This window comes from Trichomycterus rosablanca, chromosome 13 (genome assembly GCF_030014385.1).
Source record: "Trichomycterus rosablanca isolate fTriRos1 chromosome 13, fTriRos1.hap1, whole genome shotgun sequence".
NCBI classification, from domain to species: Eukaryota; Metazoa; Chordata; class Actinopteri; order Siluriformes; family Trichomycteridae; genus Trichomycterus; species Trichomycterus rosablanca.
This window is the reverse complement of record NC_086000.1, coordinates 17,925,033-18,069,211: the sequence shown is the minus strand read 5'-3', so window position 1 is coordinate 18,069,211 and position 144,179 is coordinate 17,925,033. Positions and strand designations below refer to the sequence as shown.

General features: G+C 37.7%; 7 protein-coding genes across 8 annotated transcripts in view; 3 read left to right on the top strand and 4 right to left on the bottom strand.

Annotated features, from left to right (window-relative positions):
- Positions 1-17,283, bottom strand: part of coq6 (coenzyme Q6 monooxygenase) — an 18,020-nt gene extending 737 nt beyond the window's left edge. Inside the window, exons 1-11 of the mRNA XM_063007637.1 lie at positions 16,963-17,283; positions 14,670-14,804; positions 12,545-12,603; positions 10,880-11,006; positions 9,207-9,337; positions 8,210-8,317; positions 8,011-8,073; positions 6,692-6,799; positions 3,699-3,901; positions 3,384-3,499; positions 9-175 (exon numbers count right to left, since the gene is read on the bottom strand). Of these exons, the coding sequence (XP_062863707.1) occupies positions 9-175; positions 3,384-3,499; positions 3,699-3,901; positions 6,692-6,799; positions 8,011-8,073; positions 8,210-8,317; positions 9,207-9,337; positions 10,880-11,006; positions 12,545-12,603; positions 14,670-14,804; positions 16,963-17,170 (1,425 nt within the window). The 5' untranslated portion in view covers positions 17,171-17,283. The remainder of the gene's footprint in view (positions 1-8; positions 176-3,383; positions 3,500-3,698; positions 3,902-6,691; positions 6,800-8,010; positions 8,074-8,209; positions 8,318-9,206; positions 9,338-10,879; positions 11,007-12,544; positions 12,604-14,669; positions 14,805-16,962) is intronic.
- Positions 17,284-20,455: 3,172 nt separating this feature from the next.
- Positions 20,456-29,377, top strand: fam161b (FAM161 centrosomal protein B). Of its 2 annotated transcripts, none has more exons than XM_063007585.1 (10): positions 20,456-20,499; positions 22,195-22,299; positions 22,718-23,020; positions 23,444-23,910; positions 24,015-24,352; positions 24,455-24,576; positions 25,666-25,833; positions 26,598-26,697; positions 27,774-27,937; positions 29,036-29,377. In XM_063007585.1, exons 3-10 carry the CDS (start codon positions 22,755-22,757, stop codon positions 29,118-29,120), a joined length of 1,710 nt encoding a protein of 569 aa, XP_062863655.1. In that variant the 5' UTR covers positions 20,456-20,499; positions 22,195-22,299; positions 22,718-22,754; the 3' UTR covers positions 29,121-29,377. The 2 variants fall into 2 exon arrangements, with proteins under 2 accessions (XP_062863655.1, XP_062863654.1); XM_063007584.1 differs by having other exon boundaries at positions 20,498-20,536.
- A 5,260-nt stretch (positions 29,378-34,637) lies between these two features.
- Positions 34,638-36,528, top strand: ngb (neuroglobin). The gene is made up of 5 exons (XM_063007788.1): positions 34,638-34,735; positions 35,153-35,261; positions 35,393-35,512; positions 36,163-36,319; positions 36,461-36,528. The coding sequence occupies exons 1-4, from the start codon at positions 34,638-34,640 to the stop codon at positions 36,313-36,315; spliced, it is 480 nt and encodes a 159-aa protein (XP_062863858.1). The 3' UTR covers positions 36,316-36,319; positions 36,461-36,528.
- Positions 36,529-59,939: 23,411 nt separating this feature from the next.
- On the bottom strand, positions 59,940-96,418 carry tmem63c (transmembrane protein 63C). The gene is made up of 23 exons (XM_063007045.1): positions 96,287-96,418; positions 85,554-85,809; positions 82,713-82,792; positions 80,926-81,013; positions 79,492-79,529; positions 77,058-77,200; positions 74,009-74,060; positions 73,760-73,868; positions 73,595-73,668; positions 73,271-73,351; positions 72,923-73,043; positions 71,170-71,303; positions 70,903-71,025; positions 69,401-69,554; positions 69,173-69,279; positions 67,218-67,304; positions 66,981-67,046; positions 66,724-66,886; positions 66,511-66,616; positions 64,440-64,607; positions 63,342-63,457; positions 61,237-61,311; positions 59,940-60,558 (listed from the first exon to the last, which is right to left on the bottom strand). Exons 2-23 carry the CDS (start codon positions 85,758-85,760, stop codon positions 60,334-60,336), a joined length of 2,517 nt encoding a protein of 838 aa, XP_062863115.1. The 5' UTR covers positions 85,761-85,809; positions 96,287-96,418; the 3' UTR covers positions 59,940-60,333.
- A 434-nt stretch (positions 96,419-96,852) lies between these two features.
- On the top strand, positions 96,853-99,712 carry zdhhc22 (zinc finger DHHC-type palmitoyltransferase 22). The gene is made up of 4 exons (XM_063007951.1): positions 96,853-96,947; positions 98,317-98,560; positions 98,597-98,884; positions 98,971-99,712. The coding sequence occupies exons 2-4, from the start codon at positions 98,341-98,343 to the stop codon at positions 99,246-99,248; spliced, it is 786 nt and encodes a 261-aa protein (XP_062864021.1). The 5' UTR covers positions 96,853-96,947; positions 98,317-98,340; the 3' UTR covers positions 99,249-99,712.
- A 2,257-nt stretch (positions 99,713-101,969) lies between these two features.
- Positions 101,970-109,023, bottom strand: cipca (CLOCK-interacting pacemaker a). The gene is made up of 4 exons (XM_063007537.1): positions 108,924-109,023; positions 106,882-107,036; positions 106,001-106,128; positions 101,970-104,122 (listed from the first exon to the last, which is right to left on the bottom strand). The coding sequence occupies exons 2-4, from the start codon at positions 106,937-106,939 to the stop codon at positions 103,394-103,396; spliced, it is 915 nt and encodes a 304-aa protein (XP_062863607.1). The 5' UTR covers positions 106,940-107,036; positions 108,924-109,023; the 3' UTR covers positions 101,970-103,393.
- A 4,349-nt stretch (positions 109,024-113,372) lies between these two features.
- pgfb (placental growth factor b) lies at positions 113,373-116,987 on the bottom strand. Its single transcript, XM_063007935.1, has 6 exons — positions 116,858-116,987; positions 116,036-116,232; positions 114,609-114,688; positions 114,386-114,415; positions 113,735-113,797; positions 113,373-113,508 (listed from the first exon to the last, which is right to left on the bottom strand). The coding sequence occupies exons 1-6, from the start codon at positions 116,985-116,987 to the stop codon at positions 113,487-113,489; spliced, it is 522 nt and encodes a 173-aa protein (XP_062864005.1). The 3' UTR covers positions 113,373-113,486.
- Between the last annotated feature and the right edge of the window lie 27,192 nt (positions 116,988-144,179).

Below are 144,179 nucleotides of genomic sequence, written 5' to 3'. Positions count from 1 at the left end.
GCTCTTACTTTAAGAGGTGGCAATGCATTAGTGGCCTGTAAGCCAAAAGTTCTCAGCAAAACCATAGGGGGAGCGTTAGTGGAGTAGAGCCTCTTCATCAGGTCGATGGCCGTTAACATTGGTAGATTGTGCCGCTGGCGCTCAGTCTCATACTCCAGCAGGTGCTGCATGTCTCCTGTAGAAAGCATTTAGTCATTATATCAATTATAGAACAAAGCCAGAAACTGTATGCAGTAAATATTAGAAAAATCATTTGTTGCAGCAGCTACTGAAAATATTCCAAATTTAGTCAACCTTCAATACTGACAGAAATATGCTAATACAGTGAAATAATAAAAGTATCAATATGCCTGCTTGAAATGTCTTTTAGCATTACCTCATCTGTTTTGGAATTTAAACAGAATGGCAAGCATCTTGTGTAAAATGTATACAATTACAATGTTGTTTTACATCAGACACAATGTAAATAAATTTAAAGAAAAAAATGATTTAAACATTTGTATTAGCAGACGCATTTCATCATAATGTAGCTACTCCTATCCATCATTTTCCCCTCACATACACTTTCTGACAAAGATATAAAAGAACAGGTCACAGCTTGTTCCAGCACTTTCCAAAGCTCATTTTATTGTAATGAATAAGAATTTAACTGTGCTTTAGTTGAAGGCTATTTCAGTTTTCTAAAATAGAAAAAAAGCAACTGCACACTTTAAAGCCACTTTTAAGTTCACAAACACCTGAGTTTAACTGGAGCCACATGATTAATAGGAAAGACAAAATTACAGTTCCTCCCACCAAGAGAGCAAGGCCAATCAAGCTTCCAATGCCTGGCTGTGAACAGGTTGTGTTGTTGTCTGGGCTTCAAGGATTTTACTGATTTAAAGTTGACTTTATTAGATCTGTTACATATACATAGCAATTATATAAAATGTTTTTTATTCATGATTTGAATACACTGTCATTCAGTAGTTCAAAAGCTGATTAGTTGTACATTTACAGCATTTAGCAGACGCTTTTATCCAAAGTGAAATACAATTATGAACGAATAGTTTGAGCAATCAAGGGTTAAGGGGTCCAGCAGTGGCAACTTGGTGGTGGTGGTGGTGCTTGAACCAGCTGATTCTGATTACTAGTGCAGTACCTTAACCACTGAGCTACCTAAAATTACACTACTGTACTTTTGCTCTTGTATTTTATGTTTACCAAATCATGCAGAATGGATACAGTACTTTTCAAATAATTCTCCCAAAAATGTTATATTGGGTTGATATTTACCATTACAGAAGCTTTCAGTAATAAATAAGGCTATTGCAGTATAAAACTTCAAAATGTTTTAATGTTACAGTGGTGTTAAAAAAAAATAGCAGTTCAACACCATTAACCTGATAAATCACTGTTTTTAGTAGAAGTGATATTTCTACATAGCAAAAAAATGTACTTGAAAGTGTAGTAGAGTAATGAAAACAAAACAAACCCAACAATTAACACATGCATGCCACTCATTCTGAGTAATTGAAGCATTGATTGAAAGGGGGTTGTTCAAAATAATAGCAGTGAGGAGTTCAATTGGTGAAGTCATTCATTCTGCAGAAGAACGGGTGTCAATTTTGGCCCTTATTTAAGGTAGGAGGGTGGCAAATGTTGCACATGTTGGTCATAGCGCATTTCCTTCTGAAATACTGGGTAAATTGGGTTGTTCCAGACATTGTTCTGATGAACAGCGTACTTTGATTAAAAAGTTGATTGTAGAGGGAAAAAACATACAGAGAAGTGCAGCAAATGATAGGCTGCTCAGCTAAAATGATCTCAAATGGCTTAAAGCGAAAACCAAAACCTGAAAGACGCGGAAGGAAGTGTGGAGCTACCGTTCGAAAGGATAGAAGAATAGCCAAAATGGCAAATACTCAGCCAATGATCACCTCCAGAAAGATAAGGAACATCTGAAGTTACCAGTAAGTACAGAAGATGATTAAGTGAAGCCAATTTACCAGCAAGAACTCCTTTCAAAGTCCTGTTGTTAAGAAAAAGACGTGTCCTGAATGGGTTCAAATTTGCCATGGAACACATTGACTGGTACAAAGAGAAATGGCATTTTGTGGACTGGTGAAAGCAAAATTGTCCTTTTTGGGTCTAGTGGCCATAGACAGTATGTCAGACGACCCCCGAGCACTGAATTCAAGCCAAAGTACACTGTGAAGACAGTAAAGCATGGTGGTACAAAAGTAAAAGTGGTACAATAGTGTTACAAAAGAATTTTAAGGATTTAATTTGGAGAAAAATGTCTTAACCAAAAAAAGCACAGTAATGAAGGAATGAATAACGCATGATTTTACAGGATTTTTACTTGTGGTAGGAAGTAATGTACTCTTGGCACGAAGGAATATAAAGACATAAAATTTAAGTGGTCTGATCTATAATAAAACAGCTTCCTGGTTTAGAAAATGGAAAATATCTTAGAAAAATCAAATGTTAAGGATTAAGTCTTGACCACTGCTAATCTTTAAATCTGAGGCATAAGAAGAAGTTTAATATAAAGGTTATTTAGTTGCAAACCCCAAACACTAACACTTATTTCTTTTATTTAACATATGTGAGTTATATTATATTAGTGGTTCATTCTAACGCTTAACCAGTAACAGTAATAAAGTATGCAGATCCTTTTTAAATTAGTGGGTTTGTTTATTTTAGCCACACCTATTATTAACATGTGCATAAATGCAAGCAAACAGCCATTCAATCTGACAGTGTTATACAACCTTTCTACCAAATTACTTTGTAATATTGTTGTGACTGTTTTTAATTTGAATATTTAAGAAGTGGTAGGCCACACAGATTAATGCATAATATGGTTTCTCCTTGAACTTAACAAGTCCCAAACATGCTTAAAGCATATCAGCACTAAAACTTTTGAATGGGTGCTTTAAGAATTAGGCTTTAATGGCCAAAAAGCAGCACACCATGCTAAAATTACTATGTGCAATGCCAAGCATCTGGTGAAGTGGTATAAAGCATGCTGACATTAGACTTTGATGTGGTGAAACCACATTTACTGAAGTAAGAAGTCACTATTTACTATGTAGCAGTCTGACAGATAAGTGTTGGTTTGGCAAAAAACTACCTGTCAGAATGTATTGTGAAAATGTGTGAAAGAGTTTGGTGGAGCAAAAACTACCGTTTGGGGCTGTTTTTTTAAATGTATGGCTAAGCACCTATCTTTAGGTAAAATGAGTAGCTACAAAAACAATAGCATTCTAGTAAATTGTGTGTTTCCAGCTTTGGGCAAGAGTTTGGTGGAGACCCTTCCAGTTTTAGCTTAACAATGTCCCTGAGTACAACAATGAGTTGGTGGAAGAACTTGAACAAACCTGTATTTAAATGCTTACCAATGTCTTTTCCATTAAATGCAGCTTGGCTTAGCACGCGTGTCAGGCAGGCCACATCCCCAAATCCCAGATTGGCCCCCTGACCAGCTAGAGGGTGTACTCTGTGTGCAGCATCACTAAACAAAGAGAAGTAGATAAGTGTAAATCAGTATTATTTAGCAGCTGGAACCAAACAGTTCAGTATGAATTAAACAACCCAAATGCCTAAATGAAGAGTTTAAACCACAGTTTATAAACAAACTAAAACAAACTGTATGAGACAAATCATCTGGTATGCAAAACCAGTAACTTGCTCTCACTCATATACACACATACCCAATCAGAGCTACTCTGTGGCGGATGTACTCTGAAGCATGGCCCATTCCCAAAGGAAACATGACCCTGCTCTTGGGGCCGATGCCTGCCACACTGGGTGGAAGCTGGCGAGTAGAGGTGCCATTCGGCATGAGAATGGACAGGGCGGTACGGAACAGAGAGCCAGCTGCCTCCACCAGCTCCGACTGGTTCTCATTGTTCCACTGTGAAGATCAAAAAAGACCAAAACAAACAAAGAAATGAATGACAAGGGCCTAAACACAATAGAGAACAAAATTTACACTTAAAGAACAGCATGTATTGTACAAATGATTTTTACATTGCTTAAACCAGCTTTGTACAAATCATGCAGTACATGTTTTTTTTAAATTATCAGACCTCTACAATTTCTTATAAAATATAGTGTTTAGTAGTCATCCATGAATTCCTGTTTAGCCGAAGTCTAAATATGCAGTAAAAAGAGGCCAAAATTCATTATACCTTATTTAAGCAATAGAACACGAGAGGGAGTGTGTTATCGCGAATAACATCACGGCTGTGATTTGGTCGCAGGCACGAGCCGAAGGCAAGTGACGTAGATAATCACAGCCGTGATGTTATTCGCGATAACACATGACCTCAAGTGTTCTATTGCTTTTATACAACAGTTTTTACAAAATAAAGAAAGAAAATAAATGAAAGAAGCCCTGAATTTCATAATAAATATGCTTTAATATTGACAATACCTTCCGCCAAAAAGTAGTTCCATAACGAATATAAAGTTTAACACTACAAAGCAGACATCCCAAGTTGCAAAAACTCATTTCAGGGAGGTAAGAACAAGAAGAAGAAAAAGGCAAGAACCTCCGAAGGGAAAAAAGAGATAAAAAACCTCTCGCACACACCAAAGGATATGGATGATAACAGAACTTTTATGAGCTGCTAACTGTTCGCGTTACAAACACATTAATGTTCCCTACATAGTGCACTAGATTGTGTATCAGATCACGGATTTATGTTCCCTACATAGTGCACTAGATTGTGAATTAGACAATTGGTTATGTTCCCTACACAGTGCACTAGATTGTATATCAGATAACGCATTCATGTTCACTACATGGTGCTCTAGACAATATATTAGACAATTGATTCATGTTCCCTACACAGTGCGCTAGATTGTATATCAGATAACGGATTTAAAACGCGATCGGGAAAAAAATCTGTGTCGCCTGCGTGCGCGTTTGTGTGCATGAAGCTTGTCGTTAATGGCAACGCGTCAGCGGAGTAATACAGTTGTGGTGTGAAAAGACCGTGATGTTATCACGAATATCAGCACGGTTAGAACGCTTCTCAACCAATCAGATTGTAAGGTCGGAACTAACTGTTGTATAATAAGTTATTTATCACAATTAAACAATTACAAAGCACATCTCTAAAAGTCATTTTGTAAAATGTAGCAAAAACAAGAATGTGTGATATGTTAATTCTCTTGAAGTTTCATTTAACTGACCAAAGAATAGCTTTTTAATATTTTTGCAGAACAAGTTGATTGTACTTTACAACATTACCAGACTGAATTCTATGCCATCACCACACTTTAGCTTGGGATAGGGGCAAAATAAAAGTTAAAGGTTCATAGAATGTTCAAGTTAAACTATACTAAAACATTACACAATGGACAGGTGAACTGGTTACTACTGTAGTTACAAATGTGCATAATGGCAACCTGCAGTCTGGCGGCATTATTCACATAAACAACATATAATGTAAAAACCATAAGGTGTGGTTGCAAAGCCGAAACTTACTTAAAAAGCTCTTTATAGGATGCATAGGGTTCACATTTATATTTACACTAAAATTTAAACAGTAGGAATGTTTCAGCAACAATTATTCTGCTGTCCAACATACCTTTACGCTTCAGTCTTTTTGTAAGTTGAGATAACACAGTTGTGCAGTGTAATTAAAACAAAATGCTGACCAGCCCACACATGTAGGTACATTTGGACCAAAGAAACACAATAATGAACAAAACTGGCAAGCGATGGGTTTAATTAGCAAATCAGCCATGACTACAAGCATGACTCAAAGTCATGGGCCTGTGACCAGTGGGATCAGCAAAAATAGCCACCTTGGGAACAGGAGAGGGTTTCTGGACTTCAGCTGTGATACAGCTTTGAGACACAAATTGAAGGTGATAAAGTCAATAGGCAGCCAAACCAGGGCTATTGTAAAACATTTTTGTGGTACAGTCGGTTGGTGTGAGTACTAACACAAAGTTTATGAACTCTGAGAGCGGTCAACAGAAGTCACTGACCAGTGCAAAACAAAATTAAAGCTTGACATGACTCTGTTCATTGTTATAATCTGTTGAACCGAATGTATAATAATGAAAATTACTTCAACTGTTATTGTAATTATTATTATCATTATTATAATCTTTATTATCATTATTATGCCATCAAGTCAAATTTGACCATCAAACTTGTTCCTGACTATCCTTTACCTCTTTTACCACTTTTTAAACTATCTATTAAGAATTTAAAAAACAAATGACATCACTTTTCTACAGTGTCACCGTCCGATGCATTTTTTCCAGCATTGTACAAAGTTTTTAATGCCATTAGCAATAAATGTTTTTGGTTGAGCGAGTAGCCACTGATGCACCGCTGCTTTCACATCATCATCATCACATGAAATCTTCTTCCCCTTAAAGCTTCTTTGAACGGTCCAAAAAGGTGGAAATCAGATGGCGCTAAATCCAGACTATAAGCTCCAAAGTTTCCAACCAAAATATAAAAGAGAAACTTTTTGAAGATCCCTCGTATTACATTAGAAACAAAACCCTTTAGTGCAACAAATACCCAACGATAACAAAAATAAGCAGGGAAATAACTCTCATGGCACAATAATAAAAGAAAAAAATAATAATGGGACTGATATTTAACTTTCTCAAAAAAAAAAAAAGATTAGCCCTAATTGGGCTAAAATGGTCTCAGGAATGAGTGTTAACTCACAAATGCATTGTTAATGGCGTCCACAAAGCTCTCCTCATCCATCTGCAGGAGCTCCTCAGCATGCTGATGACCAGTAGACCAGACCAGGGAGCTGTGTGTGTCTGACAACTACACACAAACACAATTCTATTTAAATTAATTAAACAAATTAATAAATACATGACTGCTTTATGTAAATGCTGTGCAACACTAGAAAAAATAAATAAAAAGCAAAAACAGAAAGTGACTCTTACAAAAGTATCCAGAGACATAATTTAATACTTTCTAGAGCCTTTGGCAGCAATTACAGCTGCAAGTGTTCTTGGATACATCTTTACAAGCTTTGCACTCCAGGATTTGTGCAGTTTATCCCATTCATCATGAGAGATCTCAAGCTTTGTCAGACTGAATGGCGAACTTATGTAAACTGCCATCTTCATGTCTGTTTGGGTCACTCAATTCAAAGACCAAAACCTGCAGTGTTATTTTGGATGTATGATTTGGATAATTTTTGTGTTAAAATGTGAACTGTTGCTCCAGTCTCAGTATGTGAGCACTGCGGAGGAGGTTTTCTTTAAGGATGTTCCTATATTTATCCCCCAAAGCATGATGTTACCACCACCATGCTTCAGAAAAGGGATGGTATACATAGTGATTGATGTTTAGCACACTCCACAATCAACACCGACTTTGTCTTGGCATAAAGGCCAGATTTAAGGGGTTCCTCATAGATAGTTGTTTGTCAAACAGATTCCTCAATCTTTTCACAGAACTTTTAAAGCTGTAAGTGTCATGTTGGGTTCATTCTTGCCTCCGTGATTAATGCACTGTGATCCTGTGGCATTGATAACAATAAAGCCTTAGATATTAATCTATATCTTTGCCCCAATATATGCCTTGCCAATACACAGTTGCTTAAGAGTTCATAGCATGTTTTGTTCTTGAAGATGCAGTGTGAACTGTAAATTGTGAGCAAACTATGTCTAATCATTTTAAATTGCAACTGTTTGCTTCAATTGAATTGTACACACGTCAAGGATATTTAAATCAAACAAACTGCACCTGACTACAAAAGTACCACATAAAAGGGTTTGAATACTTTTGCAAATAAAAAAAAAAGTTTTTGGTTTATTTTTAATACTGAATTACAAACAAGTTATCACTTGATCATAATTGGTGATGCAGATCGAAGGAAAAAAAACTGGCCATTATATCTACTGAAAAATCAAAGTGCAAAAAGTCAAGGGATGTGAACACTTTCAACTCCACTGAATGCTGCAGATCTAACTGCCTAACCTCAAATACCAATCCAGCTTGTTCCACAGTCATTGGCTTCTTACCGGCAGCATTGCAATTGGCCCTGTTGGGAGAAACCTCTGCCATGCCACATTGTTTTCAGTGGGCTGCACATACGAGAAAACACAAGACAACAGAGTCAATTCAGGCTTATTTTAATCCTTTACACAGATCAAAAGCTCTATGATTACATACTTAAAACCACACATGCACAATGGAGTTTACTTTTTGCTCTCCACATACCTCAGATAAATGTAAAACGGCTACTACAGCTGACTGGTCATAATTCCACTTGACAGTAGGGATCCCCGACTTCTTCCGTACCATGGAGTTTGATCCATCTGCCCCAATCTAGAAAAGAGGGCAGCTACGTGCATTACTTGCTCCATTTTCAGGGTGTATACAGTTTGTATTCATAGGGGTAGTGTCAATAAATTCAATTTAACATGATGTTACCCATTATTGGATCTGTATGAGAGATGACTAAACACAGCTATTAGCTCCTCTTTATTTCTGCCCTGAATGTCAGATACAGATACTAATAGCTGTCAATTTTATCCACTGAAGGTTATGTATCCATGGAAACAGGGGCATTAAGGCTGTGAATACAAACTAGCAGTAGCAGAGATTTTGTGCCTCCGAGGCTAAAGTGACAGTTGTCTGTGTGTGCAGTTGCAGCTTTTATGACAGCAACGCTGGTGTGTGTGTGTGTACCTTCTTGCACCTAGAGGATTAAACAGTGCCAAAGGCTCCAAAATTATCTGTAGTAAAATATTATTATAAACTGTATATATCAAGATTTCTATTGTGGGCAGCACAGTGACTCACTGCCTCACAGCTAGAAGGTCCTGGGTTCGATTCCCAGGTAAACTGGTATGGGTCCTTTTTGTGTGGAGTTTGCATGTTCTCTGTTTCTGTGCGAGTTTCCTCCAGGTGCTCTAGTTTCCTCCCACAGTCCAAAGACATGCAGTCAGGTTAACTGTAGATACTAAGGTCCCCCTAGATATGAGTGTGTGTGTCTGTGTGTGTTTGCTCTGTGATGGACTGGCGACCTGTCCGGGGTGTTGACCCACCGTGACCCTGAACAGGAAAAAGTGGTGGTAAAACAGACAGAATGAATGAATGAATCCTATTGTAATTCTCTTGGCATGGATGACTAAGTATTATCGAGGAATCATTGCATAAGACAGGAATTTAAAATACAGCATATTAAGGATTTGCAGACATACAGAACACTCACCAGAAGTCTGGTCTGCAGTGTGCTTCCATTGGCTAATGTCACCTGGACCCAGGGGATGGAGTCAGCCATCTGATAAGGCCTGGGCCAAGTGTACTTCACCACTTTAGTTCTGTACTGCACTTCTACTTGATCTAGGAGGCAAACACACATTATGAGTCACTTTAGAAAAACCTAAAATATATAAATCTCAACTGCTGATTTACAGACAGTTTTAGAGGCCACAATAAATGGTGTTTACACCGTAAAAGAACATGTACTGCCTGTACAAACAGCCAAGCTAAATAAAAAAAAAAAAACCAAAACCCAAATGTATAAAGAAAATCATACAATCATACAATAGACAGTCCAAAACTTTTACAAGGCTTACAAGGCACAAACTTTTTTCTTAAGTTGTTCTTAAAATTAGAAAACAGAAAAGCTGACAAAACAGTGTGGCAGTTTACAAAGGAAAAAAGTGTCAAGAATCGGAAAACCACCTTATAAAAAACAAAACTGGCCTCTCTCATTCTGGCAAAGTCCAACTCACATTGCAAATCCTTGAAATAGAACTGGTTTACCTAGCAGAACTTTATAGAATACACCAGCCAGCAAAAGTAAACACAAAATTTTTAGAAGCACTGGTGGTAAGTAATGTACGTAGTATATTAAAAGATGACAGTAATCTAGTATAGTAAAAGTTATGTTTGAATTTTAATATCACTGAATTGAACATGATTGACCAATATTACGTACTGCTGCAGATTGTTTATAACAAAACCCAGCTGCCAGTGTCAGTGGTAAAACACTAAGAAAACTAGTCAGTAGGCCGAAAAGCAAGGTCCACTTGCACACCAATGCACATGAGCTTCTAGGTCCAGCAAGTGCAAAATTATTTTAAATTTAACAACATGACAAGTGAAAACTTCATTTGCAGAACAGCTTGAGTAATGGTAAAAGGGTTGTTACAAATGAATAATGTCAGACCTTTGTGAGATGATCCAGTGTGAAATGTGGTTTTCAAATGGGTCAGTAGACCACTGCACGTGTCTGCACGCCTTGTGGAAACTCTAATTCTCATGGAAACCATAATTCCTGTGGAAACTCTTAACTCTGATCATGTGCTATATAATTGAAATAGCAGAGAAGACATGGGTTCATCAAAGAGCCCAAGCCTTTAAAACGTCCAAAAGGAAAAAGTACAAATAAACAAAGGCACCAGGACATGAAGGAACAGCTTGTGGCAAAACCATTTGCCAGGACAGCCATAGAACCAACTGGGGCCTCTCCAGGTTCTGGTTGACAGTGCCATAAAGCACCAAGGGAAGCTCCCAAGAGTAGAAGAAAAATAGCAATAAATAGCAAGTACCACCCTGTAGTCAGTGGAAAACTAAAGAACACACATCAGCAGTGGCCACAATTTAAAGCCAAGGCGTATAAAAGACTATTTACAACATTAGTTGTAACTGTGTGGAAAGAACACTAATTTACTAATTACTAATTTAATCTTATGGTTTAGTTTATTTGCCCGAGGCAACACCCACGGGTTAACACTAGTGATGTCAATAATTACCTGATTAATCAATAACTGACAAATCTTCATTGTTGCATTAATGCTATCAGTTAAAAGACTGGCCAATAAAAGATCTTTTTTTTTTTTTTTTTTTGGATAACACCAAAAAAAGATCTAATCATACCTGAGAGTGTCTGCAGCTGCTTGGTAAGAGCAGCCACAATGACATCGTTTTCTACGATATACGCCATGTCATCCTGTAGATTCTCCTTGTCAAATGTTATCAGGGCATCTGAACAGGCATCCCAAACCTAAAGCAGAAGCAAACATCTGTATCCTGAATTTTCAAACAGCTGTGCCCTGAAATACACAGCACAAGTCCTATTGCTGGACTTCCAAGACCTAGAACTAGAACACATTAAAACCTTTTAACAAGGCCTTAAGTGTGGCCAAAAACACCAAGCAAACACAAAGCTGAGTTTGACATCAACACCCCTTCAGTAGATCACCAATATGAAATGGAATCTTCATCTGGATTTACACAAACATGTCAATATTACTGACCAGGTAATATAAAGGTTAATGTAGTATATAAGGGCCAGCATTTAAGATGGACAGCCTTTTTTCAATAAAATATTTTTTTTTACACACAAATATGATTAGGGTGTTGAAGCCTTCCTTTTTTTATATGTCCACTCGTTACTAAGGTGCCAGGCAACACCCTAGCAACAAAATGCAAAGGTTTTCATTTTTTCTCATAAAGTGCCCATGAGATATGCCATACTAAAACCACTAACAGTGGTGGGAGTGCACTATTTCATACATGGTTGGGTGAGAGATTTAAAACGTGACCAAACCCACAATTACAAGCATTTTACACATGGGAAAAACCCGCTGTTGATAAGTCTTATTTTGCTGCATGCTTGTATATACTTGTTGTCACTGCACAATTAAAATGCACATGGTCCAAAAATACCTTGTTTTTAAAAACTATTTTAGTTGCAGAGACACCAAAAAAGGTACAAACCACCTTGGGGAAAAGGGCTGTTTGATAACTGCATTGGGAACCTCTGAACCTTTAAAATACGTATTCTGGTACTTGGCAGTTCCCAAACTCATTTTGGTCTTTTCCTCTAACCACTTGGTCTTAATTGGAGGGTAAAAGAGAACCTCGTTAGGTTGACCTCAGGGCATTGCAATGCCTTCCCTTGTTTGAACATAAACACAAGCACAAGAGAATGGCTGCAGCAAAGGTACAGTAAGTGACGGACATCGTATACTGGCCTGTTATGACATCCTGTCACTTTACCAGAAACCACTGGCTTTCTTTTTAGTCAGAGAATGGCCACATCTTATGGGGTGGATCCGCATTTCTCGTAGAGTGTACAAACCAATGGTTCCATGCTGCTGCCCTCTGCACTATCCAAAACATTTTTAACTGTTTTTTTTTTCCAAAAGATTGGCATAAATCAGTAACCACAAACAAGACTAGTACGTTTTAAAACAATGTTTTAAACAATGTTAATTTTAGCATCCTATATTATTCTAATTACCCCCTTCAAAAGTATGTAATGGTGTTTTAATCAAGTCTCACTGTGTTCTATTTTAAAGCACTTATAGTAAGAAGGTATTTTTGTTCCCACAATACTGCCTCATTACTTTTTTGTTTTGTGGCTCAGTGCAAAGTTGGAAGAGGAACGACTCATTCATTGCTGACCCACCCAAAACAAAATTAACTGTTCATAATATAACAGCTTTCCATAACAAATTACTAATATTTCTTAAAACTTAAACATAAATAATTGTTTCATAATTAACAAAAATGACTTGTATGGTATTGTATACTAACCTGCATTTTTTGATAGGGTTTGCATCTTAAATTGGCTATGTGATCCCAAGCACCAAGACCTGTAAACATGTAAGCCAAAAAGTAAATTAGGCTTTGTCAATGTTGACTTTATATACAGTTGATTCAGAAAGTATTTAGACCATCTATTTTTAGGCACATTTTTAGGCACCTATAATGGCAAAGTGAAAACGTATATCAAAGTATTGCATTAAAAATTGCCGCTTTGTCCAGGCTATTGTTGCCTAGTTGCCCAGTGTTTCCAGGTGGAACCAGACTTGCTGCTACCCTAACCAGGATAAAGTGATTGATTTCGGAGGCTACCGACTTCCAAGCCACAACAGAATGCTGAACTAGTTATTTTAAATATACAGATGGAACAGAATTACCAGCAGCAATGGTCATGCATCTAAATGTTAGTATAATCCAAGTTTCTCTCTCTCACCCTGACATGTTTCCGACTGGATCTTCTATACACGAACACAGCTGCAAATAGCCCTAATGACTGTGTCCTTGCTAAGAGCTTTGCTATGATTGGACCAGATGTACTTTCTTCTGTTGCAAGCCCTTTCACTGCATAATGTCCCTCAATTAACCAGAGCGCTGCCTCTAAATGAACCCTTGCATGGCTCATCATGCACTCAGGATGACACATGGCCAGTTGTGGTGCAAAGCAGAATGTCTTCATTTAGGGGTAGCATATACAGCTAAAATATACAGTTACAAAATCTAAAAAAATACAAAATATACATCAGTGGATGTAGTTTTTTGAGGCTTGCAAACAAGTTCTAACAAAACATCAACTGCATGTGTTAGAAAAATTTTCATTTTTTTTGTACCAAAACAAACCCCATTGAAAAAAAACAGGAGAAAGGATTTAACGAATAATAAAATAATAATCTATGCACGATTGCTTTTAACAACAGCTTAATAATAACTATTCCAGAATCTCTGTAAATGGTTAAAATAAATGTAAATAAAGTCTGAGTGCGATGTTTTACTACATGCTATGTAAGTTTTTGGCATTATTTACAATTATTTACAACTAGTGAGCTTGTGTGGCATAATCCTAAGAGCCACACTGCTGGTAACAGCAGTAACTGATGTTAAAGTGCACGGTGTTAGCCTAGCTATTGAAGCGACACATATCAGTGCACCAATGAAGGGAATCTAGGGGCGGCACGGTGGCTTAGTGGGTAGCACTGTCGCCTCACAGCAAGAAGGTCCTGGGTTCGATCCCCAGGTGGGGCGGTCTGGGTCCTTTCTGTGCGGAGTTTTCCCCGTGTCCGCGTGGGTTTCCTCCGGGTGCTCCGGTTTCCTCCCACAGTCCAAAAACATGCCACCAGGCTAATTGGAAACACTGAATTGTCCTATAGATACCTGGTCGCTAGATGCACAAACCAGTGCATTGTAGTGCCGGTCCCAAGCCCAGATAAAATAGGGAGGGTTGTGTCAGGAAGGGCATCCGGCGTAAAAATTGTGCCAAATCAATGCGGATCATGATCCACCGAGTGCTGACCCCTCGACCGAACGGGACAAATGCCGAGGCAGAAGAAGAATGAAGGGCATCTAGCATAAAAACGGCACCAACTCAAATATGCTGTCGAATGATCCATTGTGGCGTCCTCTAGTAAAATTTAGCTTTGTGTAAGACATTTACATTAATAGGACTTAATAAAAAGTGTATTTTCTGCCAGAAAATACATCATAGAGTAGTAATCATTGACAAATGTCAAGTATATTTGAAAGCAATGTATGGATCCACTAAATAAATGTAAAATTGTTAATAGCCAGCTTTTGAAGAGCTTATTAATGTCTATCAGCAACATCAGCATAACAAGTTCACTCAATTGCTCACCTTATTTATCTCATAAAATCACCACACACATCTGTCAAGTGTCTGTTTTAAACATAAATATGCCAGTCTACAAACTGAACATTATTGGATATAGCATTTACATGGAACAAACAGCCTATTATTAGAGCTTTGGCTGTACATTATGTTGTTACATTTTTTAAATTAATTGTTATGCTTAATTATATAGTAAAATATATAGTAAAAAAGTTGCACAGCCCGCAGACATATAAAGGTCTTAATAAAATAATCAGGTAAGAAAGTATATTATACCACTAAGAAGTGTCACGGAGCCTGGGCTGATGGAGCTGACCCGTGTGCTGAAAAGCTCTGGTGCCTTGTTCATCTCTTTCTTTGGACCAGCTTCCAGCAAAAGAATCTTTCTGCCTTGCAAATTAGGATCAAATCCTGTGGACACAAAATTATAGAGATCTCAGTTTTTCTTGTAATTCATAGCTTTGTTTTTGTGACTGGTGTTATAAACTGTACTGGCACTTGCTTCATCACTTGTGGTCATATGTGAATCTCGCTGTTCTCTGTGTATATGTAAATGTTTATATACAGTATGTTCTAGCTGTAGAAAAAACGGAGAGAACCAATATCTTGAACTTGTTTCTGGTCAGTTTACGGAAACTTGTGGCACTTGAATCATTGTCCATTCCTTTAAAGTCATACTGCCAACATAATCTCTAGCCAGCATATTTGTAGCATACATGCAATTACCACAGGAAATAATTTTCTACTGTACTAAGAAAAGAACAGAAAAGTTGTTGACTCAAAACTCAGAGCTAAACTCAGTCAAATAACAGTTTTAAATCTGCACCTGTTTAAAATAATTCAAAATTACAAATCAAACTTTTAATAATGAGGGCATTGAACAGTTATGACATGACAAATTTCCTACAACAGACATAATAGAATATAGTGTATTTCAGTTACTAATGGGTTATCTGAGGAACTGTGAACCAGGATATATTTAACCAGTCTGTCTGTGAGGAGGCATGTTTTCCTTCTATCCATTTGGGTTTCCACCAGACACACTGGTTTACTCTCCCAGCCAAAACATGCCAGTAACTGGTATGGCTAGTCTAAATTGTGAGTGAATACTTAAGTGGATCCTGCATTGGATTGGTGCTCTGACCAGGGGTTATACCCAACTTTTGTCCACTGTACAGTAGCAACTAATAATGATTTCTTTTAAGCTGCTCCGGTTAGGGGTCTCCACTGCTGGTCATTTGTCCGCATCACTGATTTGGCACAGTTATTACCTGCCCTTCCTGAAGCAACCCTCCTATTTTTGGAAGCAATACTAAGCCTTTACTAATGTGTACCCTCCTTAATGGCTAGGCCCGAGTAACAGCATGTGTTCCCTCTGTATTTGTAAGCCCAGCCCAGAATTCGAACCCCGGGAATTCAGGCATGTCACCCGTACCATAAGCTTGTTCCATTAAGAGTAGCGACTATTAAAAAATATATTTTACTGAATATTATTTTTCAATGACAGAACAATAATAAAATTAAATGGAATTAAACACAGTGGAAAACATGTCCATGTCCTAACTTGGAACGTTGGTACTTGCTGCAGCTATCAAATGTATAGTATATACAATGTATATATTATATAAGAGTATACATAACAATTGTTTAGTTAAAACATCTCTAATATCTTCACTTTGGAATGCTTTCAACTGAGTATAGATCCAAATTGTAACGCCTTGTTTTACACACTTTGGTTACATTCATGACAGGACAGGTAATTGCTTACACAAGATTCATCAGTTCAGATATTTAAGGTCAAACACAGTCATGGACAATTTTTTATCTCCAATTCACCTCACTTGCATGTCTTTGGACTGTGGGAGGAAACCCACGCAGACAAGAGAAAGGACCGGACCACTCCACCTGGGAATCACCAAACCCAAGACCTTCATGCTGTGCTACCTACCAAACCACCGTGTTGCCGTATAGGTCCAAATGAATAAGGAAACACAGAACATAACAAGACTGTGGTACAGTTTCACAGTTTGGGCACAATGACAGTAGAAGATCATAAGTGACCAGTCTGTGACTTGTTTGAATAATTAAAACCAGTCTGTTGTGTTTAGACACACACACACACACACACACACGCACGCACGCACGCACGCACGGCAATTCACGTAATTCTATGAATGCTCCCACACTGTAGTATTCAAATAATAGTGGGGAGTGATCTGACATTTTGCATGAATGAATTGTAGTTTTTAGTCAGTGTGCATGCTGATTGTATCTTGGCCACGTTTGCACCCCAGGACCCCAGAGTGTGTTTTACTAAAACCACAATTACAAGTTGAACATGTGAGGGCAGTCATTCTCCGCCTAACTAAACACTTCCATCAAACTAAATGAGCAGTTCTCCTTCATGTGGAGAAAGCCTGAGGTCAGAGAAAAGTGAAGGGCCAAATTAACGTTATGACTGGGCATTTTATACAGACTGTACTTAGGCAAATCGCGGTATACTTTACTTTGCACTGACAGTGTAAATAGCTGTTTTGGTGCTCGCGTGGGGGATATTTGAAAGACTCACCTAAAGAACATGCCATGGCAGTGCCCACCATTCCTCCTCCCGATATGATTATATCGTACACATCGTTTTCCACCGTGCACGATTCTTCTCCATGTTCGGAGCATGAGAAAGCTCTGCTTACTGCTCTGCCTTCTTTCACATGTCTAATACTAAAGCACTGCCGCGTTACTCCAGCTGCAGCGTGTTTTACTTTAGTTAAAGCAAACATTTCAAACCTAGAAGTAGGTGCTTTTTTTTTTTACACAACCTGACTGTTTTAAAACGCTATAATACACAATTCTCCTTCAATTTGTCTTGTTATTGACAACAACGCAACAACTTTCAGCGAGCCATGTTAGTCAGCCACTTCTGACCGCGTCTTACTTAGTACCATGATCCCTGCTCCCTACTCCCTACACAGCAAACACTGGATGGTCTGCACCCACAGGACGGTATTATTTGGACAGACAGCAACTGCAGTATATTGCTGTAAATCAGTATTGCTTATTGTGTTGTACTTTATGCTTTTAGAAATGCTTTATAAAATATCAAACGTTTTTGATTAGTGCACTATGTGGTGGACTTGATGTTGTTTCGGGTTCAGCGCTTCCTGTTTGAGGAACCTATTAAAACGAGTCTTCGCTCAAGGACATTTAATAAACATTTTTGTACCAGCTTGTTCAAGTTTCCTACTATGTAAATAATGATATATCCTAATGCCACATTAAAATAAATAAACTGTTTTAAAAACCGTTAGAATTTTGCCATAAAGTAATAAAGTGTTAGGGTTATCGCCATCTAGCTTTCCGGAAGGAAATAGCAGCCCAGATCTTAATAAAACATTGCACTCACAGTTTAGAGCACTGTGATATTAATGTAAATACAGTTAATTCGATTTTTTTATGTTATACTATATTTTAAGAACAATCGGAAGACACACATACGCACACTTTACGAATATTATTATGACCATAATAACCAGAATTATGTTTGGGAGACAAAAGTAGAGGAAATCAATGACTACAATGTTGTAGAAATGCTTTATAAAATATCAAACGTTTTTGATTAGTGCACTATGTGGTGGACTGGATGTTGTTTCGGGTTCAGCGCTTCCTGTTTGAGGAATTATGTTTGGGAGACAAAAGTAGAGGAAATCAATGACTACAATGTTGTATTGTCAAGCATGGTGTTGGTAGTAGAATGCTTTGTGGCTATTTGTCTGTCAGCAGAACTGGTGCATTGCAAAAAGTGTTGAAATAATAAAAAGATTACATAATTGTTGAATTTTTGGACGCAGTCAGTGTCAACGACAACAATCTTAAACACACATCAAACTGAAATGACAAGACAAAAACAAGTTAAACAAGTTTGAAAACATAAGTTTTTTGTTAAATTTTCTATTTTCCCCCACTTTCCCCCCAATTTTTCTCCCCTAATCTAGTCGTGTCCAATTACCCTGATGGCGTCCTCTATACTGATTCGACCCTTCACAGCTGACTGAGGACACCTCTCAACTGACATACGCCCCCTCCGGCACATACAGTCAGTACAGACTGCATTTTTTACCTGCCCGAGTCCAGTTCATACACTGATGGGCACTGTGTATGGAGGGCCACACCCCCATCAGCATTATTCCTCAGCCCTGTGCAGGCACCATCAGTCAGGCAGCAGTTACACCAGTTATGAGGACCTATGATCCGACTTTTTTACCCTCTAACCCTGAACAACAGCCAATCGTTGTTCATGCTACCGCCCAGCCCAGTCGGAAAGGCAGAGCTAAGATTTGATACGATGTATTCGAAACCCCAACTCTGGTGCGCTAGCGTACTTTACCGCTGCGCCAACTGAACGGCCCAAGTTGACATAATTTTAAGTTTAAATGAAAAGCTTATTATTTAGCCCCCAGCCTCAGTACTAAATGGAACATTCTTTTGCCTTGATAACATCTAAACCAATTAATTTAATCTGACCAAATATTTACCAATGGATTTAGAGACTTTCCAGGACATTAAAATTATCACCAAGGTTCAATTTCACCAAAGAAGGCATAACATTCCTCCTTAAAATGCCTTAATATTTCTGTGAATTCATAATACCAGACACACAATCAAGATTACCAGGTCCTATAGCAAAAAAACAACCGCACATCATTGCTGACCCAAATTCATCTTTGACCGAGTATTCTTGTGGTTGTAAGTCTCGCCTGTCTTGCACCAGACAAACCACTAATCCATATGACCAAACTGTTCCAGTTTTAATTTGTCACTCCATAGAAATGAGAACTCTGGAAAATTGGAAGGAATTTAGATTTGCCTGCAGTCACCCCTTCCTGTGCTTCTTGGTCAAGAATGGCGTGCAGCCATGGAATCCATTCTTCTTATTATTCCTCAGCCTTTGTCCTGTTTTTCGATTACGGGTCGGCATTTCCGGCTTCTTCCCGTTAGGGGTCGCCGGCGGGATTTGGCAGGGTTTTTTACGCCGGATGCCCTTCCTGACACAACCCTCCCTATTCATCCGGGACTGGGACCGGCACTACAATGCACTGGTTTGTGCATCTAGCGGCAGCCATGGAATCCATTGAATCCTATTATATCATTGTCATTGACACATTTTTCCCAACCATCACAGAGTATCCTGTAGGTCTTCTGTAGTAACACAGGGTTTTACTTTGTTGTTCCGATGAGATTTCTAAGGCCTCTGGACAAAACTTTGGGCTTTGTCACGCGGCCAGGCAAGTTCACTCCTTCGTCATAAATCTGGAATGTCTGGACAACACTTCAAACGTTGTCTCTAGGAATGTTTACGTTTTTGGAAATATTCTTATAGTATCTTATTATTACCTCATTGCTGACAAGTATTATGAACTTAAGGGCACAATGACAATTTAACTCCTCTCTTAAAGTTACTTAATATGTGAACAATCAAATATGGCAATGTTACATTGAAATATTTACATTTGCAGCATTTAGCAGACACTTTTATCCAAAGCGACTTATCAGTGAATACAATTCAAGCAATTGAGGGTTAAGGGCTTTGCTCAGGGGCCCAACAGTGGCAACTCTGCGATGGTGGGGCTTAAACCGGCAACCTCATGATTACTAGTCCAGTACCGTAACCGCTGAGCTACCACTCTCCCCATATTTATAATATTTATAAGGGTTACGAGCTTATGAAATCAAGTACTAATATGTTTGGCTAGCAGTCTGGAAAAAAATCACAGGCCATCCATGACAATCTCAAATGAAAACACATATGTTTGTAAAGAATATAGATTCTATATTACTTTATAAACACATTTAATAGAATCAGGTTGTAGCTGGCCTGGATATAGTACCTGCTGAACGTTTTCTAGACCAGGTTTGATGCAGTAGTAGGACAGAGGCTGGTGGGAGGGACTAATGCTCAGCACATCACAACCAGCTGAGCATGGACGCTCTTCTAGTAAAATAAGATACTATATAAGATACTATAATGAAAATGAAAATATATCTGTTGGATTATGTAATGTCTCCTGTATTTGCGTCCTGACTGCACCATGCTCAACGTGCCGTGACTGCGGTGAGAAGAGAGTCATTTCTCATTGAGGATCTTTGATGTAATAGATCGCGCAAATTGTTTATACATTTTAAAATGTTAAATCTGAATTAATGTTTTAGTTCCAGACAGTTTCGTCTATATGTTTATGCATGTGTAACGAAAGAGGGTAACATTGTTTTTGCAGCAATTCGACTAATTTGTGTTGTGTTGTGGGTCCTGTTACAGTTGCCATAGCAACGGCAAGGCATGCGCATTACAGGGCGCTTTTCAGAAGCTTTAAATTAGATCAAACCTAATAAAAATCGGAATATAATAAAATAAGAAAATATTTATGTCAATGGTTAAATATTATTATTTATTAGGATTTAATCTTATGTTTTACACACTTTGGTTACTCAACTCAACTCAAACTCAAAAGAAGCTTTATTAGCATGACAAAATAGGACATTCGTATTGCCAAAGCTCAGTTACAGAGAAATAATAAAACTAACAATAAGAACAAAAATATACAAAATAGTTACAGGTGCAAAATTATAAAATAGAATAAAATATTTAAAAAACAGTGCAAATAATAACAATAAAAATGATAACCTTTAAAATAATGAGGTAGTCATAACAATGAGATTGTGTGTGTGTGTATGAGACATGGTCACCCACTGTCCCTCACCTGGTGACAGGTGTGAGTATAGTAAGTAAGTAAGTAAATTTTATTTATAAAGCACTCTTAAAACAACTTACGTTGACCAAAGTGCTGTACATCGAATAAGCATACATAACACAACAATATATTAAAAAAGTAAGAACCAAATAAAAATACAGAGTAAGAGACAAAATAAAACAAATACAAATAGACTAAACAATTAAAATTAACACAGCTCCTCACTGTTCAAATGCCAGCTTATAAAGGTATGTTTTTAGGAGTGATTTAAAAACAGCGGCCGAAGGTGCTTGTCGAATATTAGGAGGTAGAGTGTTCCATAGCCTCGGAGCATAAACTGCAAATGCACGATCACCTTTTAGCTTCAAACGAGCCCTAGGAACAGTCAACAAACTCTGAGTGGCTGATCTTAAAGATCGCTGTGCGGTTGCGGGAGAAAGCATACCACTGAGATAAGCCGGGGCTTGACCATTAAGCGCTTTAAAAACAAATAAAAGCACTTTAAACTGAATCCTGTGCTGAACAGGCAGCCAATGTAGTGAGGCAAGGACTGGTGTAATATGGTTTCTTTTCTTGGTATTAGTCAGTAACCTTGCTGCTGCATTCATAGAGTGCTGCTAGTGTGCAGTTCTCTCTGTGCTCCCCCAGTAGGTGGGCCAGTTTGTCGGGGTCTGGGAGGGAGGTAAACTTGGGGATGACGGTGTTAAATTTGGGGAAGAATTGGGAGCGGATGTGGTGGTACTTGGTACACTGGGTGAGGAAGTGCAGCTCCGTCTGTACTGTACTGAGAGTGCAGTGCTGGCACAGCCTCTCCTCCCGGGGCAGCCAGGACCAGGTGTGTCGCCCCGTCTCCACGGCCAGGTCGTGTGCGCTCAGTCTGTACCTCGTCAGGGTGTTTCTTAATTTGGTTACATTCATGACAGGACAGGTAATTACTTAGGTTTGTGTGTTTCTAATCTGTAATCTCTAATTGTATATGTTTACTAGGGTAGTACTCTACCAGCATGTTGGACGTGTAGTTTTCATAACAAAGCTTTTCGTGATTTTTAAATAACAAGTAACACTGGCTGTCCAAGAAACAAATATCCAAGATCAAGCAGCACAGTGGCTCAGTGGGTAGCACTGTCGCCTCACAGCAAGAAGGTCCCGGGTTCGATTTCCAGGTATATATATATTATGATTTATTCAAAATTATGTTATTCAAACTTCTGTAAAATGGAAGTCTGCGTGTATGTTTTGACTATTACTGCTTTTTGAATTTATATGTTAAATTAAGCATAAAGTATTAAATAGCCAATTCTCATACAAACAACTATATGAGAACTTTTGTGAATAGTGCCTTTTAAAAATGTAACCAAATACAAATACTTTCTTTTTCATATTCTAAATACATATTTTCTAAATACATACTTTGAATACTACAAAGTTTTTATAAACTATGAATGTAATAACTTAGAGGTTAGAGGGGGCACCCCGGTGTAAATAGCTGATGCTACTGCTATTATGAACTTACTGATTTATGAGCTTAGTTTCTTAATATAATGATTTTCAGATGAGAAGTTATCTATCACCTTTCCCTAGAGCTTTTCCTCTTAAGAAGACTGTAAATCTGTTTGAGATGACACCTACAAAGAAGTTAGACTCGTTATTAGAGAACAGAGAGATACCTGACATCCTTCTGGAGCTGCGCTTGGACGCCTTGAAGACTTCACACCAACAACATCTTAAGCAGATCGAGCAGCAACATCAGGCTGATTTAGAGAGCCGGATCCTGGAAAACTCACTGCTCACCACAAGCACTGATGCTCCACTGAAGACCAATGAGGAATGGCAAAATGGCTACAGAGAGGAAAACACTTTTAAGAGCAGAGGAAGTGCCTACCTGTAAGCTCATGTTCTTCTAACTATAACACTGGTTGGTTACATGCACTGAATAGGATGTTAGTATGTAAGTTTATATATACTCACTGAGTACTTACATTCATTATTTTATAAGCTACACGTACCATACAGGTGAGCTTACAATTACTCACTGTAGCCCACATTTTCTTCTCTACACTTTTTACCCACAATTCCCCCATTTATCAATTAAAAGAGACACCCATATGAAATCCCACTGACTAGGTTGTGAACTATTATTAGCACTGCAGTGTTGGGGGTCCCTTTCAATTGATAAATGGGGTATAGGGAGTAACAAATTGTACAAAGCAGATTTGTATACTGTTGACATTTGCCAGCAAAATATGCTTATTTACAGATAAATACAGCCTACTGTCTTTAATACCAGTGTTATTTTTCCATGTTTAGGTTTACTCGACCTCAGAAATCCTCCTCCACACCTAATCTCAGCTCCAAAATCAGCCAAGCCAAAACTTCTAGTACATTAAGAGCTGCTACAAGCAAGTCACATGACACCTGGAAGAGAACAAATCCCGAACTTAAAGACTCCAAGCTAATTAAGGAAGAGTTGGACTGGGCTGAGTGTCAGAAACAGTTCCATGCATCACCTGTGCCTGAGCATGTCTTTAAAACCCTTTATAATGATATATTACAAAAACAGGAACTTACGAGTCTGGAGGGACGACAGCAGAGAAAAGAGTTGCTGTTATCAATGCAGAAACCTTTTACTACTCACCAGAAAGAGGATAGAAGGATGAACGAGACTAAACCAGAAACTAACCCCAAAAATCAAAGTAGAAACAGAAATCTTGCTGGAAAAAGAAGAGCTATACCAAAAGCAGTCACAGATTCAAAAATCTCCGAAAAATTAAAAGGTGCTGGAGTCTTCCTTGTTTAGTGAAATTGTAAGCTGTCAGTTGATTATGTATAACAAAGCTTTACTTTTTCATTTTCTGATCTTCACTTAATGTTACTTCAGAGGAGGAGCAGCAGAGGAAGATCCGCATTCAGATGAGAGCTCAGGAGACTCTCAAGGCCTCCTCTGCCCCCATTCAAAGCCAGTGTACCAGAGCTAATCTTCAAGCCAATACTGCACAGATAACGAAGAGCAAACTTCTCGGTTTCTTACAGCAGACGCCTTCCTTCCAACCAAAGATCAACACTAAAGTACCAGATTTTAATAAGCTGTACCAGGGTTTCCAGAAAGAGGTGATGGAGAGAGGAGAAAGAAAAGAGGTCACTGTCTGTCAGCCGTTCCAACTGCTCACATCAACTCTTCGACAACGTAACAGCAGGAGCAGTCTAGACAAATCAACCGTTGGTTTACCATTTTTATTTAAAATTTTGTGTTTGTGGCTTTACATTTTACAGTGCTTTTTTCTAAGTATGTGCTGTAACTTTACATTTTCTTCTCGCTAGAAAGCTACAAGCATTGACAGTTTAAAGAGAAGCAATTCTTTTGGAGGCTTGACATCGTTATCCAGGGATACTCTTCCAACTTATATAACTGATGCTGCCAGGAAAAGGTCCATAGCCATAAGGTGATTACAGTAAATTTAGTGTAATGTAAGTCATCCTGAACATTGTAAAATGTGCCTTCATGGTAAATTATTTTGTTGGATTTAAATTGAATGTGTTAAAATCATTTGCTTGTTTTTTTTTAGGTTACTCTCTGATTCATTAACTAACACATATCTCATAGCCCAAACCCCTTTCCGCTCTCAAGAACAGTCTAAGTTCTGTGTCATGAATTTCAATTTAAATGTTAAAAAAGGCTCCCTTGAGATTTTGTTCCATGTTGACATAATTACATTACTTCATTCTGTGAATCATCCATCCTACCACATCTCAAAATGGCTCTATTAAATTCACAAATGGTGACTAAGGGGTCCAGAAAAATACCCTGAACTTATTGCCATGGCGTTGTGACATTTGTGCACTTTATCATACTGAAAGTAGCCATTGTAAGATTTAAGAACTGTGATCATAAAGGGATAGCAACAGTATTCAAAATATCTGTGACATGTAAACAAAGCTCAACTGGTATTGGGTGGGCCCAATATGTGCCAAGAAAACATTTCTAACACCATGACACCACCAACAGCAGACTGAACTGTTTACAAAAGACAGATTGGGTCCATTGTTTTATAACATTTTCACTAATTAACCTTCACCTGCCTGGTTTGGGTAAGCCTGTGCCAACTGTAGCTGTATATGGTCTTCTTCTGTTCTAGCTCATCCGTCTTATAGTTCAGGGTATTTTCCTTCCCAGTAATTTAGTTGTTCCCAGACTCATTGTGACTCAGACAACAAAAATGTTTACTGAAATGAATGTATGTATGAAAAAATGATTGATGAGGCTGAGGGTAAAACTGCCTACATAGTTTCATGCCTTTTTGTTGAATGGCATTTCTTTTGTGAAACCACAATGTCAATGGGAAAAATTATGGTCTTCTAAACAAACATGGCCACAGCTGGGAACTGCAGAAGCAACACCACAGCAGCCCTAAGTATAGCTCATTATGGCAGACCATGTTAAACACATCACTATGGTTAAGTAGGATTGGCACTAGATAAAAGGCAGTTCTTGATTTCTTTATTTTTTTGTGCTTATGCTCACAACAATACAGGAAGTCTATGGAGCTGAGGGACAATAAAGAGCAGGAAAGCACAGAGTGGATGAAACAACACAGACTGAATTCTCAAGCTATAAGCAGAGGAGTTGCAGCCAGATCTAAAGCCATGGACCCTCATAAGAGTCTAAAAGAGGTCTTTCAGGAGAAACTTAAACAGCACAGGTTTGTATACCCTTCTTTTAGCCTAAGGGGTCATATGGAAAGATTTTGAGTGGTGTCTTTCATTAAACATATTCTAGAAAACACTCAAAAATGTATTTTACGAGGGTTCTTCAAAAAGTTTTTGCACTTTTTAAAAACTATATTTATTAAGAATTTCAAAAACAAATTACATCAGCTTCCAATGCTTTTTATTTCCAGCATTGTACCAACTTTTTAATGCCATCACAACAGAAAATGTTTTTGGTTGAGCATGTAGCCACTGATTCACCTCTGAATTCATCATCACATGAAAATCTTCTTCCCCTTAAAGCTTCTTTGAGCGGTCCAAAAAGGTGGAATTCACTCACTCACTCAACCGCTTATCCAATTAGGGCCGCGGGAGGGTGCTGGAGCCTATCCCAGCTTTTCAATGGGCACAAGGCACACAGTAACACCCCAGCCCAGCTAGCCTACCTCTACCTCAAATTAAGGCTAATTCAACAAAGATAACACAAAACACAGAAATGTTGAATTAAACATTTACACCCATAATCCCGTGCATCAAACACATTTACATAAAAATATCTACATACCAATCATGTCCAAGTGAACACAATATAAAGTCACATACATTTTAATCTTCATAACAGTCTCCTACCATATATTCACTTCAATACCATGTTTTAGCTCTCTTAGGTCTTAAATTATGGGGAAAATCTGCTTCTTCCTGCGTACTCATATCATTGCATAATTTGTTCTAATACCTGCACATTTTCTAACTGTAGACAGGCTGATGAAGAGAGGATGAATGACTATAAAAAAGAACTGAGGGAAATGAAAACTCGAGTCACAACCCGCCCTTACCTCTTTGAACAGGTGTCACAGGTACTTGGAAAGATTTACCTTCTATGAAACTGACTCTAGTTGGTGGGATTGTGGTCTGTGGTAGCTAGGAGGGGTTTTTAGACTGGTATGTATTAGAATCTGCTGCAGCATGAGTGACACTGTCTACAGTTAAATGAGCTTTACATTGCCATGGGCTCGAAAGCTGGCTTGCCAGTATGTTTGTTTGTTTATTAGGATTTTAACGTCATGTTTTACATTTTGGTTACATTCATGACAGGAACGGTAGTTACTCATTACACAAGGTTCTTCAGTTCACAAGGTTATATCGAACACAGTCATGGACAATTTTGTATCTCCAATTCACCTCACTTGCATGTCTTTGGACTGTGGGAGGAAACCAGAGCACCCGGAGGAAACCCACGCAGACACGGGGAGAACATGCAAACTCCACACAGGAAGGACCCAGACCGCCCCACCTGGGGATCGAACCCAGGACCTTCTTGCTGTGAGGTGACAGTGCTACCCACTTAGCCACCGTGCCACCCCTTGCCAGTATGAATCCCCTACTGTTTATTTTGTCTTTGTATTTAGCTAAGTTTCAGTCAATAAAATTTCATTTTATTTGAAGGATAATGTCATAGGCTGATTCATTACACATAACTAACATGGAATTAGAAGGCCATGCCCAAAGTTACATAAAATTTTACATCACCATTTTAACACCACCATTTGTAAACTGCCAGTACACACACCATTTTGACCCAGCACATTTCCACATTTCCTTTTTATGTTTTACCACCACTTTATTCTGGTCAGGGTCTCAGTGGGTCTGATTTCCCCAGAATAACTGAGCACAATGAAGTAACACACTCTCGGCCATCCCCCCTTAGACACAGCCAATCATGTCTGTATGTAGACACCCCCGACTCTATGATAGCACCGCTGGGGCTTCGAGGCTTGGATCCCAGCGGTAAAGGGCTAGCGACTGTCCTAACATACCTGTGCCTTACAAGTGTACAGTATGTTTGACTTCAGCGTAAATTAAGTCTGTATTCTTAGTATATAACCAACCAACCATATATTTATAAAGAAATTGTACCTTATTCTTTTCACAGAAAATTGCTAAGTGTGATGCTGAGCGCAGATACAAAAACACTTTGGAGCAAGCAGGCTTGGATGAACATTTTGTTAGATCCAAGGGTGAAAATGATAAAAGTCCTCAGACCTCAAAACAGGAGGATGGTGATGATCACAGCTCTGAAACTGACTCCAGTCAGCGGTTTGTATATTTACATGAAGCGGGATCTGACCATTTGTATTGTATACACTGACCAGGCATAACATTATGACCACTGACAGGTGAAGTGAATAACACTGATTATTTCTTCATCACGGCACCTGTTAGTGGGTGGGATATATTAGGCAGCAAGTAAACATTTTATTCTCAATGTTGATGTGTTAGAAGCAGGAAAAATGGGCAAGCGTAAGGATTTGAGTGAGTTTGACAAGGGACAAATTGTGATGGCTAGAAAACTGGGTCAGAGCATCTCCAAAACTGCAGCTCTTGTGGGGTGTTCCCGGTCTGCAGTGGTCAGTATCTATCAAAAGCGGTCCAAGAAATGAACAGTGGTAAACTGGCAACAGGGTCATGGCTCATTGATGCACATGGGGAGTGAAAGCTGGCCTGTGTGGTCCGATCCAACAGACGAGCTAACTGTAGTTAATGCTGGTTCTGATAGAAAGGTGTCAGAATACACAGTGCATCACAATTTGTTGCGTATGGTGCAGCAAAAGGGGGACCAACACAATTTTAGGAAGGAGCTCATAATATTATGTTATGCCTCATCAATGTATGTGTGTATTCATCATAAAAATGTGTTAAATTTGAAGCAGGCTTGCTTGCACTTGCAGGCTGTGAAAGCACACTATATGTACAAAGTATTGGGACACCAATTCTAATTTTGTAAGAAATTTTTTGCTTTTAACAGTTTTAGGAAGGACCTTTCCTGTTTCAGCATGAATGTGGTTTGAAGAAAGAAATTCCAGCAGCCTTCACAGAGCCCTGACCTCAGATCCACTGAACAGCTTTGGAATGAACCATAACATTAATTGAGGCTTTCTTGACCAACATCAGTGCCCAGCCATTAAAAAATGCTCTTTTGACTAAATGGGCACAAATTCCCTCAGGCATAGTTCAAAGTCCTGGCAAAAGCTTTCTCAGAGGAGTGGCCATAGTTATAGCTGCTAAGATCACAAATATGTCACTCTTTATTAATACCACTTTTTTAAACTAGCTCATGGTCAAGTGTTCAAATAGTTTTGGCCATACAGTGTATTTTATTATTGCATATGTGCTAATACATGACTTCTGCTGCAGGGAAGGAAGTGAAAAAGACTGTGCCCTAAGTGAGGAGAGAACAGAAGAGGATGGTATGAAAACCAAAGAGGAAGAAGTCAGCTGACTGAACTAGCAGTTGGCATTTGGTGAACACTGTGTGTTTCGGTCAGGAACAAGATCACTGGCACTTTCCTACATTCAGTTTGGCATTTGAGTCTTGTTGAAAATGTGGTAAGCCATCTAGATCACAAAGATATAATTTTCCTACTTTCATGACTTGTATTTAGATGTTTACATATCACATGTGTAAGTAATTTTATGGGATGATTACGATTCTGTTTTACCTAAATGGATTCTGGCCTTGCAACATACTTATTAAAATCAAACGTCACAGTTAGTTTGGGTCTTATTCATTTATCTTATTTAACCATGCACATAAAGCAAATACACCCTGAATGGTACACCAGTAACCACAGGGCTTTACACACATCTGCAGGCCATTTACGGTAGTCAATTCGCCATCAATTGTTTTGAAGGGTACCTGCTTGGAATCCACACCAAAGAGGGATGGTAGCATCATGAGACAATGTCTACAAAAAAGACATGAAAAAGGTAGACATAAAGCAAGATATGACATAATGCTACACAATACCAGAATAGCTAAACCAAGCCGAGCCAGCTGGGAAATTTGTAAATCACATTACTGTACCACACTTCTAGTTTCCACACTCACTGTCCATTTTATCAGCTTCACTGACCATATAGAAGCACTTTGTAGTTCTACAATTACTGACTGTAGTCCATCTGTTTCTCTGCATGCTTTGTTTCCCCCCTTTCATGCTGTTCTTCAATGGTCAGGACCCCCACAGGACCACTACAGAGCAGTTATTATTTGGGTGATGGGTCATTCTCAGCACTGCAGTGACACTGACATGGTGGTGGTGTGTTTGTGTGTGTTGTGCTGGTATGAGTGGATAGGACACAGCAGTGCTGATGGATTTTCAGCTTCAACTATGAGAGACAAAATGAGAAAAAAAAAATCCAGGAAATCACATTGTAGGATTTTCCACCATAATTTACAAATAAATTCTTTAAAAATCCTACAATGTGATTTCCTGGATTTTTTTTTCTCATTTTGTCTCTCATAGTTGAAGTGTACCTATGATGAAAATTACAGACCTCTCTCATCTTTCTAAGTAGGAGAAATGGAAACAATCAGTGGCTGACTAATTACTGTTAAATTAATGACTAAATTAATGTTGCAATTCATCCCAAAGGTGTTTAGTTGGGTTAAGTTCCGGGCTCTTAGAAGTGCATTGGAGTTCCTGTTAAAACGTGTCTTTCTGGAAATCACTTTGTGCACAGGGGCACAGTCATGGAACAGTGTAGAGAGAAGCCTGGCTCTTTATGCCTAGAAATAACTGCTGGGATGGATTGCAGAGATGGCTTCTGGGTAGTCAGACTCTTATACCATAAGGACTAAGCAACATACTATACTTTACATAAAGACTAGCGACACCTCTGTGCCTGAAATCCTTAGTACTAAGATTAATTCAATATTGTCAGCTGTATGTTTGCTATTTTGTTATTGAGCATGAATTAATTTGACATCACATATCCCATGGCACTCTTAAAAGCTTTGTTGTAGGACCTTGTTAGAATTTGTACAAAAGGCCGCTCAGGTGGCGCAGCGGTAAAACACGCTAGCACACCAGAGCTGGGATTTCGAATACATCGTATCATATCTCAGCTCTGCATTCAGGCTGGATGAACAACGATTGGCTGTAGTTCATAGGGTAGGACAAGCTGGATAGGGACTCCTCATAACTGAGCGAATTACGACCTCTGCTGGCTGGTTGATGAAAAAGCTGATTAGCATATGAACTCACCTGTGACAGTCTCGCTCTCCTCAACCGGGGCATGTCAGCTCCAATGGAGAGGAAGCATAATGCAAATGGGTATAAATTGGATGAGCTAAAATTGGGAGAAAAGGGAGAAAATGCATTAAAAAAAAAGAATTTGTGCAAAAAAATGTAACAAAAAAATTAACCAGAGGGAAATTACCCAGCAATTAGAATTTCTTCCTGTCGTTTGGTAGCTGCAAAGTCAAAGCAATGATGGACATTCACCATAATTATTACCTATAAGTTATCCAGCGGAAAAAGGAATAAATACCGGAATAATGTGATATGACAAGGTTATTTTAGGACAAGGCACATCTGAAATTTTCATTTCAGAGATATAAATCTTCGATGTGAGGTCTGGCTATTTTAAAAACCACACTACCACTAGAGTCAACACTGGTTATTTATCTATCATAATGAAAGAAACCCGCATGTCAGTGTTCTGACCCAGCTGCCTGCCACATCAAGAACATTCTCTTTCAAGATTTATAGTGAACACTCCCTCTAACCTATTTCTGAAGTTCTCAGTTATATATGTTTCAGAAATTGAAAGCATAAACTTGAACAAGCATTTTTAAATAACATGCAGTGGCTTTAAATAGCTTTAGTTACAGGATTAGTTCTTTTCTAAGTTCAACAATTTTAGGAGCTCAGTTATCAGAATGATAACCTCCATTATTTAATAAAAACATGTTGTATGAATACTGTTATCAACATGTCCACAAATAAAGGTTTGGGAAGTATGTGTGTATGTATCTCATTTATTTAATCATTCATTCGTTTATCTTCACTACCTGCTTAATCTTAATCTTAGAATTTAAAGCAGCCATATAAATGGTAAACTATTTATAAGTCCCCTCTACTCCTGATTTAGCATAGTCAAATTGTCTTCCGCTGCTGTGGATCCCCAATTGCGTTTGAGGAGGGTATATTTCTGCTCATGCGCCCTCCGAAGCAGTCCTTCTTTTACGCCCGTGCTTAGGTGGATTCATACATGAGGCTCATGCACTTCTGCACAGGCATCTTGGTCTGCTAACCAGGGTCCTTGCACAGCGTTTGAAGACCCCACCAACTTAGTCCGGTCATTTCCCACCCAGCAGACAAGGTGGCCAACTTGTGTCTTCTACAGGCACTGCCAACTGTGTACGGGAATACTCCGCTGTGCCACCTGGGCGCCTACATTATTTTTTTTTTATAATAATTTGACATACTGTACAATGGTAAGCTACAATAAAACAAAGTACTGGTGTGAAATGTTCATGTTTATTTATTCCAAACTTATATTCTAATGCAACGTATGGCTTAATCAGGTACAGTTTGTTCTGCTCATGCATTCACCTGAGGCATGGTGCATCTCAGGATATGAGAGACATGTTCGGCCTGAGCTTTCAGCATCACATGATGGAAAGTTCAAGGGCTCCTGCAAGGTAGTCATGGCAACTGTGCTCTCTCCTGTTACCCTGTCATTTCCCAGCACATTTAGTTTCCCGACAGACTGTCCCTACTGATGACAGCCCTGCACTTCTCAACCTAGAGTATGCAGTCGATTTTTCTTCGAACTGAATCAATTCCAAAATTTTTAAACATGCACCCTGAAAGAACCTACAAAAATATTTTAAATATTAAAAAGTGTCAGATTTTTGAGTATCTTTTTGTCCTCTGTTAAATTATAACATATGTTTTAATATCCAGCAGTCTTTTGACACTCGGTGCAGTATTTGATGTACTGTGCAAAAACAATACTACTGCATCCCTCTGTTTTATAGGCTGTCCTTAAATTACTAATCCTGTAGTTTATTCATACTTCACAGACTATATATTTTTTGTACAAAAAAAAAGAAATGTTTCCAAGGTGAAAAAGAAAATTAAAAATAGAATTGAATAACATTGCAGCATACCTAAAGTTTACAGAAGTCTACTTGGACTAGGAAATGTTCTGTGAGTAGAAATGCACAATGTTATGTTCAAAGCTACACATTAGTCCAGTTTTCTTCTTCACTGTTGTTTAATGTCCAAGTTCAGTTCAGCTAGAGTTCTGTGTAAATTAATTCTCTGTATCATCTCGCTGGGTGGCACGGTGGCTCGGTGGCTCACTGTAGCCTCACAGCAAGAAGGTCCTGGGTTTGATCCCCAAGCGGGGCGGTCCAGGTCCTTTCTGTGTGGAGTTTGCATGTTCTCTCGGTGTCTACATGGGTTTCCTCTGGGAGCTCCGGTTTCCTCCCACAGTCCAAAAACATGCAGCCAGGTTAATTGGAGACACTGAATTACCCTATAGGTGAATGGGTGCGTTTGTGTGTCTGCCCTGCGATGGACTGGTGCCTTGTCCAGGGTGTTACTGTGCCCATTGAAAAGCTTCTTGATCATTTTGCTTATATAGAAACAATAAATAGCAGTTTTGATCTAACTGTACCACAGAATAGACCACAAATCTCTTCTATTAGTCCCCATTTTCTTGCCAGGTGGTATATATTTCCATATATATCCCAAAGCTACTGCCTCAAAGTTAAATGCATATTGGGACAATTTGCAGCAACAGTTTAGGAGAGGCTCCTTCCTGTTTCCTGACTGTGTTTTAGTGCACAAGCAAAGGTCAATAAAACATGAATAAAATATTTGTTTAAAGACATTCCAGTGGCCCTCACAGAAACCAGACCTCAGCCCCATTAAACAGCTTTGGAATGAACTGGAACATCAGTGAACTGGATGTTGGGATGACCAACATCAGTGTCCATACAAATGCTCTTCTGACTGAATGGGCACAAAGTCCTACAAGTCTTCTCAAAAGAGTGGCTGTTAAAGCTGAAATGATCACATTGAGGTCACTCTATCGTAATACTGTTTAAATTGGCTGTCCAACAAGCTTATGGTCAGGTGTCCAGAAACCTTTAACCATATAGTATACTTTTGACTGTATATTGTATAATGAGAATACGTTTTTATTATGTTGATGGATAGGGTCTCACCCGCAGGAGGAGCTGTGTGTAATATCTTCACGTTGTGTTTAATAGGAGCTTTACAAATTATTAAAAATCACAAATGCTCCCCCTTATCATTCTGAATCTATATGTCCTCAATGTATAAGAAGATAAATATATGTAACGGTGCATATATCATATAACAAACACATATAAACAGAGAACAGAGAAAGCAATACAGATTGATTGACAGCAGATAGAGACTCTGCAACCTTGTCATTTCACTTTTCACATCAAACTAGCCTGTGTGAGGGAACAAGCTTCAGCTTGGGGAGAGGGAGCAGAGAGTGAGTGAACAAGAGATAGAGAGAGGGAGAGGGGGGAGAGAGAAAAAGCAATCGCAAAGCTTTACATGCACATTTTCACACTGAACACCCTGAATTTCCAAAGCCCAATAGACACAGACGAAGCAAGGTCTCTCTAAAACAGCAAAACACAGGTATGTCATCATAGGTATGTCATGCTACATCTGTCATATTAAATATGTCATGTCACAAACTTTAAATCTAAGAAGATAAGACAAATGTGTTTATATATAGATATAGGTCTGGACAGATAATAAGATGTTTAAGCTCATAACTGTTATGTTGTGATCTAATGTGTCATTTTTCAGGTGAAGCAGACATTCCTTGTTGTGGGATTAAGGAAATGGGAACTGTGCATCAGGAAGTCCTGGTTTGAATTTGGTTTCAGAGGACAGAAAGTTCAGTGCAGTATTTCTGTGCAAGCTTAATCACTGTAACACTTTTATAAGCTGACAGTATGGAAAAACTCTCAGGCAAAGACAAGGAGCTGATCCGGGACAGCTGGGAGAGCCTTGGCAAGAACAAGGTCCCGCACGGCATTGTCATGTTTACCAGGTATAGTTGGATGCATGCTTAATGCCCATTATGTAAAATGTCATTTGATTTATTATTGAAGTGATGTTATTGTTGTAAAAACCAGAGGGCACAGTACCAGTTTCTCTATTTACTGTGTACATTTTCAGTTGTGCAAAACTCTTTTTCTGCATAACAGCTTCTTCAACACGGTGTCTAAAATGAGCATCATTATTATTAAGATCTCTAAAGCCCTGACCTATCCAAAGTAAACAAACACATCAAACAGCCACTCTAGTCTTGCGGCTGCCTGGAGCTTCTGCCGCACTTCAGCCAGAGGCTTGACTTGTTGCTTGGCGACAGGCTCTATATTTCAGTTCAAATAAAGTGCCTGTATGCTGTAAAGTACCACTGGTGTGTGGAGTGCTGCTGAGTTACAAATGCCAATATGTTCCGTAGGCTCTTTGAACTGGACCCAGCTCTGCTGAACCTCTTCAAGTACAAAACCAAGTGTGGAGTCGTTCCTGAGTGTCTCTCCAGCCCAGAGTTTCTAGAGCATGTCACCAAGGTGAAACCAGTGGACTCTTCTTTATCTATCCGCACTCTTGAATAGTTACATCTGGTTATATCTTCCTAGAAGCACTTGTCTCCCAAAAAATGACTTTTTTTTAAATGGACTATCTTTGTGTCTCTCTCAAGGTTATGGTGGTCATTGATGCAGCTGTCAATCATCTCGATGATATGCATACTTTGGAAGACTTTTTGTTGAACCTAGGCAGAAAGCATCAAGCTGTTGGGGTTAAATCCCAGTCCTTTGCTGTAAGTATTACTCTGCTTAAAATGTTTCAGTTTTTTTTTTAAAGAGTTGTTTATTGTTGGACTACACTGACGTCAAAAGGATCCACAAAATACACTTGAAATACTTGAAAATTAAAGGTTCCAACAGATAGAATTCCATGGTTTTTCATGCTTTAAAGTCTACCAAAATAAGTTTTATGTATAACCCCTTTAACCATATCTAAGCCGCTAAGAACCCATCGAAATAACAGAATAACCTAACAATGTTTTTTTGAGGTATAAATGGTTCTACCTAGAATTATTATCCATATAAAAAAAACATCAAGTAGCCATTCATTCTGAGAGTAACCTGCCAGTAGTCTAAAATGCAAACTTCAGTTAGTCATAAAGAAATACCTAAGTATTTACCCTGCATTTTGTTGTGAATAGAAGATCTAATAGTCTATATCCTATTGTCCATCAAGACACTAATGTCATTGTGCTATGTGCCTTTTGCAATAATATCCCATGTTAAATAACAATGGCTTTTACATAATTCCAGCATGGCATGCAGCACTGCAGCAAACCTGTGTTTGTCTAAAATCTATTTTTGCAGTTTTACCTGGACAACGTGTATTAGCGACTGCACTTGTCCTGTTCAGTTGTTGTTTGAGTGTGTCTCTATTGTTCAGGTGGTTGGAGAGGCTCTGCTCTACATGCTGCAGTGCAGTCTGGGATCTGGCTATACAGCTGCCCTTCGCCAAGCCTGGCTTAACATGTACAACATCGTGGTGGCTGCCATGTCCAGAGGCTGGGCAAAAAACGGAGAACACAAATCCAACTGAGCAGGTGCAAAACATGCAGCAAAATTTTCTATAAAGCTAGGCCAGAAAAGGCCATGTAGTGCTGGCTTTTAAGCATCTGGGATGAGTTATGTGCTGACAGGCCAAATATCTCTGGCGTTGACCCATCTTATATTTTTGTCGTAAGTGGTGATGAAGATGATGAAGGCTTTGGGTGGATCTATGTGAAAGACTGATTGAAGTAGTGGCAACACTGAGATGAAAAGCATATGACTGATGCTTTAGAACTGGAATTTGCCTTGTATATAATGGCTTGATTTGTTTCCTAATGTATCTCTAATGGCTGTTGTGCTGTTTTTGATGTTTCTTACACAAGTGTCATCAAACAGATCTGACTATGCACCAAAAGCCAGTTTAAATTGGAGGTAAAAATTATTGACTGTTTTGTTAGACCTCTCCTTAGGCTTGTAATCTTAAAGCTTAATCGGACAGTACGACAAACCCATGTAATATACATTTTTGCTGATTCTGAAAGTACAACATTCTTTAGAACAATATTGGCAAAATAAGCAAGCTATCAGTTTAGAAATGTCAGCATTAAAGAAAACAAAAGGTTAAAAACCCTTACAAAAACCCATATTACTACCTATAAAACACTAATAATTAATACAAAGTAGTATTCAGACAATTTTTAGACTGTTAATTTCTCTGTGCCATAAACTATAAACTAACAAAAAACTTGACCAGACTGTTACTTAATATGAAAAGACTGTTATACCACACAGTGATCCAGCAGAACCAACTGAATTCCTCAAAAAAATAAACAAAGAAGTAATAAACTACAATAAAACTAAGTGTTAGGCTTGTTTATAATGTATTTTAGCCTGCACTGCTTTTGAAATGTATTTATTGTTGAATTATCTTTTATATGCCTTGTACCAACAAATGTTAATAGGATAAACAGAACATGCATATATGTTTGCATAAGTGTGCACCTGAAGATGTTAAAAGCGATGATTTCTGTTTTGCTGCTATAAATAGAATTTTAAGGTCTCTCAGTGTATGTTTCTCTTTCTATAAAAATATCTAAGCTAATAATGCCAAGCATCTTTAAACATGCCAAGTGACAACTTGACAACTAACATTACATACCCCATTAAGTGCTATCTGGTACAATTTTATATTCATTGCAGTGGTCTGCTGTGTAGAATTTACTTGGTGTCATATGAACTACAGTATTTACAGCCTATTTTTGTATGTCAGTGTGTATGTGTAAAAGTTTTGTCATATTGTTATTACATAGTGGTGCTGTATAACATTATATTGTGAATTCTGCATTCAATGAGATGGATGTACAACAGGTTTTGCAGTAACAGAACAGAAAATTGTGCTAACACCTGGGATGTCAATGATTTTTAGCACAGTAACTTCTGTTGTACTAACATCTAAAATGTCACAGATTTTTTATTAAACTCAACAAGGCTTAAAGTTTAGCATCTTGTAATTAAGTATGAGTGTTTTAAAAGAGTCACTGTTTTCACAGCACATATATATTTATCCTTGCAGAGTTATATCAGAGTATTGCTGTATATGATTCAGTATCATTAATTATTCTTCTGGTATTCTGTAACTAAAGTGGATGTCTACCTCACTTATGTAGCTGCTAAAGAACAGCGATGATATGACCTGACTCCTCAACCAAAAATGCTAATGCTTCACAAACACTGTACATCTTGTTTTGCTCCAGATAAACTGAAAGAAGAACAAATGTTGGGTTCTGTCAATCTTATTGTCTGAATTTGTTTGGAGCTCATGTGTTCAAATGACCTGAATAAAGCTCTGTGTGCCAATATGCTAAAGTTTAAGCATCTTATTTGGTTTTATTCTGTCTCCCTTTTTGTTTCTACATAATTATATAACCATGATTCTATTTCCCTGGGAAGGAAACACTCTGAGAAGTAATCTTCCCACATAACATTTTAGCTCAGTTCCAAGTATTAAGGGATTTAGTTGCAATATTGTGTCTGGGACTTTTGGTCTCTATCCCTGATGAGTCAAACTCATTGTGACAGTAAGTTAAATATTTAAAAAATTGACTGAAATCCAGTATTTACCGACCATGGGTATGATTAAGGATCACTAGATTCAATTACATTGCATTATTGTTAATGTCACTTGCACGGCTGACTGTCAGGGCTGTGCTTTCAGATGCCCACACAGGCTTATATCAGCCTCCCACACATTCTATAGCTAGTCTCATATCATTAAGGGGTGAGAAGTATCGCACTACAATAGCTTTTTTTTTTTTTTTTTTACATTTACCCAAGGAAAATCTCTATGATTATAAAATATTATCTGACAATAACTGTCTTACAATTTGTATTTTATATTTTTGTTACTATTTATTGATAAACATCAAAATTATATAGCTCTGTAACAATAATTACATGATTTAATTCTCTACATACGCATTAACTTAAGTCTAGTAAAGGTTACACAATGTTAAACAAGGATACACCGTGTTATTACTGTGAAGCATGCCAAAAACTACATTGAAGTGTTGCAAGTACTACACTTCTTTTGTTTATATCTCAATAATGAAAAGTACATTTACATCTTTTGAGGTAGAACCATGTATTATGTACTCTTAATGGCTTGAAGACACAAAAATGCACTTTCACACTAACAGTACAAAACATATAGCTTTATAGCAACAAAAAAGGTACGTTTTAGTACTTCCACTTTTGAGAGAGCATGGATAAGTTGGCAAGTTAATGACTAAGTGTGTGTTGCTCTTTGAAAGGATTCTGTTTAGGGGGCATTCCTGTGTTTCATGGGTGGTACAGTACCCACCATGGCCCAGACAATGATAAAGTTTTTATTTAAATAAATGTAGGTTTTTATTTTTGTATTTGTTTTTTTTAATGCCTGAAAACCATGACAAAGAGAATGACAAATGCACTTTTGTGCCACATCCTAATATATTCTTTCTGTATCTAAATGTCAATAAAAATCTAATGATAGTATAATGCACAAAATAGGTTACAACACCGTTGTTTTGCCCAATTTTCCTATTTAAGAAAGCAACAGATTTCACTTATCATAATTTATGTTAAATTAATGCTTACATTTGTTCTGTCTGTGGCAAAACTGATCAGCAGGTTTATTTTATTTTTCATGACATCTACTATTTTTACATTATCAGATGTTGCAGGTGTACCATGTCCCTAATGTAAAAAGGGCAGGGGTAGCTCAGCGGTTAAGGTACTGGAGTAGTAATCAGAAGATCGCTGGTTCAAGCCCAACATCTGCCAGCTTGCCGCTGTTAGGCCCTTGAGCAAGGCCATCAACCCTCAATTGCTTGCAATGTATACTCTCAGTTTTAAGTCACTTTGGATAAAAGGGGTCTGCTAAATGCTGTATAACACAATCCACTGCTATAATAAGCCAGAATACTAGACATAATGTACATCTTTGATAGATGGTATGCATATTATCTCTATAATGTAATACACCTATGGTGCACTAATCATGAATTATAAAAGTACAATTGCTACATTTGCTGTATTATGTTTGGAGCAAAAAAATCTGCCAATTTCTTCATCAATGCTTGTTCTATATCTGAAATGTAATTTTATGTAATGACTTGCATAGTTACTATTAAAAACAAACAAACAAAATACATTTTAACCCCTGGTTATTTGTATTATTATTCTGTAGAGCAACAATACCTAGTTGTAAACAATACTAGTTGCTTCACAAGTTTTAGTACTCTGTCCACCTGTGCTGGATGCCCTCCAAAACACTATGTCGAAAATACACAGTATTCATTAAGGCCTAAACATCAGCCTTCACTTCAGGCTTTTCTGGCTTTAAATTAATTAGACATATCTCTGAGCATACTTCATCTGTCCCAAATCACATGCCAGACTTGATCATGCAATCTCTGACTCAAAAGCTACACCATGTAAAGAAATCATCAAATTAAAAAGGAAAAACAAAACAAATATTCTTATTTTTAGAAAGTCTGGTGCATGTTATGGAACAGGGCACTGGCAATTGCCATAGTAACTGCTGCGATGCCAAGCAGAAGTAGTCTGAAGTGTTTTTTTTTTTTTGCTGGAGACTGACATGCACTTTTACAGTCCCTGGGGAAAGGCATGATGTGACTGGAGGCTAGAGGTGTATCTAAAGTGTGCACAGACTTATCTGATCTAAATAATGGCACTTGGTGCACAGACAGCTGTGTTACAGCAAGTTTACAAAAAGAGATAAGCAATGCTGCCCTCAGTATAAGTGGCCTTAATACATCACCAAGTATGGTAATCAACAGGAAGAAACGGTGTGTTAGTAGCAACCTAATATATTGCTCTGCACAAGGGGGTAGTCCAAAGTGCAATGATATATGAATCTGTATGCTATGTAATACAGATTCAGTATAATAAATTGAACTGCTGACATAACATGTCAGTTCATGCTGTTAATATTTTCTTTCTCTAATCAGCTGCTGTATTTAACACAGCTCCTGCCAGTGCCTCACTTTTTTCCATCTTAAAAAGGCACCGATGATACATGTACCATTAATTTAAATAAACATTTTTGTTAAACAAATCTGTTTCATAAATTTAAAACCTGATTTTTTAAAATTATATACACTATATAGCCATCCTGCTTATTGTTCAGATCCATTGTTGGCTGGTGCATTAAAAAGATATAAAGCCGCTCAGGTGGCGCAGCGGTAAAAATATACGCTAGCATACCAGAGCTGGGATCTCGAATACATCGCATCGAATCGAATATCGAATATTTTAGCTTCGTTCTAATGGAGCGGAAAATGCATATATATATGTATATATATTATATATATATGTACAGTATATATATAATATATAATATATATATATATATATTCTCCTGGAAGAAGTCCTTTGTCATGCGGGCATTGTGAACTGCAGCATTGTCCTCAGTCATGAGAGATACCCGCAACATCTCCACATAGCCAGCTGCTGTTTGACGCCCCTGCACAACCTGAAGCTCCATTGTTCCATTGAAGGAAAAAGCACCCCAAAAAAAAGCACCCCCCCCCCCCCCCCCAAAAAAAAAAAGCGTGGGATCAGGTGGGATCTCCTTGTCATGCCAGTAACGTTGGAAGCCATCAGGGAATAAAACTTTCTTCCACCTTGACGTGGCCTTTGAAGACTTTTTTTGTTTCTGAAGCCCTTCCCTCGCAGATGCCGTCTGATGGTTATTGAGCTGCAGTCAGCACCAGTAATGGCCTTAATTTGGGTCGAGGATTGTCCCGTGTCTTGACGGACAGCCAATCGGATCCTGCGGCTCAGCGCCGGTGAAATGTTTTTGGGTCTACCACTTTTTTGTTCCATAACCCTCAGGATCTGTTAATAAATGCAAAATGACTGTCTTACTGCGTCCAACCTCAGCAGCGATGGCACGTTGTGAGAGGCCTTGCTTATGCAGCTCAACAATCCTACCACGTTCAAAGTCAGTGAGCTTTTTTGCTTTTGCCATCAGGAGGTCTTGACAGTGTGAATACTTGACAGAAAATGACATGGAATCCAAATTTTTGCGCAGATTTTGGCTTTTAAAGGCTGTGGTCTTAAACTTTTGATCAGCTGAAAAAAGCATGTTTGAGTGTAAATGCAGTTGTCAATAAATTGGCTTCTCAAACGTTTTTGTCTCTTGTGCCCATTTCTTCTTTTAGCATTGTGAAACTCTACTTAGAACCTTCTTAAGATCCAATAGTGCAAAATGCACTATACATATATATATATATATATATATATATATATACAGTGTATCACAAAAGTGAGTACACCCCTCACATTTCTGCAAATATTTCATTATATCTTTTCATGGGACAACACTATAGACATGAAACTTGGATATAACTTAGAGTAGTCAGTGTACAGCTTGTATAGCAGTGTAGATTTACTGTCTTCTGAAAATAACTCAACACACAGCCATTAATGTCTAAATAGCTGGCAACATAAGTGAGTACACCCCACAGTGAACATGTCCAAATTGTGCCCAAATGTGTCGTTGTCCCTCCCTGGTGTCATGTGTCAAGGTCCCAGGTGTAAATGGGGAGCAGGGCTGTTAAATTTGGTGTTTTGGGTACAATTCTCTCATACTGACCACTGGATAATCAACATGGCACCTCATGGCAAAGAACTCTCTGAGGATGTGAGAAATAGAATTGTTGCTCTCCACAAAGATGGCCTGGGCTATAAGAAGATTGCTAACACCCTGAAACTGAGCTACAGCATGGTGGCCAAGGTCATACAGCGGTTTTCCAGGACAGGTTCCACTCGGAACAGGCTTCGCCAGGGTCAACCAAAGAAGTTGAGTCCACGTGTTCGGCGTCATATCCAGAGGTTGGCTTTAAAAAATAGACACATGAGTGCTGCCAGCATTGCTGCAGAGGTTGAAGACGTGGGAGGTCAGCCTGTCAGTGCTCAGACCATACGCCGCACACTGCATCAACTCGGTCTGCATGGTCGTCATCCCAGAAGGAAGCTGACGCACAAGAAAGCCCGCAAACAGTTTGCTGAAGACAAGCAGTCCAAGAACATGGATTACTGGAATGCCCTGTGGTCTGACGAGACCAAGATAAACTTGTTTGGCTCAGATGGTGTCCAGCATGTGTGGCGGCGCCCTGGTGAGAAGTACCAAGACAACTGTATCTTGCCTACAGTCAAGCATGGTGGTGGTAGCATCATGGTCTTGGGCTGCATGAGTGTTGCTGGCACTGGGGAGCTGCAGTTCATTGAGGGAAACATGAATTCCAACATGTACTGTGACATTCTGAAACAGAGCATGATCCCCTCCCTTCGAAAACTGGGCCTCATGGCAGTTTTCCAACAGGATAACGACCCCAAACACAACCTCCAAGATGACAACTGCCTTGCTGAGGAAGCTGAAGGTAAAGGTGATGGACTAAACCCAATTGAGCACCTGTGGCGCATCCTCATCCATCATGTGGAGTTCAAGGTGTCTAACATCCACCAGCTCCGTGATGTCATCATGGAGGAGTGGAAGAGGATTCCAGTAGCAACCTGTGCAGCTCTGGTGAATTCCATGCCCAGGAGGGTTAAGGCAGTGCTGGATAATAATGGTGGTCACACAAAATATTGACACTTTGGGCACAATTTGGACATGTTCACTGTGGGGTGTACTCACTTATGTTGCAGCTATTTAGACATTAATGGCTGTGTGTTGAGTTATTTTCAGAGGACAGTAAATCTACACTGCTATACAAGTTGTACACTGACTACTCTAAGTTATATCCAAGTTTTATTTCTATAGTGTTGTCCCATGAAAAGATATAATAAAATATTTGCAGAAATGTGAGGGGTGTACTCACTTTTGTGATACACTGTATATATATATATATATATATATATATATACGTATATATATATATATATACGTATATATATACAGGGTGGGCCATTTATATGGATACACCTAAATAAAATGGGAATGGTTGGTGATATTAACTTCCTGTTTGTGGCACATTAGTATATGGGAGGGGGGAAACTTTCAAGATGGGTGGTGACCATGGCGGCCATTTTGAAGTCGGCCATTTTGGATCCAACTTTAGTTTTTTCAATGGGAAGAGGGTCATGTGACACATGATCAAACTTATTGAGAATTTCACAAGAAAAACAATGGTGTGCTTGGTTTTAACGTAACTTTATTCTTTCATGAGTTATTTACAAGCTTCTCTTTGTTTACAGCCATTGGCATGTCGCAGAGGTTAACACGTGAGGAGCGGATAGAAATTGTGTTGATGTCTGGTGAACGCAGTACCCGGGTCATTGCAGCAGATTTCAATGCAAAACACCCTACGAGACCACCCATCTCCCATGCTACAGTTAGCAAACTGCTTGCCAAGTTTCGTGAAACTGGTTCAGTGTTGGATTTGCCAAAATGTGGACGCATGAAAACTGTCACTAATGAAGAAACATCAGTGGCTGTCCTAGCTTCATTCAGCAAGAGCCCACAGCGTAGCACTCGCCGCATGTCACTGGAGAGTGGCATCAGTCGAACATCCCTTCGGCGGATATTAGCTACTCACAAATGGCACCCTTACAAACTCCAGCTGCTGCAGCATCTCATCGAGGATGACCCAGATCGGCGCACTGAATTTGCAGAATGGGCAAAACAAAAATTGGAACAGGACCCTCAGTTTTCACAGAACATTTTGTTCAGTGATGAGGCAAACTTTTATGTGAATGGTGAAGTTAACAAACAAAACCACCGCTATTGGTCTGACACTAACCCACATTGGATAGATCCCTCCAAGACTGTTGGAACACAAAAATTGATGGTATGGTGTGGTATATGGGGTACAAAGATAGTGGGGCCATTCTTCATCAATGGAAACCTCAAGGCCACTGGATATTTGAAATTGCTACATGATGATGTGTTTCCCTCTTTATGCACTGAAGCTGGCACGTTCCCTGAGTTTTTCCAGCAAGATGGTGCACCACCACATTATGGGTGTCAGGTCCGAGCATTCCTAGATGAACAGTTTCCTGGAAAGTGGATTGGTCGTCGTGGGCCAGTTGAATGGCCCCCAAGGTCTCCCGATCTGACCCCCTTAGACTTTTATCTTTGGGGTCATCTGAAGGCAATTGTCTATGCTGTGAAGATACGAGATGTGCAGCACCTGAAACAACGGATACTGGAAGCCTGTGCTGCCATTTCTTCTGCGGTGTTGCTATCAGTGTGTGAAGAGTGGGAGAAGAGGGTTGCATTGACAATCCAAGTGGTCAGAAACTTGTAAATAACTCATGAAAGAATAAAGTTACGTTAAAACCAAGCACACCATTGTTTTTCTTGTGAAATTCTCAATAAGTTTGTTTCCCATTGAAAAAACTAAAGTTGGATCCAAAATGGGCGACTTCAAAATGGCCGCCATGGTCACCACCCATCTTGAAAAGTTTTCCCCCTCCCATATACTAATGTGCCACAAACAGGAAGTTAATATCACCAACCATTCCCATTTTATTTAGGTGTATCCATATAAATGGCCCACCCTGTACAGTATATATATATATATATGGTGTGGAGAAACTACAAAATAAAATAAATAAAATGTTGTTATTAAACTAGGCCTGCTCATCCAACATATTACCTGACCTTATACATGCTCTTTTGACATGATTGAATGGGCAAAATCTTGAGGAAAGTTCTCCTTGTGGAGTAAAGGCTTTATTGCTAAACATAATTTTGCATTTTTCAAACAAATACCTAAAAAGGTTCAGCATAATAAACATGACGTTAAAATCCTAATAAACAAACAAACAAACATTTCATAATTTACGCTCACAAACTTTCAATTAGTTTCAACAAGAAACCAAATATCCTTAAAAATCTACCAACTAAACTAAATACCTGCCAGAGAAAGGTTAAATACAAATACTTTTGATCACTGTCCTTAATTTTGTCATTAGTATATCTGGCACTATTAAAAGAATAAGTCATGATTCTAGTGATCCCCTTAAAAATGTTCTTGTCTTGTAAACCCAACAGGTAGCTGTATGATACGTGTGGGACAACTTAGCTGACTTTATGTTTATATCACAAAAGAAAAGCTGCACATTGTTGTCTACTGGGGCTTCACCTTTTAATAGCTGCCTGCTCAGGAGGTTGCTTAGGAGACTGAGGGAAAATGTCAAGCAGATTTCTTTCCCCCCTGTGTTGCCACTTTGTGCAAGCAGCATATGTGCATGTACAAGTGTATTTGAAAATCATACAAGTTATTTTAATGAACAAAGAAATCATTATTTTGTACCTAATAAATACATCATGTCATTGTCATAAACCAATAACGTTATAATCTATGTAATACTGTTCATTGTTTAGTGTGTTATTGTTAATCAAATTTACCCTAGTTACCTCTTGCTACTCCTAATAGGTAGTCAACAAACTATACAGTGCTGTGATAAAGTATTTGCCAACAACTGATTTCTTCTCTTTTCTGCTAATGTTTCAGATCTTCAAATTTATTTTAGTATTAGATAAAGACAAAACAAGTAAACACAAACTGCAGCTTTTGAACAATTATGTAATAAGGGGTCAGCTGTAGCCTAGTGGTTAAGGTACTGGACTAGTAATCAGAGGGTTGCCGGTTCAAGCCTCATCTCTGCCAGGTTGCAACTGTTGGGCCCTTGAGCAAGGCCCTTAACCCTCAATTGCTTAGACTGTATACTGCAGTGGCGGCTGCTGGTCTTTCAAAGAGGGGAAGCTCATTGTTGGCTTACATCATAAAATTTGTCAATTTATTTACACATAAATTCTGCCCTCTGTTCCTTTTACAAGAAAATGGCCTGAAATGGGTTGCAGTTTGTCTTTCGACTTCACTCGCAAAATCCGCGATGGGACTGAAGCTCCCAGTGATTAAGTGACTAATGAAGTGTATTGCTTTGGCAATAAGAATGTCCCTATTTGTCATGCCAATAAAGCTTCTTTTGAGTTTGAGAAGTGACGGTGTAGCGCTCAAACGAGCTGTCAATCAAAACGGGATTCAGCCTTTCCACTGATCCTCCAATCATCTTGCAGAAGCTCAGCGTCCACACCCGCCCACAGCCCCATTCACCCCCAGAGACGCTCAGCGTCCGGGGGCGGGACAAAATCGAGGCATTTATCCAATGACCGGCGAGTTTTGGAGCATTAAAAAAAAAACCTCAACGCAGTCCCATAGAAGTCCCATCAGCTTCTGCGGGCAAATGCATTGACGCTACGGGAATGTATGAGTTAAGTTAAGAAAATCGAGTTGATTTGTGATAATTAGCTGATTCTGAATGAACTCGTCTTCGAGATGAACGTGTTCTAACGCATTTGTAGTCAATGAAATGTTAACACAACTGTACATATTTGACCATTTAATTTTGGACATTTTAGGGGAAGCTGAGCTTCCCTTGCAGTCTTAGAGAAATCGCCACTGGTGTACTGTCACAACTGTAAGTCGCTTTGGATAAAAGCGTCTGCTAAATGCTGAAAATGTAAATGTAAAGTAATTGCCCCCAACTTAATAACAGATTGTGACACCCTTGGCAGTAACTGCAGACAAACGTTTGTGATAACTTGTAACGAAACTTGCGATGATAATTTTTTTTACTTTTCTTTGCAGTTTTTTAAAAACTCAGCAATAATTGATGGTTTTCAAAAATGAATTGCCCATTTAAGTTTTCATGACAGCATCTCAATGGAATTTAAGTCAGGACTTTGACCTGGCCACTCCAAAACCTTAATTTTGTTTGTGGTAGCAAAGCAGCCCCATACCATCACACTACCACCACCATGTTTCATAACTGGTTTGATGTTATTATGGTGAAATAAGGTGTTAGTTTTACGCCAGATGTAACATGATCCATGTCTTTCCACCTTTGACTTATCAGTTCAAGAAATGATGTCCTAGAGTTCTAGAGTCTTAGCAATGACTTTCTAACCCTTTCCAGACTTAAACATTTCAATGACTTTGTTTCAGACAGTAAAATGTGGCATAATGTGCTGCTTTTTGAAACCTTCTAGCCTTGTTCACATTGCCTGACAGGTATATTTAACTGATATTTAGCCACTTCCAGACACAATTACTACAGACCTATTGAATCTAGTGAAACCAAACCCAACTGTCAATTGAATTTGGTGAACTTTGGGGTACCTTTAAAAGTAGTTTGATGCTCTGAAACATAAGTCTGATCAATGCAAAAAAAGAAGACAGACGGAGGGGCCAAAAACCTTCACAGCCATGTAACCTACAACAGGTAAATAAAGGGTTAAATTAAATAAGGTATTCATTTAAGAGTGTAGGTTTTGTGATATTTTAAGACAAGCAGCAGAGGGAGTGAAGATTCGTCTTCATAGTTTTCATGTCCTTGAAACTGACAGCACAAAAGTCGAGGGACACATTCAGACATGCATGCAGACACACACACAATCTTAATAAGAGCAAATATATGCAGAACCAGCTCTGTCCTGACTGCTTAGTATGCAGACTCACTGCTCCTAGCAGCTAACCAGATCAGCAGCATAAACTTAGCCACATTTGAGCAGTACAACATAAGGACCACAGGAACCACTGAAATGTAATTCTGCTGAGAAATGAGCGCCTCTCATTTCGCATTTCTACGTACGTAGGTCATGGCGGTCCGTGTTGAGAGACAACAGACACCTCACATGAAGGCTTATGAAGTTCCTTATTAAAAGCTGTAATAGAGTAAAAGCTATTTCAAGCTATTCTCGCATGCTTCTGTAATGCTTGCATGACATTTAAATTAAGACTTAGGCTTGAACTGAGCTGTTCTCATGAAAGCAACAAGTTGGTTGCTACATGTTAGGTTTTTGCCTGTGGTAAGAAGAAGCAAATGCTCAACCACATCAATGGCTCTCGTTAAAGGCCTGAACGATTTTAAGTTTGCAGCACTCCCAATGATGAGAAAGTTAGACACTTCTGAACTATTGCACTCACACACTAAATTGTGGCAGACACATCTAGTAACACGAATATTCACTCAACCATTTCGGCACGAGTGTGTGGTACAACACGGGCATTTAAAATGTCTTGGTGAGTAATGGACTTCATGTTCTTTTGTCCTGCTGTTCTTAAGTTCCTATTTGAAGCACGGGTGCAGCAGTCGTAAAAAAGGGGAATAGGAACACAGTTGTCTTTTACTTAGAAAGCCATTCACAGTCAACCTAACATCACATTCACTAGACATGGCCCTAACTGGTTCAACAGCTCTATTTTCTTCTAGATTTTTAATGCTTAAATTGAATTAGAAAATAACAGTGCTATCCTGTCCTGTGTTTACAACACCCCAGGGGTCTTTATTAGAGAGTCTTTGCTTAGGACTCAAATTAAGCTCGAAATGGGATTTATAATAAAATAACTATACAGGGACAGTGGTAGCCTAGTGGGTAGAGCTTTGCTCTGCTGCACCTAAAATAAAATGCTATCTGATGAAGACTGAATTAAATTGTTAGGGTGAAGGCTTTACTTCATTTTATGATTAATGGTAAAGCTGGTCTCTCTCCATGTTCAAAGTTATTTGTGAGGGCAAAACTGACAGATGACTTAAGATGTTAATTATTTAAGCTTTAATTTACCCATTGAACGGGTCACCTTGGCCATCATCACAACAATTGGATTTTCCTCAGATGTCTCCCTCTCAACATCCGAAAGCATGCTGTTGGAAAACTGACTACTCTAAACAACCCCAGAAGTTAATGTGAAAGGATAAATGAGTATGTTTGTGATCCCTGCAATAAACGATGTACCCTGTTTTCCTTGAGCAGGTTAATTCCAGACCTTTTGCAACACTGATTGGGATACTTTAGATAAATACATTTAACTTATTTAACTTAAATCATAACTTTTTTTTTAATGCGTTTTCTCCCTTTTTCTCCCGATTTTTAGCACGTACAATTTTTACCCAATTGTGTTATGCTTCCTATGTACTGGTGCTGACCCCCGCTCCTGATTGAGGACAGCAAACTGACACACGTCCCCTCCGATACGTGAGCAGTAGCCGACTACATTTTTTCACCTGCACCAGCCGAGATCATATGCGAATCAGCCCTGTGTACGGAGAGTCACACCCTGATCAGCATTATTCCTCTACTCTGTGCAGATGCCATCAACCAGCCAGCAGAGGTCGTAATTGCATCAGTTATGAGGTCCCCATCCGGCTTCCTAACCCTGTATGAACAACAGCCAAATGGATGGCAGAGCTGAAATTCGATACGATGTATTCGAAATCCAAGCTCTGGTGTGCTAGCGTGTTTTACCGCCACCTGAGCGGCACTTAAATCATAACTTAACTTAACAATTTAATTCAGTCTTCATCAGATAGCATTTTATTTTAGGTGCAGCAGATCCAGAATAAAGATTGGGGCATTGGAGCTGATGTGCAATGAATAAAGAAGTACAATTAAACAATTGGGGAGATACAATAAGTGCAATCACAATTCACAATTTAAAAAATATATTACTTACTTGTAATTTACGTGTAACTTATATGATTTTCTTCTCTTTGTAGATACTTGATGTTTAAATTTGGTCTGGGTGGCCCTAATTCTTAAGTTGCTAATTTATCCTGATTACACGATGGAGTTGCTCCAAATTGAGGTAATGGTAGTCATGGTGACGAGATCGCGACACCAGGTTACGTGTGATGCAAGCACGTAAGTGAGAGCCCTCCCGGAACCCATTCAGATTGTATTGCAGCGCCTGCAGTTCGAAAAAAAGAGCCTTAACATGAGAGTCTATGAGAGCAATTCCTGGCGATTTTCAGTTAGATTGAAATCGCCCCAAAAGGGGCGGTACTGTACGGAACACAACTCAATGCTGATTGGACTACGATATTCCGATGCAAGACAGACTCCAGAACAGTCACAGCTGTAATAGAAACATTTCTTGCCTTTCGTCCTTTGGTGGTGCGTCGCCCGATCGCCCTAAGGAACGAGCCGCCCCTGCTAAAATACTTAAGCCACTAATCAATTGTAATGTCATATTTGTGTTTAAACACATGATAAGCAGTGACCAGCAAAAAAAGCATAAACAGGTTTTAAATGCAACACATACTGGTCAGTACCAGGATAGCCAGCCTTTGCTATTTAGTCAGCAGAGTTTAGGTTGAAATATTTATTGTTGTATTTATCCAACTTAGGCACCTAGACTAAACTGCTATAGTGTTTTAATAAGCCAGTGCACACTTCACTAATAAGCTCACATTACATCAGCACTGCTCAGTTTAAACCATCAACAGATTACTATCTAGCAGCAGATACCAGCTTAGACCAGGTACTCAGGGACAAGTGACCAAGGGTGAAGCTTGAACACAGCTCCCCAGGACCCACATTGCTGCAACACAGTAACTTTAAAATTCTGGGTTTTTTTGCCTTTGTAACTGTGTAGTCATACATTTTTTAAGTGCAACTTGCCATTTTTATGACTACCATTTTTAAGTATTTTCTGCATTATATTACACATTTGTTAATTATACAGAAATTGTTACTTTCAACTTAGAGTATATTTACATAAAGCTTCAACTGAGGATAAACATTTCCATATTTTTTGACCACAGTGACTAGGTCAAAAGTGTGCAGCAAACCATTTAATTATACACTAATGACTTTATAAAAGAAAGTACAATTAGGAAAAAAACAGCAACACAGATGGCTACTGTGTTAGGTTATTTGTCACACCTTTTAAAATTTAAAGACATTTACTTTAAGACACAATCCTCTGAACTAATCACATGAGAAGTAATGCTTGAAAATGACCAAACTTATTTATGAAGTTAGGATTTAATAGCTGAAAAAAAGGCCAATAGGTCAACGAATTTAATTATCACTTCATATTTCCAAAGGCATGTGTTGCTGGAACACATGGAATATCATTTGCCTTTCTCAGTTTCATCCTCATATTCCTGGAAATTTCCATCACTTGCTACTCTGGAATATGACTTGTCTCAAGTGCTTTTTATGGCAACCTACTGTTGTGGTGGCAGTAAAAAAGAATCATGAATAAAAGGCCATGAAGCAAGTCACTGAAGCAGAACTGGTGAGTGCACATTTCATTTGGCTCACCGCTCTGTCCTGTAATATTAGCTTCTCCAATGGTAACGGACTGCGAATGCATAATTGGCAGTTCTGAGGTTTCAGCCTTGAGAAGAGGCTTTTGGCTTATTCTGTCTCAGCAGGACATTTACTTAAGGGTAGACATTTAGTTCTCAGGCATACATGACAAACCATTTTGATTCTGCTTTCCTACTCTGCAAGGGCAAAAAAAAATATTACTGAGTATACTGCTAAATGCCAAAGTTGTTCAATAACAAAATACAATTAGCATAGATTTCCAATACATTAGCTCATTTTTGAAATACAAACTCAAAGAACAAGACCGTATGGAAAATAACTAAAAGGTTCAAGTAGCCATTAATTAAGCCACTTGAGTAGTAGTCAAACGTTAACATACTGTAGTAAGAGACATGCTTGTTGTGGTACTATGCCTAGTACACACACTTTTTGTCTGAAAAATGCTAACAATTTGAGTCATTTTATCATTAGATTATTGTGGGAAGCTGTAACAGGTGGCAATGCAAGCAATTAAGCAAGCTTTTACATTGTCATGGGTATAGACATTTACTGTAATTTACTGGGCTCAGGATAACTTCTGAAAACTATTGTCACTGAACACACTGCACCGCTGCTTTAATAAATGCAATCTTAAACTCTGTTAGGCAAAGAAAAAGTCAATGCAGAAAGGACGCCAAGTTCTCTAGCCCCAAACTCATAGCAGATAAAAAAAAATAGTGGAAATGTGCTGTGGTCAGATGTGTCCGAATTTCAGCTTGCTTTCTGTAAACACGAATGTCAAGTTTCCTGAGCCAAAAAAGACCACCCATACTTTTAACGACAAAAGGTGTAAAAGCCTACATCTGTCATGGTATGTGGTTGCTGCAGTGTCCATGAAACATGTGAATTGCATATGTGATACTATTGATGCAGAGGCGTATACTGGGATTTTAGTAAGACATATGCTGCCATTAAGACAATGTCTTTTTCTGGGACTATGGTTATTTCAGGAGAATGCCAGGCCTCAACAGCACAGCATTCAAGACACAATGGGGCTTGACTGGCCTACCTATATTCCAGATCTGTCTTGTATTGAAAATGTAAGGTCTGTTCAATCATAGTTATGAATGAGAAGGCCATGACATGATGAATACACAGAAATTTAACCTTAAACTACGGTGGCCGAGAAGTGCAAAACTAATTTACATTTCAGAAAACAAAATTACAAAAAAACAAAAACAAATTTACAACGAAAGCAAAAACAAATTTACAAGTGTTTGGGTACCCAGTGTTTGTAAATTTGTTTTGGCATATGTAAAAGTGTTTCAGCACTTGTAAATTTGTTTTCGGCATATGTAATTTTGTTTTCTAAAATGTAAATTTGTTTTGCACTTCTCGGCCGCACATTTCTGACGGAAAAGGTAGGGACAATAACACCGGAAGTGCGTGTTGCTTACCTGCTGTCAATCAAACTGTTTGTCAGCGGTAAAGTGAACGGAGTTTGTGATGGTGACGATAAACAAGGTTTTGTCTAGTTTGTGGAAATCATTTTATCCAGTTGACCCGCTATTGTTTTTCTTGTGGAAAGTTTTGTGCAGATGTTTAGACGTGGCGTGTGCATCTCTATCTACCGTCCGCTCTTCTAAACATCTAAGGAATTCCCACAAGAACAACAAAAGCGAAATAATGAAAATAATTAACACAAAATGGACAAAACATTGTTTATTAGGGACGGAACATTTGATACCGAGGCTTTAAAGCTTGTTTCACTTTTGTAACACTGGACTCGGAGTGTATCGGAGCTTATATTAAAGCAGCAGAATGTGTGGGACTGATGAAGCTTTGGCGCTGTGTTTTATCTCACTCACTATATAAGAGAGGGGGGGGGGGGGCACCTTACACAGTCATGAGAACAAAGGTTTTATTTATGGTGTTTAACATTTATTATTTTTATTCTTTATAATAATAAGTCAGAACCATATTTTAGGCAAAACAACGCACTCTGCCCACTGCGCTACTCATACAGAGGTGTATTAAACAGGTTCTGCTGCTATAACCAGCGCACACACACCGTTACTAAGAATAAAAGTGAATACTACTTAATATAATTCCCTCAGTCTCCCATTGATAAAAATACGGAACAAAGCGTCCTGTATCAGTTCAATACTGAACGCGGCGTTTAGTCTCCAGATAAAGAAGGATTGTGTATTTTACAGGACGGTGGGTAACCCTGGTTTGATTGTCTCTTATATAGTGAGTGAGATAAAACACAGCACCAAAGCTTCATCAGTCCCACACATGCTGCTTTAATATAAGCTCCGATACACTGTATCAAATGTTCCGTCCCTAATAAACAATGTTTTGTCCATTTTGTGTTCATTATTTTCATTATTTCGCTTTTGTTGTTCTTGTGGGAATTCCTTAGATGTTTAGAAGAGCGGACGGTAAATAGAGATGCACACGCCACGTCTAACCGTCTGCACAAACAATCTAATAACTTTCCACAAGAAAAACAATAGCGGATCAACTGGATAAAATGATTTCCACAAACTAGACAAAACCTTGTTTATCGTCACCATCACAAACTCCGTTCACTTTACCGCTGACAAACAGTTTGATTGACAGCAGGTAAGCAACACGCACTTCCGGTGTTATTGTCCCTACCTTTTCCGTCAGAAATGTGCGGCCGAGAAGTGCAAAACAAATTTACATTTTAGAAAACAAAATTACATATGCCGAAAACAAATTTACAAGTGCTGAAACACTTTTACATATGCCAAAACAAATGTACAAACACTGGGTACCCAAACACTTTTAAATTTGTTTTTGCTTTCGTTGTAAATTTGTTTTTGTTTTTTTGTAATTTTGTTTTCTGAAATGTAAATTAGTTTTGCACTTCTCGGCCACCATATTAAACACACCTATGAACATTACTTCAATCTTAAACTGTCATAAAGTATTATTCATTTCTAACAAAGTCAAAGATTTCCTGTTTTGCATGTCAACTTTAGTAATACAGAAATATAAAAAATCTTACCTTTGCCCATCAATGTATCCTCTCTTCGCTGCATTCCAAGTCACATCCTGTGAAAAGCAAAAGTAAATATATAGCAAAAAAGTAAAGATAAAAATGGCAAAGTGTGAGTTTTAGGTACCTAGGTGTGTTACTTTCCTCTGATCACAGCCTGTAAAAATGTTTTTCCTGTATCTGTGTGGGTTCCCTCCGGATATTCCTGTTTATTCTAACCTTCCCAAGATTTGCAACGGTGCATGCGTTAAATATTCTAAATTGCCCCTAGATGTCAAAAAATGAGTGTGTGGTGTACTGGGGTGGATTTGCACCCTGTCCAAGGTGTACGTCTCCCTTGTGCCGTGTTTCCAGTTAGCCGCCTGTTTTGACTTTGACCAGAGTAAATTAGTCAGTGAAAATGAATGACACATGCATTATGTTCTCACAGTCCTGCAAATGTTAGCATTAAAACTTTATAGCTCTAAGAATCTGTGTTCTAATTTTTGCTTGTGGTTACTGTGATGGGTGGTGTTCTCGTCACAAAGATTACCTCTGGGTACCACTGTTTCCTTTAGCAATACTTAAACATGTCAGTAGATGGACTGGCTACTTGAAATGCCCCTAGGTGTGACTAACAATGGAATGCCCAGCAAAGACAGTGTGTTCTGATTTTGCACAGTGCTTCTAAAAGTGGCTTTGTACCAATGTGACTCCTTTTAAAATTTAGCAGCTACACAATTTGACAATGCTCTTAGCATCAAATCTTCTAGGGCTGAAGGAGAGCGAGATTGGAGAGGCAAGAGAAGGTGCAGGATTTATACACTAACTGCAGGATGTTATATACAGTACTAACACTGAACCTAAATCGCTAAGCTCTGGCAGGTCAATGTTTGCACACTGGTCTCTAACACAAAAGTTTTTAAAAGTAAGACTGTAGGTGTTTCTGACATGAAAAAAGCCACCATTCATCAATAGCTGATATAACCACATAAACAAGGGAATACTGTGGCAAACATTTGTCAAGCACTACAATATGGAGTAAGATTCACACATGCCACATAAAACTTTACTGTGCAAAAAAGAAGTCTTATGTTAACCAGGTCCACATGCTGCACACATTACAAGAAAGAAGAGGGTACGGGAATGCAGGAATGGATTTATATTAACAAATAAAAAGTTGTTGATTAGACAAAACATGAAATATCTTGGGTTCATACTGTCTGCAATGAAATAAAAGTCAAAGTACATTTAAGAAACACTTTTTATGTGCATTTTCTATACTGGGGTTATAACTAAATACACTGGTTTTATACTGGAAAAGAAAATTGACCATAGTTCAATATTTACCAGATTTAGTTTATTTTCTGCTCCTGTAGTAAAGTAAGATGCATTAGAGCTGGTACAACAACTCACCCTGCAATGCAATTCCTGTTTTAACTAACACATTCCACATACCACAACTGGGCAAATAAAACAAACTATACACATCAGATGTTAGTACAAACCCCATTCCTGAAAAGTTTAGATGTTTTGTAAAACACATTAACAAGAAGAATTTGTGATTTGTTAATTTTCTTAAATGTAATTTTTGACACACAATAAAAAGTTGGGACAGAGGAAAAATAAGAGAAAAAGTTACAGCGTTTCACAACAAGCAGGTGAGGGAATCATGTTTGGGTATAAAAGGAGAATCCACCAAAGGATCACTAATTACAAGCAATGACAGATTGTGGCTCTCCACTTTGTGTCAAACGTCTGGAAAGAATTGCCAATCAGTTCAAATAGAACATTTCTCAGGGTAAGATTGCAAATGATTTAGTCTTTTACCATCTACTGTTCATAATGTTGTGAAAAGATTCAGGGAATCTGGAAATATCTTATTTTATCAGTTTATGTAGAGCAAAGTCCATGATTATTTCAGCAAGAAATTCAAGTCAAGTTAAATTTATGTGTATAGCACTTTATACAATAGACATTGTCTCAAATCATCTTTACAGCATTCAGAACTGGCCTGAAATCGCATTTTAAGCAAGCATGGACAAGAATTCCTCTTGCGAAACTGTAACAATTAGTGTCCCAAGTTCCTATTTTGGAGTGTGTTAAAGGCATCAAATTCTAAGTGTGTTTATATTTGTAAAATACAACGATCAGTAAAAAAAAAAAAAAGGATTTTCTTTCTTTCTACTTTTTCAGTTAAATAAGAATTCAAGATAATTAACAAATCACAGATTCATCTTTTTATTGTGTTATACAAAACGTCCCAACTTTTCTGGAAATAGGGTTTGTAAATAGAGTCAGAATAAATGTATTATAATTTAATTAATATTCAGTCATCATTCAGCCTTAAGAGAACTGTATAGTTTTTAAAATGTTTGCTGTTATACAGCTGAAACAAATAAATGTATACACAAATATCATTTCTGGAAAAGTTGGCCCATGTTATAAAATGCATTAAAATAATGTTTAACATTTTTCCTGTTAATTACACATTTTAATCATGTTAAAGGTCAGAAATCATTGTACTTATTTCAGTTTAAATGTTCTGTCATTTAAAGCTTTGGTCAGTTTGGATCATCACAGATTCTTGTTTTTAGTGAATATCACAAAATGTCATAACTTTTTTTTTTTTTAATGCATTTTCTCCCCATTTTTCCTTCCGATTTAGCACACTCAATTTTGTCTTCCGCTGCTGATGGATGCCAGATTGCATCTGAGGAGAGCACGTCACTGTACATGCCTCTTTCGACACGTGCACAGCCCTCCTCTTCTCGCCCATGCATTCTGCACAGGCGTCTCTTCTGCCAATCAGGGACCTTACACAGCATATGACGACCCACCCACCCACACATAGTCCGGCCCCCACCCTGCAGATACGGTGGCCAATTAGTATCTGCTGCAGGCACTGCCAATTATGCCCGCTAGATGGCGCCCAGCCGACCGGTGGCAACACAGTTTCAAACCGCGGAGTTCAGAAACTCAGTGCTGGTGTGCAAGCGGAATATCCCGCTGCGCCACCTGGGCTCCCTTCATTACTTTTTTTGTAGATGTTGTGCTTTATAAGTGTTTCTGTTTTTTCCATTTAGTGCTATGTTGATCACTGTGTATGTAGCTCAGTAAATGAAATATTAATATTTGGCACTTTTTCTGCTCTATTGTCACCAGTTCATGCAGCATATCACAGGCCATGCTGGATTGTCAAACATTTAAAATATATTTGTTTTCTCTCAGATCTCTCATCAAGGCACAGCACGGGAGCATAATATAAACCACAATTCATTAACATTCATTTTGGCAAGAAAACTCCTCCCAAACCTGTCATTATCAATTTTTAAAAGCAATAGAAGCAAAGAGCATAGTACAAAACCTTACAAAGAGCTTTAGTGTGTTACAGAAGCTAGACCAACACTTCTCACATTCCAGAGCACTGTAGACTGAATCAGGTTATGTGTAACAAGGTAGATTTGCTTAAAACATGCAGTGTTGGAGGGCAGAAAACATAAGAATTAATTTTATACTCACTAACATAAGCAGTTATTTACTTTCAGTTGATTTTCTATTGACCTAGCTGTGCTGTGAAAGATATTTCCTCTCTTTCTGATGGACTTTGTTATTGCATATTTGTCAGACTAAATGATTTCAGATCATTAAACAGAACCTGACATATGAAAATACAATATGAACAATATGAAAATACTTTTTGTTAAAAGATAACTTTCAACTTGGTTACTTTATCAACCCGTTTAGCAAGTTTAATTTGTTAGCCAGTTTGGTCTTTTGAACACAGAGATGCTTGATTTTAGCCATGTAGAATTTATATTTCACTTATTATAAACTCCAAAAGAGCTTAATTATTAGTCTGGAAAGGGTAACAAAGCCATTTCTAAGGCTGGTACAACTGTGGAGAATGTAAGGTCAGCTGAAGCTAGAGTGGCCTATTCAAAGTCTGAATAAAAATGTTGTCATGAATATTGTGTTTTGAAGTAGTTCTTTAAAAATAAGCAAGCAAATATTTACCTACTGACTAGTTAAAGGACTAATATAAATTACATAAAACATTTAGCTTAGCCATTGCTTCTGAAGTTGATGCAACAGGTTATTAAGTTCGCTTACTTGTTATAATGGTAACCTTGTTTCCTAAATACAAAATGTGTTACAAAATGTGTGGGAATTTTATCCAAGTCGTCTTTGTGTAATATGTTTTGTTTAATGATCTAAAATCATTCAGTGTAGGAAATATGCAATATCAGAGGCAAATAAAATTAAGTTTTTTTCTGCACTGTACATTGACTACATAGCAAAACAGTTAAAACCTTAAAATGACATATATTTTTAATATACCTGTTTACCATCTCATTTCAACACTATATGGTTACTTCAGAGCTTTTAAGTGTATTCCAAGTTTTGGTCAGGGCTTTCTGCTGGTCGAGTACCTCCACAACCATTCATTGGAGAACTGATGGACCTACTCCATCCAAACTAAGACACAAAGCTGTAAGTGCACACAGTTGTAAGCACAATTTTGTAGGCACACAATTCTCTGAAATTGTAACATGCATCCAAAGCATTAAGACTTCCCTTCATTAGATTTAAGAGAGCCCAAGCAATCTAACACATCTTATGCCATTTTTAACCAAAACTACAGCTGGTACTATCTGCCAACACCAGAAGTATATTTTAGACTACCAGTTTATAAGGTTTGCTTCATTCTTGGGCTTGTGCCTTGCAATTACCTAATTCAAAAAAAACTTTGCTACTGTTAGGTATTCACATTTCCTATGGTTGGGTGGGTTGTTGTTCCTAGACTTTATGTAGCAGTGCAATGGCAAAATGACATAAAGACTTTCCATAAAAGTGCTACTATAAATCTGAACTCTTACTTAATGCAAAACCCAAACAAAACCCTTTTCTAACAGAATATGTCCAGTCACTTGGCTATAATGTTAATAATAATAATAATAATAAAAAGTTACCCCTTTAAAGAAAATACAAATAGCAAGTAAAAACAATAAAATATAACTGTTAACATATTGAAATAAATTCATTTCCCTGTTCAATTTTAGCAGAATCTTTCATTGAAAGACATCTTCTCAGTTCACTTATTTGTAGTCATACTGAGCAGGCACAGAAAAACACAGAGTGTGGAAATGACCTTAGAGTTTGGTGAAGAGGAGGAAATGCTGCTTCAAAGTACAAGGTCCAGTTTTTCATACTTCAGTCAGTGCCAGATGCCATAAGCCAGAAAAACCAAGAAAAATAGAAAAGAAGAGAAAAAGACAGACTGCTATACAGAGAGAGAAAAACAGACAGGCTGGGTGGCCACAAACTGGCCCTGATCAAGTTCTGTAATGTTTTTGGAGAAAAAAAAGGGAAATGCAGCATTGTGCCTCTGGCTATGGTGACTTGAGGCAGGTGGCTTTTGTTTTGCTGGTAGTGAGGAGTGTGGGTCATTTGTGGTTTACTGGGCTGTCCATCAAATTGCTGGAGCAGGAGGGGCCAGGTGTGTCTTCAAGCTCTGTCTCCACTGTCTCCTCCATATGTTTTCTTGTAGCTCCTTCTTCCTCAGGCTCCACAGACTGGCTGTTTCCCATAGCCCCATAGCTCTGGTGTGCAGGAGAGGGCATGGGTGTCAGAGCCAGTTCTGGTTCCATCAAGACTGATGCTATGAAGAGCTGAGCAGAGGAAGAAAAACTATTGTCAGATTTATATCCAGCGCTTGGGTAGATTAAAATGCAACTGTGTGGCTGCATTAAAAATCAGTTGTAAAGGCTTGTTTATAAATGCAATTTTATTTAGGAAGTCATACTGCATTGATTATACCTTGTACCTCTTACCACTTAAAATGTGCATACATTCTAGTGTTAGATCTGTCTTTGTTATTATTATAGTTGTGCATTTTTTATGAGCTGCCTTGCTGGCTCCATATTTTTCCACTATAACAAATATTCAAATGCAGTGTGACAAAAGTGGTTTCTCCAAGTCATTTGTTATTATGCAATTAACTCAATTATAAAAATCAATGGGCATAACCTGAGTGCCAATAAGCTTGGCTAGAGCGTATAATTACAAAAACATTTATAAGGTTAAACAATAAATGATATCCCCTCACTGCTTTCTGTTGGCATTTTACCCACTGAACAAGCTTTTTTTTAAATTGGGTTTGTACTTTTGGTCATACAATGTATGTAAACAGACGTGGACAGTCATCTTAAGTGATTAATATATTCATTATGCAATATGCATATTGTTTAGGGGAGTACACAGAAGGGAGGACTAAAAGGGACTTCGTAGGGACTAAGAGGGCCTTAAAATAATAATAATAAAAAAAGCAATTGATGACAAGCAGATACATTAGCAGTGGCCGTGGAGGACACAGTGCTTCTCTCAGTTTCACTGTAGGCTCCTTCTGTAGTCTGATCAGACATCTGAAATATATAAGTAGGGATAAAAAGCAATGAATTTGGACAAGAAAGTGCCATGGAACAGCAATATTAAACAGTAACAAAAACTAATTACTACAAGTGATGTGTTAAATAAAATAGATGCAAAATATATTTTCTTGATAGCCCTCAAATATTTAGATGTTATGCAATGAAGCCATATTTTTGAGTACTATTGTTTCCACTTTAAGCATTTACATTCCACACTAAGTACTCCTTCAGCAGTCTGTGCTATAGCAGGGATATATAGGGTGTGTTAGAAAAGCTAGGGAGCTCTCTACATAGACAGCATTTTACGTCATCCTATGCGCACTCCTGAGAATGAGGCTGTTCGAAATCCTAGATGCCTTAATATGCTGTCTAGTTAGGCATCTTGAAATTTCAATGTTATTTTGACTCAAGAACGAGTGAGCATTGGAAGCGTCCTTAGTGATCAAGGCAATCCCAGCATTCAGTGCGACAGCTCTTCTCTTACAGAAAAATAAAAAAAACATGGCTGACGGTGCAGAGAAACGAACAGAAAGTTATTTTCAAACATAAATAAATTATTATTGATTTTTAACTTGTATAAACTTGCACAAGTGTCGTTTATTTGCAAGTTCGGGTTCGTCAGCAAATTTAACCGTTTTCGGTACACGAAGGGAGATGTTAGTTGACATGCTAGCGCGCTGTGCCACCCCATCCCATTGGTTTGAATGGCAAGATGCTAACTGTGTTAGCTTAGTAAGTAAAACCCGATGTTATCGCTGTCTAAGTAGCGTGTTTGAATAACCTGCCCTATAAGTCATTGACTTATTAGAATTCTCTCTACTTAGGCAGCTGCCTATGTAGGCAGTAATACAGCAAGGCAGCTTCCTAGGTTTTCGAACACACCCATAATGTCACTATGATGTCCTTACTTTGTGACTAGCTGCCATCATAATACTGCCTTTAATGTTGTCCTGTGGGTGCCTCAGTACTTGCCAAAAGTAACGTAACTTGTGGGACTTAATGTGGTTCTATGGCTCCTATTCTGTTCTGGCCATCTTGTAAATGTGTTCAGTAGTCCTCATCTTCCTCTATGAGATTTTCAGCATTTTCAGATTTTTTCTTATTCTCTTTCTCAAAAACCTGAATGCTCTTTCTTCACTGTCCAGACTTTATATCTATCTGTGGCTACTGGCCAGACCAAGGTTTTCTTGATGATGGTGCTAATTAAACAATTGACGTTTCATATTCTTGTCGATTCAACCATCACTTCCATGCCTATTGACATTCTTGACTTTATTTCACCAGCACATTCTGCAGTTCTACTCTACTAGAACACTTGATCTCTTCCTTCAGTGGTGATGGTTCCTTTTGTTCAACATCAATCTGTATGTTCTCTGCTTCACCACTGTACAATTCTTCATCGTCTATCCATCTCCTTCTTTGGCTCGACAGGTTTCTTTCCATTTATGTCCTTGATGGCTTTAATTTGAGACTTGAACGGTTTGGTGAGCTTCTTCATCTGTAACACATGTCAACTGTTGCATTTCCTTTCAGCTCACTGCATAATGAATTCAACTCAGCTTATTTATCTATGCTGAGCATCATCTGCACTTCACACAGAATTTTTATGTATTCACCAGGCTTTCTTTTTATCCACTTAAAGGTGACCCTGGAAATCCAGTTCTTGCATGTATGCAGTTCTTCTGTACGGTTTCTTTTTAACAGCATTAAGCATGACATCCTTCATCTGCTGCCACAGTCTGTCTGGTGTGTATAATGATATACACTGTTTACCCCTACATTTTTGCCTTTAAAGTTCTGTTCATCAAGATATAGCAAATATATTGGAGCTGTGCTGTAAAATATCGCTAAACAGTGCAGCTTACCTTAAATCCACCTAAAGTCAATAAGCATTGTAATTGTAATTCATTGCAGGTCTTTTGAATCTCACACTTCTGTGCATGAATAAATGAAAAAAATTTTTTTTCCATGAGCAATATTCTACTTTTGCACTAATGCCTGGATAACCAAGAATCATGGCTTACCTGATAGCTGGTTGATTTGTCCAGCTGTAATTTTTTTAGACATAGCCCAAAGAAAGAGAGAATGATACAGAGGAGTAAAGAGATAAATGTAAAAAAAGTGATGGGTTGCAATGGACCTAAAATAGAAGAAATACATCAATCAATTAACAGACAATTCAAAGTTTTTTTTAAAGGTTTAAATGTTTTTACTGTTTGCAGCTATCTTTAAGCAGTAGATCTTTCTGAAAATATTTCTTGGGTCACTATCATTTTAAAAGATAAACTGTCTTAGTTTGTGTGCACTCTGAGGGACGTTTTCTTCAAGCTTATTCCTGCACTTGCCTGCATTCATTTAACTCGACTCCTTCACAGTTGCAGAGACGCACCCACAAAGCTGCCACTGCCATGTTTAATGCAAGGGTGGTAATTTTCAGGTGATGGGCAGTGCCTGTTTATTGCCAGACATAATGCTTTCTGTTCTAAGAGTTCAGAGTTCATCATATCAGATGAGAGAATCTTTTTCCTCATGTTTCCAGTGTCATTTACATGCCATTTAGCAGCCTTTCACTCAACAGTGGCTTGCCACTCTGTTATAAAGGCCTGATTGTTGGAGTGCTGTAGAGATAATTATAGACGTAGTCCATCCAATAGGTACTCACAGCCCTCCACAGGACTTTTGGAGCACTGGGTTCTTTCTTACCTCCCTGATCAAGGCCCTACTTGCCATAACACCCAATTATGCCAAATGGCCAAATTCTTAGAAGGTTAAATGTTGTACCAAGATTCTGTCATTTCACAATTATTGATGTCACTGTAGTCCTGGTAACACAGACAGCCCCTTGGACTTCATGGCTTGTTTTTTGCCCTGACAATGTGGAGTAACTATGGGCCATGTTGCGTGTGCCTTTTAGTGGACTCCAGTTAAGTTCCAGACACATCTCAAGAAAATTTAAAACACACAGAATGTACCTGACGACAATTTGGAGTGCCACAGCAAACATCACTTAAAAATGTTTTCATTTCAGCATTACTGGTCCATTCAAAATCAAACTCAACACAATAAGTGTGCAAAAAGTCAAAGAGATATGAATACTTTCTAAATGTATTTCAAAGTCTTACCGAGTCGAAGCACAGAGAAGAAGAGCAGCCAGAACATGCAGAGAATGGGTGCAATGAGCACCTGCCTAACAGCGGCTGAGTGGATCTTCTGGCTCAGCTTTGTGGGGATATAGGCATAGTAGATGTTATAGCGATCTACCATGTGCTTCAAAATCAGATACAACAGCCCTAAAGTAGGTAGACCACAGAAATTACAAATTTGAATCACCTCCTTATTAAAACTCTATACAACTACATTTAATGTGATTAATGTGAACACAAATTTAATTACAGTAACATACACTATGAAGACTGATGAGGACTCGCAAATTAAAAGGATAAGGGTAGTCTGTCGGGTACATGATATTACTCAGGTGTGCAGTTTAATCTGACAGCACAGCCCAAAAGTGGAAAACAGATGCCAACTGAACTCAGTAGCAAGGTAGAAATGATGATTGTGGATTGCAGGATAGTAAATAAACAGTCATAAAGTGTGCTGGTGACAGAGCAGGTGTGGAGTGGGCGTCTGGCTCTCGGCTAGACGGCTCAGAGAGTCTGGAAGACTAGAGTGGCGTTCACACCTCGCGGGCACCTCACGTTACACTGAGATACTGTCAGCGATACGGCTCAGACGCCCACGCAGCACACACTCTGCGGAGAAGAAGAACTAGAGGACAGGAACAGAGCAAGGCAGTATAGATCTAGAAAAATATGATTTAAAAAGATGGATTGAAGAAAAGAAATCTAAAAAATGAGAAAAAGGTCATTAAAATGAGAGGATGGACATTAGGGAAATAAAAGATAGAACATAGCCAGCTTTGGAAAGAGCAATTCAATTGAAAAGAAAACTACACGAGGCTTGGAGAGTTATATACAGCTTGGTGTAACAAGTATTTAAGTATTAAAGTATTGTTATCTGCATTTATCCACTTCAAATTTAGACTTTGTAAATATAAAAACATATGTATTTACAAGCAGAAACAAATAGTTGTTAAAATAAATCATGGGGAAAAACATCAAGTATTAAATTAATATGGGATAAGAAAATATTAGTTTTTTACTGCTTTATAATGGTTTTGATTCCTCTTTTTTCTTTTTTTCTTTTAATTCCCCAGGTTTACAAGAGTACATTTTTATGGACTCAATTTTGATGGATTTCAATCAGGAGATTAACTAGGCCAAGCAAGAATTATCACTGTTTGCAAAAAACTGTCTTTAGTTATATATTGGCTGTTGGTTTGGGTTTGTTGTTTTAGATAAAAATTCTAAAAGTTCCTCTCTGACAGAAAACTAAATCTGGCAAAAAGAAGAACGGCATTTCACACGTGACTGTACACCATTTATGTTTCCTTAGTAGGATATAATGTCCTTGCACCATTTGCTAAAAAGCATCCCCATATTATGATGCTTTCTTCTTTATACTTCACTCTGGGTATGGTTTACTCATAATTATTTCTTTCAAAAATGATAAGATCACTTATTTCCAAAAAGGTCCATTTTTTTACCATTGTTGTGAAATATAAGCATTATTGTGAAGTTTAGGCTTCTCTGTGCTACAATTTTAAGGTTTTGCTTGAAGTGTAGGCTATGATAATGTGCAGTTTACTTTCGTACAGTTTACATTGTTCAACTTGTAATTCTTTCTTTATTTAGGTAGTTACCTTCTTAATCCCAATTCTTAGTGGACATGTGGAATCTTGTGTAGCACATTTTTGGAAAACTTCTTCGCCATGACATGTTGCATGAAATCTTCCTAACCAATGGCATCAACTTTTTTTAATGAAATGAGGTGCAATTGTTCTAAAACTTTTTTTTTTTTAATTTACAGCATTAATATTGAACTGTTATTGGCTTTTAATGTTTATTTTTATATGTACACTCTATTGCCAAAAATGTTGACACAACTTCTGAGTTCAGGTTCAGTTCACCCATTGCTATATAATATTATATACAATTAATTGCATAAAATAAATTATATGCTTGCAATAATGTGCAGGATTTATGCTTTTCTTTATAAAAATAATTAATAACCATTTACATAAAACTTAATTCGCAAAATTGATTTATTGTTTATTTATACATGCTGACTTACCAAAAGGTGCAATGATGGGGCAGGTGATGCTATAGGTCATACTGACAGAAAGGATGCACATATTCCAGGCATATTCTAATCCAAACTGAAACTCATAAGCTTGACTCTGCAAAGTAGGACAGCATAGTCCTACTATTTAGTGTAGTTAAATACAACGTTTTTTTAAAGATTGGTCTTTTATGGTTCAGAGCTGTAGCTAAAGGAAGTACTCACTCGTTTAACATGGATACGTTCAGCCTTAGATCTAGCAAAGCAGAGGCGTAGGGAGTATACCAGCAGCGAAGGAATCCTCAGCAGCTCCATTGCAGTGCCAATCAGACTTGATGTGATTACGTAATTTACAAAGAATGCTCCATTATCAGGCAGGAACACACATCTAAAATAATAAACATTACAAGTAAGAAAAATAGTATACACTCAAGTTTAAATCTATATAATCAATTACACTGTAATTAATTGATTTGACTCACTGGAACTTTATATCTTTCTTATACAAAAAGTGAATGTCAAAAAGCCACCTGAAAAACAAATCCAAACTACAGAACAGACACACAAGTTAGATCAATTCATGTCTTACACATAATAATTAATTATTTCTTAAAATACACAGCTCATAAAATTACGATGACACTTGATGATGACACAAAATCCACATTGGATCTCAATAAATATTATTATTAATATTATTATTATATTATTAAATATACCTGGAAAGGCCAAGAGAGGGTAGAATTATGACCATAAAGACCAGTAGTAGAAAGCATTTATGCATAGTAATCTGATTCTCACTTGACCTGAAAAAATGAGATAAACATCATGATCAGCTTGATTTACACTACTGCCTTGACCTGTTTTCTATGACGCCAACTAATGAGAAGCCCCGCAGTCCCAATACCATTGTGTATGCAAGTAACCAACATAGGCTTAATTTACTAAAACATTTAACCTTCTACACACTGGCGAGAGATCTTTCTGGGGGTAGGTTATGTGTCAATTAAATTTTCTTCTCAGTGCTCCTTCTTTGCTCTCACGTGGTAACTGTGTAAAGCAGTCCTATATCCTAAATGTAATCACCAGTGATACTTTATACAATCTTTGCTACACCACCATGGAGACACAAGTTTAGGTCTTAGTGAACCCTCCTGCTGGTTATGTCTGAGAAAAAAAAGCTGCATCTGCAGCAGTCTGCAAAATACAGAGAGTAATACAGAAAGTATAGGATGTTCCTGCATATATGGTAATGCTTTTTGAAGAAATCTGCCACTGGTCTATAGTAAAATAGTGCCACAAGTTAGCACGTGCCTCCACTAAAGTGTGTGTAGCTGTCAGCCAATCTTTTTGTGTGTTCGTGCATGTGACTAGTTTCATGGTGAATTGAATGTGACACAATAAGGAGGAGAAAAGAAAGAGGAGAAAGAGACAACCCCAAAATAAACATATAAAGGTGTTCCAATTACTGAGTCACAGAAAACATACAGTTATAGAAATCAGCTGTGGTATACATGTGATTTATAAGAAAGGAAATCTTTGACAATGACTGCAAATGTATTGTACACATAGCATGTATTTATAATTTTTGATTATTAAATAATGCGATAAATTGGTAATAAATTGGTTAAGGTACTGGACTAGTAATTGAAAGGTCACTGGTTCAAGCCCCACCACTGCCAGGTTGCCACTGTTAGGCTCTTAAGCAAGGCCCTTAACCTTCAATTGCTTGGACAACACACTGCCAAAATATTGCAAGTCGCTTTGTAAAAATGTAAAATGAAAAAAAAAAAAAATTTAACCACAGCATTTCAGAAACTAGCTTCTTGGTTACATTTATAATGTCTAACGTGACCAAAACCATATTAAACAGTGCCAGGTTTGTGTGCTTTAAATGTTTTTATTAGCAGAGCTCACGTAGAATCATTACATCTACAAAAAAGGTGTGGGATATAAATGCACAGCTGCACTCTAAGGCTACCACTGTGCATTCACTACTCTCTTATTGTCATCACTATGACAACAAGACTGAAGAGGTTAGCAAAGTGTGCGGCTGATTGACACACACACACACACACACACACACACACACACACACACACACACACACACACACGAAAATAGAAGGTGTGTGAATGTATGATTAGTGGGGTGGGGTAGGATTGGAATCGACTATGATGCAATATGTTTGAGCCTTACACATGTCACTGCAATATAACAAGCAGAAAACAGACTTCCGCTGACTATAGCATCTATGTACTGTACCCTAACCAGTGAAGGTCTAATGTGTTAATGTTGCAAATAATTTTAGGTACTGGCTTTAACAGTGAAGTACACATATAGGAACAGCAGGTACTTGATTTGGTTTTTGATGAATTATTCTGCCTAGTATTGCATGGTTCCAGTCATCTAAGCAATTACCGTGCTTTGCTGCTGCATCTGAACATTTGGTAGTGTTTTTTTAAGGTTACTACTCTATATGGTCAAAAGTATGTAGACAGTCTTTTCAGAACAGTGGTGGCTGCTGAAGATACTAATGGCTCCATATTATGCCCATGGTTTTCAAGTCCAACAAGCTCTTGGCCAGGTGTATGCATACTTTTGACCATACACTGTTTATGGTACTAGACTATGATTTTTTAAAAATTATTATTTGAAAGCAATTACTTTATACCTGGTCCAGTGATACTCAAAAAAGGCAGAGTAATAGACGATGAAAGGCAGCAGAACAGAAAATGCCCACAGGAGCAAAGTGGGGAAGAACTGTGTGATAACTGGATTCTGAAGAAAAGAAGAGAGGGAATATTAAAAACCCTGTGGTGATTAACAGTGCCAATTAACAGAGGCAGTCTTACAGTATAAAAAAAGACAATATAAAAAGGGGACTCTAGTACAGACTCACCTGAAGGCTTTCTACAGGTCGTGTGACATTAAATTTGTCCATAGTGTTGACAATGATGGCAGGAGTGGTGAGAAAAAATAGGAGGAGAAAAAGAAGAATGTTGAGCAGGACACATCTGAGCCACCAGTGAGAGCCACTTACAGACAGATTTTCCCTGCAAAAAAAAAAAGAAAAAAAGAAAAAAAATCGTCTATTCCTACACTTTATCAGTGTAACAAATATGGCTGCCACTCTGCAGGACTTATAAAAACCCAGTTTTCAGAAACATTGGGTCATTTTGTAGATTTCCAATGTTTTCACTGATTAACTTTATTGTATTTTGTAAATATAATCACATTTCAGATTTGATGCCTGCAACACAAAAAGTTAAGGCAGAGGCATGTTTAGCACTGTGTTCACCATCACCTTCCCTATTAATAAGACTTTTTAATGGCTGCTGAACAGTCTGTGGTCGCCATTGTCTGATTCTCCTTCATGATGCACCATACATTTTCAATAGAACCATACATTTTCTGGACTGCAGGCAGGCCAGTCAAGCACAGTCAAGTCTTTATAAAGCCACATTGTTGCAGCACATGCAAGATGAATCCTGGAATCATCTTGCTGGAATAACCATGGACTTCTCATGAGATGATGTTGCCTTGATGGTAGCATATGTCTCTCTAAAATCCCAATAAACACCTTTACATCAATGGAACCTTCACCCATATACAAATCACCCATCATTCATTCTTATACTGACAGTAGCACATTACAAACACCAGGTACTTTTATAAATAAACAGTATGTATTTATGAAAATAAACAAATATATGTTGAAGAACAAAACTGACTATAAAGGGCAAACACTACAAATGTTTACAAGTGGTACTTTGTTGCAAAGCAGTTGCTGGCATTTACAGCTAAGTTATAACACAATCACATATGTATTTATTATATCATTACCCAGAGAGACATAAAACAGAACAAAACCATCATCACAAACATACGCAACACTCACATACACACACAATTATTATATAAGGCTCCCACAGAGGCCGTACACGCAAACTTGGAGCTCTGCAGAGAAGGAGCCATAATGAATTGAATTCCGCCTTTTTAATCAAGTTTAAATGGACTGGAATAAAATGTACTCGGAAGAAAAACATGATATTAACTAAGGTTCAGTACTTTATTCATCTACTGAAATTAACTCAGCACTGTAATCAGAGCTTCTTCAAAGGAAATACATACATAGCAGATTCATCTACAAAATATTTATAAACCTCCATTTTATTTACAGTAGCTTCTTAAATGCTGTATTTTTGCTCTATTAGGTCAAATGTATTCCCATATGAAAATCTGGGAAGACTGAAATCTTTGCTTTAGATTAATGATGGCTGTTGTAGTGTGATGTATTGTATTTTTTTATCTGATTAAACCAGCAAGGCCTTGAATTTTAATGACAACAAATAAATGTCTGATAAATAAATGTGCCCCACTGTTTTTGCTTCATATACGTACCAAATTATGTCATTGGGAGCAGGGGCATAGCGGACACCCCACTGGTGTGAGTGCACTACTGTGGAGATACTGGACTGTTGCAGTCTCCGTCGGCAGCATGACCTCCTGTAGTCCTTTACTATGCTGCACAAACACAAAAGACATTTTACATTTATTTTACATTTATAGCCAAACTGAGATATTTAGTGAATTATATTAACAAGCAAAAGGTGCCTCTTTCATATGGAATATTTCTTTATTTAAAGTAGAAGTCTGTAAAGTGCTTACACTGCAGTCATCCTTTCATCTCTTAACGTGACAAAAGCAATGCCCAGTCTCTTCATGGTAATCCGATTCTTTTCTGCATTAAACTCATCTGTAAGCTTCTCTTCTAGTTCACTATAGTACTGGTCTGCATCAACCTAGCAAAGAAATGAGGTAAGATGAGAACAGTTAGTGTGCAGTGGTCCCCAGTGGCCAATTTGAGAATAAACCAACGACAAAAATATATGGACACCTGACTATGAGCATGATACAATGTCTATTTCAAAACCATGGCCATTTATGTAGATTTGGCTTCTTCTTTGCAGCTATACCAGGCTCCACTCTCTTTAAAAAGCTTTCCATAAAGTGTGTCTGAGGCAATTTCAGGTACTGAAGCGTTAGTGAGGTCACGCTCAGATGATAAACAAGAAAGCCTGGCTTATAATGAACATTCCAACTCATCCCAGAGGTAATCAGTTGAATTGAGGTCAAGGCTCTGTGCAGACCACAATTCAGAAACACTGCTAACAGAAGCATTAAATCCAATGAATTCCAATGTAAATGGATGAAACACATGAACACAGGAGAAGTGTCCACATATATTTGGTTATTCCTAATGTTAAGTCACCCAAACTCAATCCTCAAAATATTCTGTAGTTAAGAATAAATTGGCATGACAGTTGCGGCTTCTAAGTCTCTAAGCTACAAGTCTGAGTCACTTGAGCTGCAAGTTGATGACCCAGGTGAGTCAAATTTGCAAGTTTGTAGGTGATTTGGACAGTCTTTAGTTATAGACTTTAGTTAACACTAAACCCATTAACAACAATCAGTTATTTTAAGTGTTTATAAGTTCAGAATACCAAGCCAGTATTTAAAGCCATTCAAACAGTCATTATTGTTGTTGGGCAAGTCATAGCCTAGTGGTTAATGTACTGGACTAGTAATCAGAAGGTCACTGGTTCAAGCCCCACTACTGCAGGTTGATGTTGTTGGGCCCTTGAGCAAGGCCCTTAACCCACAATTGCTCAGACTGTATACTGTAACGCAAGTTGCTTTGGATAAAGGTGTCTGCTAAATGCCGTAAATGTAAAGTCACACATTTCAACATGACTTAGATCCAGAAAACTAACAAAATCTAATCTAATCTCTGACAAACATAAGTCAAAATTTTAAGTTAACAAATGTGATGAAATGTGCTTGTGCGTTATTGTTTCAAAAACATTAGTGTGTTGTGACAACTGCAACTACCTCTAGAAAGCAAACCTGTTCAGTTGCATTGCTGTTTATTGCTTATTGTTTTCTGTGAACTCTTTCCAGTTCTTCATGTTCTTTTATAAATGATTGATGACTTTTCTCTTACCCTTCTTAACATAAGTCTGAAAGTGTGTGGTTTGTGTGGAACACCATAGGATTAGTACTGAGAGAAATGTTTAGAGTAGTTGCTATGACTCTGTGGCTTATTTATTGTTTTTAATCATTTGTCCCTGGTCATTTTAGAGCGCTGTCATCTTCACCATGATTGTTATTCATTGTGTGAAGTCTTGCCAATTAATGGTAAAATGTATTATAATAAAACCATTTGCACAGGAACATTAAAATGAATTTGCAGCATCAATATTAAGAACTTGATTTTTATATTTGTTTTAGTGAACAAACACTTTTCTGTTAATTTGGTTACTTTCAACATATCTTTGTTTATGCTAAAAATACATACTTTTGGTCTCATTATTAAGTACAAAGTTAATCTACATCAGCATATCATTCAGTGGTTGTATACCTGTTCAAACCCACAGAGATCACAACACAGGATCTGGGCACAGGGGTGAGTCTTTATCATGATCAGTCCTTCCTTCTGGGATTTAGTGGTGAAATACATCCTCCCCTTCATTGCTTTTCGTCTGTTAACATACCAGACCAATAAATGCTTCAAATATAGATTTAAAAAGGAGATTATTTTACACAACTAAACAATATAATTCCAAAGCAACTACTGGAATACAAAAGTCAATAGCTTTAAAGTGGATTTGATGAACTTTCTTGATTGTGTAACCCTCATGTCGGTAATTATAAAAGGGAATGTTAAGCAGGGTGCTGTGGGTGGAATCGGAATGAGAGAATTAATTACCTCTCTGAGTCGAGCTTCATTAACTTGTGCACATCAAAACAGAAGCAGATGTCTGTGACTGTACAGCTGGGGTAGGCCTCACTGTTGGGATACATGCAAGAAATCCAATTTACTTACACACACACACTGATAAACAAACTGATACATTTATTTGTGCTAACAGTTTAATTAATACAAATGTAAGATTGCTCTATCACAGCAGAATGTCAAAAGGCAGGTAGGACATGAGATAACTGATAACACTGCTTTGATTATTCAGCACCTGTAATAGCAGCAGAGATTAAGTGCAAGTTTTTTGGTAACAACGCTGCCAATGTTACTCACTGAAGGTGTTTGGTAATCAGGCCTGGGTCAGAAATCTCTCGGGGGATGTTGGTGATCATTAGTGTTCTGGCCACCTGTAAAGATGACAAATAAACCCCAAACCCATAAGAAACAATACATGTGAAATATGTACAATGTTTAAGAACAAGTGTGAACATTAGTAACCTTCTCATCCTCTTTGTATTCCAATCTCGAGGAGTGGTGCACCATACAGAGAAATGTAATTACAAAGTACAGAAGAGCAAAGATACTGTGTAACCAGAGTAAACTGGTCCTGTAAAGAGAGAGATGGGGAAATCAGTAATGGTTAAATTTTGGTTCATCTGTTACTTAGTGTGAAAATTATATACATTTAGACCACCTGTAAGCAGATGTACGTAGTATTAGTAAGCAGAAAAAAGAAAAATGACCTACTGTGCTGAAACATTAGCCACTGTAGTCCGACCAAAATTCTTAGGACTGTCATCTAAATGAGAAATAAAAAACAATAAGTAAATAAATATAATAACATCATATTCATCGTTAGTAACTGCTTTAGTCTAATTAGGGTCAACGTTTCCTGTTGTGGCTCCTTACTCCAAAACCCCAGAGAGATTTACCAAACACCTTCAGTGAGTAACATTACTCTTACTCGAACAGCTAAAAGGGTTAGTCTTACTCTTACTCTAACAGCCATACACCATGAGATCATTTCAAAGCTCTGTCATTATACCACATAACACTGTTAACAGCAAACTTAATGTTTTTTATTGTACAGATTGCTTGGTGGAAGCATACAGAAGATCATAATGTTTAAGTACAGTGGATTCTAAAAATATTCTCATTGACGTTTTCCATATTTTTGTGTTGGGTAAAAATAACGATTATAATCAAATTATAATAAATCAAATCTCCATCAATCTAGAATTACACGTTTTGTGTTTTTGGAAAATTAATTTTAAATCACAAACTAAAATCACTTATTTACAAAAGTATTCAGACCTTTTATCCATACTCCATACAAGAACCTTTAACTGGAATTACAGCTGTAATTCTTCTTTATACCAAAGGCCATAGCCATGAATTGTACAATGTACATTATATTATGTTTAATAGTATATTGTAATGGCAATAAGGCCATAGCAATGAATTGTACAATGTACATTATATTATGTTTAATAGTATATTGTAATGGCAATAAGGCCATAGCCATGAATTGTACAATGTACATTATATTATGTTTAATAGTACAGTATATTGTAATGGCACAGATAAGGGATTAATAAAGTACAACCATAACCATATATACATTTACGGCATTTAGCAGACGCTTTTATCCAAAGCAACTTACAGTTGTACAATCTAAGCAATTGAGGGTTAAGGGCCTTGCTCATGGGCCCAACAGTGGCAACCTGGCAGTGGTAAGGCTTGAACCGGCAACCTTCTGATTACTGAACCAGTACCTTAACCACTAGACTATGGCTGCCCTTATAAACCTATATAAACCCTAATCACATGAACATAAATCAATTCATTGTTTTATGAAGCCAAGTGCAGCTGTTGTGACCAAGGTTTAGAAAATTGTTGTTTTTATTTATGTACAAGTACACTTGGGTGGGTAACAGGGATATCTCTGCTCTGTTCTGCTCTCCTTTTGACCCATCTTCTCTTCTCCAGCCCTCTCTCCTCCCCACCTGTGGTCCTGTATTCTAATCTCCTCTTTAATATTGGCTCTTTTTTTCACTCACCTCCATGTCACCTGATCTCACTGCCCTGTCATTATCTTCATACTCCCTCTCTCCCCCTCTTTGAGTGCACCAGTGTAAACATTAGAAAAATATTATCCGTAAACAACTGGTATTTCTTACTATGATGTTCAGGAATGGAGTAGTAACCTTATCTGATCTGACTGGATGTTATTATATCAAGTAATAGTGACTCATCTCTCATCCTACCGTATACTTCTCTCATCTGACTTGTACTCATTTTACTACTGCTCCCAACTTCCTTTTCTTTATTTTGCTGCTCGTAATGACTCACTGTGAATGAAAGCTGACTGTAGTAGAAATCAAACTACTTGCACTTTAAACAAACACTAATACTGCTATTTATCATAAGCAAGTTCAGCTACACAGGATGTTATATAAATATGCAACAAATTAGTGCTACTACAGATTGTTACACATGCATCGCTACAGTGATTGACATTTTAATGAGACTTTGCATGGGTTTTCTAACAAATATAAAGACATTAAAAAAGGTGTATTCAACTAACATTAGAGAGACCGTTGTCTTCTTTATTATATCTCTCACCAAATCCCCTCTTGCCAGAATGCCTTACAATTGAAAACTTTCTTTTATTTGAAAATTATTGAGGCCAATGTGGTCCTGGAAACATTTAAGGCCCTAGATATGTTTTATACTCCTGTGCCGATTTATGCTTTGCCACAGTTTAATGGCTGAGATCCACAGAAATGTCCTTGGATTTTATAGCTTAGTTTTTGTCCTGTCAGTGCAGTGTAAATTGTGTGCCCTTATAGACCTGTGTGCCTTTCCAAACTATGTCTGGTCGACTTAAAATTGCAACAGGTGGACTTCAATTTAAGACACATCTAATGGATAGTAATATAATGATAAAACAAACAGGATGCACCTCATCACAAACTGGAGTGCCGAAATAATTTTTAATTAATTTATCATAAAATCTACAAACATGTTTTCACTGTCATTATGGGTGATTAAGTATTTGATAAACTAAATTAAACTGATAAAAAACTTTCACTTTGTGTTGTGGATTTGATTTTAAACTGCAGTTTATGTTTTCAGATACTTGCTAGAAATTAGACAATTGATATTTTAGGTGTGTATATATTGAAAAAGAACTAATAAATCTATCAGCATGTTTAGAAAGAGGAGATTTCAGCTAGTGGGTGTGTGTACTGTGGGAGGTACAATTGGATGTACTTCAGATTGCTTTTCTTGGGTTAAGGACAGTCAGGACCTTTCCCATGACATCCCATGTTTTGTTTGGCTTTTTTAACCCCCGTTTGTGCTACTTAAACTGTCTCCAAATACCGTGGGTGGTCCAAACCCACAGGGTGAGCTTTCGGCTCATCTGCTAATGGCTGGGTGTAACTACAGCCTTCTAAAATTGCCAGAGGATTTCCAGGCCTCTGCTAGCAAGACATTTAGTGCAGTAAAATATTGTTAAAGCCTCTTTACAAAGACTAATGGTAAGTTAGTTTATTTTAGTTTTATTTGTATACTGTGTGACATTTCCATGTATGTGGTTATAGGAAATTAGCAGTGATGGTGGATTGTATACATAGAGTAAAATGTTTACATTAAAGTTTCCACATCTAAAGGTATAAAACCCTCACATGGTTTCTGTAGCTAACAAAAGTGTTAATGTTGGTTGTTATGAGAAAATATTTGTCATGAAAAAATAAACATGCAAGGGAGTTTTTAGCTGAGCTAATATTACCAAGGAGGCTCCCGGAAAGATTAACAGGGAGGATGACAGTAAGCGAGAGCAGACACACTACAGCCATGAGGAGGATGATGTGGCGCTGAAATGCCAGGTACGTAACCGCATCAATGCCACACTTGGTCCGGATCTCCTTATCCCTGCAGATAGCAGAAAGAATTCATAACTGCAGTGGCTAGGAGAGTGATAATAAAACATGAATAAATAAATGCATAAAATAAATGCCACAAACTTGTATTTATATTGATTTTACTAATAAATAACACATTTCTGAACAGGAAAGATTTTTCCCAGCACAGGCCACATACTTATTAATTGTTTTGTCCCATTCTTTATTAAATAATCCTTCATGTTCAGCCATTAGAAGGTCTAGTCATTTTAATGACATTTTGATGATTTTAATGAGAATCTCAGAGAGAGCTGTTTGGCGTATGGGTCCAGAGTCATACTACCAAGATATTTGTAAGATTAAGACTTGATTAAGACTTGATTTTCCCATCAAATCTAGTCAATTCTCATCAGACCACAGGACATTTTATCACTTTGTTATGGAATCACTTAAGAAACCTTTTGCAAATTCATGGCAGCAGGAACATTTTCTTCTATAGGATACCTTTTCTGTAACAGTCACAGAAATCTCTTCATTTAGAGAAATGACCTAAACTAGGCAGTTTTGCTGTGGAAGTTCACAATAGCTTTCCATCAAATTTTATGAAGCTTAAGAGGATCTGCCATGACTAATGGTATAAACTGCCTTAATCCAAGTGTGCTTGCTTATAAAGACTTATAAAGTGTCTGAATACTTTGGTGAATAAACCATTTCAGTTTGTGATTTTTAATTAATTTTCACTTTGTCCTTATGGATGATTAAGTGTAGATGGATAAAAATGGCAATAATGTTATCGAATCCACAACACAATTAAGTGAGCAAAAAGTCAATGAATCTAAATACTTCCTGAATCCACTGTATCTATTTTGTATGACAGCATATTAGGCGACTTTAAGGATTTTTTTTTTTTAAGTTTCGATTTCGAGAATAAAGTGGAAATAATTATGAGAATAAAGTCGTATAAGTTTCGATTTTGAGAATAAAGTCGAAATGATTACGAGATCAAAGTCGAAGTATTATGGCCATAGCAACCTCCTTGTGTTAAAATGAGGGCTGTTCATGATATGTTATACTTTCATATCGGTTTCAATAAAGAAATCCTCAATCTCCTGCGACATCAGCACAAGTTTGTTATTAGCGTAAGGACGCTGAGACGGCTTTGTAATAAACTGTGTTCATTTAGAAGAACGTGCGCCACCGGTGCACTCAGCGTCTGCGTCGTCGCCAGTACTTCAACCAAGCCTAATGGACTCGTACGATAAACTAAAGTCGTATGGCATCACTATAAATGATTGCATTGATGGGTTTAGTCATCATGTCATGTGGATGGAAGTGTACAATACAAACAGCCACCCAAAAATAATCGTGGGTTATTGGATAACCACAGTACCACTCATTATTGGCTGCCCTCAGCGCTTGCGTATCGATCCAGGTACTGAGACCCGTGCTTCTCTGAACTGACAAGCCTACGACGGCTGCACACTATTCAGCCATAATATTTCGACTTTCTTCTCATAATCATTTCGAAGTTTAATCTCGAATTAATTTCGACTTTCTTCTCATAATCATTTCGAAGTTTAATCTCGAATTAATTTCGACTTTATTCTCATAATATTTCGACTTTATTGTCAAAATCGAAACTTATACGACTTTATTCTTAAAATCAAAACTACAAAATATTTTTTACAGTGGCCCTAATACTCCGTCGTAATTTTCTCATTAAAAAGAGAAAACATTACAAAGCTTTGGATATTCATTTGATGTGACAATGCATATTGTATTATAGATCATCTGAAAATGAATTAATCTGGTATTTTAAATGTGCAAATTCAAACAATAAAATAAAAAAAATTGAAAGCTTGAGGGCTTGAAGTGTGTAGGAGTATCATTTTACTTATGCCAGTGATGTGTGTGGGCTAGTTACTTTAAACCTTAAAACAATATAAGACATGTAATTGTATACATTATATAACATAATACACAGATGTAAAGACACAAAAAGCACACACTCAGAGCCTCTCGCCACACACAGTCCATAGTCTCACAGCATGTCCTTCCAGGCTCCTGCTGACAGGACCACCATCTAGAAGCACTGGGTTAATAGTAGTCCCCTAAATAAGGCACTATCATGCAAACCTGACCACACAAATGACATCCTGGAAACCATAGGAACAAAGGAAGTGGCTGCTTTATAGTGTGTACCAAGCTAGGACAGCGAGTGGCAGACCTTCGGCCAGTGTTTGTTTTCCCTGCTTAATGATATGTAACACAAATGAACCAAATGCTAACTGATGTCATCTCAACCTGCCAGTGCACACTTACTTCATGTGGTAGAGAGATGTGAGCCAGGAAAAGAAGCCCTATAAAGTGAAGGAAAGAGAAGACAACGAGATTATAAAAACGACTGAGACACATAAAAATGGCAGTACAGCATGTCTGGCAAGCATCTGTCAGAACCATTTGTACTGTCAGAGAACAGTTTTAGTAACAGAAAGAACTACATAAAACATGTAATGTCGGTGAGTCTGTGAACTGTAAATCGTTATGTAAAAAAGAGAAGAAGAAATGATCAACACAGTGTATATATACATTAAAAATGCAGAGTTTCTTGCATTTTCCTTGACTTTTATTCTATTGCAGACAGTATGAACCTGAGAAATTTCATGTTTTGTCCTGTCAACTTTATTTCATTTGTTAATATACCTCCATTCCTGCATTTCAGACCTGCAAGAGTTTCCAAAAAAGTTGGGATTGGGGCAATTTAGGGCTAGTAATACCATTAAATAAATAAATAATGATGTGATTTCAGCTAGGTGAATGTAATCATGCTTTGGAACAAAAGCAATATCCTCAAAAGGCTGAGTCTTTGAGGAGTAAAGATGGGTAGAGGATCAAATGCTGGGACAAAATAACACTTAAAACAATTCATCACTTGGTATCATGGCAACATTACAAAGTGGTAAATGCTTTACTGTCCCAACTTTTTTGGAACATGTTGCTGGCCTGAAATGCAGGAATGGATGTGTATTAACAAATGAAATGAAGTTGACCAGACAAAGCATTAAATATCTTGGGTTCATACCATCTGCAATGAAATAAAAGTCAATGACAATGCAAATAAAAAACACAGTGCTTCTTACATTCTTACATTACATTTTTCATACTGTCCCTCAATTAAGGTTGTAATTTCTTGCAACACTAAAATAATGACCTCAAGTCATTGTTAATCTACTTTTTGTAGGACTTGCAGTATTGTATTGAGTTTAGCCTCTGCTTTAATTTGGCAATTAAAAATGAATAGCTTGCCAGTAGTAATGATGCAGAGTCATTACATTACAAAAATTACAACTGATCATTTTAGCCTCAATGTACACACTTCACAAACAAGGAAAACAAATGTTATTTAATTCATTTATAATGGACAAACCCAGTATTCTCTGGTTGTTAATTCAAAATCAGTGCCAAAGTCTTGAGTTCGACTGCCCAAATAATAAAAGCAGATAACAGCATGTTTATTTTGTATTTTTTTATCTTATGTGCAGCCATGTGTGTTTCCATGCTACAAGGGCAGTGGTAGCTCAGCGGTTAAGGTATTCATTCGGTCATTCGAAGGTTGCCGGTTGCCACTGCTGGGCCCCTGAACAAGGCTCTCAACCCTCAGTTGGTCAAATTGCACTCAGTAATAATAGTAAGTCGCTTTGTTAAAAGCATCTGCTAAATGTTAAATGTAAATGTAATGTACATGTGTCCTCTTACCATGTCTTTGGTCTCAGAGTCTGATGGACTGGATTCAGAAGGAGACTTCTCTTTCTCACTTTGCTCACCATGAAAGAGTGATGTTAAGCTAGGAATAAACACAGAATAAATCTATCCACAAAGGTAATTGTTTTTCTCTTCTGTTCATTTCTCTCTCCTCTTATTTTCTTGTATTTTTTACATTACTTTAAACCACACACAGAATAATTTCATATTAGAAGGATTTGCCATACTTCAAAGATGTGATCACATAGTATGGAGGTGAAGAGAAAATAGTCTAACAGTGTCAAATATTGGAGCCCCTGAGCACAGTAACAGCTCTACAGAGCAATGCCATGGTGACTAATTCTGCAGAATGATGAAACTGCACTGAAATCTAAGCAGCATAACCCAGTTATGGCAGTTTTTGAGCATATTAACTGCACACATTCACACATTGCTATTTACATACTGCATCACATTAACCAGATGTCTTAGTCATTAATGGGATGCCACAACATACGTTTGATGAGCAACATGATGTTGTAACTTAGTGACAGATTAAAAAAATAGAACTCCTTGCCGACATTTTAAGGATGCTTGTGTTATAAATGGATCTGTTTTATAATTTTTATACATTAATAGATAGATGAGATATCTGGACAACTTCTGGCTGATTTATATTTTGTAAATAAAAGCAAAATTTCTAATTTGATGCATGCAACTCACTCAAAAAGGTTTAAACAGGGCAAAAAAGTAAAAAAAAAGAAAAAAAGTACAGTATATTTAAGTAATTCCATTTTGGAACATTCCTCAGTTAGAAGGTTAATTGCTTACAAGGGAGAGAGAAGGCTCAATCTTTGCAATCAAAGATAAGTCATGGCCCGCTACTTTGTGGAAAACTTTGTGAGAGCATTGTCAGTTAAAAAAAAAAAATCCTCAATACAAGTTTATAAGTATTACTTTTAATATATTATGTACAGTAGAGAGTGAATGACTTTAAATATTTATAAGGAGTCAGGTAATCCAAAAAAATCTCAGTTCATGTAAGGCAAGGGCAAAAGCCGCTGCTGAAGGTGAGTGTCTTTTGAGTTCTCAGTCAGTTTCAGATGATGATCATGCTACTCAGATGACCACAATAAGCTCAGGATTACTTCTCAAAACCATTGTCACTAAACACAACAGACCAGTGCATCAGGAAAGGCAGCCTTAAACTTTATCAGACAAACATGAATCTGAACAACATACTTTTTTTTTTTTTTTTAATAATTGTAAATATTTCTAACATAAAGGCAAAAGGTAAAGATTACAAAATATTAACTGAAAGCTAAAATAAATTTAATACTATTTTACTCCACATGATGGTGCCAGTATCTCACACAATACTACCAGTGTGGCGAAGTACTGGCAGTGTTTAGCCTAGCGGCTAAAGCAAGCGACTGAGCAACTTAAACTGTGATATCTGGGCAAATAAAAAAGACTATTTAAAAAGATTATTTATCTTTTGCCTAGATATTTATCATTCATATACTGCTTTATCGTGATAGAGGTGGTCTGGAGCCAACCTAAAAACGCAAGACACCTTGGACCGGGAGTCAATCCATCTCAGGCATTACACACTCACACATTCAGTCACTCATTCACACCTAGGGCCAGTTTAGAGTAGCCAGGTCACCTTGCTCATTATTTATTTCCTCAGAGAAAATCCATGCAAACCCAGGAAGAACATACCAAACTGTACACAGACAGTGACCGGAGGCATAGATGTGAGCTGACTATGCTCACTGGACGTGAAAGGAATTAAGTACCTGTCATTTTCCATCAGCAGGGCCAGTCGTCCATAGTCCCATGCTGCTTTTCTCAAACAGGAGAAGACCAGCAACAAGAACTAGAACAGAGAGCATCAAAAAAAGGTTATAACAAAGTAAACATTTTACTTGTACTTTAAAGACAGTTAGTTTATAATGTAAACTGTGACAGTTTATATTAGGAAAATATTAGTACATGTCCTTTATTACAAGATAAATGAATATGTAAATGTTTATATACAGAAAAATAAATATATTGACATTATTTATTAAAGTGACACTAGCCAATGTAGTACATCTTTAAGCTATGTTTACAGAAGGGGTCGGTTAGTGCCCTCTTCCAAGCTCACTGACATGCCCAATGACATTTCATGAGCTGTACATAGAAAACATTTGATGGCTGCCTTCACATGGTTTGGAGTCTTAATAGTATTGTGCAACAGAGATGACTCAGTTAGTGGTGGGAACTGGTTATAGTGGTAGAACAAGAGTAAAACCGATAGTCTCATAACTACTGTTTGCACAGTGTTTTTTGGAGTGTACTTTTGGTTGCCTAAAGAATCTTTCTGAATTAATGGTTAACAATTTTGTTAATGTGAAACTATTTTTTGATTTTTAAAACAAACTCATAAAAGGGTTTTTAAAAGAGTGGTCTAAAAAGATAAAATTATTTGTAGAACCAGTGCAAGAAATAAACCAAAGCACCTGCTTGACTTCAAACCTTTAGGAACCAAACCAAATCTGATTATTTTCTGATTTATATAGTTTTTTTGTTAGGACAAACAACAGAAAAACCTAAATATATGGGAAACACAGACATAAGGGTGTTTGTTACTATTCAGTGACAACATGAATAGCAATCTTCTGTTGCACAAGTAACACAGGTGTGCACCTCTCACCAAAAAGTTGGTGCCCAGTCTGAGCTAGCAACATTATAAAGACAAATTTACAAAGGAATTGAATGAGAGGGAGTGTTTTATCATTCATAAAACAGGTCAAGCAGGTCAAGCCAATGACAGGCAATGACAGGCAATATAGAGCATCCCAGAAAGACTAAAGGTTTTATAAAAAAAAAGTGTGACGTTTTCATATTATTCAGTTATGAGGCAGCAAAACATCTTAATTCTCTGTTTTATAAAGTTGGAAAGTGGCCAGGATATAAGTGACATAAGTTACCACCAAAGTGTCCTGTTTTAAGGAAATCCCACACAAATATAGTGTAGAAAAACACTGTAGAGCCAGGTATTTTCTGCAGAAGGTCTTATGCAGTGATAGACATTTCTTTAGGAAAAGAGAGAAGAGGTGAGTGGTTGTCTTGGAAACTGACAAGGAGTAAGGTCAGTATGCACACTGTTCACGTAATGTCTCTAGCAGCAATGCACACAGTGACAACAAGAACGACAGACCTTGCTCAGATTCCATTTATTTAACCAACATTTCTTGTTCTTTAAACTGAGATAAATTACTCCCCTGACACTGTGATTAAAATAAAAGCAAAATATATTAATTAAACATGAATATTCAATCCATAATTCAGTAGCTATTCAGCACCTTCAGAAGAGAAGTTTGCTTTTGATCACTGAAAAATCTACAAAGCAATTTTCAAAATTCTGCTATAAATGCTACAATACCAGCTGTAAATATTTTTTATTATTATTATTTTAGCTTTAAATTAAGATAGAGCTTTTATTGAGGATATTTTAATTGTGTATGCAATAATGTTATACTATATATATTTTACTTACAAGGCCAAAGAAGTCTTTACAATTATTTAAAAGTAAATTGTGGCCATAAGGGAATACCATTGGTCAGTAATAACACTACTGCCCAACTACCAGCAGCCTAAACTGTTTACACATGACAGGTGGTATGTCAAATATACCACCAACCAATGATTATTTATGAACACATCCAGCTTTGATAAAGTATCATCATGTTCATGTTTTACTTAATAACTAATGACCATGAAAAAGCCATTGTTGAAACAATGTTGTTTGTTAAAAATGTCAGTTCTGTTATTATTCCAACAGGTGATTAAATTAAAGAACGGACATTCGGATGTCTCATATGTTTCAATTTGGCAAAGATTTGTGTGGAATTTTAATTAACTTGTAGTTGCACACCGAATTAATAATGTATTACTTTGAAGTCGCAGACGAACAAAAGGGGCTATAAACTTGTCAGTTACTAATTAACCATTCACTAAGACTCAAACAGAAGGCAGGATGTTCTAGAGAAACACCTTCCATATGGTCTCCTGGAGTCGGAACAGACTTGATGGCAATTATTATTATTATTATTATTAATAATAATAATAATAATAATAATAATAATAATAATGGTTGATTAATAGTAAATAAAATAGTGAAATGCAATAAAAAGTGTAATTAATAAGAAAGTTGATGTAACTGTCCAAACTTTGAGTGTTTTGCAGGTATCAAATTTAAATATTGTTTATATATACAAAATACAATTTAAAAAAATATGTTAAATAAGTTAATCAATGAAAACAATGTAAATCATTTCTTGGTACTTTTGTCAATTAAATTAAGATTTTAGACGATTAACAAATCACAGGTTCTTTTTTCCCCAGAAAAGGGATTTGTACATAGCAATGTGGTTGATAGTACACTGACACCTGAGCATTTGTTGGTCATAAATACAAAAGAAAAACACTGAACAATTACATCCCTGTAGGCTTTTTCCCAGCCAGTTCATAGCTGTTTTATTTCAGCCACCACAGATAACATGTAATTTCACTGCCTATATTACAAAACAAAAAAGCTTAGCTATGGGACCTGTGGAAGCTTAATCTCAGTAATGTGTTGAGTAATACTGTACCAGCCAGAGGGTGAAGTTAATGGCGAGGACAGTGGGCACTCCACCAAAGGGCAGACCCTGCAGCACACTGCTGCGTGAGTGTGCGAGGTAGCATCTCTCTGATGTGCTATTTTCCTGGGCATCCAATACATCTTGCTCCAATGACAAGGTGGACCACGGCTCAAAAGTGGGACTCTTCGTACCGATCGAGTCCAAATATGCCGGCATTTCGAAGGGTTGAGTTTTACAAGTAGGTTTGCAGACTGTCAAAGCATCACTGTTAAAGGAAATAAATGCAAAAGTCATTAGATTGATCTTAATGTTGGTTTATAGTGATTATCAGATGTTTCAAAAATGATAGATTATTGCAAAAACAGCATGCCACACTATTCAAATAAATCAATAATGTATAACACAATCAAGTGTCAACAAAAAAAATATTAAACAAAAATCTGTACAAAAGAAAGCAATAGAGGAATTGTTCATAAAAAAAAAAAAACAATCCTAATACGACATGTGGTATTTAAAAAAACAATGTTATAAAGTACTTTATTGTAATATCAGTATGAGCATGTTATACTTGGATTTGATCTTGTTGCTTTTTGTTAGCCAATTTCCAGGAGATAATATCCATATTTAGCCCCAGAACATTATCATTATTACAGATGGATAAAAAATGTTTTCTTTAGCTCAATGCTGCGCTGCAAATATAAACCTCCTATTTAATAAAATAGATTTAAAGAAAATAATTCCTTATTACAAAATATCAGTTTTTAACAAACCTACATCTGCCAGTTCTGTATGTACTGTTTTTAATATTGCTCAATAAAATAAAAAAATACAAAGCAAGAAATAAAAAGCATACCTTAAACTTCAGTTACTAACATTTGTGTTTAGACAAGGGTATTATGGCACACTTTTTAAATAGCTGGTTGGTATGAACATATTGTCTAATTGTAAATTTGCTAATCCCTAAATTCTACTATTTATTTCCCATCCTTGTTGTGTGAACTTATGGTTGTTTAAAACTTAATGTCATAACAGTGAGTATGCACAGTACATTTACAGTGGTACATGTTTGTTTGTTTGTTTATTGGGATTTTAACGTCATGTTTTACACTTCGGTTACATTAATGACAGACACAGTAGTTACTCATTACACAAGGTTCATCAGTTCACACAAGGTTATATCGAACACAGTCATGGATAATTTAGTATCTTTAATTCAGTAAACCCACGCAGACACGGGGAGAACATGCACTCCACACAGAAAGGACCCGGACCAGTGGTACATATAGAGTGGTACATTGTAAATCTTTGTTGATAAATTTGTACTCTTAAAGTCGATGTTTACCTTAAACTCGATGTGTGTTTGACTGCCGTTTTGTTCAGCGCTTGGCTTGAGCAGTGCGGTAAAACATCAGGAAAGTGTGAATATGAGAAATCTGCATTTGTGTGGAATAACCATCAAATCCACTCTGAAAGCATCCACATGTATCTGTGTTTAGCTGGATTTTCCTCCTGTTTCACATTTAAACTAGTGTTATAGCTTGTGGTGCTGAGAAATGGTGAGAATCAGCTTTTCTGAGACAGTCTAAAATGCTTATTGTTAAAAAAAAAAGCTTAATGTGACTTAATGTATTACATTTACATTTTCAGCAGACGCTTTTATCCAAAGCGACTTACACAATGAGCGGAACACGATGAGCAATTGAGGGTTAAGGGCCTTGCTCAGGGACCCAACAGTGGCAACTTGGTGGTGGCTGGGCTTGAACCGGCAACCTTCTGTTTACTAGTCCAGTAACCTTAACCACTGAGCTATCACTGGCACACTTATTAAAAGAACAACATAGGAACTCTCAACTTCTCTTAATTATTACTGCTCAAAAGTTCTCGCCACTAATGAAATTCCTCGTTCGTTGTTTAAGTTTAATAAGTCACGTTAAGCTAGTGCACCGCCACACTCCATAGGAAATAACAGCACGGCCAGCGCAAAAGCTATTTTGCCGCTTCTCATGTAACCATACTGAACTCGCTAAAGAATACGGCATTTCATGATCAAGCATATAGGTGATTAAGAAGCGTAAGAAAACAATAAAGTTAAGGATAAAGTTCAGGTTTCATTGTATTTAACTGTTTTCAATTGTATTTCAGTGTTTTTTATATTATACTTGTGTTATTTTCAGTGTATAAGTGTCAAAAACAACCCTATTATTTTACATAAGCCTAAAATATAAGCAGTTCCATGGGACCATGGAATGCATTGACAGGTTTCCCGTACATCCTTATGGGGGAAAAAATATCTTGAAACTCAAAGTCTTTTAAAATCTACGCCACTCTCAGAACCAGTTGACCTAGAGTTTCAAGGTACCACTGTATTTGTTGTGTAATCTTCCTTATGTCAATGGGTTTAATTCTAAGCTCCAGTCACTGAGTTTTGCATGTTTATTTTATGCCTACATGTGTTTTTTCTATATGCATTACACCTAGTTGTAAGTAAGTAAGCGAGTAATTGTGTGAGTGTGTGTTGCCAAGAGATGGGTTGGGGTACTGTCTAGGGTGTATTCTTGCATTGCATGTAGTGTTACCAGGTGGGGCACGAGCCACTGCAAATTATAAGGTATTGTCTTCCAAGCTCTATAGTTCACCACTCACCACTCTCACAAGTTAGAAAAACATTTGGTACAAGATTTTTTTTGATATTATTTCATACACAGAACTGATTAAAGTCAAGTCTTTTTAAGGACCTGTAATAGTATACACAGGGAAAAGAGTAGTGAAAATAACCACAGACGCCACTTACAGGCCAAGGGCACCTAAGGTGACCATGTACCAGCCTGACTGATGAGAGAGACAGTGAAAAAGAGTTGAGAGGAGGATCACACATACTTGCTGAGATTGATAACCACTGAGAGCTGTTAGTCACTGCAACAATGCTGTCATTTCCTGCTGCTGGTGGAAATGTCAATTAGATGGTACTTGTGGGAAATTCGTGATAAACACCACAGATCGTGCTGCTTTTCTGAACACAGTCATCGACGACTCCTGGAGTAAAAAGAGCCAGCATGTGATAAACTATGCTGTATAGACATGGAAAACATGGGATTTTGGATTTCATGCTACTCTTGATTCAAGCCAGAGGCAACGTTATAAAAAATCCACACAAAATAATCACTCAAAAAGTATCTTGTGGAATGTAAATGTGTTTCTTTTTTCATTTTCATATTTACAGAAAAAAATCAATTTTTTTATTATTTCCTAATTATATACAGCAGTAAACAACCCAGTAATATTATTTTATTTAATATTTTTTTATTATCTTTATTTAAAAAAATCACTTTGATATTTTGCAAAATTGTCATGTCTGAAGAAAAAAATCTCTATAATTATCCGAGTCTTTGTAAACAGGAAAGAAAAACAAACCGAGGTGGCAACATTGAACCAATTAGCACACAGGTGCACAGAGGTGTTTTTTTTTAGTTCAGATTTGAAGGGAACACTTGCAGTGGGTGGTAAAATGTCTTGGTAATTAAGTGTGAAAACAGTTCACTTTGGAGGTACAAACTTAGGTTTTCAGAACCACTATAAAACTGATCTACTCTGACTGCACAGCTACTGTATTTTACCATGTTGACTTGTCTGCTAGTAAAACCATGTGCTCATCCAAGACAGATTAAGATCTTCAGCTAAACACTTATTACTTGCCTGACCAAGCAGATTATTCTGTAAATGGCAACATGAATGCCAGTTGACCATATACTGTATTCAACGGTCAGGGGGTAGATAAAATATTACCCAGAAATCCATGGAGGACACTAACTAGGTTTAATCATTTTACCATAGGTCACCAAAGCAAAAATCAGCTACAGCTGAAGACAAAATTTTACAAACCCTATTTCCAGAAAAAGTTGGAAAAATTCAATAAAAAGAAGAATTTGATTTGTTAATTCTCTTGAATGTTTATTTAACTTAAAAAATGATCATTGTATTTTGTAAAATATAAACACATTTAGAATTTGATGCCTGCAATACACTCTAAAAAGCTTATCACAGAGCCATGTTTAGCAATGTGCTTCTTTCCTATTAATGAGACTTTTTAAATGGCTTGGGAACTGAGGACACTAACTGTTGCAGTTTTGCAACAATTTCTCTCCAATCTTGCTTGGAACGAGACTTCAGCTGCTCAACACTCTGTGGTAGCCATTGTCTAATTCTCCACTTCATGCTGCACTATTCATTTTAATAGGAGACAGATCTGGACTGCAGGCAGGCCGATCAAGCACACAACATCAATAGTGCCTTCACACATAAACAAGTCACCAAATGCATGGGCACTGATGCACACAAAATACAATGTATGTGCAAAAGCACAAACATGCTTTTCTTGCTAAATTTGTAATTGCACTTAACTTTATAAATGATTGCCTTAATGCATTTTGTGAGGCTTTTAGAGAACTTTCAGTAACAATAATTCAGAATGGCCATTATCTCATCATTTATTAATGCAACAATAAACAAAGTGCATTGTCCATGTTTAGTTACACTGTTTGGCTGGAAAACTCATTTTCGGCATTGCAGTATAACCAACTGACTAACATTTCCTCATGGCATTGCACACCATTGATTATTCTTAGTCGCACTGCAATGGCATATCTGTGTTACAAATCACCCGACAACTCTCTGTAAAATTGCCAAAGGGCATTAAAAAATTTTATATGCAGATTTAACTGCTCCAGTGCTTTTATTAGAGTTGTGTGTTGGATGGATTTAGAATGAAATGGATTTAAAATCTATTTCATATCTCACATAATGTGAACATCAGCATCAATTTGTCATTAAAGTGCACATGATAGTAAATAATTTATACTTAATTGTATTTTTCAGTAATATCTATCTTGCGTGGACAATGCAGTGCCTTAAAAAAGGATTTAAATTGTTTTTAAATTTCATTGCAGCATTTTGTGTTGGGTACAATGAAAAAATAAAAAAACTTTAGTTAGAAATAACTGTAAAATAACATTTTACATCCCTCATAGTTGCAAGACTAGTTTAAGTGGCACGCAACATTACCTTACCAACTCACTTTGTGTGTTTATAAACAACACATAAATATATTTTTGGATCAGCTTTTTAAAATTACTTCACAGGAAAATCATCACCCATTTACAGCAGAAAGTCTTGTGGTCTAAAGGCATTTCAGCTTGAACTCTTAGTGACAGGTGGCAATCTAGCAACTCTAGCAGCAGCAGACTCTAATTGGCTACTGTGTCTGCTAGGGTGGGATGACCGGACTCTGTGGGTGAGGTCTTCAAATGCTGTGCAAGGACCCTGATTAGCAGATAGGGGCATCTGTGGAGAGTGCATGGGTGAAAAAGAAAGGGTCCGCTAAGGACTGTGCATGGGTCAGAGGAGGCCTAAGCAGGAAAAATTCCTTGAATGCAATCAGGGATCCCCCAGAAGCCAAATTGACTGCGCTACATCAGGAGAAAATGCTTTAATAAATAGGGAAACAAATGTGCTTCCCAAATAATAAGCTTTTCTAACTATATATTAAAATGTTGTTTAAAATGGTATAATTCTCTATCACATTGTTTATAATTATTTGATATATGTATAAAACCTATTTTATGTTGTGACCATATTTTACTCATATTGTACTGATTTTTTTGTCTGAAGTATAGACCAAGTAGCACAGACAGCCTCAGTGTGGAGCAGCTGCACATGCTTAGTGATGTTTGCACCTGGGTTCCTGATAAGGGGACTAAAATCAACCAGAATTAAGATCAAAGTACTACATCACCAGAGCAACAGCTGAGGCTGAGTCAGGATCCTCACAAAGCTGCTTTTTCATGGATGCCTCCAGTATACAAAATAGTTGAAATCTTGATTTGTTTGTAAAAATGTCACTAAAATATTTGTTATAATGTTATGGCCAAAAGTATGTGGACACTTTACCATATGCTTGTTGAAAACCCTGTTACAAAATACACTCCCTTACCCTTTGCAGTTGTAACAGGCCTCATTTTTCTGTGTATGCTTTCCATACAGTTATGTGAGTATGTTTTCCAATTGTGTTAAAAGGCATTTGTGATGTCAGGTATTAACATTGAACAAAAAGGCGTGGCTCACAATCAATGTTCAAATTCATCCCAAAAGTGTTTAGTCAGGTCGAGGTCAGGGCTCAGTGCCAGCCTCTGGAGTGCCACCACATTTTAGGTCTTTATGGACCTTGTTTTGTGCTAAGGGACACTTATGCTGTGTCAAAATTTCTTTCCAAACTGTTACTACAACATGGAAGGAATAAAAATTATTTGTTGTTAACCGTTCTGTTTTAACCACAACATGCTCAAATAAAACCAGTAAGGTTTTCTGTCACCTAAACCCTCATTACTTTTGCAGAGAAGCAGCTGGTTTTATAAACAAGCAGGCAACAAGACAAGAACCCACTATTAAGCTGAGTTTAAAGGCCCCTCCATAAGGGCCACCCCAGCTTAAGCGACTTATGTTTTATTAGGCGCAGAATGTGTTTGAAAAGCTGTTTAAAGAAAACTGCACTTTCAATTAATCTGCGCCTCCATACCCCTTGCTGGCCAACATGGGCCAGCAGGTGGGCATGCTAAATGTGTTTTATGTACAAAAAACATTATATTTGTAAAATTTAACTAGACATATTCAATGGAGTATATTAAATACCAAAAATAATAACACGCATATTTTTAACGAAACGTCATAAATAATAACATAAAAAGGATCAAGGGGTCTGAATACTTTCTAAATGCACTGTATGAGCTCTAATATCTGTGTCAACATATTGATACAACATATTGTACAATAACAGATTACTATAATGCAACACAACATCATGTAGCACTAATCTGTCACTTGCCTTATGTTTTCCCCTTTATAATTTAGCCAGACTGAAAGGTCAACGTGTTGGCACCAAACTCCTGGTGAGAATGCAAAAAGGTCACACAATGACAGAGGTGTAATAATTCAGACATCAACCAGATCTCACTTCACAAGGACAGAACAAATATAACAGGTAACCAAAGGAAAGAGACATTCAGGGCATTAGTGTTAAGACCACCTTAACCAATAACAGCCCTGGAGATTGTAAATCACACTCATCTTGCATCTTTCTAATAAAGTAAAAAGTCATTTTAAAGTTTCTCCAGAAACAAGCTGCTATAAAAAATTACAAATATATATTACTCTAGTGATACAAATCCATGTATTTAGAACTACAACACAGTGAGATCTGTTATCTCCAATTAATGAAAACAGAACAGGTTGGAACAGGTAATCTTATTTTAATGGCTTTAAATGCATAGATTTTACTGATTTTAAACCTTTTAACTGGCTTCAAAACATATGGAGGTGATTAAAACTATATAAAGAATACAGTTATCATCTGTCATTTTTATAACAACTATAACATGACTGGGAATTGTACTTTCTGTTCTTTCTGTTGTACTGTACTTTACGTTTTCTTTACCTATATTGCCTTCCAACAGCAGTTTTTAGCAGATTGGTGTTCCCAGACTTTTGACTTTTTAGACAAAAGAATGCTTACTGAGTAAAACATACTACACTTTTGTTGCTCCTAATAAGCTGATAGCAAAATAGTGAACATCTTTAGAACATAGTATGTTTGTAACAGTGTTCTTCAAATCAAAAACCAATAATCTCCACAAGGCTCAATGACTACCCTTGTACATTATTTACAGTACAGTAATGAGTATTACCAACTGTCATTTGAGTTTATAAAAAGCTTAATAAAACTATATACATTTATTATCATACAGGAACTACCATGTGATGCAACCACTCAAATGAAAATATAGTAATATTTTCAACGGAAAGATAAATTTTTTATTAAGTATGGTATTCTTTTAACTATTATAGTAAATTATTATTATTAAATTATTATTATTATTATTATTATTATGTATTATTACTGTTATTATTATAGAAATTTCAGGTTAAATTTTTAATGAGTGAATTACCATTTTTAAAGTTTACCAGAACAAAATCCCACAGTTAGACCATCTGACAGTTTTTGACATGGCACACAAAATGTTTAAGAGGTGATTTTATGAATAGTGCGTGGGTACTGAAGAGGAAGTAATTTGGGATTTAGCCTGTTTAGAGCATCAGCATGTGGAAGACTGCAGTTGAATATAATGTTTTAACTAAAGTCTCTGTAGCTAACTGTCTGCCACCACTATCCTTTCTGTCAATGCCCCTTCAATTGTTATAATTGATTAATTCCTAACTAAGCTTTATTAACCACTTCATCTTGGTCAGGTTTTAGTAGGTCCAGAGTCTATCCATTTAACACATGGCACAAGCTTAGACATACGTATATCCCGAACAGGATGCCAGCCCATCACAATGCATCACACACTAAATCACACTCACACAAACCTGAGGAAATTCAGAGTATCAGTCCTTGTACATCCAGGTTTTGTTAGGAAGAAGGAAATCGAACTTGCAAGAAGCAATCCACAGGAACACATGAAGAACATGCAAACCCCAATACAGACAGTAATGGGAGATAAGGATTAAACCTTATCAAACCAAAGTATTGGAGAGTGTGGCATTTGATGCACTACATTACCACCCCCACACTATAATGCAACAAATCAATTTTGATCAAACTATTTCTGATTTTAGAGGCTAGATAAGCCACTATTTGACTATTCTGCAATTAGTAGTAACAGGAACATCCTGGCACCTACACATGAGTGAGAGAGTTTCTGTCTCTCACAATCTGCACAATGAAAGAATTGTGAGATCAACAAACTGTTCCTCTACTGCTAGCAGCAATACCACTGTAGTCTTGTTTCTATGATGTGGTTATTAAATGTTGATGTCTTTATATAACACATTGTTAATGCAACGCATTACATAAATACAACTGAATTCTAAACTTTATATACATTTGCAAGGTACATGTATAAGCTTATGCAAGCTTATGCATGTTAATAAAAATTTTTTATGTATTCTCATTCCAAAGCCAATCCTAATCAAAGGTGGTACAGTTAAGGTTGGGGTGCTAAAATAATAGCAGCTTATATTCAGTGTTAATATAAAACCTGATATCAAGGTGATAAACTCAAAGCATAGCAGGTGTGCATTAATGCTTTATTCATGATGGCCCAATTATAAAGCACTATGAACGACATAAATGAAATGACATTTAACCAGCATTTAAGCTTTTACAAACACCATTTAATTCAAGTTAATATAAAATCAGGACAGTTAATGTAGCTATTATCTACAAGCAGCAAAAGGAAATGTGGTGGTTCATTAGCAAACCAGTCTGAATACACATAATAAAGCTTGTAAATGCCAGCCATTCACAACCTTCATTGTTTCTAATTGCAACTATTACATATGCATAGTTTCATTTAAATGATTACAGCTAAGAGGTGATTATGTGCTTATAGATAATGTTTTTAGTACATCTGGTTAAATGTTGTAAGCCTACATGACAGAAAAAACTGCATGTGATGGTCAGTAACTTAATTGTTAAAGTTTTAGTGCACAAATTACATGCTCCCTGGTATGGCAAGCATTCTTAAAAAACTTAAATATATTCAGCATAGCTTTTGCTAGTAGAAATTTTAATAACATACATTATAATCTTGACTACTGGCAATCATATTTAGATGAAATATTTTTCTCTTTATCTATATATTGTCATTATATTCTATTATATCACTATATATTCTAACCTGAGCTATCAAACATTCAAGTGTTCACTTAAACTGTTAGGCTGATTATATGATTTGTAATGAAAAACATAGCAGCAATTTTACTACTGCTCTCAGTCTGTTTACCGCCACTATGTATTTTAATAGTTTTAATCAAATTGAAATCTAACTCTCTTTTCCAAGTAAAAAGAAATGTTTACATATTTAAATTATGTATTACAATATTGAACTTGTATTTATTTTAATAGGGCAAACAACTGTTACCAGTAATGTCTGCATAATTATGTTTAAGCTGATTTGTTAAACCATTCAAATTTAGCTAGTAAAAATTATTAATTTTATTAATAAAAAGTTATTAATATTTTATGTCAATATGTAAAAATGTATGAATTTACTGTTTATTATTTAGCAATAGTGTTCCTATATATTCAAGTTTAATAACTAATACCACTTCATTTTTGACAAGTACAATTATTTTTTAGATATTGTATTTTAGTTCAAAAAATGTTCATACTGGAAAAATGTTTACTAATTGAGATAAATGAGAACAATCTAGAAAATTCTATTTACTATTAAAAACGTAATATTTTTTTTAGTCCTGTTGAATGATACAGAGTATACATCACAAATAAAGTATAAAGCTCAGCATATATGCTTCATTGTAACACAGAATTGCAACAGTATAACACTAAAGAACTAAAAAGAGTTGTCAGCTTTTATCTATCTACCCCCAGGGGGCAAATAAACAAACGGATAAAATCAGAGAATGAACGCGTGAATATTCAGTAAGCAGATCAGCTCGCCTACAGAAAACTGCGGTGATTTCTATAAATAAACTACACGCTAACAAACCTCATTCTAATCTGAGCTATCAGCTATACAAACACAAGTGGAAACAATAAATACGCCCACTTTTAAAGCCTTTAACTTCGTTTTAGTCAACACGTAACTTCGTTAGTTATGTTAAATAGGACTAAAACGCATACAATTAGTCACCACTGGTATTATAAAAGAAGTTTAAGCACAATAGCTCACCTTTATTTAATATCCACTGTAGCGCAGCTACGTCCGGCTAGATGCTTCTGGCTGGCTGCATCAGCACCGAAGAACAAGGGGAGCGCCCATCTGCTTTAGGGAGCGTCTGCAAAGTTACATCCGTCTACGTGTTTGTATTTGCGCTGCCGCCATTAGCTTTAAAGGAGCTCCACTGCTTATGATTTAAAGGCTAAAAAACAGAGAATAATTGAGAAGTTCATGGGCAGTAAAATGCATTAAATCGCTCTTTTAAAGAAATGTGATGTATACGTGTACTGCAGTGAATTCAATGAAAACGTATAATTAACAAAAGATAAATATGAACTAAAATATCTACACTCCCTTCCAAAAATGACGGCGTAGAGACTGTACATAATGAATAAACAGTCTGCAACAGAGCACAGCGACAGTAAACCCCAGGCAGAGGAGGTTAATTATATTTGGCTGTATCATTATTGTGTTTTTCTTCAGATAAGGTTGCCACACCAACGGGATGTGCTACACTATCGGTAGACAATGAAAACATGATACGACAGATATCCGTATCGTCTTGGCAACCGGGATTTTCCTCTTTGGTGAATGAGCTATTTCGCTGTTTAATGTGCACGAGTGATGAGCTCTGGTCCTGAAAACACAGCATCGCTATTTTAACCAGCTTCAGGTAACACACACAATATTAATAACTGAAAACAGAAAAAGATATTCATATACAATACTCAAATAATACATGTTAATGGAGGATGCTGTGTTGTTATAGCTGACTGAATTTACCAATCAGATCAAATATAGATTATAATTAGTTTTTTCAGAATGTGGCTGATTTGTTACTGGCTACTGGATAACAGAATGATGCCATACAGACACTGGAGCAACTAAAATCTTATGGGCCCAGTTGGAAAAAAACGACTTTTCATACAGGGGCCCACAATTATTTTTTAAAGTTAATTAATAATAAATAATGACAGAGCAAGGTGACAGCTGGTATGGTGGGACCTCAGGCTACCTCTTGTCACTCTGTTTATAGAAATTAGCATGTTCTTCTGAAACCCACACGAATTTCCATGTACTCTGGCTTTTTTACCTCCCCAAATCATGCAGAAAGTGGATTTGCTATTCTACTGCTAAATGTATGTGAACGAGTAAGTGTCTAATTCTTGGTAACAATTTGGCACCCTTTTTTAGTTGTATTTCTACCATGTGCCCAGTTCCTATTTTGGAATATTTATTCAGCTTTATCAGAGTTGCAAGCTTTATAAGAGGGTCCAATTCCAACTGTTTTTTGGGAGGTAAAGTAAAAACTGAAGTACTAAGAGAAAACAAACCCAGGGAGAACATGCCATATCACTCACAAACAGTGACCAAAGAAATTCAAACCAAAATCTGATTTACACAGCTGATTCAATTTTTAATGTATTAAAAAAATCTTACTTACTGTTTTATCCTGTTTAGAATCACGATAAGTCCAGCACAGCCCAGAAATGCTGGATGAAAGGCAGCAATATCAATGGGCAGGATACCAATCCATTACAGAGCATCACACACTTACCACTAACCCACACCTTAGGGCAGTTTAGTGTAAATAGCCTTTCTTCTGTCTCTTTAGAAGGTGGGAGGAAACTGGAATAGCCAAAAGAAACCCACATACACTTAAAGAACTAGGCAGTATGTTTAATGACAGAAAAAAACTGGCAAGCGCTACTGATAAACTGATTATGTAACCGTTATTTCGAACTGATGTAGAGAATAAAAATACACACCAACCCACACCTAGCAATTTAGAACAGCCAATCAAATTTCTGCATGATTTGGAAGGTAAGAGGGCCCATGCACAGGAAGGAATGGGGAGAACTAGCGAAATTATACCAACTGCACCACCATGCCATGTGGCATTAAAATAAGCAAATAAGCTTAAATTTTTAACTTTTTAAGTTGTATGCTCTTTAATGAATTGGACTTTCTGCTAATAGATTTCAAGAAGTTTTACTAAGATTTATGGACCTTGTTGGATAACCACTATTCTCTTTTCCCAGCTGAACACAGGTATTTTTGCCAGGATGCTCAAACTACGAATGCTTAATGCAATTGCACCAGCCTACTTCTGTGCTGCCACGGTCATCACTTTCGTACTTCATTTCTTCCTTTTCATCCCCACTATTTTTCAAACCCACAATGTTATGCTGAGTCCCATCATGCTGCTCCACACCACCGTTTTATTATTCTTTATGATTAATGCCCTTGGCAATTACTCAATGACAATATGGTTTCCATCAGAGAGTGTCAATGAGAATGTTATTCCAGTCTGTTCTCCAGACTGTCCAGACAAAGTGGATGCACACTACCTCCAGAATGGCCGGCACTTCTGCAAACTCTGTAAAAAAGTCATTCTTAAACGGGACCACCACTGTTTCTTTACTGGAAACTGCATAGGAAACAGGAACATGCGTTACTTCATCATGTTTAGTATTTACACCTCCTGTACCTGCCTGTACTCTCTGGTTCTTGGGGTGGCCTATCTCACAATGGAGTATGCCATCTCTTTTGAAAACCCACTGATGTTCCTCACACTTCTACCCATCTCCACAGGATACTTTTTTCTTGGTAAGCTGCTCAATTATTGTTAAATGAATTATGGTTGCTTTGAAATCTTCTCCTACAACATTTCCTTTATTTCCCTCTTCTTCTAGGTGCAATCTCAGGCGTTCAGTTCTTTCTGGTCATCATGCTTTACGTATGGCTCGGAATTGGCATGGTTAGTGCCGGTTTCTGCTGCCAGCAGATCTTGCTTGTAGCCCGTGGACAGACCTGGTGTCAGTTGCAAAAAGGACAGTTAGTGGAAAGCCGAGGAACATGGCGATCCAATCTAAGTGATGTGTTTGGTTCCCGCTGGGTACTGGGACTCTTTCTTCCAGTACAGACTGTAGATACCACTTCTGAAAACTGGCATGGACACAAGCATGACTGACCACAGATGTTTAGAAAGTTAAGACTTCTTTGTACTGCATTTGCTATTGTAGATATTTAGGAAATATGCCACCAATGCAAATGTCTGACTTTTGTCACCAGAGCCAATACATACACTATCAGGCCAAGAGTATATAGACTCCTGACCATAAGCTTGTTGGGCTTCCCATTAAAAAACCATGGGCATAAATAATGAGTGAGGCCACTGCTAACCTTCCTTTTTGCAACAACCTCTGACCTTCAAAAAGGCTTTACACAAGATTTTGAAGTAAGTATTTGAGAAGTCAGGCTGTGAAGTATGATGGATGGATGGATGGATGAATTTGCCCTTCCTGCTTGTGTCTTTATCTTATATTTAAATTAGTAGGAAAATTTGAAAACAAAAATATGAGAACATTTTCTCACACACACAGGATATACACAACAGTATGTATTAAAACACAGCAAATACTAAAGTGTTTTTGTCTCTGGGTAATAGATTTGCAACAAATGTCTTTAGCTTTGCTTTATGAAACTTGTAATAAGTGTTTTCAATAGTTGGAAGTTAACTATTGTGCAGCACTAAAGTGACCCTTACTCTTAAATAAGCAGACGGTAAGCCTGCATTTAAATAATTAACCATCTAGGATCTCATAGAAACACTGCATCTCGACCCACTATTTTCATTCTAACAAGATCAGGATTCTAACAGAACTTGTAAAAGATTTAATTTTGGGTCTGTCATTAGATCTGGAACCTATAGATGTTTTCAGGACATTTGCAGAATAATTGTATTAATGTTTAGTTTTTACTATTAGGCTTGAATCTCTTCTTAAGTTTGTCAATGTATTAATCAGCACTATATAGCAATTATAATCTAACAATTAATATGTGGTACTGCTGATTTAATTTTGTTATTATAAACAAAGTATGTCCTTGATAAATGCTATAGTATTTTTGGCATGTTTGTAATCAATAACTAGTAAGTACTTTGTTTCTTTTCATTTTCTCAAAACATTAGCAACGATGTAAAGGGCTATAGACAGTATTCCTGCTGTAAAAGTTTTATACATTATTTGTATGATGCTGTTTTTGTAGCAGAACATCCTCTTATCATTATCAATAAAAAATGAAGAAAATATCAGTGCACACTATATGTAATAATGCGGTACAAGAATAATTGCTCAGAAAAAAAATAATGGCTCAGTGGGTAGCATTATCACCTCACAGAAAGAAGGTCCTGGGTTCCATTCACAGGTGGAGCAGTCCAGATCCTGTGTGGAGTTTGCATGGGTTTCTTTCTGGTGCTCCAGTTTCCTCCCACAGTCAAAAAACATGCACTCAGGTTAATTGAAGATACTTAAGTACCCCTAGGTATAGTGTGTGTAAATGTGTGTTGCCCTCTTAACTGCCTGGCGACCTGTCCAGGGTGTTTGCTGCCTCTCTCCTAGTGAATCGTACCCACCACGACCCTGACTAGGATAAAGTGGTGGTAAAACAGACAATGAATGAATGAATGAATAGTGCATATAGTTCAAAGGCCATACTACATTTGGTGTTATGTGCAGTACTTACAATATTAAATATAGTAGAATTATATAGTGGCAAAGAGACATGCACAGCTTCACTGCCCCAGGATTGACTCATCTCTGGTTGCTGTGTGCAGTTTTCCATGTTGTATTTTTGATTCCAGCCTCTGCATTATCAGCATAAGACCAGCTGGGGCTGGGTGAAATCACCATCAAAGTGTCCTGACGACCACACCAATGTGGGTTTATGCACTGCCTAGGAATTTGTGTGGTCAGGCATCGATGCTGGGCAAGAAGGTCTGGCTCACAATGTATAATATAATTTATCCCAAAGATGTTCAACAGTATTATGGACAGCCCACTCAAGTTCTCCCACACCAAACATTTCTTATCATTTCTTTACAGATTGTGCTTTATCTACAGGAACAAAGTTGTGCTACAGCAAGAACGGGTGTATGCATATAATTTATATTATACAACTGATTTCAAACAGAGTGCTCAGGTTACACAGCGGTAAACTATGTTTGCACACTACTTCTGGGATCCAGGGTCCAAATCCACAGAGGTGTGATTGGTCGGTCAGGGGTCTATATACAGACAATTAGCTATGTCTGAGAAAGGGGGGATGCCCAAGGTTCTGTGATGGGTTGGTGTTCTGCCCAGGGTGTGTTACTACATTGCGATCAGCAGTTCTGTGGAAGCAGACCCATCGTGAACATGACCAGGATAAAGCAGCAGTAAAACATGAAAATAAAATTGTTTTATAGATCTGTTAGTTATAGGTGTGACTGAAATATTTGAACCTTACAATTAAATGGGGTGCTAATATACATACTGCAATGTCATAATTCCTTTTGATGGTGCCACATCGTTCTGGAAAACACATCAGCCAGATGAGGGCAGTATTGATTTGGCTTTTGCAAACAGATTGCATTCTGAGAATAAAAGTGATTTTTAACAGATCACACATTTTTGCTTGATGGGAAGTGAAGCCCAACGTAGGACGGTACAGTTCATGTGATTCTACAGCAGCCAACTATGCCATCACCCACCCAACTCTTAGATTTAATCTGCAAGGCGTGAACAAAAAACGCCAAGTATTGTGGGTAAGTATTATGAACAAGTGTTTGTCTGAAGTAGTTGAACTCAGAACAGCTTCAGTGCTGTGTAAGTATGGATAGCACTAAAAATAAATGCTAGATAGAATTCAGAAAAAAATTATGTTTGTCATTTATTTTTCACATTAGATCCATGCTCAGGTGACCATATAAAAGCAACATCCAACCATTTCAAATCCAACATCATTAACCTAAGTATACACAAGACAGCAATCAACAGCGGAGATGTATAGTTAGGCAGAGTTGCAGTTTTGTTCGGCTTTTGTTCCTTTTTTGCACTGTCCCAGTTTGCATATACTCAATTTTCCCCATGTTCTTACTGCGAGCCTCAGCACATACCGGGAATTTCATTACTCCTACAGTATTTTTCCATGGTTCATGCGGTTACCTCAACCAGATAGTAGGAGCGGCTGTTGCATCTTTATCTAGAGTAGAAGCACCATAAGTACGGGAAAAAAATCTCAGAAGTAGTTTGCACAAAGTAAATATAATAAATATGATTTACCTGCAGCTACTAGTAGTAGTAGCCAAAAAGCTCCCTATATAAACAGTCGAGTCACATTATTAATATTTTTTTTTTAATGCATTTTCTCCCGATTTAGCGCACTCAATTTTGTCCTCCGCTGCTACCAGAGATACCAGATTGCATCCGAGGAGAGCACGTCACTGTACACGCCTCTTCTGACACGTGTACAGCCCTCCTCTTCTCGCCCATGCATTCTGCACAGGCGTCTCTTCCACCAATCAGGGTCCTTACACAGCGTATGAAGACCCACCCACATAGTCCAGCCCCCACCCTGCAGATACGGTGGCCAATTAGTATCTGCTGCAGGCTAGATGGCGCCACCTGGGCGCTCGAGTCACATTATTATGACCACTTCCTACTTTCGACGGCTGCAGCATGTAGCTCATGAAGGAAGTCATGTTTTGTGAGCTGGCTTGGTGGGTATATAAGGTGTGCAATTGGCTGTCTGCACATATATCCTTTGTTGCTGTCATGGGTAAAAGTACCATGGGTAAAACTGTCTTCCCTGGGGTGAATGGGATCTTCCAGCAAGACAATGCGACATGTCAACATTGGTTGGAAGAGCATGACCAAGACTTCCAAGTACTATTCTGGTTCCCTTAATTCCCCAGACTTGAACTCAGTTGAGCATCTGTGGGACCACCTTGATTGTCGTGTACACTCTATGGAACCTCCCCCATGCACCCTTCAGCAGCTGTGGGATGCACTGCAATCAGCATGGCTCCAGATACCTGTGACAACCTAGCAGGACCTTACTGAGTGACTTCCAGACCATCTAGCTGCTGTCTGTGCCGCACACGGATATTAGCTGGTGGTCATAATGTGACTCAACTTTTTAAATGCTCCCTTTTTGTGCAACTTTACTATGTGAAAAAATAGGAATGTGTTTTGCTAAAGATAAAAGTTTATGTTTAGCTGTATTTCTTAAATGGGAGTCCCCTGTACACACTTTTAGGACAATGTGTATGCAACACACTGCATCTGCAGCCATGTCTTACTCCTCAGAGGTATTGTTCTTGAATGTCAGCTGCAGTTTGGTCCACACCTGGGGGTCTTTGCTTCTTAACGCCTCTAGAAAGAGGTCGGTATGGGCGTGCAGTTTCTGAAGCTGAGTCTGGGAACGTTTGTTCTGTCGGATGAGTTCCTTAGTACGAAGTGTGATCCCTAGTAACCCGGACTGGTTTAGAATGTTGTATGTGTTGCAGAAGCGCTGGCGTTTACTTGGGCTTGGAGAGAGAGCTTCTGGAAAGTTCTCAGCATCTTCGCTGTAAGCAAAGTCTTGTTTTGCATCCTCTAGGTACGTAGAAGGATAACTATTAGAGCTGAGAGAGAACTCTGTGCTTGTGAAACCAGGCGTCTGTAGAGCGGAAACGTGTGTTGAGAAATTTTCTAAATCCACGTTTCCAGTACTGTGTTTGAAATGATCAGGTTCAGCAGAATTGTGGCTGGTAGGGGAGGATTTAGAGATGTTCCTCTTATCATCATGACAGTGCCGCCGATGCCTTCCACCATAGCTGTGTTTACGGTCTTCAGTGCCCCCATGAGAAGCAATGTTTGAAAATGAGTTTAGGGAAACATTTTCAAACTGCCCCGTGGTAGGAGGTTGATAGGTACAGTCGCCACCATGTATGACAGGCTGGAAAAGAACCAGAGGGGACTGAGGAACCACTTCCTGTGATGATTTATAACCCCGAGGCTTTAAGGTTGGAGTTGTAGAATTAGACTGGAAAAGAAAGCACCTGTCAGTACTTCTGAAAAATCAAACCAATGCACACACTACACACAGTAACAAGCAATTTAGAAAACAATTATGGTCAAAAGTATACAGACACTATTTAAAGCTAGTGGATTATGTGATTTAGAAACCTTGTTATGCTAAATTTCACAGAACTGACATCAGTTCTCTCGCAAATGCTGAATTCAGGACCAATTAATGCTCTTGTGATGGTGACTTACAGTAATACACAAAAATTGTGTGGAATAAATGTCTATAGTTTTGGATGTGATGTTTAGGAGTTTTGGCATAACATTATGACCACTGACAGGTGAAGTGAATAACACTGATTATTTCTTCATCACGGCACCTGTAAGTGGGTGGGATATATTAGGCAGCAAGTGAACATTTTATCCTCAAAGTTGATGTGTTAGAAGCAGGAAAAATGAGCGAGCGTAAGGATTTGAGCAAGTTTGACAAGGGCCAAATTGTGATGGATAGACGACTGGGTCAGAGCATCTCCAAAACTGCAGCAGTCAGTATCTATCAAAACTGGTCCAAGAAAGGAACAGTGGTAAGCCGTTGAAAGGGTAACGGGCGGCCAAGTTTTACTGATGCACATGGGGAGCGAAGACTGGCCCGTGTGGTCCGATCCAACAGACGACCTACTGTAGCTCAAATTGCTAAAGAAGTTAATGCTGGTTCTGATAGAAAGGTGTCAGAATACACAGTGCATCACAGTTTGTTGCATATGGGGCAGCAAAAGGGGGACCAACACAATATTAGGAAGGTGGTCATAATGTTATGCCTGATCAGTGTAGTGAACCACTATTAATGTCTTATATCAATGTCTGTTGTAAGTGGATGCTGATGGTTCAAATTTGATTAGTTAAAATTAGAGATGGGACGATCGATCGGCTACGAATCGGTATCGGCCGATTTTTTATCAAAATATGCTATCGGCGATCGGCGATATTTCCTAAAAGTAGCCGATCCGATCGTGTAATATATAAAGACCACGTTAAGTTAACAGCTCAGTGGATTGATCCAGACTTTGAGCTACGAAGCACCAACCATCACATCACCATTCATCAACAATCGTACAGAAACCATCGTGAAAGCTCTTACGATGTAATTTTGCTGATTGTAATATTTACTTTAAAAAGATAATTCAACCCGGTCACATCTGAGTCGATTCTATCAGCACGTTATATAAACTCCTGGTTCACTTTGGTAAATCGTAAGCGGTTCTTACTTGTGATGTAGATGAGAACAGAAAATGTTACAGAGCCAATCCGAGGCAAAAGTTTATTCATTATCAAATTCGTTAGTTCAGGATCATCTGCTGAACTTTTAGAAAACGTTTAGCTCCTTAGACGGAACGAGTCTGACTCGGTTACAGATCTGTGGTAATAGCAGTTTAATTAAGCTTTTTAATGTAAGAGAGTCACACAAAATGTTCTGTATTAGCTGGTGTTTATTTAAAACCACGACATTTAATTAATAACAGTAAACACGGAGAGATAACTGAGAAGAGAAACTTAAGCTTCACATAAAAACGAATCAACTCATGAATCAATGAATCACTTATAGCGATACTGTGAACAAAGCGTCTCTTCTAAAGGCACAAACACACACGCGCGCTGCTCCGGTTTATCTTTACTGTGAGGCTTTTTTTAAGTTTATTTACTACCCCCGGATCGGAATCGGAATCGGAATCGGAATGTCCCTGAAAGGAGATCGGAGATCGGAATCGGTGCCAAAAACCCCGATCGGTCCATCTCTAGTTAAAATAGAACATTGCAAGATAGTCTAATTAATAATCCACAACCAATTTCACCCTACCATAACACTGCACAAACAAGAGAATGATCAGGTGTACTTTACCTGCTGGAGAAGTACATGGTTCATTAGAAACATGGATGAGACACCTTGGCGTGACTGCGCTGATGAGCTGAACAGCATGTCCTTATACTCTGCCTGGTCCACAACACTGAGATACTCAGAGCTGGCATCTAAACAAATAATAAACGAGCCCCACATATTTCATTAGAAAATAAGTCACAAAGTTTTATCCTTCTGTGACCATAAACACAACAAATAACATTACTTCTTACCCTACATTCACATGCAAATAAGGAATGAGAGGATAACCACTGACAACTGAGAATATTGGCATGGACTGTGTTTAAACCCATTGTAAAACATTATTTCTATGGTCATAACATATATTTATTTTATGATGAACTAATATTTGGTTCATGAACTATAGTGAGACACTTAAAAGTGCAAAAAAAAAAATGCTGCGTGAGTTTGGCTAGTGCATTGAATACCTTGTAGAAAATATGATTCCTAGGAACCATGTTGCTGTGCAGCATCCACTACACCAGCTGTACCACTATATCACACTTCTGACTTAAAATATTTACTGCTAAAGAGCTGTATTTATTATACATTTAATAAAATGGTTGTGTTAACAAATTAATGTATGCTATCTATTTACAATGAAACAACTACATGCAGGTTGAAGCAAGAGCATGTACTAGCTGGGATGTCTTAGTGTAACGTTTATATAAACAGTAGTTAAAGCATTCAATTAGTTAACCTATCCCTATAAATCAGTCATGTTCCTAAACATTTTGTCATCTTCAAAACATGCATGAACTGTATCATTACTAATAGAACTTTGTTTTTTCTCTAAAACACAACAGTTTGGGATTGTAATTGTTTAAAACAAATTAATTAAATAATTAACGCCGAGGACAAACCTGAGAAACCAGAATCCGTCCCCATATCTGATGTGAAGAGTTTCCGTTTGTTTGCCATAGTTAAGCGTAAGCTTTTTTGTCCTTACCCTGGTCAATTATGTGAAATGAAGCTGTAATCCACTGGTAAGCTTACTTTCATTTGTTGGACAGAATGACTAAAAAGAAAAACAGAAATAATACAAAAGGTGTAAAAGTGGAAAGTCAATGCACCTGAGCAAGTGATATAGATGTTGGGTAACTACTAACTTTGCTAAATAAGTACATATTTAATCATGTAGTGACAAAAATATGCAGTTTACTTAAATTACATTTAAACCTTATGGCAAGGATCAGCTGTACTTACAGATATAAATGGAGAACCATACAGGCATACATTTATAATAGTTTATTTTGCCACCTCTGCTAGTCAACATTGAAATAAGTTATTAAAATTAAGACACTTCATTTATGCACCTTAGCCAAGGCATCAAATATGTTGCAAAATAATTGTAGAAAGCTATCTATCTCGTGCTAGCTATCTCCCATCTCGTGAAAAAGTAATTTTCATTGTAAAACTGCTTTAGTAGAAACATCTGTGATAAAAGGTTGACCATTTTGACTACTAATTTAACATCTATAAAGGTACAGTGCACAAGAAAAGTGACTAGCTGTCAAATTGGGGTTCAAGCAAAAGAGTGTTTATTAAATTTCAGTGCAAAAAGAAACTCAAACAAGAGAACACCAGTCACCAGTCACCAGTCACTAGTAACTAGTAACTAGCTCAAGCTCTCCATTCAATCACGCATGAAGTTTAATTTAGAGCACATCCATTCCCCACAAAGCTTCCACAGCAAACTAAGCTGACCCCCTTTTCCACTCAGCTTTATAGATAAGCAAACAGGAAGTGATGTCATTACTTCTGGTAGTTTGAGCAGGAAAACTGAGTATAAATGCTCAGCAAACAAAGGTGACTGGCTTCTCCACCTGAAACAAGTCTGGTAAATCTGTCCCCAGAAAAATGTAAGTAAGTGTAAGTTTTCTATCTTTGACAAAATTGTTTTAAAAAATCTTTAAGACTACAATTTTGTAGACAAAACAAAAAAACAATTCATATGAAAAAGAACCAGTTCTACTGTAAATGTTGTACAAACTCCCTCCTGTCCACAGTTAAAGTTCCTTAATAAGCAACAAATTAGTACATAAAGGCTTTTAACAGGCATTTGTTTGCATTTATTTATGTATAATTTAAAAGTACATTTTCAGCATTTAGAAAAATGTTTTTATCCAAAGTGACTTACAGTACTGTGACAGTATATTGTCTTAGAAATTGAGGGTTAAGGGCCTTGCTCAAGAGCCCAACCAGTAGCAACCTGGCATTGGTGGGGCTTGAACCAGTGACCTTTCGATTACTAGTTCAGTACCTTAACCACTAGGCTACAACTGTCCCTTATGTCCATAAATATATTGTGATAGAGATCTGTCTCATCACAGCATCACCTTGGAGACATGTAGTGCACTGTTCTTTACTGAACAGCTTTAAATGAGACATGAACTTTTGCAGTCATTCAGAGGTAGACTTCCTTCTGTTTTATAACACAACTCAATTATGCCTCAGCTTCAGCTCACAAGCACATGACCTTACATTTGTCAATGTTTCAAAATGTTTCTTTTTGATGATGCAATTATGTAACCTCAGGAATGTTCTGGTAAAATGTTTTTATCTATCCTTATGTGACAACCAGCATAACTGTCGATGATGACTGTCAGCTGTCTGTCACACATTATGTATAATGCACTGTGATTGTATTGTACAGTTCTACAGTCGCTGGCCTAAACACGGTTAGCTTGTAAAAACAAAGCAATCCAGACTCTCAGTATCCATCTGTACATTTTATAAGACTCGATGCATGAGAATTCCTGTAATTCAGTGCGACACAGATGAACTGTAGCGGTCTGTACACTACACAGCACGAGTGGAGCTGAAACACGCTATCACACATTACAGCAGCACAGGTACAAACACGAGTCACGTGTAAAACTGTGGAACTCGGTGCAGTACTTACACTTATGCAGCGGTATTTCAGAATGTCTCCACCTGGTCAGTGCAGCGGTGCATGCAGAGCTGGATTCTAGAAAACACTACAATTATGGGTTGTTATTCTCTTTCTATCTCAATCTTCATAACAAAACCAGTCGCCTTGCTACTCGTTACCGCGGAAACAACACCTCACGTCATCTCATTAAGCATGCAAACCCCGCCTCTTCATCGCCATGCTGAATTGCTATTGGTGGAAAAAACAAGCCTCCTGACTGAAAACGTGACTGGTAAATCCAGCGCACACTTACACTGCAGAAACTGTAAAGACACTGACTGCAAGGACAGAAATACACTGTTGTGTTTTAATAACCCCTCATCAGTAACACAACTACTTGTTACAATTTATTTAGAAGACGCTCTTTATCCAAATTACAGTACTGTTACAGTATATTCTCTAAGCAATTGAGGGTTAAGGGCCTTGCTCAAGGGTCCAACAGTGCAACCTGGCATTGGTGGGGCTTGAACCAGCAACCTTTTGATTGCTAGTTCAGTACCTTAACTGCTAGTCTACAACTGCACACTATACCACCCAGTATAGAATGTAAAAATTACAAATAAACGTATTCTACTTACTAGCTTTCTATAATGTTGGGATCTGTTGGTGTTCCCATAAGCTGTTGATGTGGCAGTTATGTTTTACAGGGCAGAACCCCTCTACTCCCCGTCCTGTAGATTTGATCCCCCTCATTGTTCAGTTCATCCTTCTTACAACAGTACATGTTGCCATTTGCAAGTTTGTTGATGTAGAAACATTTATTTTCTTAATTATTAGATTTATGGAAGGTGTTTACCTGTTCCAGCATGACCCTTCTATCCCTGATCTTTTTTTGTTTTAATACTTAATCAAACATTGAACCATGGGCCCTTTCAAGCTGCTGAGTAATGTTCTTAAAAATAAGCAAATTGATTCATATAAAGTGGGTAAATATGGATGATTACGTTAACTTCAATATATAACTACCAGTAGCTACAAATTCTGTAAGTTGTTACATCTACTAAAATGGGTGTTGGTGTAAGTACTGTTATAGTGGTGTGTCTAAAACCTTGGCACACTTACCATCTTTTTATCAAATATAAAGTAAATGTTAACATTTTCAAATTTGTTACAAAGTTCATTGTTTTATATTACATTTGAATAGAGAAGCCACAGTCTAGTTAATGTAGATCTTTATTAACAGTGAAACAATAAAATACATTATCAATATTACAATAATATATACAATATACATAACTGATTTAAATCTCATGAGTTACAATGGTAATAAAACATTACCACTGGAAAACTGAATTGCTCTGGTTATATTATTTTTACACTTGGCAACATAAATGTTGCCAGTTGAAGAACAATATAAATAATATATCGTAGTGGTACACTTCTTAGAAATGAAAGGATTTGAACAATATTTATTTGGCAAAAAAAATAAAATAATAATGCCTCAGTGTGAAACTGTTATTTTTGCCCTTGTATTAAAAGGCCAAGCAGTATAGCAGCAATTCTGGTATTTGGTCTCCGCTTGTTGCTAACCTGAACCCCATCTCTTTTAGGCACTTCTATTTGTATGTCATTTGAAACATTACATTATGTTGACTGACACTTGTCTCTCTAATTATAAAATCACTGTACAATATAATCTTTACCTCATCCACTTTTCCATCAGCTGCCATGTCTAGCAGTGGTTTTCAACCTGCAACCCGTCATACATGAAGGTGACGCCCCCCTCTTCTCCTGTGGGCTGATTACTATTCTTTATTAGCTGACAAATGCATGTTTGTTTTTAAGTATTTAGAATATGTATATGTTGAAATACAATAACAGTTTGTGTGCAGTTTATTAGGCTTTTTGGAAAAGGAATTTCCAAATACACCATTATAATAATGAACTTTACTGTTTATTTATAATAGTTTGGGAGTGTTATACCTTGCATTTTTCCTATAAATTCTTGTTACTTTCAAACTGCCTATATCTGCAAGGTATAAACAATTTCTGAATTGTTGTTTATTAAATATAATAATAATGTCCTAATATTGTTATAATTACAGTTGGCTAATGTTTTAAGAAAAATAGATCACTAAAGACTAAAAACTGGACTGAGACAAGACCAAAGCCATTCTCAATAACTAAAACGCTAGTATAAAGATTATAAATTGTTGTACCCCAGTTATTTCTTATTAATGACACAAAATTATTATACTTAACTATTTAAAGACCCTGGCAAAAACACTGGACATTTTATTAAAGCTATTTTTATGCAAACCTTTTAAAGTTTGCTTTCATAAACCAATGGCATTTTCCAAAACTTTGTGCTCTCGAAGAGAAAACTGGCATATGCAAATTTTTACCTAATTATTTTAACATTAACCTATTTATTATTACTTTTTTTTCTTACATTTTTAAGCACAATTCAATTTCTGAAGAATAATATTTATTTTAAAGACTTCTATTTCCCATCAACAGCACTTAGAAATAAGGAGCTTTATTACTTGTTAAAGTGTGTTCTAAATGTATTTTAAATATTTTTATTAACAGCTTAATAGACTTTCCTAAATAAATACATATTTAAAGTATTTGGTTGCAGCCAAGGTTATAAAAAGTTTGAGAACCACTGATGTAAATCAGAAGTGAACCGTTTTCATTTATTTCCAAAATGCCAACGTGCTCGTGACACCAGTAGAGGTCAGCAAATCCTGTGTATGTGTATAAGGACTTATTACAGGTTAAAATTTTGGTAGTCTGTTAAATTAAGTAAATGCATAACTACGAAATGAAGATCATCATAGAACCAGTGCTAGATTTTTAAAGGCTCTACAGTAGAGGGTGGAACCCACTGATCAGCCACTTGTGACAGAAGAAGAGACTGATGGAGTCATGGAGAACAAGGAGTAAAAGTAAAGAATCCAACAGCAAATACAGAATCTTAGGTGTGGTTTTTGGTCCAGATTTCAGTAATTTTACATTTATTCAAAGAACTCATGAATACACAAAAAGCTTATATTATTGGACATTGGTTTCTGCTATAAACAGCTGTCTTCAGTATCTTTGGATTTGATTGTTAGTAAATAAAATAATATTCCAACTTGTCCTAATGCCAAACTTCAGCATTCAGTCTAAAACATCCAAAACATGGTCTCTCTTAAGGTTTGCAAACAACCAATAAGTGTGCTATAGAGATTAACAGTGAAGTTCCCAAAGTAAAAATGCCATTATAAATACGTTTGTGACTTTTTTTAAAATTTATTTTAAATGTGTGCCCAAAGATTCCCCACCATGACCCAGACCAGGATAGTTTTAGTAATACTAGATTTGCACAAACTAAAATAATTACAAAACACTAAAACATCAAAAACTGCTTCCAAAATATCATTTCCAAACACAAGAGCTGTGGTTCATGTTCTTATAACAGCCTTTTTTTTTTGGTCTGTTACTGCTTTTTGCATTTTTTTGGCTGTAATCTTCTTGTAACATCCCTCCCAGTTTCTAATGACCTGTTTTACATTTTCATGTCTGTAAACCCACCCATTGTCTGTTATCGATCATCTATTTGTCTGCACCTGCTTTCCATCACCTTCGGGTCAGTGTATATACCGTATGGTTGCCATTTGTTCCTGACTGAGTAGTGCCCTTTCTAAATACATTACCTCTGTTCCTAGTTCTGTATACTAGTTCCCATGCCTTGATCCAGTTTCTTGCTTCTTATTTCACCATGTACTTTCCTGGTTTTGACCTGTGCATGTTTAATGGATTCTGATTAGGTATTGGCCTGTGAATAACATGTCTGCCTTTTTCCTGACCCGTACTATGAAATCTGATTCTTGGGTTCGCCCAAATAAAAACATTGCAGATATTATGCACATGTTCTGCCTCTTCTGTCAGTCAGTCATTCCCAAGTCCATATTTCAGTTCCTTTGTGACCCGCACTACTCCTACGCAGGCCAAGGAGAAGCGCAGGCTAGCACTGGCCCCCTCTGAGAATCCACTGTGAGCTGGTGTAAAGCAGCACTGACAACTTTGTGTGTCGCAGACAGCCATACCACATAGGCTATAGCATAACTCTCTCTGTGTTCCCCCATTACTTGCGCCCTCATCTAGACCAGACAGCATGAATCGCTGTTGCTGCGGCAATGAATGCCTACTCCACCTTTGGGATAGGCCTGTAAACCCTATAGCGACTATGAATTAAAAATATATACTTCTGGAACAAGAACTGTTAAAGTCTATAGTATAATAATAATAGTAATAATAATATTAACAGTTTCTGTTTTATAGAGCCAGTGTCCTGTGGGCTATAGTTCAACTTCAGTCACAGTTTTGCCCACCACTGTTGTGCTTTTGTGCTTCCCAGGTAACTTATGAGAAGCATTTTTAAACAGTGTCACCTCTTTAAAGGCACTTCCTGTATACAAAATACCCCTAGTAATCTCCATCACCATGAGAACGGTGCATCTTGGATTTGGTGGTTAAGGTGATGCAGGATGCTGTTAGTAGCTAGCAGAAGGGGTGGGCAGTACAGGATGGGCAGAGCAACTGCATTTAGCGCTGAGGAGGCTGGCACCTGAGACACAAGATATTTTCCATTAAGCACATAGCCAGCAATAGAAAACCATATATTATTATGTAAGCAACACTATTCTGCAGCATAGGTATACTCTATAATGCAGCTATAATGAAAAGCTTCTACAGAAATGCTCTTTATGATATTGGTCACTGAGGTATAAAAACAGATATTAAAGGAGAATTCATATGGCAAAGTTGATGCCTAAGCTTAGTTGTGTTCTTACCCATCACAGTCCTTTACTCGCTGTTTCTCCTTTCTTTTTCTTCCCCTTCCTCTTGGCTTCCACCTGCAATAGAAAGAATCGTTTTATTTAATTGTCTATATTTGGGTCATAAAATGTTAAGATTAATATTGAATGACTGAAATATTATATAATATATCATAATATATGACTAATATTGAAATATGACTTTTTGGATCAGCAAATCTTTTCTATCTTGTACAGTGTACTTATTTTTACCTTTTTTGTTATTGTAATAAACCCACCAGCCATATAACCTGGCAAGGGTGTGTGATTACAGTATCATGCCCACCTGTCGTGCCACTAATGGCCAGCAGAGGAGGGGGTGGGAGGTAGGACATAGAGGTGCAGATGACTTGAGCCAACCACACATATTTGTTCACCCTTTAACCACAGTATTGTCCTGCCTTGGTTAAGCATCCTGTGATTGGCAATCATTTAAATCTTGCTGGTGTGGGGCCCCATCTAATGCCACAGTTATACTATTTATTATAACCATAGAAGGCATCATGCTCGGAGCTACATCAAGTGTCCAATTTGTTAAGTAAAAAACATTGGTCTTTAAAGGGAAATGAGTTTTATTTTTAGCATTCTGTGATGTGTTGCTTGTTGTGCAGTGTTGGTCAATGTTACCTGTCATGTTTCGGCGTAGGCTTTCTTAGTCTGAAGATCACACCACATACAAATTAAAAAAAACACAATAGTAGACATTACATTTTTTTTTATTCTGAAGTAATTTAGCTAAGCATTTTGTGGTACACCTTTATAATTATTACAAAACTATTTAGAAATATACAGAGTATAGTTATGAGTAAATGAAATAAAGCAAACCTTTGAGTGATCATTTTGTACTTACCTACATTCACAACTTTTGTGCTCCACAAATGTCATTTCCACATATTCTTGGCCGTGCTCTGTTGGTTTCAGCTTTAATAACTGCAGAACATATATGCAACCGTTTATTTCTTATCTATTAAAACAGCATGTCTATATGTCAATTATAGTCCTGCACCCAGTGATTACAGGATGGACTCTGGAGCCACCCTTACCATTCTTTGTTTAAATTGGTTGCTGTAGGTAATGTACTAACGTTTTGTACTGTTTAGTGTGATAGTTGGACTATGCAGACTGAGACTAGCTACTTTTTATGCCACTATGCCTTATTACATGTGTAAAAGGTATGACTAATGAAAAATGGTGAAAATTGACGCTCTGGTGGTGCAACGGTCTTATGCTAGACCACCACCACTGAGATCCAGATTCAAATCTCAGCTGTGCTATCAGCCAGTATCAGCTGTGTTTGGGGTGGCTGAAAGCCCTGGAATCAATTGTCCAGGGTGTTCCTGTCTTGTGCCCATTGTTTTCAAGTAAATGGGACCTGCCACAGCCCTGACTAGGATAAAGCAGTTGAGGATATAAAAGTATTGAAATGCATGTTTTCTTTGGACAAAAATCCAGGCAATCCTACTGATCAACTGCAATAAAGTGCATCTGTACTCTTGATTAATTCTCAGTAACCTCACAACCCAGTCCGTGACTACACATACAAAATTACTACTTAAGAGAGCCCTCAAATGTTGAACAGAGTAAAACTGCCCATATGTTCTTGTCCAGAGTATGATTGGCTTTGATCTGTTGGGTGTTTTGAATACAGACAGCAGATTTCTGTCTGCAGTTACATTGCAATCAAACGTATGGAACCCTAAAGAATAGTTAGGCTCATTATATCATCAGAGCCCTGTGATTTTAGATGTCGACCTCTGTAGTCAGACAAATGGGGGGAAGGGTGTCCCTATTTGGATATGCTTAATTTCTCTGTGCACTCTGGTGACCTCTGCCACTTCCATCTTCCATCATGCACATAGTTGCCAGATTCTTACAGTGTCTCAGCATGTACAGACCACCACACTTCTATCACTATGTTTACTGTTGTCCTGGCACCTTGACCAGACGGTGTGTGTGTGTGTGTGTGTGTGTGTGTGTGTGTGTGTGTATATGTGTATATATATATATATATATATATTAGGTCCAACTGGTTGTACACAACAACTTTTGGGTTGTATTTAGATACATTTTAACTGTCATAGTAGTGATGAGCCAGAAATCCCACCTCACTACTCGCCAATTAAACCAGTGACCTAAAAGTTTTAAAGAGGTATTTGATTGTTGTGTTTATATTGTTTACATTTTACGGGTGATCTGACATACTACTAAGTGCTTTGTGTACCACCGGTGGTAACTGTACCACAGAAACTATTTAGAAACTATTGTGCTAGTACATACTTGCATAGTAATATTGGAGGTTAGTGTTGGGTGGCATTCCAATTTCTCGTCTCCGCAGCAACCAGCACAGCGGATCAAAGGCACACAGGAAGGGCTGTACATGTGCTCCACCTCTCCAGGATACTCCTGCACTATATCCACCAGCATCTCGATGGTGTGGCAGAAACTTCGCCCCCACACCTCCTGAAACAGGATAACTGCAACAAACGGATCAGAAAGTTCAACACATGTTTGCATTGTATTTGATCATAATTGTAAGATATTTTTGTTAAAATCACCAACTAAATGCCAAACATTTGCAGGTTTAGGGCAACCTGTTGGGCAATGGTTGCAACCTGGTAGTAGTGGTGCTTGAACCAGTGATTGTCTGATTACTATTCAGTACCTTAACTGCTACCACTTAAAACACACAGAATTCTGCCTTATTTCCTTAAAATCAGCAAGTAAACTAAATCACATGTCTTAGTAAAAGCTACATACTCCTGGCTGTATACATAGTTACAGTACTCTATGCATAGTTCCGTACCAGAACCAGGGAGATTCTTTAATGACACCTTGCTGTATATGAATTAACTACTCTGCTGTACCACACATACCCAGATCCACATGTTGCATTGTAGACTGCAGTTAGACTCCTGTTGCTAACAGGTGTATAAAAATAAAGCCTTTACTTTAAATCATCTTTTTAAATTGTGGCAATAGTTTTGGACAGGTAATTTCCTGTTCCAGCATGATAGTGCTAGAACTGTGCACAAAGCAAAGTTCATAAAGACATGATTTCATGAATTTGGTGAGCCTTCACCTGAACTGCAATAAACGCACCTCTAACCGAGGAGGAACACACCCCCGTGCCCCCCTCTGACATGCATGTATTCCCCGGCTGTTTCTTTTTACCTAGCAGATGCTGACACACAGAGCCGTATTGCTTACGAGAGACACTATGTTGCTCCATAATTTCCCTACATTTTCCTGGCTCTAATACAAAAGCACCTTAACCAGCCAGCAGATGCTGCATTTGCAGCAGCACTGTGGAACCTAGCTGACTTTCCTTTTTCAGAGGCAGCCAGCTGAGGCTGTAGGATGACAGTGAGCTATGCTGAGCCTCGGGTTCCTGGGCAGAACTACAGGCAGTAGTAGATATAGCCACATGACCCAGAATCTTTGTATAGAAGGGTTGGAGCCATCATAGAAAACTAAACACAAAGTGCTCTTGCATCAGAATAACATCCTCATCTCTGATATGCTCTTTCAATTCTCTTAACACTGGCACAAACCATGCAGTTTATTATAAGTTCAAAGGATAAGATTTATGGCACATGTCTTATACAGCCCTTTCAGGCTACATCATGTATATTGTGTTATTAGCTTTTATTTTAATTAATTTATGCATTAAACATTTAGTTCAGCCTAAAAAGCTTTTACAATGTCTGAACTACAGTCAGAATTTAGCTATGCCATGAAAAATGAAGCGGAAAGATCATGTACTGCGCAAAAAATAAGGGAACAATTAAATCACACATCAGTTATCGATAAATAAAAGATTCAAGTTCAAAATCTTTACTTGTCAGCATTAAGAACAACATGACATAAGTCTATGCTAAACTAAATCATCAGTCCACTGAGCCTTTTTTTTTTGCGTCATCCCATAAATCTAAGTAAAACATTTTAATCACACGCTAATCCAATTTGTGTGAATTTCATCACAGCAACTCATGTGACGCAGTAGTGTGTATGGCCCTGCTTGCAGTGAGACTGAGATGGTGTCTTGAGAGATCTCCTCTCAGAACTGTATCAGTCAGCGCATGCGGACAGTCTGCAGCACTACTTGGTGTGGCATCAGATTCACTGTAGCAGAACATCCCAAATGTTCTCAATTTGATTTAAGTCATGCAATGTGAGGACCAGTCAATGGCATCAATGCCATCTGTCATCTATCCAACTGCTAATGCACCAGGAGAAACACTGGGCCCCACTGCATCAGTGTAATGTCTGACAGTGGCTCTGAGAATTTCAGAAAATAATTGGTCATGAAGAATAAGACATTAATTGTCTGAAGCCACCACCTGCAAATCCATTCCCTTTTAAAGGTTGTTTTGCTGTTGTCTCTCCAGTGCACTTGTTCTCACTATGATTTGGACCAAAGCAGATAAAACTGATTCACACTTGCTCATGCTTCCTAACTGGACAGATTGATAACCCTGGATTTTGACAAATTTGGTGTTAAACTGCAAAGATTAAGTATTCCAATTACTTTTTGAGCAGTATTTTGGCAATAAATGTTTTTTAATAAGCTTCAATGAAGGTGGAATTGTCCAGACAAGCTCACAGAAACCCAGAATGGGCTAGCTCCTGGCTATGTATGGCTTAGGCACTGGTGGCTCCTAAACTCTAGACATTAGTTAACCTTAATGCTGCTATTTGGCCTCTCAGGAGCCACATGAAATTTTTAACACCTCAAAAAGAAATGAAAAGTGCCATAAACAGTGCAGCTTAACTTTCTGGATCTGCTTCTCATTATAATGAAAGTCGCATGAGTGAGTGAGTGGGAGAGGTAAAAGTTGAAATTTTAAAGCTGCTAATTGAACTGCCACTTGCTAAACACTCCAATCAGTAATGAAAACAGACAACACAAGGGCTTCGGTAGCTTATGTTTGTCCAGGCATCCACTCGGAATGAAGATATAGCGTGTGTATATACTCTAAGGTTAAAGAGGTAGAATCAATCATTTCTACCATGAAGAAAAACAAGGGTACTATTAAAAACTACCTAAAAGCATGCATTTAAGTTAGTAGTTATGGATCAAGACCTGCATTGTTGTAGTGCTTATTGGGACTATTAGTTGTATAATAAAGGAAATTTACATTTTACTTGATAGACTCCATTTAACATGCAAATACCAGTTACCAGACATCAGTGAACTGTTAAATTAGCCTGAGCTCAAAATGAAACTCGTATACAAGTCAAAGTTTTTTACCTCTGACATTTAAGTTGTGTTTATTCATTTAAAGAAAAGAACTACATAAATTGCATACAAACACTTAGATCAGGGGTGTCAAACTCACGGCCCGCGGGCCATTTAAGCGAGAGCTTAAACGACTGTACGATTGTTGTGATGGTTCGAGTCGTTACAGAGACGCAGTTATAATTTAAGTTATAATTTAGCTGAGAAAGGGGGATAAACTATTAGCAAGGGCAGAACAATTGTCTTAAAATACACTGTAAAATCCTACATTAACTGCATCTCTCAAAATGCATGCTGATTTTGTGACCTGCAAAGTGACACATCCCGCCAGTAGATGATGTTACACATATTTACACATAATCCCAAAATGTACAAGAAGATAAGTAAGAAAATTAAGCAGATTTAATGAAAATGAAAACAGTTTGTGCTTCAGGAAGAGAAAACGGTGCGTCTCTTGTGTTATGAGGCCGTGTCTGTGGTAAAGAAGGACAATATAAATGCAGAATTTAGCCTCCAAGAAAAACAACAGACTGCAATCTCAGCAGAATACGTTACAATCGGCCCTTTGAGGGCCACAATAATGCTGATGTGGCCCTCGGTGAAAATGAGTTTGACACCCCTGACTTAGATGGCCAATAAAGGCTGTTTAGCTAATTTCTTTTCAACAGGTTTTGTTACATAATGATAATGACACCTAGGTTATTATACAAACTTGACATTTTTTAGAGTTGTATGTGATTTGGAACGCCACCAAAATGATGAAAGTACGGTGTTACACAAATACACCTTTATTGTTTGTAAGTTATTTTAAAAATGTGCTTCATATCTAATAATTTTTTTTTTTCCAGTCGCCCCGTAGTCCGATGGATTTGGTGCCACCTGGTAACACTGACTACAAGGTAGGAATACGCCAAGAACAGGGCACCAATCTAGGCCATCACTCACTCACACTTAGGGGCCATTAACTGCAGATAATTTATCTAATGGAATGACTTTGGCTTGTGGAGATGGGAGGAAACTTAACAGAAACCCACAGCAAGGTAAGAATCAAACCCTGACCTTTAGGACCCTGGAGTCATTATTTATTTATTACTTTCAGATTTCAGCTTTGCACAATACAGAGATGAATTTCCAGTGTAATGTATGTATGATGTTTATTGTATGTGTTTTAATGCTTCTTAACCCAAAAACTAAACATACATTATATTTTGCAAGTAATTTTGATATCCTTACCTTTAGACGTCCTGTTTGTCGGGCTTGAGTTGGACAACTGCAAAAGATTAAAACAAGCAACAGAGCATGAAATTAATTGTTTGCACATTACTGCTGATGTTTTTAAGTATATGAAATAAAGATACAAACACAAAAGCTGTAAGGCATAAACTGAGTAAACAAGGTGAACAACCTGTACAAAATTTACATGAATGCTTAGCAAGTCATTCAAACCCTAAAGTTTAATACATGGCTACCTAAAGTCAATTCAGCTGTAATAATAAAACTGTAAACCTTCTCATTCTATCTAAAACATGTTTCATTTGTCCTGAGTTTCTGAAAAGTAATTCTAATCTAAACAGAGAGGCAAATCCACAGACTGATATCATATCATGGATTAGCATTGTGTACAATTCCTCTGTCATGGGTCAGGATAAGAGAGGCTTAGAGCTCAAATTAGTGGGCCAGTGACCTGCTTTTGCTACCTCTAGGTCACACCAGTGCATATGTCAGGAAAGGTCTGACATGTCTTAGAGAAGGAGAAAGTAATGTGAACAGTACAGTCTCAGGACAGGACTTCATGCTTTTAAATAAAATACAAACATCAAAATATTTAATAGTAAAGCAACTAAACAAGATCTTCAGAAACAACCAAATTATAAAGGTTTTGTGAGCATGTAAGCATGTGATAAAGCAGTCAATCCAAACCCACTTCACATTTGGGAGGTTATCTATTTCAGGCAGCCAATTAAAAAAGACAGCACCTCACCACAATGGTTCTTTTTGGCAGAGGTCTTGGATGCCTTTCATGGTACGAATGTTTGAGGTAGGAGGGTGGGGGGAGATTTGGGAAAGCCTGATATAATGCAGGTTGGCACACAGTTAACACTTCCAGTCACTATGCACCAGTGGGAGAAATACGGCATGAAATTTGGCAGATTAGCGTTGGGAAGTGCTGGACCTCACGTAGCCATATGTGTGTGTGTATGCAGGAATGGATAAGCCACTGGATACATTAGTGGTTAATGTAAATACAGAGTGCTTTTACATTAGTGCTTTGAGCTCAACAGTTTTCTAAGAGCCATGCTCTAAGAGCCATGTCAGTCATGTCAGTAAAGACTGAATGAGATTCTGGAAAAAAAACTCTTCTCTTTGATGAACCTAAAGAACCCCTACAATGTCATTGTGGAAATAAATGACCCAGATTTATGATCCTGGTTGATCAGCCTGGGTTTGGTTACTGTGCAGTAATTGGTGACTGGTTATTATTATGAACTGCTTGCCTGGTTTTGACTGTGTAAAAGAATATTCAATCAATTGCCTTAAGTTTATGGTCGACAATACAACAAGTATCCTTGGGTTCTAGCCAAAAACTACTTAGCTGGATAAACCTCATTATTTATTTCAATAGTGTTTAAACATACACTGATCAGCCATAACATTAAAACCACCTCCTTGTTTCTACACTCACGGTCCATTTTATCAGCTCCACTTACCATATAGAAGCACTTTGTAGTTCTACAACTACTGACTGTAGTCCATCTGTTTCTCTGCATGCTTTGTTACCCCCCTTTCATGCTGTTCTTCAATGGTCAGGACCCCCACAGGACCACCACAGAGTAGGTATTATTTGGGTGGTGGATGATTCTCAGCACTGCAGTGACACTGACATGGTGGTGGTGTGTTAGTGTGTGTTGTGCTGGTATAAGTGGATAAGACACAGCAGCGCTGATGGAGTTTTTAAACACCTCACTGTCACTGCTGGACTGAGAATAGTCCACCAACCAAAAATATCCAGCCAACAGCACCCCCTGGGCAGTGTCCTGTGACCACTGAAGGTCTAGAAGATGACCAACTCAAACAGCAGCAATAGATGAGCAATCGTCTCTGACTTTACATCTACAAGGTGAACCAACTAGATAGGAGTGTCTAATAGAGTGGACAGTGAGTGGACACAGTATTTAAAAACTCCAGCAGTGCTTCTGTGTCTGATCCACTCATATCAGCACAACACACACTAACACACCACCACCATGTCATTGTCACTGCAGTGCTGAGACTGATCCATCACCTAAGTAATACCTGCTCTGTGGGGGTCCTGTGGGGGTCCTGACCATTGAAGAACAGGGTGAAAGCAGGCTAAAAAAGTATGTAGAGAAACAGATGGACACAGTCAGTAATTGTAGAACTACAAAGTGCTTGTATATGGTAAGTGGAGCTGATAAAATGAACAGTGAGTAGAGACAAGGAGGTGGTTTTAATGTTATGGCTGGTCGGTATAATTTATGATTACTGTCTTGTTTTAATCAGTTGGCTGACTCGGAGGAGAGGAATGCAACTTCAAACAGCCATGCAGCTCCATTGTGTTAACATTGTGATTTACCAGAATGATCTGTGCTGAATCTTTTCCAGAACTTTGGAACTTCCCTTGATTAAAAAGCTGGATTATGTGGCTAACTTGCACATTTTAGCATTAGCATTTCCTGGTGAATTTGGCAAACTTAGGCATAGGTTTTAACTTCCATTCAAGTTTTTCATGAAAATTAGAAAAAAAGAAAATGGTCTAACATGGATTTAGTACTGTTGTTGGACCTACATACAAAACAGCCTTTCATGATTTATCTCAGCATCACCTCCCAATGACCAATCATCATTACTCTCATCAGGTATTTCAGTCTGCCAGGCCAGCTATGATTTTCTTTTTGGTTTTTGGGAATTGGCGTTTGGGAAATGTAATTGGAAAAACTGACCATGAATAATGGACACGCCCAGTTTCTTATCCTACCACCTAATGCCGTAGCCATAAATTAAACATTGGGAGGAGGACTTACTGAATTTTGAAATACTTTAAAATGGCAGGAACACACAGGAGATTGTTGTTTTTATTTACACACAAGTACACTTGGGTGAGCAGCAGGGATATCTACTCCGTTCTGCTCTCTGGCCTATCTTCTCCTACCCTCTCTCCTCCTCTCCTTTGGTTCTATATTCTAATCTCTCCTTCTTTAGTATTTGCTCATTTTCTCACTCACATCTATGCCACCTGCTTTTACTACCCTGTCAGCATCCTTGCACACTCCTCATCCTTTCTAAATACACCAGAGCAAACATAATGTCAGTAAACTGCTATTCTGGAATGTAGTAGTGACCATATCTGATCCGACTGGCTGTTATTATATTAAGAAACACTGACTCATCTCTTGTACTACTACATACTTTTATCATCTGACTAGTCTTCATTTCCCCACTGCTTTCAACTTTTCTTTTTTTCTGAAGCTGCCGGAAGAAACTGGCAAACTGGCTAATAATGACTTACTGAACCAAAGCTGGCTGTAAAAATAACAGTGCTTGCAGTTTACTCAAACACTAATACTGCTATTTGTCATCAAGTACAGCTTAATTGGGTACTATATGAATATGCAGTGAATTAAAGCTACAATCCTGTTGATGTTAGGGCAGAGTTGTTATAAAGACTTTATAACAAGTTTATAAGTTTTTTTTTTTTTTAACCATTATTGGGTGGTGGGCGTTTTGATCATATCTCAATGTTAGGTATATATACTGTATATATTGTGATTATGGCCTTGCTATTACCCCAAAAATGTATAACCTCAGTAAACAATATAAGTCTTAGAAGCATAAGAAATAGACTTACCAAATCTGTTGGATGTTTCAATGCAGTGTCTTACTTTTTTACATCATTTCTGATAAGTAACAGCATGCTGTTTAGCCTCAATGCTTATTATGCACTTGTACATTCTGTACAAGGATTTCTTCTAATGCTACAGTGCTGAAGTTTAGAACTTGCACACTTTCTGCATTCTTCTCACTGTTTATTCTGGTGATTTTTACTCATTGGTACATTGTTTACAAGTGGTTTCAGGGCTGTGTTCCAAACTGCATCCTGTGGGCTACAGTGTGTAACTATACCATATGCAATGCACTAATTAAGCATAGTATTTAGTGCAGTAGTTTTGTGATTTGGGACACAGCCTGTTTAACCTGCTATCTGTAATTTGAGCTCTGCCTTCATGAGATGGGATTGTTGTTATAATATGCAATTACTTGTTCCCACACAACCTTAAAGCCAAAATCTGCTTAGATTCTTTACACGCTTAGCTGTGCCACCGAACTGGCCAGGTATACAACTTGACAGAGTTTGTGGCAGGGAGGTCGGCTGAGTGTTCTCACTGCTGATGCAATATGCAAATCTCTGGGCTGGTCTGGGTGCCTGTGTGGTTGAGGGGAAAGTCACATGGAGCAGTGTGTCTGTTTGTATGTGGTACAGTCTTTGTGTTAATCCCTTAACCACTGGGTTATAAGAGGCAGCTGTTGACTGTGTGTCAAAAGTGGTATTGTACACTTTTGGCAATAGAAGTTGAGAAAAGGAAAACTCATAATTAAAACTCATAATTAGTCAAATTGATGGCAACCTAGTGGATAAAAAAAGCGCCTTTAAATTAATCCACAATACTGGCTCATAACAGTATACAGAAGCAACAAAATGTGTTTATTCAGACCATTAAACCATTTTTATTATGGAACTTCCCTAAGTATGCTGTACCCTGCAAGTATCAACAGAATGCAACTGGGTGAAAAGCATAGTCTGAAATATACAGTATGTATAGCATTTCTAAATTCATCATAAGAAGTCAGTGTGCAAAACACCTATTACAATAAAACACATCCTGATAGGGGCAAGCCGTAGCCTAGTGGTTAAGGCACAGGACCAGTAATCCAAAGGTTGGTGGTTCAAGCCCCACCACTGCCAGGTTGCTGCTGTTGGGCCCTTGAGCAAGGCCCTTAACCCACAGTTGCTCAGACTGTATACTGTAACTGTAATGTAAGTCGCTTTGGATAAAGGCGTCTGCTAAATGCTAAAAATGTAAAATGTAAATGATAGAATGCCCCAAATACACAAAGAAAAGACAAGTACACATGCCTAAAACCACAAAAGAAATTCTTACACAAGACAACACAAGAACAGTTTTAACCTACCTCACAGCCATAAAAATAATAATAATATAAAATGGACCTACAAAATAAAGACAAGATACAATAAGCAGACTTAAACATAATACAGATCATGTATTAAATGTGTTCATTCACTTTGTCAGATGTTCCACAGTCATGTAAAGGAGGCTTCAGATCATACCAGCATCAGTATTAATATTTTAATTCCATGGTCTGTGGAATATGGGGCAGGAAGTTTTGAAAAAAGCACAAAAGCAAAGAGAAGAGTAACTAAACATTTTGTGTTTTACACTGTGTTTTACACCTCAGGCTCCTTACAAAATGTGGATTGTGGTAGCAATTAGGTTTTTTTAAATGGAAAATTAAGGTTAGTGGGTACATGGCTAACAGTGCTGCTCAAGGGGTCAGAGCTCTTTGGTCATCTTTGGTCTTCAAGTAGTGTAAGTTTAAGAAAAATACATTTCTGGCTGCCAACAACTTCGCTCTGTAATACATCACATGCATGTGTTAAAAACGTCTGTGAATGTATTTACAAAATAAAAAGCCTCATCACCAGTCTTAACCACATCCTCTGTTTCTCTTCTAGAACAATCAATCTGATGACATTAAAGCTCTTTTTTGACTGATTATAAGGCATTATAAATGATGTAATCGTCAGATGCTTCACTTCTAGCTTTAGGCTTTAAGCATCATTAACATTAGCACGTTTTACCCCAGGAACCATTAGAGCAGGCAACTTCCAGAAGTTTTCCACAAGTGTTACACAGAAGGTCTTTAAAGGCCCTCAGCTGGTGTAGATCTGTTACATTACACTCTAATGAAGGACTGAAAAGAGCGGCTGTTTTAGGAGTAAGTTAATGTGATAAGTAGTGCCTTCTGCACTAGGGCTGATGCTTTCCAGCTGCTGATTATTTAAAGGTAAAAAAATACAATCCACATTTAATAGAAGTTTTAGGCTATTTGTAATGGACAGGACTTCCATAAAAAGCCAGTGCTCCTCTCTCTGTCGTTTTAAAAATGCCAGATCAAACTGGTCACATACTAACCAGCATATAGAAAAGCACTGGTGCTAAATAACATAAGTTTAACTCTACAGATGTAAATTCAAGCGCAATGATTAGACCTTGCTCCATACAACAACATATGCAAACACAACTCTGGCCCTACATATTCAGGCCAGCCAGGAGTAATTGTCCTCCCTATTACAGTAAATGTTGCTCTGGGTGTGTAAACGAGAATAAATTGCCTCCAGATGAGAGATTAAAGGCTGTTAAGCAGATGACAGTCCCTTGAGTGCCACCATAGGAAGGAGAGCTCCATCTTTCCAGATTGTGATTGCACCCTGTCCCATGGGTCACATGCAGGCCTGAACAGGAAGGAGCTAAACTCCTGTCACCACAACAATCATTAGTGTCTCCCCCAATTCAGTGTGAACAGTTTTAGTCATGATAGAACGGCTGCAGGAACACTGAGTCGAGCAGATTAATTATCACAGATTTGTAAAAATTATGTAGTGGAACTGTGTGCAGTTTCCCAACATAAGTTCTTATATAAAGCACAGCCGTGGCACGCTGATCTGTTTCCAGTATCAAGATCTAGGATTGTAGATTTTAGAACATGCCAAAAATAACTAAAACAGCATGTGAGCAATAATTCTGATATCATCTACACACTGAGCATGCTCGTGAATTTGTAACACAGGCCTGTGTCCTGGGTAGGACTGTTCCAGGATAGAGTACCACTGCACCACCCCATTCTGCTTTCTGTGCTGCGTTTGGCTAGTACTTTTTAGGCTGCATTCAGAGGTACAAATGCACTGTTACCATTGATCTTAATTCAAGTAATGCACTAATTATGCCTTAAATAAATGACGTCATCCATAACAAAAGATACTTTGATGTAACCATGCATTAACCAATGAGACAGGAATATAGTATTGAAGGAACTAGTATAACAAATCACATCAGTTCAGTTTCAGTCACACCATTCTGTTAGCACTATTAATGTCATTACTATTGTAAATGTATTAAAGTATGTAGTATAACTTCTGATACTGAAGTTTTCCAGTCCCCTTTGTCTGCCTGTGTGTGATTGTATGTGTGTCTGTTTATGCAAATGTCCATGCTTAGATGCCAAACAGTACTTTCTAAAGCAGCTGAGAGTATTAATATATTCCTTACTTTGTTGTAGCCAGTGGGGTTTTACTTTATTCCATGCTTATAATGCTGTAAACTGTCGGGCCAAATCAATGTGTGTTTTTATGCTCAGAATAACTTTGAGATCAATGCAGAGATCAAGACATGCACATCAGTAATCTGATGGTAAGAAACCTCTGCATTTTAATGAATCAGTCAGTACTAAGATTTCTTAAATAGGTAGCATATCTACCAGTGATAAATCTGTTTACTTTTCAGTAGCATTACATTACATTTAGGTAGTTAACTACTTTATAGATTAAATAGTTTTTTTCTTTGGCTATTACAGTCTTAACTATTCCTAGAAGAGTGTCTGTGGACATTTGTGCCTATTCATGCAATATAACTTTTGAACCCATACATAATCGAGGTACCTATCTTGCCATGGGAATGACCAATGTGTAAACATGGTGTTAAACAAACAAACAATAAAACATTTGTAAGGTCAGGCACTGATGTTGGATGAGAAGGCCTGGCCTGCAATTAATGGTTTAACTCAATGCATCCCAAGGTCAGGGCTTCCAGGGAGTACACTGTACATATATTTTACTATATTTTACTATATTTTAGTAATCTGACTATAGGAAACCCAGTTTGAATGATTTATATATTTTTTAATTAAGTAAAACATAGTAACGATGTTTATTGAACTACATTACCCAGTTCTATAGTAGTATTCTTTCTTTTTATATTAATTAGCTTACAAGCAGTTCAAATATTTTTAAATGTATTACCACTGTACACTGATACAAGACACTTTATATGATTTATTATATTTAATGAAGACTAATGAACTGAGGTTATTCAGCTCTAATCATTTCACTCTTTGAACAGATTGGTATTTTGACATCTATAATGCTTTTAGCTCTTGTAAGTAAGACAGCATCTGAAATCTCACAAGTTACAAATGTTCTAAGTAGTATGTTCACATTGAGAATTCTGAGATTTTGAGAGTTAATTTTAGATGCAATTTATGACTTCTTAAATAACCAAATACCCAAATGGTCATAATTGCAATCGTGCAATTATTTCAAAAATAAATAAATAAAACACACTATACCTTAAAAATTGCAATAATTATTCATAACCAATGCTTTTTTGGTATTACAGATACTGTGTCAATCCTCAAGTAATCCAAATTACAAGTACTTAGCCAAGATATTTAGTCATTTACACATGACATCTTCATCCTTCTCAAATGTGTCCCCAGTGAACATTTATAACTGGATTTCATCACTATAAAAATGCTATGCATATTAACTACATCATTCATTTGCAGCATTTGTCGTAAACCAAAACACCCTGCAAAGCCGTATTCATACACATGTACAGACTGTTCTAAATGTTTAGATCAAATGGACAAATCCAGCAACAACACTTGTAAACAAATACAAGGAGGCTATGAGAAGCAGCTGCTTTTGCCTTTGGTGTGAAATCTGCATGACCCTGCAGAGCTGTTGATGCGTCAAGATGCTTAGCATTCACACAAGAAGAGATGAATGGTTATAGCAATATGAGAATTAGGCCACGAGTCTTCTTATGTAAATGTAACTAATGGATATTTACAATTCCTAGGACGCTGCCTCAAAGCTATGCTGACGCAGGGAACTGATGCATCGTACGTCAGTGTAAAGGGCTGGAAAAGCAGGTGTTCACTTTGCCAGCTGACCAGCTAGTGGCACTTATATAAACAGGACCTTTTTGGCAGTATTCAAGCGAAAGGAAGCAAATACATCCAAGCACAGCTGGTCAGAGAAGTATCAAGCGTCAAGAGAGAGGAAACACCTGTAGTGAATCATGTCCTCAAACTTCATGCAACTGCTGGCCCTTCCCTCTGTCCAGCTCCCTCTAAAATTCTTCACTTGACTCCAATGTTATTGCATCTGCATGGCTGCTGTTTCTTCTTTTTACAGAAGGGCATTGGTATAGATCAGCGGCATCATCTTTCCTGCTCCATAAATAAGACAGAGGAAGATAGCCTGGACAGGAAACCGGCATCAGTAGGAAAGTGGTTCAACACAGCACTCTTCAGCAATCTGTCACCTCTGTCCTACACAGGAAGGGTGAAAGCTAAGAATACATCAAGCGGATAGTGTAGGAAAACAAAGACATATGCTATTTAATAGCATATTTTTGGTTGAACTGAGGAAGGAAAACAGCTTGGCAAATTATGACACTCGTGGGGTACAATGTGGCAAATAAATGATGGGAAATTAAAAAAAGGACTTATTTATGACACAAGGCCAAAAATAGCATAAATAAAAAGATAAAAATACCATCTGGAAGGATGTAGACCTACATGCCAAAACAACTATGACCCTGATCATGTAATTTTGGTATTTCAGAAAAATGCTTTTACTTTCCTGACAGAAGGAAAAGTACAAAATCATAACTCTGTGTGCCCTTCCTTACCCAGTAATACTTACACCCATCATTAAAAGCTAATAACAAATATAGCAGGTACACAACGGAACAAAAAGCCCATAAAAGTCAAAAAGGAGAGAAACCTTAGGATGATTAAATCAGAATTAAACACAGCTGCACAGTTAAACTTTAAAACAGCCAGTTAAGAGCATGTACCAGCTCTAAAAGCTTTGAGCCATGAGCCATGAGATTTCCAAGCAACAAATAAAGAAGCAAACAGAAGCAAAAATTTTCATTTTACACTCTAGTTCACACTCAAGTCATAGCATTAAACGTCAAGTCAAACATGGCCTAATGGCACCAGTGTAGACAAACAGAGGACCCAAGAGGAAGTCAGAATTTAATGAGCATCTTTATAAGTCTCATCAAAAACTAAACATTTTGCTAAGTCAAAGTACAATAGACCAGATGTACCATATGATGCAAACACTTCTTCCTAATAATTTCTAATACATACTGATAATTTCTTTAGATCTGTTTTAATAAATATTTTCTTTAGATCTGTTTTAATAAACACCAATATAAAAGTCCTCCACCCAGGACTAGAGGAAGACAAGCATCAAGGCTCTCTGTACTGGCACCCAAGTGGTGGAACGAACTTCCTCTGTCTGTCCGAACATCTGAGTCTCTTGCTGTCTTTAAAAAAACGATTAAAACCCCACCTCTTTACTAAGCATTTAAGCTGACTTGTACTTACCTAACGCTCTTTCATTTCTTTAAAAAAAAGAAAAAAGAAAAAAAGCACTTTGGTTCTAACAGGTTTTAGCAGATTTGTGTTCTTGGACTGTTGTTTACTTAAACTAGAGTAAGGTAATGTTTACTATGGAAGCACTTCTGTAAGTCGCTCTGGATAAGAGCGTCTGCTAAATGCTGTAAATGTAATTGCCACCGCACTAACAATTTAAAAATTAATAAACCATTATTGGACACTCTAAAGTACTTTATGGTAGATATCCAGAACCTTAAACCTTTAAAAAACACACATGCTTAATGCTTTAACATGACATCACAAACCAAAACTTTAACAACATTCCAAAGAGGTAACTTGGGCGCAAAGCAGACCTAAATTCAGTATAATCATGTTTAAACAGTATTAATAAAAACATGTTTCGTATTAATTAATGTCCTTTATGGATGTCTACACCTCTATGCTTGGTTCTATTGCTCTGATTGTTGCTCTGGCCATACAGGATTTTCTAGTGCAGCTTTGCTGTTTCTAATTATTTTGGTTTTCCTCAATAAACAAACAAAGATGAAAAAATAATTTCATTGTATATCAATTATAACATTTTGTGCAATAACAAAAAATAACAGCAATTATTCATGCTTGTTGTCAAGCTTATATTACAAAAAACTGATCAACAGTGATTATATTTATCAGCTGTATCTATTTTAGATATAAGAAATTGATACACATACAAAACCATTATAATTTAGTATTTCTTACTATTATATAAAAAGTAATATGTCGGCTAGCCTGTAGTTTCTTTAAATCAGCTTACTTTCATATTGATTGTTGCAGTTTGCACTCTTACAAAAAAAGACATTAAGAAATAATTAAAAACCAAACACTCTAGCTGCAGGGTGGCTCGGTGGGCAGCACTGTTGCCTCACATCAAGAAGATCCTGGGTTTGATTCCCAGGTAGGAGCAGTCTGGGTCCTTTCTGTGTTGAGTTTGCATGTTAATTGAAGACTGCCCTAAGGTGTGAATAAGTGTTAGTGTTTGTGTGTGTGTGTGTGTTTGCCCTGTGATGGACTGTTGACCTGTCCAGGTTGACCTGTGTTTCCTACCTTTTTCCCGGTGAAGTTTACCCACCACGACCTTAATGAATTATAAACCCCATGTTATTCATTGTTATTGTATTTTATTATGGCTCCTGACCCACTGTGAACCTGATGAGGATGAAAAAGTTACTCAAAATACTGAAGTTACTTTTTTATACTCATCTCACTCCATTCCAAAGATGTGGTCTGATGTTCCCACTATTCTTAGGCCATCTGTAATCCTGAGTAAAATTGAGTTGCCTAAAATTCAGCTGAAGTATAAGCAGGCTAAATCTGTGATGTAAACACAATAAAGCATGTGATAATCTAGATGTTCCTGACCAGGCTGAGATATATCATTAGTAATTACACATTCTGGAAGGTTAAACTGGGGACAGCAGTCAGGACAGTAGCCTTCATGCTCAGTGAGAACCATAAACATTTCGAAGAAATCGAAGAACACCGTTCAACGCAAAAGGGCAAAACACGACTTTTATTAATGATCTTTCCAATGACATGGCTAATATTTACTTTTCCACTCAGCGATTTTTCCTGGAATAGCCCGACAGAAGAGATAGTCAATGAAGAAGAACAGTGTGGAGGAAAATTCTTAGGATAAACTGCATGTTGGATTTTCTAAATATTTGTAATTAGATGTTAAGAGCATTAAAGATTGACATTTTAATATGGCAGCCAGCACAGACTAGGCTAACCTGGCTGCAAAAGGGAATATGTTTTTTTTGTTTTGTTTTGTTTTTGCTCCTACATGACATTTATTTCAGTGGGTAACACGGTCACCTCACATCAAGAAGGTCCTGGATTCGATTCCCAGGTGAAGCGGTCTGGGTCCTTTCTGTGTGGAGTTTGCATGTTCTCCCTGTGTCTAAGTAGGTTTCCTCCGGGAGCTCCGGTTTCCTCCCACAGTCCAATGACATACAAGTGAGGTAAAATGGAGATACAAAATTGTCCATGACAGTGTTTGACAGTAAATTTGTGAAATGATAAATCGTGTGTAACAAATAACTACCTGTCCTGTCATGCATGTAACCAAAGTGTGTAAAACATGACGTTAAAATCCTAATAAATAATAAATAAATAAAACCAGTTGTTGGATTTGATGAGCAAACCGTATATTTTTAAGGTGTTATTTTAATTTAATTCATATTTGACTGGGACTTGATACAATGGCAACACTTGCCAACAATGGCAACAGTGTGTTAGAGACTGACAATGGTGGATTCACAGTGAACAGTGAATTCACTAACACTGTTCCACATCAGGACCGGTCTGAAATACAGACGATCGGACCAAACCAAATCATTAAACACAAAGCAGAATGCAGCTAAAAAACAGTACACTGTAGCGAAGAACCTGAACTCAGTGACTGATCCTAAAGACAGAACCACACTGACAAGTCTGACTCGGTCAACACAGCCTGGCCCTAGAGACCGGCTGCTACAAGAAATCCTGGTTTCCTAAACAGCTGAGACTCTGCCAGCAGTGCAACAGCAATAGTGTGGAAACAGAGCTGCACTTTCTCACAGAATGTAAAAAATATGAACAATTACGAAACATATACTTTATCACCCACTACCGTCTCACTCATTGGAATAAATTGCCTGTCCTTAGGAGAAAAGAGAGAAAGCTGCACTTTAGCAGGACGACATGTATCTGCCTGCCATAATGTGAGGGACAGTGAGTGACTTACCCAAACACAGTGTACACACGCGTTCTTGATGTTCTTTTTAATGCTATTTTTTATTCGTTACTATCCTTATTTTTTTCCTTTGCGTTGAAGGAAACTAAGACAACAGGCCCAGTCTCTACGGTGAAGTAGGGCAAACTATCCCCTCCATTCATGATCTCATGTAGGCCTCATGTAGGACATTCTGATTACTTGAGTTGAACCTTAACCACTGAGCTATCTCTGCTCTTAATTTAAGGAGGCTACACATTGCTCATCACTGTAATGTTACATTTATTAAACAATATAACATACACTAATCAGCTATAACATTAAAATCACCTCCTTGTTTCTACTCTCGCTGTCCATTTCATCAGCTCCACTTACCATATAGAAGCACTTTGTAGTTCTACAATTACTGACTGTAGTCCATCTGATTCTCTACATACTTTTTTAACCTGCTGTCACCCAGTTCTTCAATGGTCAGGACCACCACAGAGTAGGTATTACTTAGGTGGTGGATGATTCTCAGCACTGCAGTGACACTGACATGGTGGTGGTGTGTTAGTGTGTGTTGTGCTGCTATGAGTGGATCAGACACAGCAGCACTGATGGAGCTGAGTGTGTCCACTCACTGTCCACTCTATTAGTCACTCCTACCTAATTGGTCCACCTTGTAGATGTAAAGTTAAAGACGATCGATCATCTATTGCTGCTGTTTGAGTTGGTCATCTTCTAGACCTTCATCAGTGGTCACAGGACGCTGCTTACGGGGCGCTGTTGGCTGGATATTTTTGGTTGATGGACTATTCTCAATCCAGCAGTGACATTGAGGTGTTTAAAAACTCCAGCAGCGCTGCTGTGTCTTATCCACTCATACCAGCACAACACACACTAACACACCACCACCATGTCAGTGTCACTGCAGTGCTGAGAATGATCCACCACCCAAATAATACCTGCTCTGTGGTGGTCCTGTGGGGGTCCTGACCATTAAAGAACAGCATGAAAGGGGGCTAACAAAGTATGCAGAGAAACAGATGGACTACAGTCAGTAATTGTAGAACTACAAAGTGCTTCTATATGGTAAGTGGAGCTGATAAAATGGACAGTAAGTGTAGAAACAAGGAGGTGGTTTTAATGTTATGGCTGATCGGTGTATGTCATGATATTTCATGGTCTACTGTAGATTACCATCACCCAACACACTGTCACACACCTGGCTGCGTGTAATAAACATTTTGTAAAGGTGCCTGAGGTAGTCCAATTCTATCTTTAAAGATGTGTGTCAGCTCAGATGGAACAACAATATGGTGTGGGTTCATCATAATTAGCGGTTATTAAGCACCCCCTGAAAGTTAATTGCTTCCTGTTTCTGGCTCCAGGGCTGTAAGCAAAACACATTTACTGATATTTCTCCCTCTATTTCCCCCCTTTATCTCCCAACTAAGTCATTTCCAATTCCTGATTGTGGATCCGCTGCTGTCTGCACAACCCCAGATCTGATAGAGGAAAACCGAGTCACCACATGCCCCCTCCGGCCGCTTCTAATCACCTGCGAGTGGTGGGTTCCCACACAGAGCTGTATCGCATATGGAGAGCCACGCTAGGTTTGATGTGACCCCCCCGGGGCCCACACGTTTGCTCAGGTGTCCAGACCAGCCCCTAAGATCACATATCACAGCGACCTCCCACAAACATAGTTGTGTTTAAGAGGGCGCCAGGCCAGGTCAGATTCAAACGTATTAGTTTAAACACTCTGAAGTGGTGAGCTAGTGCGTTAAACCGCTGCACCCCCAAGCACCCTCATTCCTTGATATCTTAGACAAAAAGGTGATTGTATAGTGTGGCAAAAACTGTACAGTTTAATGGTAACTGGTAATTCTAAGCAAGGAAAATACAATACTTTACATATGAAATGATACAGTACAGTTTATTTTGTTCTTAAACCCAATAATCCATAGACACCAAAGCACTATTAAAATACAGAAAATACTACAAGTTTTTAAAGCATGACTAACTGATTGACTGAAAAATTGTTAGCTTTAGCTGCTAATAATTAAAACTGATTTAGCCTAGTGACACTAAGGAAAAAAAATATGTGAAGAGCAAAATCCGTACTCATGAATTTGTAAAGTGTACCCTCAGTTTAGCAAAACTGTACTCACGGATTTGTAAATCGTACTCTTAGTTTTAAAGTCCGACCACGGTCACGCTATCTGCACTAAAAGTTTTACTGTGCGCCTAAACCCCATTCTACGGTAATACAGTTGCAAAGCATTGAAGAGGATAAAGCATCTCTTTACAGCTTAATACACAAAACCGAGCTCTGATGCACAAAAATGTAGCAGAAAGAAAAGTTACAACCTATATATAGATCTAAAAAGTTGGAAATTCAGACCTTCTCTGACCTTCTCTGTTCTCTCACTTCCCTACCTTCTTGTTATACATCCTTTTGTTTATATTTTGACAACATAAGCATATAACATGGTAAAATTATGCAAATGGCTAATTTTAAAATTCAATTAAAACAAGTCGAATTGTTATAGACCAATTTTAAAGGTCTAATTAAATAAGCAAATCAAATTATTATCAAATCACCCCATCAGACACTTACATTTTCGGCATTTAGCAGACGCCTTTATCCAAAGCGACTTACATTGCAGTTACAGTATACAGTCTGAGCAACTGAGGGTTAAGGGCCTTGCTCAAGGGCCCAATAGCAGCAAACTGGCAGTGGTGAGGCTTGAACCAGCAACCTTTGGATTACTAGTCCTGTGCCTTAACCACTAGGCTACGGCTTGCCCTTGAAGAATTTTCACTTTACGTAGGTTTGCCATCCCATTACTCCCAATTTCTACAGTACAACTGTCTTAAAATAACAAGAACTAGAGTAAGTGTTCTTTATGAATGGATGAGTGGCATTTGATAACGATTTGATTATTTTATTTGACTTCAAAATAGACACTTTACGTAGGTTTGCAATCCTATTATTCTAAATTCCTAAGGTAAAATAGTCTCAAAATCACAAGATGAGTACTAGTGTTCTTTATAATTGTGGGGGTGGCATTTGATAACAATTTGATTTGACTTTTTAATAAGTTTGCTATCCCATCACCCCAGATTACTACAGTAAAAATGTTGGAATGTATTTCATTAATAAAAGAGTTAATGCTCTTAAAGAAAATAGTGGAGCGATTTGATAACAATTTGATTTGCTTATTTTATTAGACCTTTCAAATTGGTCTATAACAATTCCACTTGTTTTAATGGAATTTTAAAATTATTCATTTGCATAATTTTGCAAAATTTGCATAATTTTACCACGTCATGTGTTTTGGTTGCCAAAATATATATTATATTATATATAATATATAGTATATTAAGCTGTAAAGAGATGCTTTTTCAATGCTTCGCAACTTACCGTAAAACAGGGTTTAGGCGCACAGTAAAACTTTTAGTGCAGATAGCGTGACCGCAGTTGGACTTTAAAACTAAGAGTACGATTTACAAATCCGTGTGTACGGATTACTAAACCGTGTGTACGGATTACTAAACCGTGTGTACGGATTACTAAACCGAGGGTACGGATTACTAAACCGAGGGTACGGATTACTAAACCGTGTGTACGGATTACTAAACCGAGGGTACGGATTACTAAACCGAGGGTACGGATTACTAAACCGTGTGTACGGATTACTAAACCGTGTGTACGGATTACTAAACCGTGTGTACGGATTACTAAACCGAGGGTACGGATTACTAAACCGAGGGTACGGATTACTAAACCGTGTGTACGGATTACTAAACCGTGTGTACGGATTACTAAACCGAGGGTACGGATTACTAAACCGAGGGTACGGATTACTAAACCGTGTGTACGGATTACTAAACCGAGGGTACGCATTACTAAACCGTGTGTACGGATTACTAAACCGAGGGTACGGATTACTAAACCGTGTGTACGGATTACTAAACCGAGGGTACGGATTACTAAACCGAGGGTACGGATTACTAAACCGAGGGTACGGATTACTAAACCGTGTGTACGGATTACTAAACCGAGGGTACGGATTACTAAACCGAGGGTACGGATTACTAAACCGTGTGTACGGATTACTAAACCGAGGGTACGGATTACTAAACCGAGGGTACGGATTACTAAACCGAGGGTACGGATTACTAAACCGTGTGTACGGATTACTAAACCGAGGGTACGGATTACTAAACCGAGGGTACGGATTACTAAACCGTGTGTACGGATTACTAAACCGTGTGTACGGATTACTAAACCGTGTGTACGGATTACTAAACCGAGGGTACGGATTACTAAACCGAGGGTACGGATTACTAAACCGTGTGTACGGATTACTAAACCGTGTGTACGGATTACTAAACCGAGGGTACGGATTACTAAACCGAGGGTACGGATTACTAAACCGTGTGTACGGATTACTAAACCGAGGGTACGCATTACTAAACCGTGTGTACGGATTACTAAACCGAGGGTACGGATTACTAAACCGTGTGTACGGATTACTAAACCGAGGGTACGGATTACTAAACCGTGTGTACGGATTACTAAACCGAGGGTACGGATTACTAAACCGAGGGTACGGATTACTAAACCGAGGGTACGGATTACTAAACCGAGGGTACGGATTACTAAACCGTGTGTACGGATTACTAAACCGAGGGTACGGATTACTAAACCGAGGGTACGGATTACTAAACCGAGGGTACGGATTACTAAACCGAGGGTACGGATTACTAAACCGAGGGTACGGATTACTAAACCGTGTGTACGGATTACTAAACCGTGTGTACGGATTACTAAACCGAGGGTACGGATTACTAAACCGAGGGTACGGATTACTAAACCGAGGGTACGGATTACTAAACCGTGTGTACGGATTACTAAACCGAGGGTACGGATTACTAAACCGAGGGTACGGATTACTAAACCGAGGGTACGGATTACTAAACCGTGTGTACGGATTACTAAACCGAGGGTACGGATTACTAAACCGTGTGTACGGATTACTAAACCGTGTGTACGGATTACTAAACCGTGTGTACGGATTACTAAACCGAGGGTACAGGGATTTTTTTTTCCTTAGTGACCCCTAAGCGGCTCCGTACCCATGAAATGAACATGGCAAAGTGTACTATCTGATCAAGCTGAGCCATCTTCTGCTCATGGGACCTTCTCCTAGGAACATACAAGGGGTTCTTCAAAAAGTTTCCACACCCTATTTATGAAGAATTTCAAAAACAAATGACATCACTTTTCAACATAGTCAGCTTCCGATGCATTTTCCCCAAGCATCGTACAAACTTTTTAATGCTTTTGAAAAAAAAAATGCTTTTGGTTTAGTGTGTAGCCGCTGATGCACCGCTGCTTTCACATCATCATCACATGAAAATCTCCTTCCCCTTAAAGCTTCTTTGGGCAGTTCAAAAAGGTGGAAATGAGATGCTGCTAAATCTCGACTATAAGCTCTCTCTGTCTCTCAGACATGACCGATTACTACTCCTCCCACTGTCACCGCTTCCAACGGAAATATAAGTGTGGAAACTTTTTGAAGATTTTTGAAGTATATTTGTTCTACAGACTCAAGTTATGTGATTAAATCAACAAAGTGTAATCAGTTAAATCAGCCACATGTTCACTCTCAACTGAGCATGTTTCCTTTTTTTTATCCTAAATAACCACATGTCCTTCCCGTGTCTGCGTGGGTTTCCTCCGGGAGCTCCGGTTTCCTCCCACAGTCCAAAGACATGCAAGTGAGGTGAATTAGAGATACTAAATTGTCCAAGACTGTTTGACATTAAAAGACTTGAACTGATAAATCTTGTGTAACCAGTATTCACCTGTCCTGTCATGAATGTAACCAAAGTGTGTAAAACATGATGTTAAGATCCTAATAAATACATAAATCCTAAATAGCCATAGTCTTATTTAGAAAACAGTGATCTAGTCATTCTTTTTTAAGCTTTGTGTTGGGTGAAAAGTGGGTGGAACGGGTGAGTGACTGAAAATTGTGAGCTTTGATTAAATGTCTTGAAATCATGAGCACAAATTCACTGAGGGACTGTTAGATTAACCATCATGGCAGCATAAATAAATGTGAATTTAAAAAGCATGGCTTAACGTATTACGAATAAGCTCATACAGCAGCTATACAACATTACTAAAGTATGGAACAGCAAGACCTTCCACTGCTGGCAGGTCAATGTTAGAACAGGTTGTTCTCTCGGGTACGGGTGAAAAATACTGTTAAACCTCAAAGCTGGATTTCTTATTATTTCACCAAGATTGAGATCCAATTCAACAGAACTAGAACCATACGTTCCTGCTATTGTCAAGTGATGTCACTTAATACTGGATTGCTCTGTACAAATTCCTTTAAATCACAACAATTTGGAGTTTCGCCACATCTCGGTGACAGAAAAGGGGTGAGAGAGTGAAAAAAATGGAACAAAAAAAAGGGCTGTAAAAGAGACGGACGTGAAGCATGTCGGAATGAGATGGTGCAAGAGAACGAGAATAATAAGTACAGGGTTTTAAGGGGAAGGGGGAGGGGAGACAATTGAAAGAAGCTTCCAGTCTTTTGTGAGAACTCATTAAGTTCAGGCACAGAAAGAGAATAATCAACAGGCAGAATCAAAAGAAAGTGAATGAACTTGATTAACGTCTGCCAAAGCATTAAACGTTACCTCTTGCTCTAGGGGCAAATAACTAAAACACAGCCAGCAACGACACATTGGCAAATTTTCTTGGATCTTTAAACATAGAGAATGACAAAAGTGCTGGCGTAAGCACAAAGACAGAGGAGTGGATGCCCACATTCTCCCAGATGGAAGGCACGTGTGTGTAATTTTGCATATGTAGGGATGTCAAGAGGTGTTGTTCAAGCTTTTTAGCAATTAACCCTTAACTGAGGACACAGGTGGACTTTATTTTACTTATAAGGTTTACTTAAGAACTACACAACTTTCTTTTACTATTATTAGGTTTAATGATTACCGCATTCTTTTTTTTAAACACCTTTTTTCTTCCACTTTTAGCGCATCCAATTTCTACCCGTCAATCATCCTCTCACTAATGCTGGTCCCTGTTCCTGATTGGGGAGGACGAGACTGCTCCACGCCTCCTCCGAAACGTGCACAGCAATCGAACATCTTATCACCTACACTTGACGAGTGCAGTGCAGCACAGCGCTGTGCACGGAGGGCCACACCCCCTACCGCACTCCTTCCCCATCTCCGTGCAGGTGCCACCAACCAGCCAGCAAAGGTCGTAATCGCACTAGTCTGAGAGAGAGTCCCCTTATTTGAACAACAGGCCAATCGTTGTTCATGTAGCCTCAGTCGGCAAGGAAGAGCCGAGATTCGATACAATGTATTCGAGATCTCAGATCTGGTGAGCAGCGTGTGTTTTACCGCTGCGCCACCTGAGCGGCGATTACCGCATTTTGATCCATTTTTAGTCTGTAAAATCTCTTTCATTTGCCAGGTTATCTTGGTTTTAAAGGCGACACGATGACTCAATGGGTGGCACTGTCGCCTCACAGTGCACGGTCCTGGGTTAGATCCCCAGGTGGGGCGATCCGGGTCCTTTCTGTGTGGAGTTTGCATGTTCTCCCCGTGTCTGTGTGGGCTTCCTCCGGGAGCTCCGGTTTCCTCCAACATGCAAGTGAGGTGACTTACTAGTGTTTGACATTAATAACTTGAACTGATGAAGCTTGTGTAACAAGTAACTACATGTCCTGTCATGAGTGTAATCAAAGTGTGTAAAACATGACATTAAAATCCTAATTCATAAATAAATCTTGGTTTTAGATCTTGTAGAAAAAAATTTAATTGCCTAATTGTTATTAACATGAGTTTTTATTCTTATTCTGTTTAAGCTGCAGATTAAATAGTAATGAAATGTGTGGAAAGTTTGTTAACATAAGCTTTTTCTCATACAAGTCAAGACTGCTATTTACTATCTTACATAACAATAATACCCTTTCTGTAGGTGGCACGGGCTGCTCATTGTGTACTCTGAAAAGGTACAGGGTAAAGTTGACCTGCTCCAGCAACCTGTGAGTTTCAATTAGGAGAATACTCCTGTTTTTTTCAAACCTCGTCTTTGTCCTAATCATTAATAAAATGCTACCAGTATATTTTGGGGCAGTCATATTTTCATTCATTTTAATAACACTGGGTGCCACGCGGGAATACCCTGAACAGAGTGCCGATCCATTGCATGTTTTTGACTTCTTCCTCCCCTAGACTTAGCCAATCATGTTCGTGTTAGTGCCTGCCCCAATGATATTCTAACCCAGATCTCAGTGGTGGTGGGCTAGTGTAACAGACGGCTGCGCCACCCCGTTTGCTGTTCACATATATTTTCTTGAGTGAAATGCGCTTCATATGAAACTGGACAACAAATTAAGAATTCTGTCTGAATTCAGGTGATTGTGTCACTATTATTGGTGTGAATTACCAAATTTCTGTATATTAGGCTAACTTTAATTGTAGCAAATGCGAGTCAGCAGAAAAAGTGTAAAAATAAATATAAATATAATTTGCTAAATGCTTAACCCTGGCAACCTGTATTTAATTCAACCAGTTATTAAATTTAATTACAATTAGTATTCAGATAAGTATTCAACTATTTGGGAGATGTTTGCCACCTTCTTATTTAATAATATTCTGTAATCTTTAAAGAATTGACGACACTTCTAATTGCTGTTTAACACTCAATTTCTGTTGTGTATACTGTCCTTCGTAATGTCTTACTTTTTTAATGAGTGACTAGCATCTGCCCTTTTTATTACAAAGCTTTGCTGTGTAACATGCAGAATATGGCTTTGCATTTTCCTGCTAAAACAATGACACTGCCTAGACATCAAACAAAATGTGTGAGTGCGCCTCTCAGCATTAATGGTGCCTTCACAGATGAGTAAGTTACCTGTACAACTGGTGCTGACACACCCGGTCCCGTGAAAGAGGCTGACTTTTGAGCTTTGCTTTGGTAACAATTAGGATGGTCCTTTTGCTATTTGGCTTGGGGTACCCAACACAAGCGAACAGATAACAGACCTCCCAGAACAGATAACAAACTCCCACCCTCCGACCTCTTCACTCTAATAACAGTATACATACTAAACCAGTGGCAATCAGAATGGAACTCACAAACCAGTAATAAACTGCATGAAATCTGTCCTGATATAACGACTCATCTAACAACAGAACGAACCTTATACACAAGATGCTGCATCAGACACACCCAACTCACACATTCATATTTGATAAGAAGAGAGGAGCCCCCTGTATGCAACCTATGTCAAGCCATCATTACTATAAAACACATTTTCATAGAACGTGTTAAATATAACAGAGAGAGACTTTAGAGAGACTCTATAAGCAATATCTTTACCAGAAACAATGCAAACATGATCATAAACTTTCTTAGAAATACAAACTTGAGGACTTTTTTATAACTGCCCCGAATAACCAGTTCTGCCTTGAAAATAACTCAACAGAGTAAACAAGGCGTTATAAAAACCAAATAAACAAACAAACAAACAAAGCTTGGGGTACCCAGCCTTATTACAAAAAAACTAACTAAAATGTGGATTTGTCAGACCACAGCACATTTCCATTTTGCACTAGTCCATCTCAGATAAAGCACAGCCCAGAGAAGCTGCTGGTGTTTGTGGATGTTCTTGATATACTGCGGTTGTAGATGTGAACTGTGTTTAGTGGCAGAGATTTCTTAAGTATTCCCAAACCAGTTAGTTATATATTTATTACAGAAGCATGTCAGTTTTTAATGTAGTGCCATCTGAGGTATACAAGGTCAAAGGCATTCATTCATTCTTCTTTTGAATTTTCCAGCCAATACAGCATTAAAATCTTTTTTCACTAAACTTCATTACAAAACACTAAAATAAGTGCTTACCATTACACTGAACTTCTCAAGCAGTGCTACCAACCTGTCTGACTGGCCAGACACAGTTGGGCATGTCTGAAGCAGGAAAGCTCTGATAGGGTTTCTTTTTATTGCCACTGCACAATGTAACGTCTGTGCCTGGTTGAGTGGTGGCATGAGAGATACAGGATGCACACAGAGCATAGTGTGACTCTCCATATGTGATCAATCGCTGGCTTGTGAAAAAGAAGCAACTGGTGACTGCATGTGTGTCGGAGGGGTTGAGTGCTAGTCTGCTTTCCTCGGTCAGCACGGGGGAGCTACATGATTAATTATGTAATACACTATCTAGTGCACTATGTAAGGAACACAAATCATCATCTAGTTATACTTTCTAGTGCACTATGTAGTGAACATGAATGCGTTATCTAATACTCTAGTGCACTACGTAGGGAACATAAATTCATATCTAAAATACTATCTAGTGCACTATGTAGGGAACATAAATCCGTTATCTGATATACAATTTAGTGCACTATGTAGTGAACATGAATGCGTTATCTAATACTCTAGTGCACTACGTAGGGAACATAAATTCATATTTAAAATACTATCTATTGCACTATGTAGGGAACATAAATCCGTTATCTGATACACTATCTAGTGCACTATGTAGGGAACATAAACCAATTGTCTAATTCACTATCTAGTGCACTACGTAGGGAACATAAATTCATATTTAAAATACTATCTAGTGCACTATGTAGGGAACATAAATCCGTTATCTGATATACAATTTAGTGCACTATGTAGGGAACATAATTAATTATATAATACACTATCTAGTGCACTATGTAAGGAACACAAATCATCATCTAGTTATACTTTCTAGTGCACTATGTAGTGAACATGAATGCATTATCTAATACACTATCTAGTGCACTATGTAGGGAACATAAACCAATTGTCTAATTCACTATCTAGTGCACTACATAGGAAA

Coding starts and splice junctions, on each gene's coding strand:
- tmem63c (XM_063007045.1), bottom strand. CDS start 85,760: ATGCCGGCATATTTGGACTCGATCGGTACGAAGAGTCCCACTTTTGAG. Junction 73,869..74,008: donor GTGGCTAATGTTTCAGCACA/GTAGGTCATTTT, acceptor CTCTCTTTACAG/GACCAGTTTACTCTGGTTAC. Junction 66,887..66,980: donor AAGAAAGATATAAAGTTCCA/GTGAGTCAAATC, acceptor TTATTATTTTAG/ATGTGTGTTCCTGCCTGATA.
- fam161b (XM_063007585.1), top strand. CDS start 22,755: ATGACACCTACAAAGAAGTTAGACTCGTTATTAGAGAACAGAGAGATA. Junction 23,911..24,014: donor AATCTCCGAAAAATTAAAAG/GTGCTGGAGTCT, acceptor ATGTTACTTCAG/AGGAGGAGCAGCAGAGGAAG. Junction 24,353..24,454: donor GCAGTCTAGACAAATCAACC/GTTGGTTTACCA, acceptor TCTTCTCGCTAG/AAAGCTACAAGCATTGACAG.
- pgfb (XM_063007935.1), bottom strand. CDS start 116,987: ATGGAGCAACATAGTGTCTCTCGTAAGCAATACGGCTCTGTGTGTCAG. Junction 114,689..116,035: donor CCTCCAATATTACTATGCAA/GTATGTACTAGC, acceptor TATGTTCTGCAG/TTATTAAAGCTGAAACCAAC. Junction 113,509..113,734: donor CGAGTAAAGGACTGTGATGG/GTAAGAACACAA, acceptor CTTGTGTCTCAG/GTGCCAGCCTCCTCAGCGCT.
- ngb (XM_063007788.1), top strand. CDS start 34,638: ATGGAAAAACTCTCAGGCAAAGACAAGGAGCTGATCCGGGACAGCTGG. Junction 34,736..35,152: donor GGCATTGTCATGTTTACCAG/GTATAGTTGGAT, acceptor TATGTTCCGTAG/GCTCTTTGAACTGGACCCAG. Junction 35,513..36,162: donor TTAAATCCCAGTCCTTTGCT/GTAAGTATTACT, acceptor TCTATTGTTCAG/GTGGTTGGAGAGGCTCTGCT.
- cipca (XM_063007537.1), bottom strand. CDS start 106,939: ATGGCAAACAAACGGAAACTCTTCACATCAGATATGGGGACGGATTCT. Junction 106,129..106,881: donor GACGGATTCTGGTTTCTCAG/GTTTGTCCTCGG, acceptor TTATTTGTTTAG/ATGCCAGCTCTGAGTATCTC. Junction 104,123..106,000: donor ACCATGTACTTCTCCAGCAG/GTAAAGTACACC, acceptor TTTCTTTTCCAG/TCTAATTCTACAACTCCAAC.
- zdhhc22 (XM_063007951.1), top strand. CDS start 98,341: ATGCTCAAACTACGAATGCTTAATGCAATTGCACCAGCCTACTTCTGT. Junction 98,561..98,596: donor AATATGGTTTCCATCAGAGA/GTGTCAATGAGA, acceptor TCTGTTCTCCAG/ACTGTCCAGACAAAGTGGAT. Junction 98,885..98,970: donor CACAGGATACTTTTTTCTTG/GTAAGCTGCTCA, acceptor CTCTTCTTCTAG/GTGCAATCTCAGGCGTTCAG.